This window comes from Hyperoodon ampullatus, assembly GCF_949752795.1.
Source record: "Hyperoodon ampullatus genome assembly, chromosome: 7".
NCBI lineage: Eukaryota > Metazoa > Chordata > Mammalia > Artiodactyla > Ziphiidae > Hyperoodon > Hyperoodon ampullatus.
This window is the reverse complement of record NC_136920.1, coordinates 53,767,890-53,889,785: the sequence shown is the minus strand read 5'-3', so window position 1 is coordinate 53,889,785 and position 121,896 is coordinate 53,767,890. Positions and strand designations below refer to the sequence as shown.

At 46.2% G+C, this 121,896-nt stretch overlaps 1 long non-coding RNA gene across 1 annotated transcript; it reads right to left on the bottom strand.

Moving 5' to 3' along the window:
* Nucleotides 1-2,121: 2,121 nt before the first annotated feature.
* LOC307056234 lies at nt 2,122-118,892 on the bottom strand. The gene is made up of 2 exons (XR_013811003.1): nt 118,684-118,892; nt 2,122-2,354 (listed from the first exon to the last, which is right to left on the bottom strand). It is a non-coding gene; the product is annotated as an uncharacterized lncRNA (long non-coding RNA).
* Between the last annotated feature and the right edge of the window lie 3,004 nt (nt 118,893-121,896).

Genomic DNA, 121,896 nt, shown 5'->3' with positions numbered 1-121,896 from the left:
AATTACTAGAGGTTTGCTTACTCCACGACAAAGATAGTGAGGATGATAACAATGAGAATAGCTAACATTTACATAGTGCTTACAAGGCTCCAGGTACTGTTGAAATTCAGGTGTTTAAATTTTCGCAACAGCCTTCATTTTAGAGTGCAGGAAACTGAGGCTCAGAAAGGGTATACAAGCTGCCCACAGTCCTACCAAGGTCATGGTTAAGGACTGACCTAGGTGGCTCTGAATAATACTTCTCTTAGCATCCTCTTATCAATCTTGAGGAAAAGGTGGTTAGCATCCCCAATTCACAGATGAGAAAAGTGAGGCTCAGAGAAGTCAAGATACTTGCTCAGAGACACCCAGCTAAAGAGGTTGGAACCATTTATCCCAGCAGCGAATACATCTCAGGAGTAAAAGATCTGGCTTGGAGGTTAGCTCCCCACTTGCTATCTGTAGCACCACAGACAAATCCCTTGGCCTTTCTGAGCCTCGGTTTACCCCTGAGGACAGTGAGGGCCTTGAAGCAGGGGCCTTCTGATCCATCCCGCCTGGATGCACCAGAACCCTGGGGCTGGAATGACCTATGTGAGTTGTTCTTTCAGCTGAGAGGAGGAGAAAAGTGCTTCTTTCAGACTCAACACATGTGTCTCCACCACCTTCCTGGCTGTTATATTTTCAGGCAAATAAACAGCCTCAAATGCTTCCCAAATCGCTGCTTAATGCTCTCCTTGGAGCGTGATCTCGTTTATGGATCTGTAGAAAGGGTTTATGGCATCGCCGTTGATAGCGCAACATCCCAAATGATTTATCAGAGAAGGTGATGTAAAAAGCAGCAAGAAAGCACAGGGGGGAGGAAGGGGGTTAACTACTCGGTTTTTGCTGGGAAGCAGAGGGGCAGACTGCGCTGGATGGAGCAGGCCGTGTGTATGAGTTGAAACAACTTGTCACAGGGCTGCCTTTAGGTGACTTCCTGTACAAGCAGGGAACTGCAAAACATGGACAGTTGGGAAAATGCTGAAGGAGCTGACTGAAATTCACGGTGCCTGTTGATGACTCAAAGTCACAGAAAATCTGTGGGACACTGAGTGTGAAACGTGTCTCACAGCTTTCCCCATCGTAGTAGCTAGTTTGGGGCAGCCAGGAGCTTGAGGTGTTAAGAGGCCTGTGTACGGATTTCGCATTAACAATGACGGGTTAGCCTGTCCCAGTGCATTGTGGGAATATCAGGCTGCATGGGAGGGTTGGGCAAAGGTCAGATGAGGATGTCTTGGGTCATGCGGACCCTCTGGGATCGGGATTGATATAAATTCCAGGTAACAGGCATGGCTCTTGGTGATTTATAGAGTCTGGCTGGTCTCACCTATTTTTACCTCCCCTGCATCGTCTCCTGCTACATCCCCTCTCACGACTCAACTCCCACATCCCCGTGTCTTAGCACCAGCTGTTCCCTCTGTCAGGATGGCCCCCCTAACCGTGCTTTGCTAGCAAAGTTCTACCCTTCCCTCCGGCTTGTTCAAGTGTCACCTGACTTGGAAATCCTGCTTCCTAGCCAGGGCTGGATGCGCAGGCATGAAATGTGGGCAGTAGCACAGGGCTCATGTTCAGAAGAGTCCTACGCTTGGTTTAATGATCTGCTACTGCTGTCTTCAAATTCTTAATAATTTTTACAGAAGGGGCTCTGCATTGTTGATTTGCACTGGGACCTGCAAATTATGAAACTAGACCTGCTCCCACCCCCTGAGATGGAGTCAGGTGCTCTCTACTCTGTGGTCTCAGCACCTTGGATGCTCCTCCAGGTGGGACCTGTCATTGTGCTTAGTTATTTGTCTGTGTCTTTCCACAATGCCTTGTTGCCAAAGAACAGAGTATTCAGGCAGTTAAAAAGGATGCAAAAAAGTAAAAAATAAATCCAACACAACCACAACAAACAGCAGTTTGGTATAAACTGGTAGTAGGTTAGCACTAAAACAGGAAAAAGAAAGGCAGGAGGTAACCAAAATTACGCCAGGAATGAGGTTAATTCTCTTAACAGGCAGACTGCAGGTTTGGCCCTGTGTTCCCTAGCAGTCTATAGGGAAAATGAGACAGTACTGTTCACACAATTCTGTGTTTACAAGATAAAAACAAGCCAACTTCTCTGGAGAGACATATTTATTCTTAACATTGAGAAGAGATGAAATTTTTCTGAGAATCTTCATAAAGAGGACCTTGTCAACCAGAAGGATCTCGCCTGGTGTCTGTACCTCCTGAAACAGTCACAACATTTGGTATGTCTTGGGGCGAGCACTGTTTTGAAGGAAGGCTCCATGGCTTGGGCTGGATTCTCAAATGCGCCCACAACTCACAAAGGATTAAGATTCACGGGGCTGTAATGACAGGCACAGTAGATGCTTTCTCATAACAACCCTCAATCCAGGGTGATGGAATTTCCATAAAGCACAGTTTCCACAAGTCATCAGTTTGGTACCGAGAACTTACTATAATGTAATTATTTATGTATGGGCCCATCTCCTTAAGGCAGTGGCCTTTTCCTTTTCACCTCTAGTCCCAGAAGGCCTAACCTGAGACTCAACATATAATCAGCATCTAGTAAAAGTGGCTAAGCAGCTGGATGGACAGCTGGATGGCTGGACAAAGGAACAAATGAATAAGTGAACCGACCTTCTAACAATCCACATAAAGCTCTTTTCACTACAGCATGGGACTCTTGCTCAGAAACATCAGCCCACTCTCTGGCTGCACATCTGGTAATAATTCCCTGGGTCTGAGAATTCAGCAAAGTGGGTGCTCACCAGGCCCTTGAGCTTCCTAAGAAATGTGCTTTGCGCTCTACAGCAAGCTTCTCAGGGACTGTGATGGTTAATTTTATGTGTCAGCTTGGTCAGGTTATGGCGCCGGTGGTTTGGTCAAAGGCTAGTCTAGATGTTGCTCTGAACACCTTTTTTTTTAGATATGCTAAACATTTACATTCAGTTGACTTTAAGTAAAGCAGATTACCCTCCATAATGCAGGTGGGCCTCATCCAATCAGCTGAAGGCCTTAAGAGCCAAGACTGAGGTTTCCCAAGGAAGAAGCCATCCTGCTTCGAGATTCAACATTGAAATCCTGCCTAAGTTTCCAGCTGACCTGGCCTGCCCTGCAGATTTTGGACCCAACACTGCAACTCCATCTTTTTCTTGGATCTCCAGCCTGCTTGCCCTGCCCTACAGATTCTAGCCCACAAGTGTGTGAGCCAATTCCTTAAAATAAACTTCTGTCTTGGTCTCTGTCTCATTCTCTTTCCTGATCTCTGTGTATGTGTATACATGCACACACATACACACACACGTACGTATGTATATATGTAGATGTATAAAGAATGCATAAACAGATATATATACCCTATTGCTTCCATTCCTGTGGAGAACCCTGTAAAGGACTTAGGACTCAATATCCTGAGCAGGTGACACTGCTCCTTTCCCCAGGGTTTCACAGAAGGAAAACAGTGAGTATGAGGAAGGGGATTTCCAGAGCCACAAGGAGTGTGACGGACCAGCTGCTTGGCCTTAGGGTCAGAAGAAATGGAAGTCAGAAGTGGCCACTGTCAGGGGACAGGCTCAGCCCCTCTGTGCCTTCTTCCATTCTTGGGGAAGGTCCTAGTAAGGGCAACCATGGCCAGTGATGGGTTTTCTAGGGAGGAGGATGCTGTGGTGCCCCTGCCCCATCTACCTGTCTGGGTAAGTCATTGAGAGGTGTACAGGTTGGCATGTGATGGGGGAGAGAGAGGCTGTTACAGGGAAAAGCTGGTTTAGGCCGGCTCTGCCTTGTCCTGAGAAGTGAGTGCTGTCCTGTGCCAGGGGGGTGGGGATCCCGGCCTTCTGACACTTAGTGACTCCCCAGGAGCAGCTCACATCTGTGGATGCCTGATGCGGGCCAGACTGGCTCATTTAACCTCGTCATGGCTGCTGTGAAGGAGGAATGACCACATCCATTTTACCGTCGAGGAAACCCAGAGAAGCAAGGTGGATTTGGGATTCACAGCAGAACTGAAAGACCATGACAGTTCCCCTCTGCTTTGTTCTTTGTTGGCTCATGTTCTGCTCTGAACAGAACGTCTGGTTGGTGTAATTCTGACTCCGCCTCCCAGCCATTCAGCGACCAGCTGTGCGAGTGTGGACACGGACGCGCTGCCTCTGGACAGCAGTGTCCTCTGTCAAATGCCCACCTTTCAAGACGGTGCTAAGTGTGAATTGAAGCCCTGCTGCCCCGTCCTTGGAGGGCACTCGGTGAGCGGAGGTTATGGTCGCTGTGTTACCCTCCCCAGGTCAGGGATGTGGATGCCCAGTGACTGGCTCCCACACCTACAAGGATGCACCCACACGGCTCCACAGCCCCCAGCAGAGGTTACACCGCCACCCCCTGAGGCTCCTGCCATCCTCAAGGGATCATGAGATGCCACCTCCATCAGGGAATTTTTTGCACCAGGGTCGGGGGGGTGAAAATTAGGAAACAAAACCGCTCTGTGAACTCATTAAACGTGTGCCTGCTTGCATCTCCACGTGCTTCTCCTGTTCCCGCTTCGGGTCGTGCGCCTATTATTAACCACCACCCACAGAGAGGAAACGTGCGTCTCGCCCCAGGAACATATTGTGTGGGGAGAAGCTGCCTGATACAGTGTAACCAACAAGTTTTTTTTAAAAGTCCCACCTCTCTGAAGTAGAAGCTGGCTCAAAATCCATCTTGGGCTCCCCACTGCCTGGAGAATGCACTACAAGCTCCTGGATGGACATGCAAGGCCTTTATGACGAAGGTTCCGCAATCTCCTTTCCCCTTGCTTCCACTCTCCTGTTATACATAACCCAGCCCATGGGCCACCCAAGGTTAACCCAACAACTCGGCCCACGTGGTGCCTTGCTCAGTGTCACCACTGCCTGAAACCCTTCCCATCGTATCCTCGCCCATCAGGTGTCCATCCGATCCTCACCGCCCTCCCCAAAGGCTTCCTTTTCTGCCAAGCCAGCCTGGACTCTCCAGTCCAAAGTAAACCCCCCTCACCTGAAGTCCCATAGCTCTTGGCTCATTTGTCTTCCACGGCACTTACTGTACTAAATGACAAACTGTCACTTTCTTGTATGTGTCTCATCCCCTCTTCCTGTCCCACTTGCTGCCAGATTCAGGCTGGATTCTCCAATAGCAACTACCCACCAGGCATGGGATTTATAAGGCACCCCTCTCCCATCAGAATCTCAACACTGACTGAGAGCCATGAAACTTGGTGCCCCATACTGGGTTCCCCCTCAACTGTGTCTCTTTCCCCCGTTTCCTGGAGGCTTTTCATGTTCATGACTGTCTCCTTAGCCAGGCAGACACCTCCTTTTAGGAAGGGGCTGGGTCTCATTCTTCCCTGTCCCCACAGCCCAGTGCTAGTTATATAGTAAGTTTGGGGAAATACCTATCAACCATGGAAGAAATTAGGAAACGATCTAATCTACCAGTGAAAAAAGAAAAAAAAAAAAAAAAAACCTTGGATCTCAAGCTCCTTAAGGGCAGGGGCCCCATCTTAGTTTTCTCTCTTCCCTTTAATGCTTTGGCTGTAGCAGATGCTCAATAAAAGAGAGGGGTTGCCCTGAACTGAACTATACGCAGGTCTTAATACTTAAAGCAGATCATTAATCTTCGCAAGCACTCAGACATTTTCCTGCCAGCCCTAGTGAAGTGAGGTTATGTAAGTCAGCCAGAAGGTGAAGCAGAAGGACTATGTGGACAATTTCAAGTGCCACAGAAATAGATAATTTTAATGGATACAGTATTTCTACAGAAATAAAACACTATGATTGAGATAGAGGCCAAGGGTTTCACCGCTGAATGACAGTGAAGTTTAATTTGAATCAGTGAGGAAGGTCTACAAGTCAATTATCTTTCATTTCACTCCTGTGCAATAAATGAAAGTTTAGGGCCAGTAGCAAAAGAATCTTGGAAAGGAGCATTTTGCAATTTATCAATTCATACATAACCACCGGCACAACAAACTTTCTGTAGAAAACACTTTCACATTGATTAGTCCATTGAGTTTAAGTCAATTTCAACTTAAAGTTCACAGTGAGTGAAGCAAACCTGTGTTTAGTCCCATTATCATTCCCATTTTACAGCTGAGAAAACTGAGTCTTGGTGAATTTGTGCATCTTGCCCAAAGCCACTCATAAATCCAAAAAAGGCAGAGTCAGAATTTGAAATGAGATTTTTTTTGACCTCATCCAAGTACTACGGCATTTGTACAAAACCAGATCTACCTAAGAAACCAATGGAAGAAGAGGTGGTGGTAAAAGGCAGCTTGGGGAAGGAATGTAAGCCCAGTGATCTGCACCCAGGGACCTCAAAGGCCTCTGTGTGTCTCCAAAGAGGCGATTCCACCACTGTCTTTTAAGTGTCACTAAAGTAGGAAACTGCCTGAGAGCTAAAGGTTTTCAGGCTCTGCCCATATGGACTGGGAGGGAAAATACTTCCCAGGCACACAATTTAGGAAGTGAATGCTTCAGGGTGCTTAATGACAGCCCCACGACCTGATCAAGCCCCTTCTGTCACCCAGAGGGACCATAGGCATGGGGAGATTGTTTGAAAAACTTCCTTTGCAAAACGTCTCTTCCCCTTGTTTTCTCTTTCAGACCCATCCCAACATACAGCCAGAACTTCCATTGAAGTGCCCTGGGCTCCGCAGTGCTGGGAGAGACCTTCTTCAGAGTGCTTTCTCTTGGAAAAGTGAGACATTCATTCATTCATCAAGTATATTTGCTAAGCACCTCTGATATCCCAACCTCAGTCACAGACAACGTGAGGCTTTTATTTCAATGGAGAGATGGCAAATGAAGTAGGAAATAGAAGGCCTGGGGAGCTACCATAGAAAGTAACTTGGGGCAGGTGCACGGGTAGGCAGGCAGGTGGACTTGTCTATATTGGGAGGGAGGGGTGGTCAAAGAAGTCTTCTCCAAGGAGGTGGCACTTGAGTAAAGATCTGGAAAACTAGAAGGATCAGCCATGCCAAGACCTGGGGGCAGAGTACTCCCAACAGCAGGAGAAGTGCAAAGCCTTGAGGCGGGAAGGTGCTGGCTTTTTCCGGTAACAGTAAGCCCAGTGTGTTGGAGGCCAGGTTAACAGAGAAGATGGGGAGATGAGATCAGAAGTTGGCAGGGAAGGTAGAGTAGGCTGTGTGGGCCTCAGCAAGACATTTGGTTTTTATTCTGAGTGTTCCGGGAAGCCACAGGAAGGTTTTTACAGCAGGGAGTGACAGGAGCTGACTTACATTTTTAAAAGGTCTCTCCAGCTGCCTTGTAGGAATGGGTAGTAGAAGAGCAAGCAGGGGAGCCATGTAAAACCCGCTGAGTAAGAGGTGAAAGTGGTTTCTGCTAAAATAGCAGAAATGGAAATAAAGGGAAGTGCAGAGATTCGGGTTATGGCATTGATAAATGTTTAATAAGTGGCTCTCAGGGGAAAAAAGCCCAGTTTGCCAATTTCTGTGGTGTAAATACTCCCACCATTGCTGATTTCAGCGTGACATCAAGGAAAGCAGAGCTGGAAAGAGCTGTGCAGAATCCACTCTTGTGAGCCAGGGGAGGCGGCCAGCACACCACTGGGCTCCGGGTAGACCTGCAGGACTTGCTAACGGCCTGACCGTGGGCTGAGGGAAATGGAGGGATGAAGGGTGACTTCTAGGATTTGGGCTCCGGTGACAGGAAGGATGGAGAAGCCACTCTAGAATCATAGCTTCTGTCCATTGCCTGGACTCCTGAGTTCCTGAAAGGCAGGAGGCTTTGGGGAATGAGGGCACTCACCAGGCTCTGGGCTCCCTGGGAGCTGACCCCAGGCCTAGACCTCCCTGTTTCCTCAGCACCCAGCACTCAGCGTGGTACACAAATGGAACTTATAAAGGACAAATCCAAGACAGAGTGACCTCAACTTCCCGATCTGCAAAATGGAACGGTGATACTAACACTCCCCAAGGTCACTGTGAGAATCAAACGGGAACTAATATAACAGCCACCAGAGTCAAGAGCTATGGGGCCCACAGGCATTACATCATGATCCTCACATTAGCCCTGTGATGTTTTTCTACCCCATTTGACAGACAAAAAAAAATGAAGCTCAGAGCCATTAAGCTATGTGTCCAAGTTCATTCAGCTTATATGTGGCAGAGCCGGATTCAAGCAGCCCCAGTCAGACCGGCATTCTCAGCTGCTGGGGCCACCCCAGCCAAGGGCTGGTCAGTTTCCACTCTTTCACCAGGAACAGCAGGGGCCGCATGGAGTCATGGGGACACATAAGCCACCCCCTTCCTTGCCAAGTTCTGCAGGGGAAACAACATGAGTGAAACCCAGGCAAGAGTTGGGAGGCAGAGCTTTCCTTCTCCTGACCAGGAAGGAGGAAAAGAGAGGCCCACCAGGGTGGAAGAGCATTTGCTCGCCCTGTTTAGGATGAAGGATTCCAACTGAGGGAAAGTGTAGGGATGGAGCCATGGCAGCTGGGCTGGAAAAAGCCCTAACTGTGCTCAGCACAATGGCGAGTGTGTTCCCCTGGTGGAGACGGCCTGCCCTGTCCCTGACTGATAAGGGAATTTTTTTTTTTACCCTTTTGCATGGCCAACATATTTTTCCCCAGGCTGATAGAGATTTATGAGCCCAGGCCTTGGGGTCAGAGTCCCGAGTATGGACTATGCTCTTGCTACTCAAGGACTGTGAGAGCAAGTAGTTCAGGTAAGCTCCCTGCACCTCCACTTTCTCATCTGTAAAATGGGGGTCCAAAAGAGCCCTTACCTCCAGGGGCTGTGGTGAGGACAGAGTGGGCTCACAGGCTGGGTCAGGAGGAGAGCTGGGGTGCAGACCATGTCAAGAGGCATCCCCTTCCTCCCCAACGTGTCAATAAAGTGAGCAGAGAAAAAAAAAAAAAGAACAGGAGGGAAAAAAGTCCCATCAACTCACTTGGAAGTGTTATACAAATGGAAGTGACATATTCGTTCCCTCACACCCTGGGAAGGCTATAAATTTTGTTTGTTTGTTTGTTTGTTTGTTTTTGCGGTACGCGGGCCTCTCACTGTTGTGGCCTCTCCCATTGCGGAGCACAGGCTCCGGACGCGCAGGCTCAGTGGCCATGGCTCACGGGCCCAGCCGCTCCACGGCATGTGGGATATTCTCGGACCGGGGGACAAACCCGTGTCCCCTGCATCGGCAGGCGGGCTCTCAACCACTGCGCCACCAGGGAAGCCCTATAAATTTTTTGATGTCAAACAGAGCCTAATGGCCCTGGTAAATCACAGCGCTTCCTGCAACTACCAGGTAGGGCAGCCTCACAAGGGCGGAGGAGCCTCAGAGGGCCAGCCAGCCTCTCCTGCTCAGTCGGAGGCAGTGGGGGTCTCCAGGCAGAATCCCCGCCTTGCCATACAATGGCTGCAGTCCCAGCAGCCTCTGCTACTCATGCGGAGAGGACACCTGTTCTATAATCACTGTTGTTGAAAAACTCCTCAGGTTTTGGTGCTCAGGGGCACCACAGCAAAAACCCAATCAGCTTTAGGAAAGGATGATTCCTATTATAACAGGATGCTTTGCTTTAACAAGTAGATGCTGTTTGCTAAGCACTTACTCAGAGCCAGGTACCCATTTGAGCCTCACACAAGCTGTAAAGCAGGTTTGATTACTGTCCCCATTGTACAGCTGAAGAAACTGAGATCAGAGAGATTAAGTAACTCACCAGGATCAGCCCAGCAAGAAAGTAGCAGAGCTGGGACATGACTCAAGGCAGCCCAGCACCGGAAGCCAAACACTCAGCCACCACTCCAGGCTGCCTCTTCAGCTCCTCCAGTGCTGGAGTGCTTTATTCCCAGGTGAGAGGCTGGATTTCGAGGCTAAGTCCAGCATTTAGCATAGAGGGCTAAGGGTACAAATCAAATGCCTTTAGAGACCAGAAAGCAGGTCTGGCCTGGGTTTCAAAGAGACAACTTGAAGTGGTAGGGAATGTGGCAAAGTATAGAGGCATGCCATAGCTCAGCAATATGTGGCCAGGTGAAAATGAGGGCCCAGTCCCCATATCGTCTCTCTTTTTTTCAAAAAAGTTGAACCACCTGAACTTTCATGTGAAATCTCTAAGAAAATAATAGGTCGACATTATGCAGGCCCACCAAAACCCAGCTGAGGGCCCAGCGTGGCCTTAGGGTCACGGTTTCCAACCCCTGTTGTTGCTTTACGGTTTATAAGCCTTCTTCACACCCATTGCCTCCTTTTGCTTGGATATCCAATGCTGTTTTACCCCCATTTCACAGATGGATAAGTTGAGACCAAGAGCTTCGCAACGATTGAATATTAGAGACGTTGAAGATACAGTCTGTACCTCTCTGTTGTCCTGGTCAAGCAGCCCACAACCTCAGCTTACACAGCTCCTCCAGGGCCAGGGAGTTCACTCCTGTGACAACACCTCAAATCATTTTTAAGCAGTTCTAATCTTGAGGAAGTCACCTGAACTTCCACCTGCCCGTCCCACTCTGGAATGCTGGAGATATATGCCCAATTTCCTGGCCACATGACAGGCTTTGCCAACCAGACAGCAGTGAATATGGCAGGGTAACAAAGAGGAACTGTCATTGAACACTTCCAGGGCAATAAGCTCAGTGTTCAGAACTTAACACACATATTTTCACTGAATCCTCAGAAGAGCACAGCACAGTAGGCTTCTCTATCACCATATGTAATTAAGGTACAGGGAAGCCAAATGCCATCCCCAAGGTCATAGTTGGCATATGATGCCAAGGGGATTCAAAATGAGGTCTGCCCAATTCCATGGCCACCTTTCCATCCATCCATCCATCCACCCACCCAACCGACCAACAAACATTTTTTGAGAACTTACTATATATCAGACACTGGCTCTAGATACAGAAGCATCTACCATACCACTTCCCATCATCTTCTTTTTCAGGCTAAGACATGTGCGCTCTTTCATCTACTCTTTATATAGTCAAGTTTCTGGGCCCTTCTCCTTCCCTGACTTGTTAGCACCAACAAGTGTCAACATTTCTATTACAGTTATTGCCTGGAATGGAAGGTGATCTTTGAACAGAGCCTGAACAAGCACGTGGCTGGGAGTATCCCCTGCCTGACTTGGGTTCTCTCCTTTTCTTGACGGAGCCCATGCTCATATCAGCTTTTCTGGAGGCCTTCCCACAAGCAACTTTTCAACCAAAACCATGAAGACTGTTTTCACAGCTGCTACTACTAAACCATGTCTGGTTTGGGGATATTGAGTTTAAAGACCCAAGAAAAATGGAACAACCCCTGATATCTACTGAGCCAATTTTATATGCAAAACATCTTACAAACATTTTAAAATTCATATGACTATTTCCATTTTCCAGAAAGAAAAGTGAGGCTCAGAGAGGTTAAGTGACTTGCCTATGATTATCCAGCAAGTCATGGAGCTGGGATATGGGTCCATGACTGTCTGACTCCAGGGCTTATGTTTTCCCAATGGGTTTCACTTTCATACCTATTAAATTTCCTCTCCTTTGAAGAGGACTATTGCTTTGGACTATTGTCTTCGATCCAATATCCTGGTGACTCTTTCTGCCTTTCTTAGCACAAAGAATAATCTGTGTAAGTCAGCTATAGTTCCTGAGCACATCGACATTGAACATGGCAAACACCACTGACTACCTAACTGGGCTTGTGGCAGAAAGTAGACAGAGTGACAGCCCTAACAAAAACAAGCACCAGAACCAATAAGCAGATCCCAGCCACTTTCCAAGTAAAGAGCTGCTACTAAACACGGGAATGCCTTACATTGTCACACGCTGTCCAGCAGAACTCAGCTGGACCTCAATGTGGGCTAGTCTGGAGGTCCTCAACAACATCTCTGAGTGTGACTGTCTTGGGTTAGGGCTGAATCCCCTGACCTAGGCCAGGTGCCAGGGGATGCCTACATGTCCACAGTGAGAGACACCAAAAAGTAACTATCACACAGCCTCCAACCTGGAATCCCAGCCTCCAGGCTCCCCTCCCTGGCCCATTTCCCCTCTGTGCCCTGAGTACTTTATAATACAGGCCCTGTTGAAAATCTTTCCTTGGCTACCCATCACCTTCAGGATAAAATTCCATCCTCACTCTATGCTATCAGAGGCCCCTCAGGAATTGGCCCTGCCTCTCTTCAACCATCCCCAGGAAACAGCCCTATAAGGTAGCTTAGCGTTTTCCAAGATAGATTCCAAGGAACCCTACTCTTAAAAGATGCTCTAAGTGTCATTAAGTCTAGAAAATGCTACAATTTCATGATTTTGAAAAATCACAATAAACAGTAGCAAGTTGCATATGGCTGAAAAGTCCTGTCATTAAAAAGATCTATTCAGCTTTAAGCCTGAATTTCTTGTTCGGTGACAGAACCTCATATCTGAATAATACCCATTAAAGTCCCAAGGGAAAGATTTTTTTTTTTTTGATTCACTGGTGACGTCACCAACTTCCCACTGCTTCTTTCATGCCTTTAGGGTACTGCATTATGCTGTCCCCTCCAACAAATACCTTATTCTTATTTCAACACCTACAACACTCATTCATACTTCAAAGCCTGGTTCAACTTACAACTCTTCTGAAAAATATTCCTATAAACTCCAGGCTTGATTTTGTTCTTGCCTTCATGATTGCACATATCTCAGGACCTGTTACAAGCCTGTCTCTCCCCAAGAACAGGAACCAGGCCTGGTGTTTCCCTAGAAACACCAGTGTCTGGCACAGTTTCCTGGAATAGTGGTCCACAGTCATCATGTGATGGGATATATGAGTCCATGAATGAATGAGGAAGTAAACAAGTCCATGTGCATGATAGGGATTTGGTTCAGCCTGGCCCAGCTACAGAACCCTGCCAGGCATCCTGCCTACATGACTGGGGAAAGCCCCTCCCCTTGGCAAAGCAACATGATCTCAAGGCAACGGCTGCCACTCTCAACAGGAGTCAACAGGTCACTTCAGGAAGATTCCAAATAGATGCCATCCTGCTACATCACTTGGTGTTGCTAGGAAACAGCTAGTTTGCTACAAGGCAGGTTGATTAGCTTTGCGAAGAAGACCCAGACTAAGAAATGGCTGCGTCTTCTCACCCTTTCTAAACCAACCATCAACACAATTGCATCAATTTCTTATTCAGCCTAGCTGGAAAGGCAAAATTTGAAGTCAGGATTAAAGACCTGTGAATGCTACTCAGAACACTCTGAGAAGCACTTCCTGAAGCGTGGCAGTGACTCTGTAAGCACTGAGCCTACGAAGGATGTGCTTAATTCCGCCTTAGCCCTTTGCTTAGGGCCTTCGTGCATCTTGGCCTGGGAAGAGCCTGGAGGAGGCACAGGATGGGAAAGATGAACATCCAGAGAGAAAGAGGGGGCCTAGGTGCCTGCCGCTCCCTCTCCCGACTCTAAGTTATAGAGACCCAGGGGTTGGAGTGACTCACTCAACCCAGAAGATTGGGAGCGGTTTCCTGGGGCTTTCAAAGGGCAGGTAGAAATGACTAGACCATGACAGGATGAAGTCTTACAGGCAGTTTCCTTTCAAGGAGGCCATCTTGGGAACCACTTCCTCTAAGAAGCCCTCTTTGCTGACTCCATGTCTAAACTTCCAGAGCAGTGTGCTAGGTGCTGTCACGAGGACTATCACCCATTTATGGATGAGAACCAGAAGCTCACAGTGATCACACTACAAGAAATTGGCAGGCCAGGACTTGAACCCAAGTCTGAGTAACATATGTGCTATGATATCACTTAAATCTGAACTAAACAGGAAACAAACGCAATATTTTATCTTTCGATATTTTCCTTCTCCTATACATGGAAGAGTGTCTTGAAGGGTGGACAAATGCAATATTTTATCTTTCGATATTTTCCTTCTCCTATGTATGGAAGAGTGTCTTGAAGGGTGGGAGGAAAGCACAGTTTGGTCCACAGAGCCCCACATGTGTAGTCATGGGATCGGGTTGCAGACCCTGCTCTGCCACTAACTAGATAGGTTGCCTTGAGTCTCCTCTGGGCCTCTAGCTTCTGATGTTAAATACGGATAACAAGAGCCATCCTGTATACTTGCTTCTCTGGGTAGTACTGGATGATAAGTGGGTAAAGAGCTTTAAAAGGCGTAACACACTGTGAATACATAGCACACAGTATGTGCTCAGAAAGAATTGGCTGGTTGAATGCTTGTAAGCTAGTACTTCAATGCCCTAAGGAGCACAGACAGCCAGGATTGGGTTCCCACTTGGTTTCCACCATTTTGAGCAAAGTACTTAATCTCTCTAAGCCTCATTACTTCCATCTGTAAAATGGGGATTATAATGCTCCCTCGATAATATTGCTAAGAAGGTACAATAAGTTAAGGTCTATGTAAAGATCCAGGCCCTATAGGGATGCAACATATTTGAGTTACTCTCCACCCTTCTGTCCTCTGTCTAGAACCCCTGGAAGGCAGAAGCAGCCTGGAGCTGCTTGTCACTCCTGCTGGCCAGCTGCCCGGGAGGCCCCCAGCTGTTGGGATTGGCCAGTAGGCACTTACTCAATTGTGCCCAGCAGGATGAGACAGACTGTAATTTCCAAGGCTGAGCCCTAGCCTCACGCAGGGACACAGCATGAAGCCACTTTGAGAAATCCACATGCAAGGCACGGTCTCCCCAGGTCCCAGGGAAACGCAATAGCTGAGGGAACAAGAAGGTTACCAAGCTAATCGCTCCCGGATTAAAGCAACTGGCTGAAATCCAGCCAAGCCAGCCTTTGCAAAGTTTAAGTTCTGTCAGTAACCAACAGCAATGCTCACACCTCACATCTGCACAGCATCTTACAATTTACCAAAGGCCTCTGCAAAGAGTATTCATTCAATAAATCCTAGCATTGTACAGGGAATCAGCATGCTAGGCATTAAAACAACAACAGCCAAAAAAAACCCCCAAAATAAAAACCAAAAAAACCCCACCTCATTTAATTGGTCAGGGCAGCCTGGGAGGAGCAGGTGTGTACCAGATGTTTTATGGTGACTGCACATACCACCATTACCTTCTAAGAGAAGCTGTCCCATACACAGCCACCATGTTTTATACCAAGGGACCTGTAGCGGCCATTGTTTTGTATCACGTAACCAGGTCCCACTGTGCTCATAGCTGATTGGACCAGAGGTGGGCACCTGTTCCATGCATGGTCCAACGATTGGCTGTTCAGTAACCTGCAGTTTGTCTCACTTCAATTTCTCCTTCATGGATTGGGACCTAGATTTGGGGAACAGAGACTGGGTAGCTAGCTAGTAGAGGGAAGAAAAACCCAAAGGAGTTACTATGAGTTGTTAGGTCATTGAGAAGGCCAGGATGGCGGGGACGGGCCTTTGCAAGTCAAAGCTTTGTGGGACTATGATCTACGAAAAAGCAAAAGAAATGGGTGAGCAGAGAGGAAGACAGAGTAGAAATGCAGAGAGAAAAAGGGCCACTAAGAGAGACCACCTGGATGCCTTAGCTATTGGTAACTTCCCATTCTGGGTTTCCAAGAGGTCCTGCTGCATTATGGTTCTTGCCTGTGAACTCCCAGAAAGATCCTGCTACGTTGTCACCAGCCACCCTTTCCCTTTCCCTGAGTTGGCTTGAGTGGGTCTCTGTTCCTTGTCAAGAAAGACCCTGAGCAGGACAGTACCAAGTGGGTACTGCTGTCCTCCCTTTGCAGACTAAGAACCTGAGTCACAGAGAACTGACGCTTGCTGGCTTCTCACAGCTAGATCAGGGTCAATCCTGAGGCAAGCCCAGCTAGGTCCTCAGAACACAGCTCTGCTGCTTTTCTGCTGTACTTCACTGCTTTTCAGGCTGCAAGAAGATGGCAAACTATTCTCTAAGTCTCAGAGGAAAGAAGAGATGGTACTAGACAGACAGATATTGTGACGATCTGTTTCTCATCTGTCTCTTCCACTAGAATGTGAGTGCTGAGAGGGTGGGGACAGTGTTATCTTGTTTACTGCTGTCTCCCCACAGCCTAGACTAAGGCTGATGGCAGAAGAGATGTCTAAGATTGTTTGCCAAATGAGTAACCGAATCAATTAGTCAGTCCCAGGACCTTCCGGCCATGATGAGTCTTGCACATCCTCACCCACAGACAGCAGTTAAGTGCTGCTTCACTGGGAATTCCAGATACTTCTGGGGAAAAATTTTTCACTTCCTACTCCCTTGGGAATTGTTTGTGAAAAGCAGCTGCTGTAAGCTTGGGTTCAACTCCCGGTCATCGCTGGGAGTAAGAGGCACAGAGGACCATTGGATCTTGGAACGGGCTGGGCCCCGACTGCCACCCAGACATCAGATGCAGGAATTCCTGCCACAACATCTCCAACAAGTGACCTGTGCCCCTGCCCAAATAGCTGCGTCAGGAAGCAAACCACAAAGGTTGTCCCTTTCACCACAGAGCCACCCTGGCTGGTGGAAATTTGACTTAAAACTCACTGTTAACTTCTTTCCACTTGGCCCTGGCTCTGGGTCTCAGGGCTTCACACAAGAACCCTAAACTATCGTAAGTGGAGTATGGAATGAACAAATGTTCTGGAATGGGGTCTAGGGAGACATGATTTCCAACTTTGCTGGGTGACCTTGAGGCAGTCGCTGACACCATGAAACCAACAGTTCTGAAGTCTGGTAGACCTGGGTTCTCGTCTCAGCTGACCCTTGGGCTCATAGCTTTAGCTGAGCCTCAGTTTCCTCGACTCTAGGAGGATAAGACCATCCAGCTGAGACTAACATCTGCCTGCTCAGAGCATTCAAATGGGCTGTCAAGTCAAGGCTAGCGTGGAAGTCAGGTTTACTCTGGTGATGGACTCAGTTCGCTTTCGGGCTACAGGACCACAGACTGATCCTTGAAGTGGGAAATGATGGAGGCCAGCTTGCACCCCCTTCTCAAATCTCAAACAGGACACAGTAACAGAGCTGGGGCTTGGAGGGCTGGGGAGACCCAGGGTAACCTGATTTTCCCCAGACTCCAACTCCAGGGTCAGGAGAGAGGCAGGAGGCCAAGTGGGAGAGGGTCGGTGGGATGGGCCGTCCTTGCATCCCATTCCACGATCCAGCGGAGAAAATCACACAGGCTCAGGGGACAGGCGATTCGAGTTGGGTAACGTGGGACGGATAACTAACATTTTGAGAGCCTTGGTTTCCTCATTACAGACCAGGCTGGGTTACCTGCTCGATCTCCATCAAAGCATTGCCATGGAGATCAACCATGGTAATGGGCTCAGAAAACTCTTGGTAAACCGAAAAGTGCTGTTCCTTCAAAAAGGATCATCTTGTCTCATGGTTTACAAGCAGCTCTCTGCCTTCCTCACCTGGTGCCAAGTTCAGGGGCTCCTGTGCAGAGCTGCATGGCTAGCACTGGCCCCCTTCCACTCTGCATACCCCTGTCTCCCTGGGGACTACTGAACAACTAACTATGGAATCCTGGTCACAATCCTGTGAAATGCACATGATAATCCCCCCTTTACAGATAAAGAAGCTGAGATCCAGGGAGACCGAGTAACCTGCTGGGTCACATGATTGTTGAGTGATGGATACACCTCCAGGGAAAGAGTATGCGCCGCAGCGGGGGGGGGGGCGGGGGGTGGTGGTCAGGAGGGCGGCGGAGGGGGGTGTTGAAGTGAAATGAAAGAGCAAGACAGGGACAAAAATGGAAGGAAGTCAATACAAAAAAGAAAGAAAGAGGAGAAAAGGCAGGAGGGGAAAGGGGAAAAGAGGGATGGGGAAGGAAGAGCAAAGGAGAATAGGCCCCTCCATGTTGGGGGCCAGAGTGGACACCGGCCAGCCACTCCCTGGGGTTGGGTATGGGATTTGAGGCTCCCCTGACCCCCAGTCTTGGGCCTTTGGAAGTGACAGGTCAGCAGAACCATTCAGCTGAGCTAAAAAAGCCTTCTGCCAGGGTGGAGAAAAAACATTAAATGAGACTTCCTCGGGCTTTAGAAATTGCTGAAATACAGAGGCCACAATGGAAGATGAAGTGTCCTACAAAGGGAGTTCCGAATGGAATCAGTTTCCCTGGGCTGACTTTTGTGTGTGTGTGTGTATTTTTTTTAACATCTTTATTGGAGTATAATTGCTTTACAGTGGTGTGTTAGTTTCTGCTTTATAACAAAGTGAATCAGTTATACGTATACATATGTTCCCATATCTCTTCCCTCTTGCATCTCCCTCCCTCCCACCCTCCCTATCCCACCCCTCTAGGTGGTCACAAGCCACCGAGCTGATCTCCCTGTGCTATGCAGCTGCTTCCCACTAGCTATCTACCTTACGTTTGGTAGTGTATATATGTCCATGCCTCTCTCTCACTTTGTCACAGCTTACCCATCCCCCTCCCCGTGTCCTCAAGTCCATTCTCTAGTAGGTCTGTGTCATTATTCCTGTCTTACCTCTAGGTTCTTCATGACGTTTTTTTTTTTTTCTTAGATTCCATATATATGTGTTAGCGTTCGGTATTTGTTTTTCTCTTTCTGACTTACTTCACTCTGTATGACAGACTCTAGGTCCATCCACCTCACTACAAATATCTCAATTTCGTTTCTTTTTATGGCTGAGTAATATTCCATTTGTATATATGTGCCACATCTTCTTTATCCATTCATCTGTTGATGGACACTTAGGTTGCTTCCATGTCCTGGCTATTGTAAATAGAGCTGCAATGAATATTTTGGTACATGACTCTTTTTGAATTATGGTTTTCTCAGGGTATATGCCCCTGGGCCGACTTTCATGCCCTATTATAAGAAATTGAAAAATTATTTCTGTCGGAATTTCGCTTTGCTGGTCCATCTCAGCAGAAGATATTAAGAAGGAAAATGGCTTCCAATAAAGGGGTCCCAGGTCTGGTCCTCCATCACTGGAGCTGATCCTCTCTTCTGTGGCTTGGGAGCCAGGGGAGGTGGGGTCGGGGGAGTCTGGGAGGTGGTTAGGGTTTGGGGGCTGGAGGGAAGGCAAGGAAATGGAGACAAATGTGACAGCACCAGGAACACCATCTCCTGATGGCCAGACACACTCTACCCAGCTGGAACTTGATACCCTTGAGGCTGGCCAGACTTGGCCAGAGTGGAATATCAGGATCCCCTGGGCAGGACGTCACACCGCAGAGAGGACTCCAACAGCTGCCGCCTCACCACACCTGCTTGCTTCCAGGGTCACGGCATCAAAGGCCTGCCCCCCTGCAGCGTTCCTTCCCTCACACCACACTCTTGTCGCCATGAACTTCTCACCTCTCCCTAAACATGGCAGGCTTTCCCTCCACGCCTCGGTGCCTTCTCTGGAGGGCTCTCCTCTATCTGGATGCCCTTTCTTGCGCATCAATCTGGAAAGCTCCTCCAAGCAGCTGAAATGTGCTTCCACGGGAAGGCATTCCTGACCTCCCTCCCTTGGGCAGCAGCCTTCTGTCCCCCCGTACAGCAACCTGAATAACGCCCTCCCCACCAACTGCCCAGATCCTCATCCCCAGAACCTGTAAATATGTTACCTTACATGGCAAAGGGACTTTGCTGATGTGAATGAGTTAGGGATCTAGAGATGGGAAGCTTAGCCTGTATGATCCAGGTGGGCCCAATGTAATCACAAGAGTTCTTGTAAGAGCGAAGCAGGAGGATCAGAGTTAACAGCACAAGATGTGAAGCTAGAGGCTGGAGTGATACATGGAAGAGGCCACAGACCAAGAAACGCAGACAGCCTCCAGAAGATGACAAAGGGGAGGACATGGATTCTCTTTTCAGAGCCTCCAGAAGGAACCAGCCCTGCTGACACCTTGACTTGAGCCCAGTGAGACTAATTTTGGATTTCTGACCTCCAGAACTGTAAGAGAATACACTTGGGTTGCTTTTAGCCACTCAGTGTGTGGTGACGTTTTGCAGCAGCAATAGGAAACTAATGCACCTGGCAGGTTCTTCTCGCTCCCCAGAGCCCCCGGAACTCCAGGGTCGTTTCACACCATAGCTCACGTGCCAGGCCTATTCTAAGTGCCATACGTGGCTTAACTCACTTTATCTCACCACACCCCTCCCGGGGAGGTTCTATTATCCCCATTTTACAGATGAGAAAACTAAAGCCCATAGACATTAAGCAACTTGCCTAAAGAAAATCGCACAGGAGAAAGAAAAAAAAAAGAAAGAAAACCACTCAGGTAGTACATGACAAAGCTGGAACTTGAACCCAGGACATACGGTATGGAAATCGTATGTTTAAGTGTTGGTCTCTTCTGCAAGAAAGTAGGGTTACAGGGTAGATGTTGGAGTGTCTCTGGGTCCCCAGTACCTGGTCCAGGCCTGGTTTAACCAAGCCTCCAACAATTGCAGAATGAGGAAAGAACTGAATGGGGGCCTCCCTGACCCCATCCGAGAGCTCTTTTTGTTCAGTGAACCCTGTTGTGTGAAGGAGGTAGATTAGAACTAAAACTTCTAATCAAACTAGATTATTTGTAACATGAACATAAAGCACTTTATTGTGCACTTTCAATGAGCTTTCCTTTTGGGTGGCATGGAAACGTAGGAGGAGTCTGGGAATTACAGTCAAGAAACTTCTGGGCCAGTTCCCACAGTGTATTGCCTCAGTTTCTTCATCCATAAAATGGGTACCATAATACCACTGCCGGAAGAGGCGCGGGAGATGACGTATGAGACGTGCACAGAAAGCCCTGGTGCACTGAACGGTGTTCTTGTCCTCTGAGCCTCACGACAAAGCTGTGTAGCACCTGGGCAGGTCGTCTTACTCCCCAGTCACAGATAAGGAAACAGGGTGCCCCACCCCCACCAGCCTGATACAGCACCCCAGTACAAAGCATCAGGCTGTTGGGCCTGAGTACCACGGGGGCTGTCCAAGCTAGGTGCTGCCAGAATGCTGATGTGCATCATGGGCTGGGGTGATGCGATAGTTTTCTAGAAACACCAGCCTGTGACAGTCAAAACTAGGTGGGACCTGATGGGACACAGTGAGAGGAGGGATTGGAGGGGGCGCACGCGGGCTGAGCAAGGAGAAGAGCCCAAGCGAGAGGGGAGGCTCTGAGACCCTGGGAGCGTGGGGTGTGTGGCAAAGGCCACAGGGTCCTAAAAGACCTGGGAGTCAGACTGGAGTGGTCAAATGGAGGCGGAGAGGGAGGGAGGGAGGGAGCAGGGTAGGTTCCTGGGAGTACAGTGGGACCACCGGGAAATGAGGTGCTGCAGGGCCTCTAGAAGACTTTTGTAAGACCAGAAGCTGAAAGTCCCAGGGCCTCTTGGTCCTGAGAGGACTGTAGAGAAAAATCATCTGGAAAGTTTTCAAACTCCCGATGCCCAGGGTGCACTCCGGTCCAATTAACTCCGTCTCCAGGGCCGGGAAGTGGGGACCCAGGCATCAGGGGTATCTGTCATAGCTCCCCATGTGATACCAAAGTACCCGCACAGCTGAGAAGCACTGCTTCTAGGGCTTGGATCCAGGGCCCAGATGCCAGCCTGGAGTCTCCTGGATTCCAATTTGGTGAACTACCTTCAGCCATTCTCAGTGTTATTTAAATGCGTCCCTTCCTCCTGCTCACCCCCTCAAGCCCTGCAGCTTGGCCTGAACACATACTTCACTTCCTGTCCTTGGCCTGAACTGGGTCTTTGTGTGTGTGTGTTGGGGGTGGGTGGGTAGGGAGGTGGTGCTGTCAGTTGTTTGAGGATAAGGTTCCAGCCTCCTCAAATCCCTGTGCCTGTGAAAATGATCTGGGGGCCCCGCCTGAGGCACCCCACTTGCTGGGGGCCCCGCCTGAGGCACCCCACTTGCTGGGGGCCCCGCCTGAGGCACCCCACTTGCTGGGGGCTGGCGAGTTGGGGGCTCCAGAGGCCCCAGTGCTCCCAGCTCACCTGGAGCATCACTAAGTGTCTCTGAGGCTGACCCCTAACAGGAGAGGCCTGGGAACAAGGGGATGGGAGCAAGGAGCTTCTTTCTACTGGTCCCGGAGAAAGAAAGAAATAGCGTTTACTTAGCACTTGTTCTGTGGCTGGCATCGCATGAGGTGCTTCTTATGCACTCCAGTTAATTTATCCTTATTATACCTTATGAAGCAGATATTTGAAATCATCCTGTTCTACAAATGAGAACACAGAGGCTCAGGCAGGTGAAGTGACTTGGCCTAAGGTTTCACAGATGGGAAATGTGAGGGCTGGGTCTCACCCCCAGGTCTGCTGACTCCAGGGGCTTTAATGCTCGTGGTCTTCGTTTCCCACTTGTAAAATGGGAATCACAGTATTTCCTCCTTCATAGGGTTATTGTGAGCATTAAACACGTAGCATGTTAACCTATATAAAACAGAGAATAGGCTGTTTAGAATTCAGCTGATGCTTCATAAAAAGGGCCCTGATTCACCTTTTAAATAAAGGACTAATGTGTAGATGGTTTGAAGAGGTAGTAGAGCTACGTTTGAAAGAAAGAAAAAAAAAAAAAGGATGGAGACCAGAGTATTCTTTTTTCCCATCTGCACGTTGATTCTTCCTTCTCCATGCTCTTTGAAACCTTGTCACCAGTGCTGATTAGCTTTTGTCCTGGCACCCAATCAATGAGAAAATGTCTAAGGTCAGCCACCTGGGGTCCTTTGGGTGCAAGCTGAGAGATGAGAGGCAGGGCTGATTCTCCAGGCCGACGCCTGGATCTGCTGGGGCTTGGGTCTGCCAGGCCTCTGCTCAGAGGCACGAAGACCACGTATGAGGTCTTGGGCATCCCAGACGGTGCCTGGCTACATTCACAGAGATGCAATTTTAGTGTTTATCCTTTTCGATTACCAATGATTTCTTCCTATTCTAAGCCAGTCTCCTGTCAGTGAGGCAACCCAGACCCCACAGTGAGAAATATGTTTCAAATAGTCCCAGACCTGGGACAGAAGAGGTACCTAATAAATGTACCGACTGAATGAACGTGTGAAAACTCACTTATGCTGCCTATGACTCCCAATTTCCAGACGAAGTACCCTGGAGTTTTGTTTTGTTTTTTTTTTTGCGGTACGCGGGCCTCTCACTGTTGTGGCCTCTCCCGTTGTGGAGCACAGGCTCCGGACGCGCAGGCTCAGCGGCCATGGCTCACGGGCCCAGCCGCTCCGTGGCATGTGGGATCTTCCCAGACCGGGGCACGAACCCACATCCCCTGCATTGGCAGGTGGACTCTCAACCACTGCGCCACCAGGGAAGCCCACCCTGGAGTTTTTTGGCCATTACTCACGTGGGTGGTAACAGGGGCTACTCACAGCATGAGGTTTCCATGAACCTGAGATCAAGGAAGAACTGTCTCTCCCCCAAAAGCTGCGGGAGGTGAGGTCAGGAAACAAGGGAAGAGAGTCTGACGTGGGCACACAGATAAGTACCTGGGAAGACAGGGAGGGGCTGAGGGTAGAGCCAGGGAATGGAAAGGACAGGAAGCTGTGATAAGTCTCACATGGCTGAGTTGGCTGCAACTACAGAGCTTTCAGAAACAGATGGCATGGGAGGGCTATAGTTAGACCCCCACAGAAGGGGCCAGCGTATGTCTGGCCATGGCGGACTGCATTGGAGTTTTTGAAAATGAAACTCCACTTTGACCAACACTCAAGAATGCAGACCACTTTGAGAGGCTCCGAATCCTTCTCTACCTTCTCCCATCCCTCCCTGGCTCTTCCTTTTGACCCTTCCTGAAGAGCAACATTTCATTTTTCTATGAAAAGCCATCAGCCCAAGGCAGGAAGCAGAGTAGACAGGCCACCTTCCCAATTCTACCTAAATTTCCTACCTAAATTACCAAGACAAATATTTCAGGAAACTGCACTTGGCTGGAATGGTCGGGTAATTCATTTTATTTACCATCTAAATGCACTTGAGAGCTGAGATAGATTCATTCAAGTTGCCGCTTCTTAGTCGGATGCAATTCACAGTAGAAATCGCTGCCATCCGAAGCTTCCATAACTTCCAAAATGTAATGGATTTTTTTCAGCCCATCTTTCTTCCCAGCTCATATTTGCTTGAGGATTCCAAATGGATTCTATTTACTGTAATTACTGTTCTAACTGCAGCTCACTTGCAATGTATCAGGTTAATGTTAACAAGATACCCAGCTGATGCTGGTAATGTGTATTCATTGTTCAAACTCTTTACCCGCCCCCTTTGGTGTTGTCTCAATTCTATTTTCTGAACCCGAAGGGGAAGGAGCAAAGGCTGGTGTTTCTTTCTCTGTTTCATTCTTCTCTAAAGCCATGGGCTTTTTTTCTCAATGGCTGTCCACTGTTCTTGGGTTTTCCTGCTCCTGTATTTACATGGCATCATTACAAATGTTATGCTTTGCTTAAATACTTACATGCCTACCCTCTCAATTTTTTTCATGTTATTAGTGTCATTAAATTTCCTATTATTTATTGATGATAACAATTAGCATCAACGAAGGTCCCAACAATTTGAAAGATATATTTCGCCTTGATATCTCTATAATAAAGCAGAGAAATAATGGTCCAGTGTATCGAGAGTCTTCATCTCTCAATTATTGAGTAGGGTTATATTTATGTGTGAAAAAAGCACATTTCAGAGTAGGGAAGACTAGGCTTCAAATTCTAATTTCACCACTTATTAACTATATGAGTTTAGGTGAACTGATCTCTCTGTACTTGAATTTCCTCATCTGTAAAAGAACAAAACTAACACAACACTGATCGCATATTGTTGGGAAGTTCCTTGCACATAGTTAAGATGTTTAAATTACATCTGTTATTATTATACCTTATCAATAATTTCAATCATGTAGCCAGATCTTAGGGCCACAGCACACACAGGTATGGCTGTATTTTAATGGGGATGTATTTAGGATTTCCAAATGGACTTATTGAACTGGAAGGATTTTAGAGATAAACCCCTCTTACTACTCAAAAGTGTGGTTCAGAAACCAGCAGCATTGGCATCATCTGGGAACTACTGAAATGCAGGCTCGTAGTTCCTTCCCCAAGAAAAAAATTATAACTCCATGTAGTTGACAGAAAAAAGAGATTGTCCCTAGAAAGTGTCCTGACTTCCTGGACAATATGTTTCAAGCTGAAGGTCTTAGGAGATGCCAAAAGGAGACATTCCCAAAGAAAACCCTGAAGTCCATTCTGGCTTATTCCATTATACAAGCAGCTATAACCGCCCCCCTACCACCACAAAGAACATTTTGCTCTCCTCCCAAGAGCAATGATCATTCAGCATGATGAAAACGAACGCCATTTGTCGATTCAGGTAGAGTCTGAGACACACCGCTTTGATATAAGTCAAGCAGTTGCCCTCAGACTCTGGGTAAGTCTCTTTTCCTTTTCGCCTAGGTCACCTCATCTGTAAGGTGAGGATAGCAATGCCTACCTCCAGGGTTGTTTGAGAATTAATGCAAACAGATGCCAAGCCTGATGTCTGGCACACTTAATTATGGCTGCAGCAGCAACAGCCTTTGTAATAGTAATAATGTGTGAGGCTGGAGTGGGAGGTAGGGATTGGATCTGCTGCTGCCATTACTACCATGTCTGCAAAAGCAGCGACCACGTCCCTGTCTGCAAAGCCAGATTCTTAGAGTCAGTCACCTCCTGTCATCAGAGAAGGCAAAGAAGAACTAGAGTTGGAATAAAAAAAATTCAGCTTCCCTTCCCGTCTCCTAGTAACTTTCTTGGGAAAGCCACTTAACCACTGACAATATCACTCTCCTCATCTATAAAATGGACATAATACCATTTCCTCTGAGTGCCTCAGGGCTGGAGTGAAGAGCTCATAAAATAAAGCATCTGAAAGTGATTTGTAACCATACAACCAGGCGATGCCAGTTGAACAAATGTAAGCGATCCCTGTGATCTCTGCTTCCTCCTAGGCCCCAAGCCCTGGTCTTGCGATGCTTCTCATCTGTTTTCTCTCATTCTTCTCTCTTTCCCCCTTTCCCATCAAACCCCCTGCCTTTGCAGAGGCCTCCACTACCGCACAGGTTCCCTAGAAGCTCCATCCTGGGTATTACTCTCTTCCCTCTTCAGATCAATTTACTCATCACTGGGGATGAATCTTTCTTAGGGACACTGCCCTTTCTCTTCTCAATCAGAGGTGGCGTGATCAGGGATGGGGGTGGGGTGATTTAGCCTCCATAAACTCCATTAGTCTCCACTACGCATTGCCTACTATGCCAGTGAACTTCGAGGCAGGTCCTCCAGCCCTCCGCCCCACGCCCCACCCCAGGCCCCCAAAAGGTGCTTCTCCTCTGTTCCTACAGAGATTCTAGAGCCGCCTTGAACCAAACCCTCATGGCTTCCTCTCCATTTTCTGAACAACCCCTGCTGTGCCTAGGTCTGAGGGTAAGGCTATAAAGGCTGACGTTGACTCATCTCTTCTCCATGGTGAATTCAGAGACAATGGAGGAAACCAAGGTGCCTGGCTGGCGTTAGGGCCAGGGTTCTTGCAGCCACTAAAGGAGGCGTGGTGGGTGGGAGCTGGCCTCAGTGCCGCCCCCCAGGAGGGCCTCACTCGCATGGCACTTCGGCATCACTCTGCTTGCAGTTGGGGCCTGCCGGCAGCCATACCTTCCGGCATCTATGTGAACTTTGGCACATGGCTTCTCTGTTCCTCAGCTCCTGGGCCTCTGAGCTTCTCTCAGCCTCTGTTTCCTTGTCTATTAAAAGAGGAACTTATCTCAGGGTTGGTGTGACATTTGAATGAGGTAAAATGTGTGAAAAGAAGCTGGGAGGTTGCGGCATATATCAGATGTTTATTGCTCTTCTCCTCACTTCCCTTGATGAGACCTCAAGGGGCCCCATCTTCGCAGGGTACATGAACAAATCCATTTTTTTCTTTGGCCGTGCCGTGCGGCTTGCAGAATATTAGTTCCCCGACTAGGGACTGAACCCAGGCCCCCTGCAGGGGAAGCACCGAGTCCTAACCACTGGACTGCCAAGGATGTCCCCAAAACCGTTTTTTGAGCTTTTTATATTCAACCATAGTCATCAGTCTTTAACAGAGCTATTCATTTATATAGTGACTATTTAGTGAGTTTCTCCCACATTCTGGTACAAGGCTGAATGCTAAGGACGTAGTGGTGAACAACATTCCCGTGGTCTCTGAGCTCATGGAGGTTGTCCTCTGACTGCAAGCTCTAGCCCTCGCCCGAGGACCCATCCAATCTCCAACCCAGGAGAATCTCCTACTTGGTATCTGGTATCAAAGCAGAGGGATCATGCAAGTTGCCTTAGAGTCACAATGAGGGAGCAGCAAATGATTGCAGTTAAGTTCTATCACTTGCTAGCTTTGCGACTGTTATGGACTGAATGTTTATGTTCCCTCACCCCAAATTCCTATGTTGAAGTCCTAACCCCCAATGTGATGATATCTGAAGATGGTATCTGGGAGGTAATTAGGGTTAGATTAGGTCATGAGGGTGAGACCCTCAAGATGGAATTAGAGGGTTTCTAAGAAGAGAGAGAGAGAGAGAAAGATAGCTCTCTCCATCCGCATGCACAGAGGAAACACCATGTGAGGACATGGCAAGAAGGTGGCTATTTGCAAACCAGGAAGAGAACTCTCAACAAAAACCAAATTAGCTGGCACCTTGATCTTGGACCAGTCTCCAGGACTGTAAGAAATAAATTTCTGTTGTTTAAGCCACCCATAAAGTATTTTGTTATGGCAGCCTCTAACGCAGTGACCTGAGTTACTTATCTTCTATATGCCTCAGTTTCCTCACCTGTAAAATGGGGATAATTACAATCCTATCCACGAGTTGAAGTGAGGATTAGATGAAATAATATAAAATGCTTAGCCTAAGGACTTGCTCAACAAATGGTAGTTATTACCATATGATCCAGCAATTCCATTCCTGGGCACATATCCAGAAAAAAAGAAACCGCTGATTTGAAAAGATATATGCACCTCAACGTTCATAGCAGCACTATTTACAATAGCCAAGACATGGAAGCAACCTAAATGTCCATCAACAGAGGAATGGATTGAGAAGATGTGGGGGGTGTGTGTGTGTGTGCGCGTGTGTGTGTATATATATATATATATGTATATACATATATATATACACACACGCGCACACACACACATATATATAAAATGGAATATTACTCAGTCATAAAAAAGAATGAAATTCTGCTATTTGTAGCAACAGGGATGGACCTAGAGAATATTAGGCTTAGTGAAATAAGTCAGACAGAGAAAGGCAAATACCATATTATATCACTTATATGTGGAATCTAAAAGACTATACAAATGAATGTATACACAAAAAAGACACAGACTCAGATACAGAAAACAAACTTGGGGTTACCAAAGAGGAGAGGGAAGGGACGAGGGACAAATTAGAGGTATGGGATTAACTGATACAAACTACTATATATAATATTGATAAGCAACAAAGATATATTGTATAACCCAAGGAATTAAACCCATTATCTTGTAATAACCTATAATGGAGTATAATCTGCAAAAATACTGAATCACTATGTTGTACACCTGAAACTAACACAATATTGTAAATCAACTCTACTTGATTAAAATTTTTTAAAATAAATGATAGTTATCCCCTCTGTGCCCAATTGGAAATGTAAATCATAGGACGACAGAGCTGGAAGGGGTCTTGTCAGCCCCCTCATTGTATGGAGGAAATGAGGCTCAGAGAGGAATGGCTTGCCCAGGACCACAGAGCGAGGGAGAGTCTACCCTGGGGTCTCTCCCTCCTGCTCCAGGCCTATTCCCATCCACCACCCGGAAAAGTCTCATCCTCCCTCCTCACAACCGGTCTCAGCCTTCTGCTCATCCCTGCCACTTGGTACATCCAGTGGAAACTGTCACCTCTCACGTGGTGAGTGGCTCCTGTGTGAGGCTGCTAGGATCCATCACTGAATTCTGCACCTGGAAATTCTCTTAAATTAGGTTGTTGGAATTCTTCTCTTTGAAGAAAACCCAAATAGAAAAAAAAAAAATTATCATCCTTGTTTGCCTTGAAAAATGTTGTGGGCGGCATCAGGGCTATGCTAGAGTGTGAAGCACATTTATAATAGCCCAACACCTTCCATTGGTTTTGCCCTTTCTGGTTTGCAAAGCATGTTTCCACAGATTGCTGGGCTAAGCCTCTACAATCATTCATTCATTCATCCACCTATTCATTCACCTTCCATTGGTTTTGCCCTTTCTGGTTTGCAAAGCATGTTTCCACAGATTGTTGGGCTAAGCCTCTACAATCATTCATTCATTCAACCACCTACTCATTCATTTATTCATAAATACAAATTTAGCCCCTTCCATGTACCAGGCACTATTTTGGTGCCAGGGGTTTAGCAGTGAATAAGCAGACAAAACCCTCTGCCTTCATGGGGTTTCTGCTCTAGCAGGAGAGACAGACAATATATAAGTAAATAAATAAACATGTAATACAGAAATACTGGCAAATGTTATGAAAAAAATAAAGCTGGAGAAGGGAAGAGAGAGGGAATTGTTTCGAGTAGCCAGGAAAGCTTTCTCTAGGATACATTCTGGGCAGGGATTATTCACATTGCTGGATAAATGACTGACCCTCATTTTATAGATATAGAAACATGGCCCAGACTCACAGAGCAGGTAGATGGTAGACCGGGAGGAGAATTCATATTCTGTCCATCCAGTCCTGTGACAATGCAAAGACTCATGTCTGGATCCAGGAAGCCAGATCCAGGGACAAGGTAAACTCAGTCTGCAAGGAGATCAAGCACTTGTGTCCCATCCAGTCTCACCACCCACTATCACTGTGCACTGGGCCCTAGGCTGGGCACTGGGGCTAAAGAGATGAAGCAGACGTGGTCCCTGCACTCAGGGAGCTTCCAGGCTAGTGAGGAATGTAAGACAAGTTCACATGTAACTGTGAGTTGCGTTAGAAAGGACATGTCTACTCCAGGCCCTTCAGAATGGGGCTGCCTCTCCAGCACACACTAAGAAAAAGCTCTCCAGTCTCCTGGATTTTCCTCTCTTTAATCAACAAATGTGAATTACGTGCTGACTCCAGGTTGCTCACCGCAAGGGATCACCTGCACAGTCTCTACCACCCGGGCACCTCTACAGCTGGCCCCCTTCTCCACGCCATGGCCCCTTGCCTGGAATACCATACCAGCCTCCTAACTTCTGCGTCTCCCCTTGCCTGTGATCAGCACACACTTTCAGCATGTCCTCCACTCAGCAGCCAGAGCAATCCTGTTAAAACTTGTATCAGTCAGGCCACTCCTCTGTTCAGAACCCTCCAGCAGTGCCCAAATCATTCAGAGGAAAAGCTAAATCCTTATGTTAGCCTCCAAGACTCTATGTGATCTGCCCCCATCTCACATCTAGGACCTTACTTCCCTCTTACTACTCTCCTCTTCCCTTCCTTCCCTCAGTCACACTCACCTCCTTGCTCTGCTTCCCATGTACCGGGCGTGGGCCCACCTCAGGGCTGTTATACAGTTGACCCTTGAACAATGCTGAGGCTAAGTCACATGTAACTTATAGTAGGCCCCTGTGTCCCAGGTTCCTCTGTATCTGCAGATTCAACCAACCACGGGCCACATCATACTGTAGTATTAATACTTACTGCTGAAAAAGATCTATGTATAAGTGGACCCACACAGTTCAAACCCACGTTGTTCAAGGGTCAACTGTACTTGCTATTCTGCCTGGAATGTTCTTCCTACAGGTATTCACAGGACTTGCTCTCTTACCTCCTCTGAGTCTTTGTCCAAATCTCTATTTTGATTTGCAGCCTCCAGTCCATCCCCATCTCAATGTTCCTATTCCCAGCTTCTTCTCCCTCTCATTTATCACCTTCTCCTATATGGTGTCATTTACTCATCTATTTTGCTTACTGTTTGTCTCCCCTTACTAGAATGCAAGCCCCATGAGGACAGGGATTTCTGTCTGATTTGCTTAGTCCATATCCCAAAAGCCCAATGGGACAGTGCCAGTCATATAGAAGGTGGCTGATAAATATCTGTTGAATAAATAAATATCTAGACAATTCACCTTCCCCACACCAAGCCTATTTCTCCTCTGATATCCTTTTTTTTCTGTTGATGGCAGGATCCTCCCCAGATCAACAAGCCTTGCGTGGAGCCAAACAGTGATGAAAATATTTTACCTACACTGTGGTGATGGTTCCAAGACTCTGTGCATTTGTCAGAACTAATCCGATTGTACTTTATTATGTGTAAATTATACTTTTTTTTTTTTTTTTTTGCGGTACGCAGGCCTCTCACTATTGTGGCCTCTCCCGTTGTGGAGCACAGGCTCCAGACGCGCAGGCTCAGTGGCCATGGCTCACTGGCCCAGCCGCTCCGCGGCATGTGGGATCTTCCCGGACCGGGTCACGAACCCGTGTCCCCTGCATCGGCAGGCGGACTCTCAACCACTGTGCCACCGGGGAAGCCCCAGTAAATTATACTTTAATAAAGCTTGACATTAAGGGGGAAAAAAAGGTCCAACAAGCCTTGCTTGGAGCTGAGAAGATGATGACCCTGTGCTGGCGCCATGGGAATAAAGTGAAACCTTCTAGTTCCTCTTCTTTCCCCACTCCTCAAATCCAAATGAAACCTCAGTCTTTACATCTGTAAAATCAAGGTAATACTACCTATTTCATAAAATGAAATGAGATCATGTGAATAAAGATTCTAGGGAAAATATGTGCCACAAAGCAGATGCCTAATAAAAAATAATCCAGCTGGCACTGAGTTCTGGGGAGACTTGCTCCAGAATATCTCCAAACTATGTCAATTTCTCACCCTCTTTCCAACCCTGCTGCTGCTGGGATGAGTTAGGAGGCTGAAAGGAGCCGTGCTTGGAGGAACAGAAAGCACTGAGGGGCAGAAAGGAGAGGCATATGGCGGGGGGTAGGGGGGTGGTGACCCCGACTGCCAACAGGCATTTGGTTTTAGCTGAATTCCCAACCCAGACACATCAGCAGCAGTCATGTGTACCAGGGGTGAGACCACAACTCTCCAGGGCCACAGAGCCCCCCGGGCTCCCAGAGAACCGAGGGAGCCCTCCTCCCTCCTGTCTCCTCTGCCTCAGTCACACCCAACCTCCATCCAATAGGCCTCCTCTCTCTAAAGGGGCGCTTTACACCACTGCCCGGGTGACGGCTGTGGGAACAGAAAAAGCCACAGAGCGTGACTGCCTGCAGCTAATTGATTTGTGTGAGTTGCTGACAGAAGGATGTGCACAGTCCCCACGGAAGATCAGGGGTGGGTGGGGGCATTCCAGGCAGAGCGGGTCGGGGGAATCCGCCTCGGCTCTCTCCGCCAGCCTGCTGTGCAGTCCCACAGCAGACTCCCGGTCTGGGCTCTGTGAGTTTACTCCAAGGGAAAGAAAAGGAGAGAGACAAGCAGGAAGGGAAGAAAGAATAAAGAGAGGGAGGGAGGGAGGGAGAGAGAGAGAGAGGGAGAGAGGGAAACCGTAGGAGACAGACATAAAAACAGACTCACAACAAATTAAGGTTTTTGAGCATTTCCTATGCACCAGGCCCAAGTTCTCACTAAAGAAGTAGACAACAAAAAGGCAAGGGAAGAGAGGTGGACAAGAGAATGAGGCGGGGACAGAAAAATGATGGAGGGACCACCCAGGCCACTTGGTACCCCCTCTGACCAGCCTGGTGATGGATGAACAAGATCAGTCCTGAATACTGGGATAAACCTGTCTTTGAGTTAGAGGTTAGTGAGGGGGAAAGGACATGGAGCTCTTTGGGCCCTAAATACTTTTACCTAATGGGAGAGGAAAACAAGGATTAGCCAGCACAGAGGACAGAGGAGCAATGCCCACCGCAGGCAGAAGAGGGGGAGGAAACAGCATGAACACCACGCATCTCCCTCCCTGGACCAGATCATCTCTGACATCTCACGACCTTGTGCTTCAATCGAGTGTAGTTTACAGATCTTTCTTGACTTACGATGGGGTTATGTCCCAATAAACCCATCATAAGTTGAAAAAATATAAGTCGAACATGTATTTAACACACCTAACCTACCAAACATCACAGCTTAGCCTCACCTACCTTAAACGTGCTCAGAGCACTTACATTAGCCTACAGTTGGGCAAAATGATCTAACACAGAGCCTATTTTATAATAAAAGGTTCACTATCTCATGTAATTTGTCGAATACTGTACTGAAAGTGAAAAACAGGAAGGCTGTAAGTGTATCGGTTGTTTACCCTCGTGATCACGCGGCTGTCTGGGGGCTGTGGCTGCCGTTGTGCAGCATCACCAGAGAGCAACGTACGGCTCATCACCCGCCCGGGAAAAGATCTAAATTCAAAATTCAAAGTATACTGAATTATGTATCACTTTTGCACCATCATAAAGTCGAACCATCCTAAGTTGAACCACTGTAAGTGGACCATCTGTAGTTTAAACTTGTTTTCTTTGGGGATTTTCTTTCTCTTCAAACCCATCTGATAAAACCGATTGTACAGGGAAAACTCCTGGTGATGACTCGTAGAGAGGGAGCATCTTCACTCGGACGATCAAGCCCAGGAAGGTTTTCTGACCTAAACAGTCTCATTTCTGGACTGGCTCTCTACGTGGTTATCAGGGAAAAACTAATCTTCGCCTTAAACCTGACACATCAGACACTGTGAATTGCTTAGACTTCCTAAGCCTCATCTGTCACTCCAAAAACACGCCATCCTGGAGCTGTGACGATCTCTAACGCGTCATGGTTTATAAATGAGTCTGACACATCACCTGGTACATGAAAAACACTTATAATCAATCAGGTAAATCTGAAACACTGTAAAAATGGCTTATAGGTTATGTACCTACTGCCAAGAAAAGCTACAAAGTAAATACGCGTGATCCACCAGCCAGAGATGTGCAATTAAAATAAAAGGAGGAAAAAGAGGGGGAAATGAGAGGACAGTGTAGTGCAGTGGCTTATGCCAGGGGTTGCCAAACTCTGGCCCATGGGCTTTTGCGAATAAAGTTTTATTGGCACACAGCCACACCCATTTGTTTACACGTCCTCTGCGGCTGCTTTCCTCTACAAGGCAGAGTCCAGCAGTTGTGACAGAAACTGTGTGACCTGCAAAAACCTAAAACATTTGCCATCAAGGTCTTTACAGAAGAAGCTTGCTGACCCCCAGGATACAACATGGTTTCACGCTTTGTGTTCACAGAGGCTAAATCCAGGGCGTGTTATTTTCTGTGACCTCGGTTTTTCCACTGATAAAATGGGTTTATAATAACGATCTCCCAGGCTGGAAATTAAGTTTTTTTTAAAACGTTACGTAAAAGCACTTTACCCTGCTTGTCACACAGGAAGCGTTCATCAAATAGCACCTTTGTGTTATCAGCATCATTTTAGCAGATGCTGCTTCCAGGAGACACAGAAGTGCAGGGGAGGCAGGGCTGGTTGACAAACTGCACCGTGATAAATGCATCCCAGGGACTCTCGAAGGAAGGTGAGGGAAGCCCCCGCTGAGTGAGTGGCGCTCTGTGGCAAGTTCATATTGTTTCGTCTCTGATTCTTGGAAGAACTCTGTGCCACGTAACAGGGAGGATGCTGAGGCTCAGAGAAGTCAAAGTCACACAAAGCCAAGGAAAGCAAGCCCAGCTCTGTGTGCTTCAAAGCTTATACCATTAATCTGAGTGTTTGAAGATGCCAGTGGTATTTTACTTAGACGAAGAAGAATTAGTGGTGACACAGTGGCCTGCCTCCAAATACTTGTGTTTCTGTGTATGAAAGGGCCCTGATTTACAGGAGCTTCAGAGGAGAAAACCAGGACAAAATCTGTCCCTTTTCTGATCTCATTCTGTCTCGAGGATACATGATAATCTCGATGTGAAATGCCCAAAAACACAAAAAGCAAAGCAAAAAGAATCTGAAGTCCAAAAGGTTTAAGTCTGGTCTAAAAATAATGTGACAAGAAGAAAATAATATTCTATGTGTGTAGAGTATTGGTGAGTTACAAAGAATTTCCATGTATATGATTTTATTTGATCCTCACAAAAATCACACGAGGTGATGATATTTAATAATACTGTGTTGTATACTTGTAATTTGTTAAGAGGATAGATCTTAACTCTTCTCACCACACACACACACACACACACACACACAATGGTAACCATAGAGAGGTGGTGGATCTGTTAATTAGCTTTGATGTAGTGATCATACCAAAGCATCAAGTCGTATACCTTAAATATATACAATTTTTATGCCAATGATATCTCAATAAAGCTGTTAAAAATAATTTATAGGGCTTCCCTGGTGGCGCAGTGGTTGAGAGTCCGCCTGTCGATGCAGGGGACACGGGCTCGTGTCCCGGTCTGGGAAGATCCCACATGCCGCGGAGCGGCTGGGCCCGTGAGCCATGGCCGCTGAGCCTGCGCATCCGGAGCCTGTGCTCCGCAATGGGAGAGGCCACAGCAGTGAGAGGCCCGCGTACCGCAAAAAAAAAAAAAATAATAATAATTTATAGCATAAATGTAAAATAATATGAGATTTTAAAATAAAAAAGTAAAGCACACAGAAAATAAAAAATTTCCTAAAAGTGTAAAAACCAATCATATAAGGAAGGTGAGATACATGTCATATCCTCCCATTTTACAGAGAAGAAAAACCAAGTCCTAGAACAGTAAGTGCCTTAGCCAAAGTCACAGGGCTCGCTGGCTATAAATCGGAGCTTTGGCTCAAACCTGAATTCTCTGAGACAAGAGTGATCAATCACGGGGCCGCAGCAGAACAAATTTACACAACTGAGTGTTTGTCAAGATGAGAAAGGAAAATTACTCTGCTCCTTTTAGCAGCCAGAGCCAAAAACTTGCAGGGAAAAAATAAAAAAGCATTTTCTACCCTCGGAGGTCTGAGGGGCCCAAGTGTGACAGAACCTCTCATATTCCTTAGATCTACAGCTAGCTTTGGAGGCCCCCATGGGCACCCACATGGGGTGTTCCCTGGTAGTGGGTCTCATCAGTGGTCAGGGGCACCTGGGCGAGATAAGTGCAAGGTGTGGTGGCTGTCAGCCTTACATCTAGACACGGATCCAAGGAGACAAAAGAGAACTCTCCCTCCTGTATTTAAACTTCTCCTGCAAGAGCGTGGGTAGCAGTAATAAGGGAGCTCTGGAGGCTGGGATTCAAGTCCCCCTAACTAGTGGGGTCACCTTAGGCAAGTGACATGACAACCTTCTCCAACCTCAAGCTCTTCATCTACTAAGAGAGGTAATACTTGTATCTACCCCTGGGGTTGCTGTACGGACCAAACAAGCAAATGCATGTGAAATAAGTGTCCAAGGGTCTGGTGCAGAGTCTGCAGTAAAAGCATGGTTGTTATCACTGTTGCCACTGTCACCACCACTACCACACTGGACTGCATGACAGCACACTGGAAGAGAAGGGCCACTTCTGGGACTGCTCAGGCTCCCAGTCTGACTCTTCTCACTATGTGACCCGAGTTAAGCCATATAAGCCCTCTGAGCTTTAGTTTTCTCCTCTATCAGATGGAGATAATAAGCCCGTAATATCTGTGTCGTGGGGTCATTAGGGGGATCAAGGAAGATAATAGATATGAAAGGGCTTTGCAAACAGTGAAGGTGTGATCACAAATGAATCAAGGTCACTACCAGCATCACTACTGTTACTCCTCAATGATGGAAGTGTCATCGTATTGGGTAAGGAACTAATCTGCAGAATCATTCCTATTCTTTTTTTTTTTAACGTCTTTATTGGAGTGTAATTGCTTTACACTGTTATGTTAGTTGCTGCTGTATAACTCATTTTTGTATCTAATAGAACAATACCTTTTTTCCCCCTTTGGTCTTTTGTTTCATGACCTGGTGCTTGCTCTCGGCAACCATTTCCATACTATATACTCATAATGGATATGATAATATAATGAGAGCTATCTCTTTTTTTGATCCTACTACTGTATCCCAGGAAGAGAGACTTCTTCTGTGACATCGCAAAGCCACTAGGAGTCAGGCATTATCCTCATTTTACAAACAAAGCTGCCCTGGGTCCCAGGCAGGGACCGGACTCTCCTCTCCTCTCCTCTCTCTCCCCTCCCCACCACCCCCCAGCAGGCCAGAAGACGAGCAGATGAGATGCTGGTTACACATGGCGGGAGAAGTTTCAGCAGGTGACCACGGGCAGCCCTCTTCAAAAGGTCTCACTAAACAAGGCAGTAACTAACATATGCCTTGGCTAAGGGCTATAGTCTCTGACCTAGAAGTTTCCAAAGAAGTGGCATGCCCTCGAATGCTACACGCTCTCTTAAGTGTCTCCAAAGATGCACGTATTGCAGATTGGGCTCAGGATATTTCTCCCTCTGTTCTGAGGCCGCTTTCATGGCCAGCTCTGACACCAGCCTGACTTCAGAGATGGCCCTGCTGGTAAAGATGCACAGATGAGGCACACAGCCTGCCAGGGGGTGGGGGAGGCAATCCCCAACCAGTCCCCAGGGCATAGGTTGAGGCCATCTTAAATATCACCTGGCGATGTCCTCCACTCCACTTAGTGTCCCAGCTCAACCCAGCTATGAGTGTGACGGGGCAGCAGTTAGCGCGAGACCGTTAGTGCGAGACTGTTAGCGCGAGTCCCGCTCCACCAATGGTCCATCTCCCAGTAAAAGCATGGACAGTGCTGCAGACAGTGCTGTGAGAGGGCGGATTGTGGCCTTCTCCCCGGTGTCCTCCAGGCCCTCCAGGCTCAGGCTGGCAAGTGAACTGGGGGCCCCGGGGGACAGGCTAGGGGCTGTGTCCTGCAGAGCTCCAGAGCCCTCGCCGTGGCCTCCACTGGCCAGGCCCAGGCCTTGAAGCAGCAGCAAACCCCTCCCCGATCCGATCCCCATCTCTACGACCTAATGGTAGCAGCAGCTCCTTGGGTCACAGTCTTCTGGACCAGCCTGGTGGCCTGAGGAGCCTGTGGGCCGGCTGGGTCCTGAGCGCCTGGCTCCCTCAGTGATGACGGCTGTGTCTGGGGACCTGGCCCTGAGGGCACTGCCACCTGAGATCTGCCTCCTCAGCTGGGCCTGGGCAGTGGCGAGAGGACCCAGACTGGGTGCTGGACTAACGCTCCCGGGCAGGGTAACAGGCGGTGCAGGGACCCCTTCCTCTTAGCCACGGCCTGGACCTCAGAGGGCAAAAGTTGAGCCTTGGGACCTTGCCCTTTCTTCTCAGAACAGAGAATAACATTTGTTTTGGTGGAGGTTTACAGGAACATCATGACCTGACCTGACTTCAAGAACAAAGGATCTGACACCAAGAAGTTGGCAAACTAACCTCATCCCCTCCCTCACCTTTGCCATAAAAGGGCTTTGCTGAAAGCTTTCGGGGAGTTCAGGGTTTTTAAGGCATGAGCCACCCGTCTCCTTGCATGGCCCTGAAATAAACCTTTCTCTCCTCCAAACTCCGATGTACTGGTCTTGTTTGGCCTCACTGTGTGTCGGGCACACGGACTTGCGTCCTGTACTGTGAGGACCCAGGATCTTGCAGACGTATTTTTGTCGAGTTGACTCGATCATTCTTGTTCTCGACCACTCTTGTTCTCGACCACCTTGACGGTAAGCCACTGTCTTGGCAGTTCCTGTAGCATGTATAAGGGGGACATTTTATTTGTTTGTTTGTTTGTTTGCAGTACACGGGCCTCTCACTGTTGTGGCCTCTCCCGTTGCGGAGCACAGGCTCTGGACGCGCAGGCTCAGCGGCCATGGCTCACGGCCCCAGCCGCTCTGCGGCATGTGGGATCTTCCCGCACCGGGGAACGAACCCGTGTCCCCTGCATCGGCAGGCGGACTCTCAACCACTGCGCCACCAGGGAAGCCCAAGGGGGGACATTTTAAACAGCCAAGTGACTACTGATACAGCATAATCACAAAATGATGTCCATAGCACAGCAGGTATGAAATCATTCTAGAAACAATCACTTTACACCAAGTTCTCCCATCCTCCCAAAAGAAAAAAAGGGAGGAAATGAGTGTAACTGATGACATTTTTGGGGTCAAATTTATGCCTGGGGTTGATAACCCCGAAATTATCTCACCCACTCCTACCAACAACTACCGGAGTTTAATGTGTCCAAGAGTGGTGTGTGTTTATAGGTAAATAAGCACTGTAAGACATACCACAAGAACAAACATTCGATTCCAGGAACATCAAAATAGCTCCTGTACCACTGTGCATTAGGTTAACTGAGAGATGGAAATAGACTAAATGGAATGGAAATGTTTCCCCATTGATGTTAACACAGTAATTACCAGGCCCAGAGCCTGATCTGCCATGATCTGAGGCTACCAGATCACTCCTTTACAGCACTCCCATCCTAAAGGCTTCCGGGCTCTGGTAGAATTAGGGCTATAATCACAGCAGTCCTGCTAGAGGAAGAATCCTCCAGAATGTCTTAGAAAGATTAGCTCTTCATTCACTTAGCAAACTGCCCCCCTGCAACATGGGGTTGACAATTTCAAGAATTAAATGACAATTTTAAAATGAACTTCAGCACAGTGCCAGCTGTGTGAATGCCAACATTCAATCACATTGCTCAGAGGCCTGGGCAGCCTGTGAGGTGAAGGTCTCTCCCCAGGGAGCTCTCGCCAGATGCAGAAGAGGCTACTGTCAGGCCTAGGGACTCCCAGGATGGGATATATGTCAATCACTCATGGGCCCAATGAAAAATATTTAGGTCACCACATGTAAAAAGTAGGATACATACACGCAGTATGATCACAAGAGTACCAAATTATGCATCTGTAAGACGTTGCATTCAAAAATTGATGTGGGCAGTGAGGCTAGGAATTGCCTTCCTTCCTCCTTTCCTTTCCTTCCCTCCCCTTCCCTTTATTTCCTTCCTTCGTTCCTTCGTTCCTCCCTAATTTCTGTCCTAACTTACCAACTTCCTATATCCCTCCTTCCCTCCTTTCATTCAAGAAATAATATGGGTCAGGCATTGTGCCAGATACTGATGGTAATATAGTAAAAATGAAAAAAAAACTTTCTCTTTCATTGTATATTTATACATTTTCACAAGCCACTTTTTTTTTGTTGTTGTTTTTGTTTTTTTGCGGTACGTTGGCCTCTCACTGCTGTGGCCACTCCCGTTGCAGAGCACAGGCTCCGGACGCGCAGGCTCAGCAAGCCATGGCTCACAGGCCTAGCCGCTCTGCGGCATGTGGGATCTTCCCGGACTGGGGCACGAACCCATGTCCCCTGCATCGGCAGGCGGACTCTCAACCACTGCGCCACCAGGGAAGCCCGTCAAGCCACTTTTTTAAATAATAAGAAGACATTTCTTCTCTCTTGACATAAAAATAAATGTATTATTAAAAATAACTGGTTGTAAAACTTTACAAGACAATCATGGAACCTGGCATATTGACTGGATAGCTGATGCTATTAAGGATTTATTGGCAATAAGCTACCCATGATCAACGTTTTAGGGTATTCTTTAAGGTGAGGAAATCTTAATTTTCTAGAGATATGCAACTGAAGTATTTACAGATGAAATAATATGATTCTGGGATTTTGACTCAAAGCTATCCAATGGCCAGGTATTGATAATTGTTGATGCTGGGTGGTAAGTACATGGGGGTTATTACAGGAGTTTTCAGTTTTGCATAAGTTTGAAATTTTCTATAATAAAAGCAAAACAAAACAAAACAAAAACAAAAATTATCATATAAAAGTAAATGGGCCAAGTCTGCTGGGAAGTGCTGAGGTCCTGGGGGTGGGGGAGGGTGGAGAAAAGGAAAGTAGGTACCTAGATAGAAAAGACATAAAAAAAAAAATTTTTAACCTTCCTCTACCTCCTCATTTAGATAGACACTATCATTGTGAAGTTTCTCCAAACACAAAAACATTCTTCCTGTATTCAAGTTCTTCGCTACAGACCCACAGCCTCTACCTCAGTGGGTCCCCCACAGTACCCTGCACGGTTTGATGATGGTATCTATTCTGCCATATTATCATTCATTTATGTGCCTGACATCTCTGTTGACTCCAGGAAGGCAGAAGTTACATCTTGCCATTCCTGAGTCCCAGTTCTTCATACTGGGCTGGGCCTACAGTGAATGCCTGGTTAAAGTGATCTCACAAAATCCTGGTACAATTTGTAAGTTTTAAAATGTTTCCCCTAAGGGAGATCAGCTCGGTGCTTTGTGACCACCTAGAGGGGTGGGATAGGGAGGGTGGGAGGGAGGGAGACGCAAGAGGGAAGAGATATGAGAACATATGTATATGTATAACTGATTCACTTTGTTATAAAGCAGAAACTAACACACCATTGTAAAGCAATTATACTCCATAAAGATGAAAAAAAAAAAAGTTTCCCCTAAAATTGCAATAACTGATATCATAGGTCAGAAAGAACGAATCTACATATGAAGTGTAAAAGCAGATTGGCATTTTTCCCCACTTCAGAGCAGCATGTTGATTCTGCCCACACAAAGAACCTCTCCCTTGGCAGCTGGAGTAGGAGTTTGTCTTTGGCCAGGTTTGCATCCAATGGAACTACCAAAGAGCACGCAGGACTGTGCAAAACCAACTACAGAAGCAAATTCCAATTCCAATGATCAAGTTAAATACCTCTGTTCGGGATTTGAGTGGCTAGACGAACTGTCAGATATTTAGCCATCTCAAGACCCAATTCTCTTAAGACTTTATTTAAGGGTAATTTTTATGAATGAATGGGCTAGCAATGAGGCCTTTTCATTATTTATGAGAGATCTTAAAGTGAGAAGGGGAATTTCTTAAATCTAAACCTCACACCTACATTGCACAATGTATTATAGGAATCTCAACTCCACTGTGTCCCGAAATGAACTAAGACCTGTCCCCAAGTGACCTCTTCCTCCTGTAAGCCTCACCTTGCTGAATGGTGGAAACCACCCCTGTTGAGTAGTAGCATTCACCAGGCCTGCCCTGCCCAGTACCCCCAGCAGACCAAACTACTGGGCACACCACAGCCTGGTCACATTACATACAGAACTGCATGAGATGGTACATACATGATGCCTAGCAATTGTCAGGCAACTGTGACAATGTGGCAAGATGGCACTGGGAGCATAGATGGCAGAACCTAGATGTCAGATCCAGATGATGTTGAAGGCAATAATGTTAGACTTTTGGAGTCACGTGGGTGCAGGCCTAAGATCTGAGAGGCATAATATCAGTGCCACCACTCTGAGGAATTTGGGGAAGCCTGAGAAGCTGAACTCAACGATCATCTCCCAGACTCACCTGGTGTCTTCAGCTGTAGAAGGATCCTTTGTGTTTATTGCAGTAAAATGTCACTTGTATCAGATTTAGGAGTTTAGAGTGCTCATTTTCACCAAGCCTCAAGCCTCTGTTTGACTAAGCCTCTGCTGGGCTAGTTCCCATCCCCACAACAACGTCAGAGTGAAATCTTTTAAGTCTGAATCCAAACAATGCTATCATCTCTTCAAACCCTTCCATACATCCCCATCCATGGAGCTATTTTCTCTGGGTTCCAGTCCTTGTACCCTCTCCTCCCCCTCTAGGCCCAGGGTGATAACAGCTTCCCACTGTTGCCATCTGCTGGGAACTTCACCATCACCTACCGGGGGCCCTGTCCTTGCCCACACCTCTATAAATAGACCATTCATTAAACCCTCTTCAGTCACCCTATTTGAATGTGCCATCTATTTCCTGCAGAGAAATACATGGACTACTTTGTAAAATAAGAATAAAGACGGAGCAGTTGCTCCTCCAGAAATCAAGCTATGCTCCTTCAAAAGTGTGGTATAGGGCTTCCCTGGTGGCGCAGTGGTTGAGAGTCCGCCTGCCGATGCAGGGGACACAAGTTCGTGCCCTGGTCCAGTAGGATCCCACATGGGGCCTGTGAGCCACGGCTGCTGAGCCTGCGTGTCCGGAGCCTGTGCTCCGCAACGGGAGAAGCCACAACAGTGAGAGGCCCGCGTACCGTAAAAAAAAAAAAAAAAAAAAAAAGTGTGGTATAGTTGAGGAGATAAACAAATAGGTCAATAGGAGAGGATCAGAGGCCTTGCATATGTGGGATATGATATATGCTGGAAGGGGCAATTCAATGAATGAGGGGGAAAGAACACACTCTTCAATACAGTGTCAGGACCACTAGCCAGCCACATACAAAAGTAAAACCTGTACCATACACACAGGGCAGATGCTTACTTATAAGCCAAGTCTAAAAACTAGGCCCTGAGTTCCTCAATACTTAGCACATACTCAGAGACTTAAAGAATCATCAAAGTTGGGGCAAAAACAGATATATCTCAAGAGATTTTCTGGACCAGATCCCTGCATCCTGTTAGGAAGAAGGATCATTCCCATTTAACAGATAAAGAAACTGAAACCCAGACTGATTATATGGCTTATCTGGGTTCACCTAAGCAGTAGCAAAGGGGACACAATCAGTAGGGCCTGGTCTCACACAGCTTTGAACTTGAAGACAAGACATGTAACTGCTGAGTTTTGCACTGTTTTCCCCGGCATCCCAGTTTTTTGTGCAGAGGCTTGGACACGAGTACAGACAGCTGCTGCATGTCAGCAGAGGGGGAAATAATACCTGTTCATCAGGGAGCTAATTCTGCAAAGCACACCATCTAATTGGTACCATATACACGTAAATAGGATGCTCTAATCAGCAGGAAGACATGAACTGCATTCTATCCCTCGTGGACCCAAACTATAATGGAGCAAAAATGAATACGATGTACAAAGCACTTTACTTGGAAGACTGATGCTTTTCTAGGCAAGGTGTTCATTTCCAGAACAAGTTCCCACACTGTCGGACATCCAATCCTGGGAAACAATGGACACCAAACAAAGAAATGTTTGGGGGAGCTTTTCCGTATTTCTGGAGTCTGTGGGAGACAGCACAGTGCAAAGAGTAAAAAGCACAAATTTAGAAGCAAGGCAGATCGGGGTTCAAGCCCTGCTCTGCTATTTCATAACTCTGTGACCCTAGGTAAGTCTCAGCATCTCCAATCCTGCTCTCTCGCCAGAAAGAGAAGGATAATAATAGCCCACTGGAGTGCTGGGATATTCAATAAAATAACAGAGGTAAAGTGCCAGCACATCCTCAACAGTCAACAAGCTTTAGCCATTACTATTAGACTGATTTCTTTGTGTGGCCCATTGTCTTGTTAAACAACATTCCCAGGGCAGTGTGCTAAAATGTGAGCAAGGCCAATACTTCTGGATTCAGCACATTGCCTCTTGGAATGCAGCCCTGCCAGTTTTATTGGCCTGCAAAGTTGTTTTGTATTTTTTTCTTTAAATTTAGTTAATCGACAATAAATTAAAATCCTAACATTTCACATAAAAATCTGGATTTCCAGTTTCTCTTGGAACAATAAAAGGTGTGGTGACAGAATATCTGCATTCCCTTTTTGCCACAATGAGCTGGAGCTGAATGGCAGCTGCCCCCTTTAGAAGGGCCAACATGGATTCTCCACTGCCATAGTCCCTACCCAGCCCAACTGCCCCACCTGCCTGATCCTTTCCAATATTTGAGTTTGGCACTCATCCTGATGTGAAGCTTTCTGTCCCCAACCTGAAGGTAAAAAAATGTGAATTTGGCAAATGTAACTCTTTGTCAGAAGGCAACTTCTGATGTAAGAACTGTGGATTTTGGAACTTGGATTTTGGAATTTGACGGACCTGAGTTTGACGTGGGGCTCTGACACTTCCTAGCTGTGTGGCTTTGGGACAGTTTGTCTCTGAAACTCAGCTGTCTCTGAATTATCCCTGAAATTCACATTTCTTCAACTGAAAAAGGGGGCTCAAACCCTTATCTCCCAGAGCAGGTATGAGGATGAGATAAGTGAGATGCCTGTGACTTTGTTTGCTTAGTTGAAAGTAGTACATAAGTCAAAGGAATTTTTTCCAGATCTGGTCCTTCATCTTAACGAATTTGAAGTTTTCACCTGGAGCTGTTGGCTCCCACTGTCCGAATTCCATTGCGTTCCCAGAGATGAAAGGTCACTTCACTGATTGAGATTGAAAAATCCTCTGGGAGACCCTTATTTTACCTACATGACTTGGCTTGAGGGGGTGTTTTACAAACACTGTCCACAAAACAGAAGGCTACTATGTAATCTTAACTTTGGTCCTGGAAACTATTCGCTAAATGCACACATGATGCACATCTACACGGGCCAGATGTTACACTTGCTGGACAGTGGGGATAAAGCAGTGAATGGGACAGACGTGGTCCTTGAACCCATAGATCATACGTACTTGACTGGGCACGTCAGAACCTGGTCACCTTCCTTACATTTAGCTCCTCTATCAGTCCCACATAGATGATAAGACATTGGAGGTATGGGGGCAGAGTTCCTCCCTCCATCTTTCTCCTCTTGCTGCCTCATCCATCTTATTTATTCCCTGCCCATGTCTGAAACTTTTTTTTTCTAGTTATCTCCATCAAGAGTGATGTCAAGGGGCTTCCCTGGTGGCACAGTGGTTGAGAGTCCACCTGCCGATGCAGGGGACATGGGTTCGTGCCCCGGTCTGGGAAGATCCCACATGCCGTGGAGCGGCTGGGCCCGTGAGCCATGGCCGCTGAGCCTGCGTGCCTGGAGCCTGTGCTCCACAATGGGAGAGGCCACAACAGTGAGAGGCCCGGGTACAGCAAAAAAAAAAAAAAAAAAAAAGAGTGATGTCAAGAGTCATATGTATCTAACTAAAATCCTCACAGGTGTGGAAAAGATATCTTAAAAATAAGAATGAGGGAAATTTACTGGTGGGCAATGAATTACTACATGATCATATTGACAGTGACACAAAAAAAATAATGAGCACTTATTAAACATCTGTCACTTGCCAGGCACTGCACTATCTCATTTAATCCAGCAACCACTCCTCAAGGTATTAGAATCCCAGTTTTACAGATAAGGAAGCTGAGGCTCAGATCACAGGGAGGCCCTGAGTCACACAGCTGTAAACCCCAGAGTGAAGGTTTTACCCCAGGCCAGTCTGACTCTCAGACCAGTGCGCCTCTCTTCTATATATTATCCAATACCTGCTTTAAAAATCAGTCTGTATAATTTACCACCTTATAAATTCTCTCTTCTCAAGTGGATATAATAAGAATAGTTAAAACCACTCAGCTGGAGACATGTACAATACAACAGATACATTGCTTTTTCTTTAAAATTTAGTTATTTTTAAAAGGAAAACAAAAACCTTTGGGAGACATGTTTCAAAATCTTCCTAATGAGGTATTTAGCTGATAATCCACAATGGCTTTGATTGTGGGATAAATATGGGATTGCCATTCAGACTTTCCAGAAGACATATATAATTACAAAGATGTAGCAAAGTATAAATAACAAATTGTTTTTCAACTCCTGGCACTGAAAATTGCAGCATCAAGAGGCTTTAGGCTGGGAGGATAAGCATCATATCTGCCCCCAAATACCCATTAGACTGTAGGTAAGCACCTTTCTCTTGTGCCAACTCTCCTCCCAAAGATTGGGGTAAGGTGTCTGCATGGTCATTGATGAAGTAAAAACCCAGCCCATTGGCCCTCCTTCCTTCTCGGGCTCACCACTGCCCCCTAATGAGTTAGCCAGCTTCAGAGCTCTCAGCAGCAATTACATTATGAATGATTCCAGGTTCTTTGTATCGGGAAGGTTTTGAAGTCATGAGATTTTAAAGCAAACAGGATCCTGGGTATTTAAATCCTGCCAGATGGGAGGAAAGTTCCAGGGCTGATGGATCAGTTGATGGCACTGATAATACTGATGGTTTCACGAGTCTATACTTATCTCCAAACACATCAAGTTGTATATATTAATTACCTACAGCTTTTTGTATGTTAATCATATCTCAATAAAGTGGTTAAAAAATGTTATATTGGTTAGATACTGGATGTGTAATAGGCCAAGTGTGCTTCAAGACAGGTTCTTTGCCCTAAAGAAGATTTTGTTCAGAAGGTGTGGTTGAAAGTTGTGACTGTCTTACTTCTTCCCCTCATGGACAGTCTGAAAACCAACCCCAGGTGGTCTCCTAATAAAATATATCCTGGGCTTCCCTGGTGGCGCAGTGGTTGAGAGTCCGCCTGCCGATGCAGGGGACACGGGTTCGTGCCCCGGTCCGGGAAGATCCCACGTGCCGCGGAGCGGCTGGGCCCGTGAGCCATGGCCGCTGAGCCTGCGCGTCCAGAGCCTGTGCTCCGCAACGGAAGAGGCCACAACAGTGAGAGGCCCGCGTACCGCAAAAAAAAAAAAAAAAATCTATCTATCTATCTATCTATCTATCTATCTATCTATATCCTGAGCAGTTAAAAAAAAAAATCCTGTCAGAGACAGAAGTCAAATACCCAAATGAGGCTGACCTCTGCCGCCTTCCGACCATGCTCCCTAAATTCCATCGTCTGCTCCAGAACCTCATTTGGCCAAGCTCTGGGCCAGGGGCCAAGGACACAAAGATGAACAGCATGGCTACTACCCTTTGGAGTTTATATTCCAGTGGAGAGAAGAGTATTAACAACCAATTGTTGGGTCCGTGACAAGTGCAGAGAGACATAGGAGAAGTCAAGAAAGCAGATGAACACGGGTAGTTCAGCCAGATCTTGGGAAGGTTTGGGACAGTCCATGGAGGAAGTGACACTGGAGAAGCAGAGTACATTGGAAGAACCTGAGGATGCCCAGTGCGGGCTGCAGCGGGGGAGCCTATGGTGGGGATAAGGCTGGTGAGGCTGCAGGGGTTGGGTAAAAACGTGCTGAGGGCCCTGAACTCTATTTTGAGGTCAGCGGGAAGCCGCTGATGGGCTCTAGGCAGGGAGTCCCCTGTGAAAGGTGACCAAAGCACAGTGGAGTAGACGGTGAGTTGGAGGCAGTGGTGAGCTGGAGTGAGCTCGCCCAGCTCGAGAGAGCCACACGTGCATCTCTTCCCAACTCCATGTCCAGTCCCATCGTGTTGGTGGCAGGAAATCAGCCATGGTGGGAATACTTGCACGACAGAAATCAGAAAACACTTCAAATCCGGGATCCCCCTGCCTCAGAGCGCCAGTTGCTAAATATTTACCGCAGTGCACCACTGGTTTAAGAGGACAAGGATGGTGGGAAGAGCACTTAGGAAAAGGAACCAGGCAGGAGAGGGGTTTCCAGGGTGGCGGCAGTGGGGGTGAAGGAAAGGAGGTGAGTGTATGTTTGTCTACCAGCTGTGTAGGATGAACGGGAGAGACTCATAGGCGTCACAAATATTCCTAAGCCCCTCCCACGTCCAGGCTGCGGATACAGAAGGGAGAGGACGGACTGCCGGCCCTCAAAGAGAACACAGCCATGTGAGAACTACTTGAGTTCATGGTCAGAACGCATTAAATCCTCTAAGATACATTCCGGCAATAATAATAACAGCAGCAGTGGCAGCTATAATAGTTACTGAGTGCTCACTGAGAGACCAGCACTAAACGTTATTTAATCCCTATTACTACTCAGTGGAGTACATTTTATAGATGAGAAAACTGTGGCTCAAAAGATTGAGTAATAGCCTCACAGACATAGAAAACAAACTTATGGTTACTAAAGGGGAAGGGGGGGCTTAAATGAGGAGTCTGGAATTAACAGATGCACACCACCATACACAAAATAGAGAAACAACAAGGGGACTATAGCACAGGGAACTATATTCAATATCTTATAATGGAAAGACTCTGAAAAAGAATATATATATATATACACACACATATATGTATGTATATATATTATATGTACACGTGTATATAAAACTGAATCACTTTGCTGTACACCTGAAACTAACAAAACATTGTAAATCAACTATACGTCAATTAAAAAATCAACATCTGGGCTTCCCTGGTGGCGCAGTGGTTAAGAATCCGCCTGCCAATGCAGGGGACACGGGTTCGAGCCCTGGTCCGGGAAGATCCCACATGCCGCGGAGCAGCTAAGCCCGTGCACCACAACTACTGAGCCTGCGCTCTAAAGCCCGTGAGCCACAACTACTAAGCCCACGTGCCACAACTACTGAAGCCTGCGCACCTAGAGCCCATGCTCCGCAACAAGGGAAGCCACCACAATGAGAAGCCCTCGCACCGCAGTGGAGAGTAGCCCTCACTCACCACAACTAGAGAAAGCCCGCGCGCAGCAACGAAGACCCAACGCAGCCAAAAATAAATAAATAAATTTGTTTATTTAAAAAAAAAAAATTAACACCTAAGAAAAGAAAAAAAAAATCAACACCTAACATAACAAAAAGGTTGAGAACTTGCCCCCAGCACCTACCGGTGTTGGAAACACCAATGGAGGAAGAAGATCCCTTTCCAGGGAAGGTGGCACTGAGCTCTGCTCTGAAGGATGGGAGCACGTGAGGAACTGCAGGCAGAGGGAACAGAGTGAGCGAAGGTGAGGAGGTGGGGAGACAGGACTCCCAGGCCCCTGGGTGCACCACGGTCTCTGTCACCAGTACTCACTTCTACCCCTGCAGCACTAAAATAGCCACAGACAGTACAGAAACAAATGAGCATAGCTGTGCCCCCAACAGAACTTTGTGGACGCTAAAATTTGAATTTCATATAATTTACGCATGTCACAAATATCATTCTCCTTTTGATTTTCCCCCCCAATCATTTACAGTGTAAAAACTTTCCTTACACAGACCATGCACAAACAGGTGGTGTGCCAGATGCAGCCCCTGAGCTGTAGTTTGCAGATCCTAGTATGCACCTGAGCTGTCCAAGATAAATAAAATGTGAGCCACAGCAGTAATTTAACATTTTCTAGTAGCTGCCCTTTAGAAAGTAAAAGGAAACAAGTGAAATTAATTTAATAAGAGATTTTATTTAACCCAGTATATATAAAATTTTACCATCTCGATGGGTAGTCAACATAAAAATTATTACTGGGAAATACATCTTTTTGAAAAAATTGGTACCAAGGCCCTGAAATCTGGTGTGTATTTCATACTTACAGAATATCTTAATTTGGACTGCCACATTCAATGGCTCAAGAGCCACCGGAAGCAGGACTAGACTCTCTACATTTTTGTTGTTTAATCCTTAAAACAACCTGCACAACAGGCAACTGTGTGCCCATTTTACAGACTGCGCTTTTTCCACTGGGACTCCCCACCACTGCTCCACCCCCAGCTCTGACAGTGTGGCAGGATCGCCCCTGATGACTCAGGGCAGCATTCGTGGAGGTACAGAGTTTTCCAGTCATTCTCCAAGACCCTTCTCAGGGACTGCCCCCTGCATGTCACCTTCTTGATGAGGGCCCAGGCTGGTCGGGGCCTGGGAGTAAGTTTACCATGGCATTTGCTACCCTGCACGGGGGAGGGGCCTCATAGGAGAATATTTCTTTAGTAACTTCAACTATACAGTTGTAGGGGCTGTTTGAGAGAGAAAGACTTGAATACTGTAAGAAACCTACCAGCCCCTGGCACTCACCACACACGTGCCCCAGACTGATGGGGTGTCTTGGAGTGACATGACTGGAATGTAAATTCAGTGTTCCCTCAAGCCTCACATGGTGTGATCATCTCTCTGCTTCAAGGGCAATTTAAGGGGTTTTCAAGGGTAATGTAACCTACAGGCAATTTTTTAAATTGAAGTATAGTTAATTTACAATGTTATTTTTGTTTCAAGTATACAGCAAAGTGATTCAGTTATAATACATATACACATATATATTTGTTTTCAGATTCTTTTCCATTATAAGTTATTACAAGATGTTGAGTATAGTCCCTGTGCTATACAGTAGGTCCTTGTTGTTTACCAGTTTTATATATACTAGTGTGTATGTGTTAATCCCAAACTCCTAATTTATCTCCCCCCATCATATCCCCTTTGATAACCATAAGTTTGTTTTCTATGTCTGTGAGTCTATTTCTGTTTTATAAATAAATTCATTTGGATCATTTTTTTAGATTCTACATGTAAGTGATATCATATGATATTTGTCTTTGTCTGACTTATTTCACTTAATATGATAATCTCTAGGTCCATTCATGTTGCTGCAGATAGCATTATTTCATTCTTTTTTATGGCTGAGTAATATTCTACTGTGTGTGTGTATACGTGTGTGTACATATATACACACACACCACAACTTTAGCCATTCATTTGTCGATGGACACTTAGATTGCTTCCATGTCTTGGCTATTGTAAATAGTGCCACTATGAACATTGGGGTGCATGTATCTTTCCCAATTAGAGTTTTCTCTCCATGCGTGTCCAGGAGTGGTATTGCAGGATCATATGGTAACTCTATTTTTAGTTTTTTAAGGAGCCTTTATACTGTTCTCCACAGTGGCCGTACCAATTTACATGCCCACCAACAGTGTAGGAGGGTCCCTTTTCTCCACACCCTCTCCAGCATTTATTGTTTATAGACTTTTTGATGATGGCCATTCTGACCGTTGTGAGGTGGTACCTCATTGTAGTTTTGATTTGCATTTCTCTAATAATTAGGGATATTGAGCATCTTTTCATGTGCCCGTTGGCCAAATTACAGGCAATTTTTATTTCTGGTCCTGACATTAGATGTTCACTCCACCCCCACTACTCCACAGTATTGTGCCCCAGAGGTCAGCCTCCCTGTCTCCCCACATTCACTGCAAGCTCCTTGTGGACAGGGGATGTGTTCTATTCCCCCTGGGATCTCTAGGCCCTGGAAGAGTAGCCAGCAGCTGAAATACATCAAACCACAGAGATATCACATTAAGGTAGATGGTTGATGAATGAATGATACAAGTCTCTTCAGAAAAACCCTATCATTCATTCCACAGCTCTGCCAGAAGACACAGGCCCATAGATCAGTCAACGACTAGTCACCCGCTCACAAATCTCATCTGAGATTTATCCATATGTACTTCTCACTTGGATCAGAGAATAATAATAATAAGGTAGGTATCATTGACATAGCTCAGGCAAAAAAAAAAAAAAAAGGACTACAAAAGGCAGAAACAACACTTTGGGATTTTCAGACCTGGGTTCACATCCTCATCCTGACACAGATCAGTTGAAGCACCCTAGACAAGCCTTTCCTTGGGCCTTGGGCCTTCATTTCCTATCTGGACAACGACGAGATGGAGCTCTAGTTAGCTTGGCAAAATTTGGAAAATGAGCAAATCTATGTGTGAACATTTGCAAAGGAATCCCTGCTCAATAAATGTGGTGTTTTCTTTCTTTCCTTCTGACCTTAATATGTGTATGTATGCTAGAAGCCCTGATGCTCTCATTGGAGGGTTCCTTTACAAGCAGCTACTTCCCAGAAAGAAGGAAAGAGGGCATTTAATGGTGCAAGATTATTTTTGTTCTCTCTCTCTCTCCCTCTCCCTGCTTCCTTCCCTCTTCCTCTTTCCAAGAGAGTCTAAGAAAACGGTTCCTTTAAACATCTATTCCTCCTGCAGGAGTTAATAGACATCACACCTTCCCTGATGCACATCTGTAATTCATTAGGTACAAGGGAAGAATTGCCATCATTATGTCAATAGCGATTTGTGAAAAAATACATATAATTATTTATTTGCTTATAATTTTCTTGGCTATATGAATTGGGGCTTTGGAAATAACTTATTTATGCTAATCCAATGTGTCAACAGCCTGCTGAAATCACCTAAAATGGAGTAATTTTATGATCATTTTGATCCAAATTATTGGAAGAAAAGAAAAAGTGTGACATTCAAATGGCCTGCTTTGACCAAAAAAACAAAATAAACAAACAAACAAAAAAACACAACTTCTTCCTTGAAGGCTTCAAATAGCCACAATTTGGCTGGTTACTGATCTTCCTTTTTGGGGGGTCTTTTATCCCTCAGGATCAAGAGTTTCATACCTTCTCTGTGTCAGATTAATAGCAATAATAATATAGCGCGTGGAAGTTGCCGTTTCTTTAGTCGAAAGAGAGCCAAAAGTTTCTTTTGCTGAGAGAGTCAAAGTCCTGCCCTTTCCAGCCCTCAGTGTCTGTGGGGGAAGGGAGGATTTGGCACCAAGGCCAGGGGCTCCTCCAGGGCAGGACTACTGGGCAGGTCCCATCTCTGGTCCCCCAGCACACAGCCTCACCCAGAGCACCCAAGAGCAGACACTCACTGTTTGTTGAAACACTGTTCGTTCCACAGATCAAGCTTCCAGGAACGATTCCATGAATGTAATGCAATGAGCCCGTAAGTGAACCCCTCCTATTTAGAAAGTGGCCCAGAGCCACTATTAGTGGTGTGACCTTGGGCAGAACATGTGGCCTCTCTGAGCCTCAGTCTCCATCTACCTCAATGGGAGATGGTAAGAATTAACTACACAGCCATGGGAAGCAACAAGCACAGCGCCCACTCATGCTCAGCACTCAATAAATGGTCACCTGTGATATTATTTATAAAAGTAATATCCTTACCAAGGAGCAGGGTGAGAGGCTGTGGTTGAAAGGGCAAGGGCTGTTTGAGTATATCAGACCCGCTTTCCAACCTCCATCCTAGTGGGTTAAAGCACAGGATTGGAGCCAGTCTCCCTGTTTTTAGGCCAATTCTGCCATTTATTGGCTCAGGGCAAGACTCTCAACCTTTTCATGCCTTACTTTCCTCGTCTGAAAAATGCAGATCATACCAGCACCTACCTTACAGGGTTACCGTGAGGATTAAATCAGTTACACATGGCAAGACCTTAGAAGAGCGTCTGGCATATGAATATCAATTGCTCTCATCATCATCATCATCACTGTATTGGGCACGTTAATTAACCTAGTTTCCCCACCTGCAAAATGGGAATAACAATGCCTGCCCACAGAGATGTGAGGAGTCAATAACAGGTACCTAGTACACAGTAAATGTCAAATAAATGTTAGTTGTCCCCCTCCCTCCTTTTCTCATTCCAGTAACTAGCGAGCTTTGTCAGAGGGGCTGTGGCATTTGTAATGCATACGAGGTCATTCTTGCCTGCTTTTATTTCTTTGCAGAATCCCTTTCTAACCATCTTTTTTTTTAGTAGTCTCAGGTCCCCAGACAACAAAGAATAGGCCACATCCTAGGCAGGAATGAAATCTTTTTTTCACTGGGCAGGGCCAGGAGCCAATGGAAAGGAGGCCACCCAATTACCAACTGGTGTCGGAGGTTTTAAGAACCTGGGCAAGGTTTGCAGCACTTAACTTGCCCAAGCCTCTTCAATTGCAGCTTGTCACCCCCTGAGTGAAGTAGTGGATGAAATCAGCATGTACAATTTCTCATCTTCCAAAGGTTCAGAGAGGAGCATTACATTTCAGCATGATTAACACTGCATTTACTTTTATTTTTTGCTTTTGCATGTTCCCTTCCCAAGGATCAGTGATAGACTTCAAAGAAGCGGATGGGGACAGAGGTGAGTACTTCCATAGAACAGCTGCCCAGCTTTAAGTGAAACACTCAAAGGATTGATAGTCAGGGAGAGTAATCTTCCTTTCCTCTCGCTTTGACAGATTTAGCAATTTACCAGCAAGCTTCCCTGTGCTGAGAGAGAGAGAGAGAGAGAGAGAGAGAGAGAGAGAAAGACGAGGGTGGGGAAACAACCAACCTCTTAAACTCAGGCTCACAGTCATTCATTCATCCATCCATCCACCCATTTGTTCAACAACCTCTCACCTCTACTAGGTTAAGCTGGACTCAGCTGCAGACTTCAGCCCATTTCCTTCTAGAACCTTCTCTGATCTGAGACAAGGTCAAATTCCTCCAAGATCTCACAGCTCTGAGCATATCTCATCTAAAGCACTGGCCACAGTGGCAAATACAACATTTATTTATGTAATTATGAAATTACATAAATACATACATAAATACATACATAAATACCCAAGACCTTCTGTCTCCAAAGCCTGGGATCTTTCCAAGTGGAGCAGTCAGAGCTCTGGCCTGACGCTAGGAAGCCTGGGTTCTAGCCCTGGGTCTCCAATTCACAAGCTGTGTGATATTTCATAAGCTACTTCCTCACTCTGGGTCTGTTTCCTCGTCCTGCTTTGATCTTCTAGAATTTGTCTCCCGTAGAATCAATGTGTCCAAGGAAGGGGCCCTGGGAGTGAAGCCCAGCAAATGTCAGAGGCTCCTTGACTCTCGGAGCCAGGCTCCTGCTCACATCCCACAGCAGCCTTTCTGTCCAGAGATGGGCTCACTAACGTGGAGGCCTGGGCCCTCACGCCATTAACACGACAGCACAAGCCTGTCTCCTCCCTCTTTTCCTCTGACTTTGAATTTCACAGGTGCCTCTGTGCCAGACACCAGGAGCTATCAGACTTCACTGGGGATGGGCGCCATGGGCCTCCTCATCTCAAGATGTTACAGCAGCAGAGGTCCAGAGCGACACATCTGCTCATTAACTATTGCCTCTGTGATATGAGGTATGAGCACCCCTGAAGTTCAGAAAAATTAGAAAGTGGAAAATTTAAGTAAAGCCCTCTCTGTCTAATTGCCTTCCTGTTGGCTTATATGGTCCTTCGAAGGAAAGAAAACAAAACTCTCTACCCTCCATGTAGGCCTGGGATTCATAAAACGAGCATTCTGCTAGCAGGAACACAAGGCTGATGTCCCCTCTGCCTCTGTAGGCTATTAGAAGAATGTCTTTGTGACCAGCTGATGGGAACAGACTTCTCAAACCACCCCACCATGCCCAAATTCTAAGGTGAAAAATATGAAAAAAAGATGAATTTGATAATCCCAGAATTAAAGTGATTGCTTAACAAAATCAATAGATGAATAGAGTTTGAGAGAAGATACTTGTCTAAAAGAGACAAGGGTTTACTATTTAGAACACACCAGGAACTCCTTGCAGTGAACAAGAAAATGTCAGGAACCCTAACTGACAAATATACAAAGGATTTGGAGAAGTAGTTCAGTGAAGAGAAATGCAAAAGGCCAACATGCTATGTAGATACTCAGACTTATTTATAGTCAAATAAATAAAAAGAAAGTTTTTTTTAAAAAAAGCTATGCCTGCACCCATCAGATTGGCACAAAATTCTACCCCAAGTGTCAGAGGCTATGAGGAGGTATAGGAAAGAGGAAGCTTCATGTTAGGGTGAGTGCAGATGGGAGCAGCCTTGGAGGAGAGCCATCTGGAACTACTTAGCCAAGTTAAATAAGCATGTGCTCTCTACCCCGGTAGACAGCCTGGAACAATTAAACAATTCTCACACAGGTCTGTTGGGGGTATGTAGGAGGATGCCCATTGCAGTGTTGTTTATAATGGCAGGGAGTTGGACACCCTCCTGGTGTCCCTCTCCGGAGAAATGCGTATGTAGAACGTCATGCATGCACAGAGGGACAATTTTGTATACACAGCAACACGGATGGATCTTAAAAATGAAGCGCAACAAGAAAAAAGTAGGAAACAGGATGAGGTCTACAGGGCAATGTCATCTATGTCAGTTAAAACTATTTGAACACAAAACAATACCTGTTTTAAAAGAACACACATAAACAAACATATGGGGGAGGGCAATAAGAGTGGGGAATGGAGATAAAAGGGAATCATTAGTTCAAAAAAGTGGGCCTAGGGCTTCCCTGGTGGTGCAGTGGTTGAGAGTCCGCCTGCCAATGCAGGGGACGCAGGTTCATGCCCCGGTCCAGGAAGATCCCACATGCCGCGGAGCGGCTGGGCCCATGAGCCATGGCCGCTGAGCCTACGTGTCTGGAGCCTGTGCTCCGCAATGGGAGAGGCCACAACAGTGAGAGGCCCGCGTACCGCAAAAAAAAAAAAAAAAAAAAAAAGTGGGCCTAGCAAGGCTCAAGCGTGATCTTTCATAACAGGAAGAGAACAATGAACTCAACATTCAGCACCTGAAGTCTAAAAACAGCAATAGCATTGACCTGCCTCACTGGTGGTGGCTGTTGCTTTGTTCTTCTCACTCAGCTGAGGCAGAGACTTATACTGAGATAGCACCATGGCCTACCAACAGCCCCCATGAGATGTTCCAAGGCACTTCTTGGGACTCAGGGGAATGTGATGGGCCTGGAAATCTGACTGACCTGGTGTCAACCTCCCCTCTTTCACATAGCAGATGTGGGACTCAGCCAAGCCACTGAACCTTCTCTAAGCCTCAGTTTCCTCCTTGTGAGATGGGGTACTGACCCCACCCTTCTTTGAGTAATTATGAGATTTTAATTGGATACATATGAAGCACCTGATCCCTGGACCATGTTTGGTCTATAGCAGGTACTCAATAAATGACAGTGTCACCTCTATACCCTCTAAGGTGTCCAATGTCCCCATGGTTTCCTCCCCATTTCCATTCCTAGCAAACCCTCCTCAAGAAGGATCTAGAATCCACACTAACAACAATTATGACTGCCCTCTTCTAGGCCAGTCATTGATCTAAGTGATATAAAGACATCATAAAGTTGGTAGTCTAATCTCTACTCTGTGGATGAAGAAACAGAACATTAGTGAACTCACAGACTTATTCAGACTTTGTGACCAATTCATCACTTTAGTGAAGTTCATCCAGGAATGAGGCTGAGAGTAAGAAGCAGCTTTCCCAGGACCATGTAGTCCAGCCAGCATGGTATGTGTTCGTAGTTCGTAAGATCAGTACATTATCCAGATTAAGGCTCTCTATGCCAGGCTCTGCCTTGTTTCCTAGTGGATCATTTTTCTTCTCAAAGCAGGGCTTCTTAGTGAAGACAGAACAACAATGTAGACATTCTTTCATATCACAAATGCTTACTGAGCACCTACTGCATACTAGTAGAAGCAGTGCCAGGCACTGGGGGTGTAGCAGTGAACAAATGAGACATCACCCTTGCCTTCATGGAGCTTACATTCTAATAGGGGAGGAAAGACCACAGAGAACAATGAATAGATAACAATATAATGTCAGGGAGTGATGACTGCTGAGAAGAAAAATAAAATAGAGAGAAAGAAGAAAGAAGGGTTGGGGATGGGTACTATTATAAAAGTTAGGACTGGGGCTTCCCTGGTGGCGCAGTGGTTGAGAGTCCGCCTGCCGATGCAGGGGATGCGGGTTCGTGCCCCGGTTTGGGAAGATCCCACATGCCGCGGAGCGGCTGGGCCCGTGAGCCGTGGCCGCTGAGCCTGCGCGTCCGGAGCCTGTGCTCCTCAATGGGAGAGGCCACAACAGTGAGAGGCCCGCATACTGCAAAAAAAAAAATAAAAATAAAAAAAAAAATAAAATAAAAGTTAGGACTGAACTCTGACCAATTAAAAACAACAAGGGCAGGGCAGGTGGACATGAAGAGGGGTGTGTGACTAGATTCCCCAACCACTAATTGATTTAATAGTAAATCTTGCAGGGAATAGTAAACATGCATCTCACAATATTCTTCTCCCTCATCTCAAGAGTGTGCAGAAAACACAACCATAAAAATCTAATGGGGAACAGCAAAAGCATTCCTAAGAGGGAAGTTCATAGCAATACAGGTCTTCCTCAAAACACAGGAAAAATCCCAAATAAACAACCTAACCTACCACCTAAAAGAATTAGAAAAAGAAGAACAAGCAAAACCTAAAGTCAGCAGAAGGAAGGAAATAATAAAGGTCAGAGAGGAAATGAATAAAATAGAGGTTAAAAATAGAAAAAAAGTCAATAAAACCAAGAGCCGGTTCTTTGAAAAGATAAACAAAATCCACAAATGTCTGGACAGGCTCAGCAAGAAGAAAAGATAGGGGACCCAAATAAACAAAATAAGAAATGAAAGAAGAAATAAGAACCAATAGTGCAGAAATACAAAAAATCATAAGAAAATGCTATGGACAGTTATATGCCAACAAAATGGACAACCTACAAGAAATGGACAAGTTTCTAGAAATATACAGCCTGCCAAAACTGAATCAAGAAGAAACAGATAATTTGAACAGACCAATTACTAGAAGTAAAATAGAATCTATAAAAAACAAACAAATACACAAACAAACAAACAAAAAAACAAACATAAAAAATCCAGGACCAGATGGCTTCACTGGGTAGGGAATTCTACCAAACATACAAAGTGGAACTTATACTGATTCTTAAAACCCTAAAGTCTCCACACAAAAACAATTAGAACTCATAAATGAATTCAGCAAGTTAGCAGGATACAAGATTAATATACAGAAATCTGTTGTGTTTCTTTACATTAACAATGAAATATCAGAAAAAGAAAGTAAAAAAAAAAATCCCACTTAAAATTTCATCCAAACAAACAAACAAACATACCTACGAATAAACCTAACCAAGGAGATGAAAGACTTATATGCTGAGAACTATAAAACACTGATAAAGGAAATTGAAGGTTATTCAAGGAAATGGAAAGATATCCCATGCTCTTAGATTGGAAGAATAAATATAATTAAAATGGCCATAGTACCCAAAGCAATCTACAGATTTAATACAATCCCCATCAAATTACCTATGACATTTTTCACAGAACCAGTTTAAATAACACTAAAATTTACATGAAACCACAAAAGAACAAAGCTGAAGGCATAACCCTTCCAGACTTTAGACAATACTACAAAGCTACGGTAATCAAAACAGTGTGGTATTGGCACAAAAACAGACATATAGATCAGTGGAACAGAAGAGAGAACCCAGAAATAAACCCACACACCTATAGTCAATTAATCTTTAACAAAGGAGACAAGAATATACAATGAAGAAAAGACAGTCTTTCCAGCAAGTGGTGTTGGGAAAGCTGAGCAGCTGCACATAACTCAATGAAATTAGAACACTACCCCTCACACCACACACAAAAATAAACTCAAAATGGCTTAAAGACTTAAATATAAGAATGACATCATAAAACTCCTAGAAGAGAACATGGGCAAAACATTCTCTGACATAAATCATAGCAATATTTTCTTAGGTCAGTCTCCCAAGGCAAAATAAATAAAAGCAGAAATAAACAAATGGGACTTAATCAAACTTATAAGCTTTTGCAAAGGAAACCACAGACAAAACGAAAAGACAACCTATGGACTGGGAGAAAATATTTGCAAGCAATGCAACAAACAAGGGCTTAATTTCCACTATGTACAAACATCTCATACAACTCAATATCAGAAAAACAAAAAACCCAATCTAATAATGGGCAGAAGACTTAAATAGACATTTCTTCAAAGAAGACATACTGATGGCCAACAGGCACATGAAAAGATACTCAACATCACTAATTATTAGAGAAATGCAAATCAAAACTACAATGATGTACTACTTCACACTGGTCAGAGTGGCCATAATTAAAAAGTCTATAAATAATAAATGCTGGAGAGGGTGTGGAGAAAAGGGAACCTTCCTACACTGTTGGTGGGAATGTAAATTGGTGCAGCCACTATGGAGGTTCCTTAAAAAACTTAGACTTATATGATTCAGCAATCCCATTCCTGGGCATACATCTGGAACGACAAAAACTCTAATTGGAAAAGACACATGCACCCCAATGTTTATAGCAGCATTATTTACAATAACCAAGACATGGAAGCAACCTAAATGTCCAACAACAGATGAATGTATAAAAAAGCTGTGGTATATATACCACAGACTATTACTCAGCCATAAAAAAGAATGAAATAATGCCATTTGCAGCAAAAAGGATGGACCTAGAGATTATTATACTAAGTGAAGTAAGTCAGACAAAGAAAAATATTATCTGATATCACTTATATATGGAATCTAAAAAAATAATACAAATGAACTTACTTACAAAGCAGAAACAGTCTCACACACAGACAACCAACTTATGGTTAGCAAAGGGAAGTGGCAGGTGAGGGATAAATTAAAAGTATAGGATTAAAACGATCAAAAAAAAAAAAGGAGTGTGCAGATAAAGTTCTACAATATGCAAAGCACCTTCACTCCCATCTTCTAACTCTGAGCCAGTTAGAAGTGGGCTCCATTTTACAGATACAGGAATTGAGCTCAGAAAAGAGAAATGACTTGCACAAGATCATCCAGCAATTAAGCACCAGAGGCAGGAATTAAAGCTCAGTCCCACGACCCCTGCTCCAATGCCATCTCTACTAGGTAACACTGCCTGACTTGCTGATCAATAAAACAAGGCTGGTTTGTTGGTTTGCTGGCACCAAGAACAAGAATGTTAATCATACTGCAGATCACTTTATAGTTGCAAGGTGTTTTCATGGCACAATTTAATTGGATACTTTCAAGAAATGGGTCAGAGAAGAGTCGGGCTTGATCTTGGTCACATGGTAGAAAGCAACATGGGTTCAGTTCCAGGGCTCTGACATACTGAAACTATCACCTTTACCATCATAGGACGGGCCTCACTACCAAGACAAGAGCATAACGAATGCTTAAACACAGGGCTCACAGTTGGTTTTGAGTTCTCCTAAGACTCACTCGCGGCCCCCTTCTGCTCCCCACGGGCTTTCTTACCTCCTCTTCTGGAAGAAGAAAATCTGCATGAAGGGTCTGCCCTTCCCAACAGCCCAGACCTCTTCACTCCTGCTGTCCTAACAGCCCCCCTCGCTGAGATGGGCTTTGAGACAAGCTAGGGAATTGTGGTCCCCTACAAGGCACAAAGGAAATATGAGCTGTTGTTAGGACGATGCTGGTTATTACTAGTGAAGGCAAGAAACCTCCAGGGAATGTATACAGCAAATGTGATCACCCATAGCCGCAAACCCTGTAATTCTGAAGAAAAGAGACTTCATTTTACCTCCCAAGCTCAGAGTGACACTTTTGCCCTGATGAGTGGGGCAAATGGTCCCTAAAGAGCATTTAGAAATATGCGGGGATGAGAGGTGGGTGTGAATGCATGACAGCTGCCATTAACTGGTTACAAGCCCAAGATGTCGGGGCTAGAACTTGGATTTGGAAATGGCAAGGGATCCTTTGAGAGCCCCATGAGCAGAGTTCCTGCTCTGCCCTACCCCCCTCGTGGAGATGAACTTCTGGACTTTTACAAGGGTCACCAAAAGTGGCCTAGACAAAATGACTTTTGCATCATTATGTCAGCTTATGAAATATGTTTTGAGTGGCGATTTTACTTTTATTTTTTCCAATCTCGATCTCGAAAGGTCAATCCAATACTTAATAGATGGACATCCCAGGGTGTGTAATAAAGTCAGGACCCATATGATGGGATTTGGATGGCAGGACCATTTTCTTTTGCAGAAAAAATGTAATAAGCGAATCTGCAAGAAGGGGAGGTTAAAATTATATTTTGAGGGAGTGGATAGTGCTGTTCTGTCAGAAGCGCAAAAGCTCCTGCCCCTCTGGTAGAACCAGGCCTCTCCCTTCCCCGGGTTCCTACAGAAAAGCAGCCCAGGCAGCGGGGGGACGGGGGGCAGTTAGGGAGATGGGGCTAGTCCCTCGGCTGCTAATTACTACACTTGAAGCCAGAAACTGATCTTCTTCTCCAAGCCGATGATGGAAGCAGAGAGGACTGTAACAGAATCAGGCAGAACTGGTGTGAATCCTGGTCTGCATCCACCAGCTTTGAGAATATGGACAAGTCATTGCCTTTCCTAAATCTAAGTTTCCTCTGCTATAAAATGGGAACAAAATGCTTGTTTGGCAGAATACACAAGCTCATGAAGCTATGGGGCTTAGCATGCAGTAGGTTCTCAATAAATGTCAGGCTCCACATGACTCCTCTTTCTTTTGACAAATTCACTTATAATATTATAAATAAGGGAGATGGATATGAGCCTGGGCGGGGTGAATACCAGCTGACTTGGGCAGGGGTCCTCTTCCACAGCCTGGTGGGAAATCAGCCATGAAGCCAATAAAGTATATTAACGAAGCCATTTTCAAAGCCCAGAGGCAAGATGACTAAATGCTTTAGGACAGGAAGTTTATGCCTGTTTTGTTCAATAGTGCAGATTTTTTTAACTGAAAAAACTACATGTATGGGCTTCCCTGGCGGCGCAGTGGTTGGGAGTCTGCCTGCCGATGCAGGGGACGTGGGTTCGTGCCCCGGTCTGGGAAGATCCCACATGCCACGGAGCGGCTGGGCCCGTGAGCCATGGCCGCTGAGCCTGCGCGTCTGGAGCCTGTGCTCCGCAACGGGAGAGGCCACAACGGAGAGGCCACAACAGAGATGCCCGCGTACCGCAAAAAAAAAAAAAAACTACATGTATAACAAAAGACATTATGTGTGTGTGTGTGTATAAAGAGATTTTTATAAAAATACATGTGAAACAAAAGACATTATGTGTGTGTGTGTGTGTGTGTATAAAGAGATTTTTATTATTCACTGCTGTATCTGCAGTGGCTAGAATAGTATCTGATATATAGTACATCCTCACTAAACATCCGTTGGATGGATGGATGGGTGGATGGACGAATGGAGGTGTGAACAGATGGATGAACGGGTGGGTGGGTGGGTGGATGGATGGTCACGGAGCACTTCAGAGAGGGGGTAAGAAGGAAACCAGCAGGGAGACGCAATGAAGGAAAGAAGAGGGAGGTAGAGGGAGCATGTAAGATTTACCAAATCCCTGCACTTTCTCCAACAATACAAATTATCATCTAAAACAACCAAAACCATTTTGTTAATCTAAAATGTAAAATATGGTGAGGTGGCTGATTCCTAAAATAGTTGTTTTATATAAAAGGCCCAACGCACCACGGGGTTCAAAGTAATCTCCATGCAGCCATTAAGTTAAAGGCCACGATATTTATTTCCAAGCTCAAGGGTCTAGTGATTACTTTCAATTCCGTGCATTCCCAGCAGAGGAAGGCAAGTATTCCAGGATATTCAGGGTGGAGGGCTATCCAAGGGGGTTAATTAATATGTAGTTAATGGTGATATCACCAGAAAAGCTCCCCGTGCACTTTTGCAGGGATTGGGGTGGGTGTGGGGAAAACATGTGTCCTTATGTGACAAAGTCACTAGTCATATAAATCTTTATACATATATTTACATCTACCCATATACTAATGTAGAAACTGAATCTACAGTAATAAATATTTCACATACTGTCTCCTATTATTTAAAACCATCATTTCAAATGGTAGCATTTAGCCTGCTGAGTGAACACAATTACTGGAAAACTCATTCCCTTACTGCCAGAGATTTAGTTCACCTTGTTTCCAACTTTTCTCTACTATAGTTGACAGGGTAATACTTCCTTTAGGTATAAAACTTTTTTTTCACCTTAGATCATATCCTTAAGGTAAGAATTCAAAAATGGCATCATTGAGTCCAGGACATAAGCCTTGTCAAAAAGTTTTCCAAAGGGGTTGAGATTAGTTATTTTACATGAGGATGCTAGTTTTGCACAGACTCACTAATAGAAATAACTACTAAAATTTTCATTTAGTAGTTTCATAGGAAAAATGATGACAGGTTAATTTCTAAAATAGCTGTAATATATAGAAAGGCATAATAGCACAATAAAGTTTTAACAGACTCTAAGAATGCATTACAAAGAAGGTAAATGAAGATGAAAGTCTGGGATAATTAGTAAACACACACACACACTTGATGAGAATTCTGCCCTGGCTGTGACTATGGGCACGCCTAGAACTCAATCTCCTTTCAAAGCCACTAATGCCACTTTCCCCCTTTCTGGGTGTTAGTCCCTGTGGGAATTCCATGAGAAAGGCTGGAAAGGAATGAGAGAGAGGGATTTCAAATATTCCCTTTGTACAGCCCATAATAAGGATTAGTCTAAATCTTTTGTCCAGCATATATAAGATAGCATGGCAGTTAATGAATAAGTTAATTGGTTAAATCATTCTAGTGCGGACCTCCAATTCATTCCGAGTAAGCCCATAATGTGTGTGTAAAAGATTAGGACTGTGTACAAGAAAAGACCAAGACACCAGATGGCTCAAAGGAGCCTCACTGATGTTTTAATTTTAATTTTTTTACAGAAGTGGTATGTTCTCATTAAAGAAAACCTGGAAAAAATAGTAAAACAAAAACAATTATCCTAAAGTTTCACAACCCATGGCCAATATGTTTATAGATTTTCCAGTAAATATACACGAATTTTATAAAATTGAGATTAGACTGTATATAGATTTTTATCTTGCTTCTTCCATTGAACAATATAAGCATTTCTAATAAAAAGAATTCTTCCAAGATGTCTTTAAGGCTAAAGATTATTATCTAGTATGGATGTATCACGAGTGTTGAGCCATTTTCTTTGTTTAATACTTCTGAAGTTTTCTTTTTTATTATTCTTTCATCCACTCAACGTATATTTAGTATATGTTTGCTCTGGGGTATGGACTGGGTCAGTAAGACAGTCTTAGACCCCCACACTCAAGAAAAATATTAAGCACTTAACACACATATTTAATCCAAGCTGTGTAAGTGCAGTAAGAGGTGTGCCCCTTAAGCTGAGAGGGGAGAGTTGATAGTGGATAACAGGGTCAAATGGGAGGAAGCATGTCCCAGCCCGGGGTAACACACGTGCAAAGACTAGGCAGGGAGGAGCTGGTGTCGCTGGTGGAAGGACTGTGGAGTGTGATGGGAGGGGCAGAAAGCCACACAGCTGGTCACTCCATACTAAGTGCATCGAAAAGCCACTCACACTGTGAGAGACACAGGATGTGCTTTTACATTTTTTAAAAAAAGATGCGTGAACACTGAGATCACCATGGGACTGGATTCCTTAGACCTGACAAGCCTCTAATTAGCAGCTGGTTTGCGTTCAGATTTCATGGCTGGCCAGCCTGCCCATCTGCCGACTGCAGGCCACCTGCACAGGAGAGCAGGGCAGGCATCCAACGGGAGACGAGCCCAGTCACCCTGCAGAGACTCCAAGAACCTGTTCTTTCCACTTTTGGGGGTTTCACCCAGAACGAGGGCTAGGAGGGGGAAATATACCAGGCACACTGCAAACAATAATGACAAGATGAAATATCTGGCTCCAGGCATCCTTGTCCAAAATTTAACTCAGTCCTAAGATGACTGAAATGGAGCAGGCATAAGATATCTGCTCAATAACTTTTTGATGAATGAATGAATGAACTGTGGTCCCAACATCTCAAATTTAATTCTTGTTAAGAGCTGGCCAAAGTGCACCTCCCTCTCCAAGGACAACAATGATCACCCTGCTAACTGCTTATCCTGCCTCTGCCAGGGTGGCACGTCCCCTCTGAGGGGCTCACTTTCAGCCCCGCCTCCTGCCCACCCATATCTGTGTTCAGCAGAGGATCTGAGCTTTTTTTTTGTGCAGCCTCTAGAGCTGATGTGGTAGGCTGAACAATCAAAGACATCAAGTCCTAATCCCTGGAACCTGTAAATGTTACCCTATTTGGAAGAAGGGTCTCTGCAGGTGTGATTAAGAACCTTTAAAAGGAGGGATTATTCTGGATTATCCGGGTGGGCACTAAATGCCATCACAAATGTCCTTAGAAGAGAGAGGCAGAGGAAGACTGAACATACACATGAAGAGAAGGTGATATGAAGATGAAGCAAAGATTGGAGTGATGTGGCCAGAAGCCAACGAATGCTGGCAGCCACCAGAGGCTCGAAGAGGCAAGGAATGAATTCTCCCCTAGAGGGAGCACAGTACTGGTGAAACCTTGATTTCAGCCCAGTGGTACTGATTTTAGACTTCTGGCTTCCAGAACTGCAAGAGAATAAATTTCTGTTGTTTTAAGCCACCAGGTTTGTGGTAATTTGTTATAGCTGCCACAGGAAACTAATACATCTGAGTATTGGATGGTTCTGAGGTCAGCACATCTGGCATGTCATCCTAGCTCTGAAACTCACTCAGCAAGTCTCTTTTGGAACTGGGATTCTTGCCCAGGCTTCAACTTGACTCACAGCTAACGCTGGGCAAGACTTTAGTTTCCTAGCCAGCAAGGTGGGAGAGTAGCAGTAACCAGCTGGCGGAGTTGCTGGGGATTGGGTGGGACATGTACAGTACAATGCCAGGCACACAGCAGTCACTCCGTGTGATTACTTCTGCTCTCCCTTTAATATTACAAAAAAAAAAAAAAGTCAGCACTGGCTGAGTGCTCACTGTGTGCCAGGCAGGAGCTAAGCCTTCACTTGAGAAGGAGGCTCTGGCCAGCATTTCCAAAAGGGGAGCTGGAAGGGTTAAGTGTGTCCCTAAAAGAGAGGCATTTTGAGCTCCCTAGAAAGAAGGATGACAGAATGGGATTTACTGAAAAGGTACAATGTCCCAGAAAGAAACACAAGGCCAAAAAAATGTATAGCCCAGTCAACAGGCTCCGGACGCGCAGGCTCAGCGGCCATGGCTCACGGGCCCAGCCACTCCGCAGCATGTGGGATCTTCCCGGACCGGGGCACGAACCCGAGTCCCCTGCTTCGGCAGGCGGACTCTCAACCACTGCGCCACCAGGGAAGCCCCCAGAATATAGAATTTTTTACTCTGCCAGGCTACCCTTCCCGTCCTCTGGGGAAATCATGCCAGTATATTTTCCTAGGAAGTGTGTCTTTCCCATAACACAGAGGTCAGATCGAAACACTAAACACAGCTGGGCATCCTTTCATTTTGTCAGCTCCACCCTCTGAGCCTTCCTTGAGAATTGACTCTTCTGGACTCACCGGTCTAAAATGAAGGAAAAAAAGGTAAACCAAACAGAAAGTTTCGGGTATCACCTACAAATCTGGGAGCTAAAAGGATGGCTGTTTTCCCCAAGTACTAATGCTTTGCTCTCTTGTGTGAACTCTCTCTCACCCATGCCATGGATTCTAAAGACGTGGAGAAAACCTGCCAAAGCCCCCAGGCCATCCTGTGCCCTTGGGGCCAGCTGCAGGCTGGAAGCAAAGCACTGGGCCGGGAGGGCCCCGTCTCGGTCCTCCTCCTGGTCCCTGGGTGAGGTCTCACAGCGTGGATGTGGGATCAAGCCCTCCCACAGGTTTGAATCCCAGCCCCACCACTGATGAACTAGGAGGCCTTGGGAAAGCATCTCAACCTTCTCATCCATAAAGTGGCGACAATAAAAGGAAGACGGGGAAAGCACAGCTCAGCCAGGCTGTAACTTATTCCTTCTTTATCCCCCCTACTGCATTCGTCCTGGAAACACAGTGGTCAAGCCAAGTCCCTGTTCTCAAGGAGGGTAAAGAGCCAGTAGGGGTGCCTGACAATAAATGAGAAAATAAACACTATAATTACCACTGGGAGGAAGTACACATTTTGATGAGAAAGACAGTCAAAGGGGAAGGCCTTTCTAAGAGAGAATGCTGAACAGGTGCATTGGGTAAGAATAAGCCAGTATTCAAGAATGAGCCAGCAGCACAGGCAAACTCCACTATCTGGCAAAGGGCTGGAGGGGTTCAAGAAACACAGCAGAGGTGTTAGAGTGCCTGGAACAGCACAGCAGGGTGAGAATGGCACAAGGAAGGCCAGAGAGCCACCTCACAGGCCAGGTCATGCCGGAGTTGTTTACATTTCATTTTAATTGTGATGCAAAAGCTACTTTGAAGGCTTGAGGCAGTGGAGTGTGTAAAGCTGTCCCATCTGGGTTGTAAGAAGATCACTCTGGCTGCTGTATGGAGACCATCCGAGAACAGATTGGACATGGGAACCCGTTTGGAGGCTACTGCAATGGTTCAGGGAGAGATGACAGTGGACTGGACTAGGGTGGTAACCAGTGGAGATGGAGAGAGATGGACAGGTCCAAGAGGAGTACTGATAACAGCTGCCATGAACTTGAGTGCCGTGCAGCACTGGAGAAAGCACTACGCACTCACTATCTCATGTGATCCTCCTGGCAGCCCTGTGAGGTCAGTACTTTTGATTTTCTCCAGGTGAGGAAACTGAGGACCAGAGAGGTTAGGTAACTTCCTTAAGACCACGCAGTTAGGAAGCGGTAGAGGCAGCCTCTGAACTGAGGCTATCGGGTTCCAGAGCCCACACACCAAACTGCTCTTCCTCCAACAGGCTGGCCAGTGGGTGGGCTGAGGGTAGGGCAGGGAAGGAAAATCGGGACGACTTCTAGGCTTTAGGCTTGAACGACTGGGCCGATGGTGGTGCTGTTTACAGATAGGGATGAGTTGAGGAAGGGACTGGCTAGAGGAAGGCGGGATGGGCTGACTGGGAGTGGAGGATCACTGGTTTCGAGAGCTCTGTTTTGCACATGTTGAGGCCCTGTCCCCTTCACTTACTCCTCACTCCTTTTCTGTTCCCTGCAAAGCAGTGAGTGGTGGGGGGAGTATAGGGGGTGGGCTGGTGGGACAGAAAAAGCCGGGGCAATTGTCTTCTGTCCACGTGACCCTCCCTCCCCCATCAGACACAGGTGTGAGCCTCCCAATGTCCTTTTATAAGAGGAGGTAGGATGGCAGACCTGTTCAGAAACGCAGGAAACGTTTAGTGAAAAGAGCAAAGCAAAACTACCCAAATGCATTTTTTTTTTGTTTTCTCATAAGTTATCAGGGCATTTTCCACATCAAGACCATGTGAAGAAGAAATGGGAATGAGTGACAGTACAGGACTGTGCTGTGTTTCTGAATCCCAGAGGCAGGAATCCAAAGCTATTTCAGGGGTTGGCACAGCATCATGAGAGGATCCTGTCCTCGGAGGCCCACTTGCTGAGCCTCCGAGCCCTGGGAAAAAGGCTGATTCACCTATTTCAGCGTTTATTTGGCTCTGTAGGGCTTTAATAGCATTAACAAAACAAAGGTTCTTGTTCACATAGGCTCCGGAAAAGCTGGCTTAACAAGGCTTGTTTACTGCAGGCCTTCTCAGAATCTTGAACCTGAGAGCGTGCGTTGTGACTCTCCAAGGAGACCCATTTCCCAAACGTATCTGATCACAGGAGGCTTTTGCAGGCAAGCATCACGTGGTACAAGTGCTCCAGGGAAAAGATTTTGGGAAACGTTCAGCTAATCCGTTCCATTCTTAAGGGAAAGGCAATGCTGAAGGTTCCAGAGTATGTGATGGGAAGCCTTGGAGGGAGTATTCGAGGCCGTGTGGTAAGGCTTGGGGCCAAGTACATGCTGTGTGACCGTAAACGAGCTAATGAACCATCCTGAATCTTGGTTTCTCAACTGTCTGTTGAAGATGAGAATAACAGATTTCTGTGAGAATTACAGGAGTTAACTTATAATAAGGCCCAACTGTAGGAGACCAGCACACAGTAGGCCCCTCTGGAGATCAGAGATATCGAGGTCTCCAGCAGGCTCCTTGCCGGCGTGACTCTTCAGCACCTGATCTGTGCAGGTCAGATAACCCTGCTACCTCAGCTCCACCTTCCCTTGGCAACAGTCTCCCTCAGGTGGCCCAATTCCAGGCTATTATCAAGCTTCTCAAGTGGTCACTCAGGGGGCAGCTAAATCCAACCTGGAACTTCAAAACAAGCTCCCCTCTGGCAGGCGGTACTTGTAGCCAACGATGCAATCATGCGCCACAGCTTAAATGGCCTGAAAAAACTCCAGGAGGAAAGAGTCAGTGTGCCCAGCTTTCTAAACGCATCGGCTTTCTGGAATGCTCCAGGCCTCTCTATTTACGGCAGCCATGGCTTCTGCAGTGGCTCAAACATGACAGACCTAGACTTGTACTTCAAGAATCCCCATCATTTGCTCACCACTCAATCATTCAACACAACTTGACTGATCCTCTCTCTGGACTGGACTGAACATGGGTACAAAGGACCTGCTAGTCCAAGTGGAGAAGGTACACAAGTGAGTCTGTAAGCATTGGGACAGAGCTATGAACAAAGTTGTATGAGAACAGGAAGCACGAGACTTTGGTTCATTCCAAAAGGCGGCTTCAAAATCAGCTCCCATTTAGGGAGCATTTGGCATGTGCCAGAGAGCGGGGAAGATTTTTGCATAAAGAGCTCAGCTCAGATACAATTATGATGCCTTTTTGCTAAGGAGAAAATTGAGAAGCAGAGAGGTATAGGAGGTTGCCCAAGGCCTCACAGATAATTAGGGGAGAGCTGAGATTCAAATTTACGTCCTCGGTCTGGGCGCCCTCCTGCAGGTGACCCCTGAGCTGATTCAGCTGAGCAGACAGTTCCCATGCCAGGGGTTCCCTAAAGATTAGATGAGATGGTCTCTGGGAACATCTTTCATTAACCCAGGGGCTTCGAACACATGCCCTTGTTTCTTTGGCCTTATATTTCTTTCCTCTGCCGTGTGCAAGCTTTGCTTTTGATGGAATAAAAGTCTGCCACTTAGGCAAATGCCACTCTCGGTCTAGCATTTAGAGAAAATGAGCAAACATAGATTCCCAAAGAAGCTTTTACCAGTGCCCACATGTCCCCAAGCCCTGAGAGATGAAATTCAGTAACTCCAGTGCCAGCCTCTGGGAAGACTTCCTGGAGGAGGCTCCCCAGGAGGCAGAATCAAAGGGATTCCGAAGTCCAGAGCCCCTGCAGCCCACGCTCCTGAGCCCTCAGTGGAGCCGGGGTGGGACGAGGGGCATGGGGAGGGATGCTACCATGAGATTTGCCCCCCCTAGAAGAGGCTGGGAGGCTCACCCCTAAAGGCCTGGGGCTGGCTCCGGGCCTGGGAAACCAAATCCCCCCTCTCTTGTGGGGAGAACCCTGAGAGGAATATTTAGGAGACATTAAAACTACTGTCCTCAACTCTTTAAAAAATTCCTGTACATGTAATTATGGGTCCAGGATGAGATTCCTGGATATAGTATAATTACTTCCCCGAAGCTCACATTCCCAGGGACGGAGGGCAGGAACACTCTGCCTGCAGACCTCCTTCCTTGTCTCCCGGGTCTCCCTCTGCGCCCACAAACTCTTCCTCTCTTGAGTGTACTGCTGCTCTCCCACCTGTCACCCCTGCCCCCTGTCCATTCCCCACCCCTCGCCACCCTGTGCTGAGCTGGGGAGGATGACACAGTGGATGGACGGCCCTGTCCTCTTGCAGACCAGCCCCCTGGCACCTGTGGGCTCTGGCTGCTGGGAGGATGGGAAGGTGGGGAGGCGAGAGGAGAAGAGGTGGAGGCATTTCCCACCTGCTCCCCCTCTGCTTTGGTGCCGCCTCCCACGACCCCTCAACAACCACGGCCTCTTCAACCGGGACCCCGCTCCCCTCCGGCTCCAGAAACACGACTTTCTCTCCTCGCCCCTCAGACCTGGGGTGGTTTGGGGCCCACCCACCTAGGTGGCCCAGCATCCCTTGTTGGTTTCCTCAACCCTTTCCATCCCATTAAAGTCACTTTATTTGAACCCTCTGGGATGAATTCTCTTTTCGGATGGGAATCTGACAATCAGCAAATCAGGAAGAGGAGTACAATATTTCAGGATCAGGCCACAAACTAGGTGAGGAATAAACTCGCTCAGTCATCACCTCACTGGTGTGTACCGGCACCTGTGCCACGTGCGAGCGCTGGAGATGCAGGGGTGCTGGGCAGGGGAGGGTGTCCCACAGCCAGGGAGGCGCACCCGTTCCTGTTTCTCTCTCCTCTCCTCCCCTCCCTGCCCACCCTGTGTGTATGGGGGGGGGTGTATATGATTTTTTATATATATTTATACACACATATATGTGCAGATATGATTTTTTTTACCCTAGTCTGAAAGAGAACACCACTCTACCCACATCCTTGGTCAATAAAATATTAGAAAGAATAACAGATTTTTCAATTCTTCATTCATTCACCCAACCTGCCTGAGAACCTTCTCTGTGTCAAGCCCGGTACCAGAAGCTGAAGAACCAAAGTGAATGGCTGCATAAGGTGTGATCCCTGCCAGACTCCTGAACCTCCTATTTCTACTGAGCGACCAAGGAAACCTTCTCCACTAGGATAAAGAAAACCTGTGCCTTGTCCTTCCCTCCCCACTGGTTCACCTGGTGGGACACACACAGACAGACAGACAGATACATACACACACACACACACACACACACACACACACACACACATGCACACATGCATGCTTCATCCCCATGACCAGGAATTCTCACCCAGTGCCACAGCAGTACCGACCTGCAGCGTATTAGATGCAGGCGGGCCCCAGGGCACACAATTCCTTCACTTTCCTCCACTGACACCTAATCAGTGTTTCTCTGGTGAAAAGAGTATTAACATGAGGCTTTGCGGGCGAGCAGGGTTCATTCACCAACATTCATGGAGCCCTGGTCTGTGCCCAGCCTTGCACTTGCCCCTCGGTCTGCACAGCTTCCCTGTTCGATGTCCTGCCATCTAGTCACGGCACACCCCCGCCCCTGCTACCGTCCTGCTCTGCAACCCTGCCCCTCTGCTGACTCTGCCAGGTTGGTTGTCGGCTCCTGCTCTGTGACTCAGGAGGCCTGGATTTCTGTCCCGGCCCATTACTGACTCACCTGCTGTATGAACGTGCACAAACCACTGCCTCTTTGTGCTCCTCAGATTCCCCACCTGCGCAACGAGGCATCTGAATGGATGGTCAGGAAGACCCCTTAGTGAAAAATCACTGCACATCCCAAAGCCTGTTGTCACTGAGCGATGAGAGGGATAGTAAGACAAAGCTGCCTAAAGACACAAGGTGAGGTTGCAGCCCAAGGAGGTGCTGGAGGAGCTGGAAGGCGAGTCCCAGGAAAGTGAATTCATTCTCTCTGGGCCAGTGGGTTTCTCCTTGGCTGCACATTACAATCATCAGAGGAGATTTCAGGAATCTTGATGCCCACATGCTGCTCCCGAGAGCAATCAAATCAGAACCTTTAGGGCTGCAACCCAGGCATCAGTAATTTTTTCAAAGTTCCCTGTGTGATTCACATGTGCAGTAAAGACTGAGAACTGCTGATGTACATTCACTGTCCACATTTTGGGCAACTTCCACCAGATGGTCAGTCATGTCCATTTAAAACATATATTTTAGGGCTTCCCTGGTGGCGCAGTGGTTGAGAGTCTGCCTGCCAATGCAGGGGACGCGGGTTCAAGCCCTGGTCTGGGAGGATCCCACATGCCGCGGAGCAACTAGGCCCGTGAGCCACAACTACTGAGCCTGCGTGTCTGGAGCCTGTGCTCCTCAACAAGAGAGGCCGCGACAGTGAGAGGCCTGCGCACTGCGATGAAGAGTGGCCCCCGCTTGCCACAACCAGAGGAAGCCCTCTCACAGAAACGAAGACCCAACACAGCCAAAAATAAATAAATAAATAAATTTAAAAAAAATAAAAAAATAAAAAAAATAAAAATAAAACATATATTTTAGATTCAGAGGGTAAGGTGGCTTTTAATCGTAGAAAATTAAAAGCAGCTAGGTTATTAAACACTCTCCATTTACTTGTGCCTCATCTACCAAAATATAATCCCCTATTAAGAAGAGAGCATATACGGATTAACATCTATAATCAAAAAATGTAATTAATAACCCAGTTAGAACAAGATTTTGAAGAGCTAATAATTGCTAAGTACAAATTATGTACTCTCATTAAAATCTAGCTGTTACAAACTCCACTTAACCAATAACCCCTTGTCTATCAATTTGCTTTACTTTAGAGCTATTAAAAAAAGCATAATTTTTCCCCTGTCCTTTGGGATTACCTCCCCGAGCTTTGCAAAGGTTCATGGGCTTCAGCGTGTTGCCAGCACTTTTCCCCAATACCTCCCTCTCAGCGTGTAAACACAGGCTCTAACTGTCCCTCTTCCCTCCAAGTTCTACCAAATCCCCACACAGCCAACCCCCATTTGCCATTTGGGACTTTGAGTACCTGCCACATCTCTGTTAGATAGCACAGAACAATCCCACTCAAACACAGCATATTATGTCCTTTCATCCTTAGCTTGTTCCAAAATCACTTACTCAAATTCTTTCCATTATAAAACAATGAAAAGAAGATACACTTTGAAATCAGATAGCTTTGGTCTAAAAATTTGACTCGAGGATTCCAGAAGCAGACCCCCAAATGTGTAGTCACCTGACGGCTGACAAAGTTGATACTAAAATACAGTGGGGAAAAGGGAGTCTTTTCAATAGATGTTGCTAAGCCAATTGATTATTCATAAAAAAAAAATGAACCTTGACCTCTATTTCACACTATATAGAAAAATCAATTCCAGATGGACTGTGGATCTAAACATAAAAGGCAAAACAATAAAACTTTTACAAGGAAACACAGGAGAACATCTTCATGACCTTGGGGTAGGCGAACTTTTCTTACACAAGACATAAAATGTTCTAACCATAAAGGAAAAAAAATTGATAAACTGAACTTCATCAAAACTAGGACCTTCTCTTTATCAAATGATACCATTAAGAGAGTAAACATAAGCCATAGAATGGGAGAAGCTATTGACAGTATCTGACAAATGACTTGTGCCAGAATATATAAAGAATTCCTAAAGATAAATAAGAAGAGGGACTTCCCTGGTGGCACAGTGGATAAGACTCTGTGTTCCCAATGCAGGGGGCCTGGGTTCGATCCCTGGTCAGGGAACTAGATTCCACATTCATGCCGCAACTAAGAGTTCGCATGTCACAACTAACGAGTCTGCGTGCCACAACTAAGGAGCCTGCCTGCTGCAACTAAGGAGCCTATGTGCCGCAACTAAGGAGTCCATGTGCTGCAACTAAGGAGCCGGCAAGCCGCAACTAATAGCTGGTGCGATCAAATAAATAAATATTTTTTTAAAAGAAGAAGGAAATCAGACAATCTAATTTTTTAAAAGTCTTGAATAGGCACTTCACAAAAGAGGATATCCAAATGTTCCAATAAACACGTAAAAAAGGTGCCTTACTTCATCAGATACTGGGAAAATGCAAAGTAAACCACAATGATATATAATTATACAACTACCAGAACAGCTAAAATGGAAAAGGAGGTTGTTAGGGAATACATAGAGGAATCAGAACCCTCATACACTTCTGGTGGGAGTATAAGTTAGTGCAGTCACTTTGGAAAACTCTCTGGAAGTATCTACTAAATTAGAACTTACATGTATCCTATAACCCTGAAACTCCAACCCTAGGACCAAATTAACGCCCAAAGACATGTAAAGAATATTCACTGAAGCACCATTGGTAAGAGTCCCAAACTGGAAAATAACTGAATGTCCACCAACAGCAGAGTGGATAAATAAACTATGTATACTCACACTAGGCAGTATGTACAGAGCCACAAAAATGAATGAACTCCAGCTCCACGGAACAACATGGCTGAATCTCACAAACATAATGCCGAGTGAAAGCAGCAGACACAAAAGAGTCCGTGCTCTATGATTTCATTTAGATTAAATTAGAAAACAGGCAAAACTAATCTATAGGATTACAAGTCAGGATAGCAGTTATCCTCGCAGGAATTGAGGGGAAAAAGAGGCTGAAAGGGGGCACAAGGGGACCCCAGGAGGTGGCAGTGTTCTGTTTCACGATGAAGTTTCTGGTTACGTGGTATGTTCCCTGTGCAAAAAATTCACTAAGCTATGCATTTACGAGTGGTATACATCGATAAAAAGTTTACACACACACACAAAATTTGGCTGTTCAGCCTTTTAACTGTGTGGGACCTTGGGCAAGGCACTTACTCTACCTGATATTAAGTTTCCTCTTCTGTAAAAATTGGAATTATGATACCACCTACCTTGAAGGGTTGTTGCAGGGATAAAATGGAAAAAAAAAAAGTATATCCACGTATGTAGCACCTGGCACACAGAGCATGCACTCCATAAATGAATTTCCCCACCCTTCCCTAATGTAACTCTATAATAGCCTCATGTAACATGGGACTTGATGACTTTCCTTTTTGTATATTTAAAAATAACGAAACCAAGGGCTTCCCTGGTGGCGCAGTGGTTGAGAGTCCGCCTGCCGATGCAGGGGACACGGGTTCGTGCCCCGGTCTGGGAAGATCCCACATGCCGCGGAGCGGCTGGGCCCGTGAGCCATGGCCACTGAGCCTGTGCTCCGGAGCCTGTGCTCCGCAAGGGGAGAGGCCACAACAGTGAGAGGCCCGCCTACCGCAAAAAAAAAAAAAAAAAAAAAAAAAAAAAAAAAAAAAATAACGAAACCAATACCAAAACAAAACAAAACAAAAGATATTTTGAGTGTTAAAGGTGGCACAGGGCCCTTCATAGATAGTCTTGAAATGTTTGGAGAGTCTGTCTATGGGTGGAAACAATCCCCACCTCCAGCGAGGTTAGAACCAGGCGTTGGTCACAGCAACAGGGCTGTGAGTTAAACACAAGGACTGCCCCCAAATCCGGTTAATCCATAAATGGCGACAGCGAGCACTGCACTAAGAAAGAGGACAGGAAGAATGCAGTAGGATCTTGCCTGCCAACATGGCAGCCACTGTCTTTTAACCACACATGGGCTGAATTTTCCAGCAGCAACGTTCTTCACAGACAGAATAAATGAAGAAAAACCACTGTTTCCTTAAAACAAGTGCCAAGTCACAATGTGAGAAAGAGCAAGTCACAGAAAACATGAGATATCCAGAAAATAAAGTTGTGATTACCAGGAATTGGAAACCAACCATGGTCACACCTTCATCCCCACGCCTCCAGACCTGGCTCCTCTGAGTGTGCGGGGAGTCCTCTGACCTGCATGAGGCCAGGGCCCTACGCAGGCCACTGAGTTTGTTCCTTATTTCTTACATTCGCCCAGCAAACATTTATTGAGCATGGATGGATGGGGGTGGGGGGACAGCCTTGTGTTTGCTGGACACACGGCATCCAGAGGAGAATGCGCCTGGACCCTGCCCTCATGGAGCTTACGGCCTGTGTAGTATTCCCAGAGGTAAACAGGCAAATACAGTGCAGGGTGTTGTATGCTAAAATGCAGAGAAATACAAGGGACTTAGGGACCAGAGAGGAGAGGACAACTTCCTAGAGAAGGGGACACTTGAGCTAAAGCTTAAAGGATAAAGAGTCGGATGTGGGCATCCCCAAACAGAGGAGACAGCGTGAGCAAAACCCAAAGGAAGAAATTGCTATTGATGTTGCTGGAACAGGGAGTAGAGACAAGGAGTGCCAGGAAAGGAGGCTGGGAGGTTGGCAGCACCAGATCAAGGTGGGCCTTCCGTGGACTGTCCTGTGGGCCAGCAGTTCTCAGTCCTGGTTGCATATCACACTCCCTGAGCATCTTTCAAACCACACTGATGTCCAGGCTCATGCTCTGAGGTGCTTGCTTAATGGGCCCAGGCTTGGGCCCCATCATGAGTGATTCTAGGATGCATCCGGTGTTGAGAAGCATTGCTGTCATCCAGGGGTCTGCAAACCACAGTCCTGGGGCCAAATCCATTTCTTTATGACGTGAGAACTAAGAATGGTTTTTACAGATAAACACTTGTGATCAATTTCATGGTAGGGAATACTAACTCCGCTTAAGCAAAATGTTATCCCCCCCCAAAAAAATGAAATTCCATTCATCAGTTAACCTGTATTACAAAAAGGTATTCAATTATTATTATAATATGAATTTCATCAGTTAAAAAATTCATGAAGTTTGCCTTCTCTCTTATTATATAACTACTCACATAACACCCTCAGTTTTGCCTCTTGGCCTGCAAAACCTAAAATATTTATTATCTGGCCATTTACAGATGAATGTTTGCCGACCCCTGTCACAGTTGATGGGGAGAGATGGACTGGTTTTGAGCAGAATAACATGGTGGGTTTGTGTTAAAAAAGAGGCCCCTGGCAGCTGTGTGGGGACAGAGTTGGGGAGAAAAGACTGGAGAGAGGGAGGCCAGGAAGCGGCCATTGTTTAGTCTTGGCCCAGAAAAGAGCAGCAAAGCCTGGAGCTGTGCAGTGGAGGCGGGGCAGCAGGCCTGGATCTCGCAGGTTAGACGAGGGGGTGACACGCACAGGCTTGGTGGCTGATGTATGTGTGAGGTGAGGACAAGAGAGAGGTCCAGGAGATGTCCTTGGACCACCAAGGACCATACAGGTGGCCAGCGCCACCACTTCCCCACCCTGGTCGGGGAGGGGAGCCCTGAGGCTGTCCCAGCACAACTAGAGGGAAGCGACTAGAGCCTCTTTGTCTTCTATTCTCTGAAGATGCCATTTGCTTTTTGTAGCCCTTGGAGATAGTTCCCTTCCTGATACATGTGTACACAGACAAAAAAGCACAAAAAACAACATACTGTGCTATGGTATCCTTTGGCACCCTAAATCCCAAGGACCATCCAGCTTGGCAGTCTGACCCCATTTTACAGACAGGAAGTGGGGGCCGAGAGGGCAGCTGCACCTTGCCCTAGTGAAGTCTTCCTATTCCCCTTTCATGTGCTGATATGCAACCAAGATTGCATGTCTGGCCCCGAACTGTTCTCAGAATGTCCTCCTTGTCTCTGTGTCACATATGTCCCTGAATCTCTGCATAAGCTCCTGTAGGCCAGCACCTGTGATCTCACTCCCTCAGATCCTTGGCTCCCATGCCAGTCGGCCTTGGGTTCAAATCCTTGTCCTGCCATGTCCTCACCACTCTGCGTCTCGGTCTCTCCACCTGGTAAGTGGGGTTGAGACTCTTCCATATATGGTTGTTGACAGGCTTAATTAAGTAGTATCCTACAAAGTTCTTAGTCCAGGTCTAGCACATGATAAGTGCTCAGTAATGCACAGTATTTCATTAGGGCCTTTCCCTCTTGGCAATCCGAATTCCTATTCGCTTGAGTCTGGCTGGAGTGGACATATGCAGAGATGCAGTATAGTTAAAAGTGTCAACTCAGGAGCCAAAAGGCTGGGGTCCAAGCTCAGCTCTGCCACTTAATAGCTGTGTGATCTTGGGTGAGTCACTTACAAAAATAGTTGGTATCTCAGAGTGCAGTCATGAGAATTCAGTGAGTTAAAATATGTAGGGCATTTGGAACAGTGCCTGTCGATAGCAAGTGTTCTATAAGTGTCAGCTGTTGTTAATGTTTCATGGTTATTTTTATTTTCCATGGTAATGTGAACATCAGGCCAGGTACAGGGGTCCAACAGAACATATACCAACAGTGAGCCTGGTGCGTTAGTTTACCCAGAATTTTCCAGGTGCTGCCTCAGTGCCTGGCCTGCGCTAGCCTTTGGGATGTCAAATTGAATCAGGCTCCCCCAGCATATATGAGGTCCTCACTTCTTCGTGAACTGCCAAAAAATGATTTATACAGCCTCACCCAGGTGGTCCTCATCTCTGTATGGATTTATACCGTGAAGTAGTAAATATTTATCACATAGAGTCACAGGTTCTTATCAATCCTGACCCTCAAAAAATTCTAAAGCCAAAAGACATTTCTTTCATTTAATAACTCATTTGCTGGCAAAACCTGGCCTGAAGTGATGGGAAGCTATTTATTGTCTTTATTTTTCCCACTGAGTGTGAACAGTTCACTGCAGGGAAATGAATGGGTTTGATTATGGAGCACTGCCCCAGACTCCAGCAGGGGTATTACGTCATATACAGTATGTATGTCCTCGCTCCTCTCTAAAATCTAAAAATGCACCAAGTTCCAAAACACGTCTGACCCCCAAGGGCTTCGGATGACAGATTGTGGACATGCATTTATTATTTCCACGGGACAGCTGTAATCACTCTTATCATTCCCTTCAACCCAAAGATACAGAAAATTGGTGTTTGCCCATAACCAAATGACTTTTTATGTCTCTTTGAAAAAGAAATCTGGGGTGTTTTCCAGAGTGATCTGAGAAGTGAAATTGGCTTTCTTCTTTTTAATGCAGCTGATATTTCAGAAAACATGTACCTTATAACCAGCACAGACTCCAAGACAGGAAAATCCAGGTCTGAGGTCAAGGACAGCCCCTGTCTCAGGTGGCTGAGCCCAGGAACACTACAGGATGGGTGCAGAGATGCAGCAGAGTCTCCCTGAGCAGAAGCCTTAATCCTCTGTCTCATAACCCAAGATAACACTCTCCTGATGATGTCTGCTCACTGTGAAATTCTGGGTGGGCGCAGAAGGCTAGTGCTGAAGCTGGGCAGGAGAGAGGCATACTGTGAACTTGGAGGCAGAAAGAGCAAGGCAAATGGAAACGATTACTTCATAGGCTAATTGGGAGAGACCCACTTCGTAAATTGCTAATAGCCTCGGGGCACTGGAGTGACAGGCTAAATTAGCAAGCAGGATGGCTGGTTTGCTTGCTAGTGAATACCCTACTCACTAAATGAAAGTCTCAGAAAGGAAATGCACCCATATGATACTTCTATATATGTGCTCCCAGATTACAAAGTTTGGGGTAAGGGAAGTAGGAAGTAGCAATCAGCCCACAGGGTTCCATTTCCCCGAATGTCTGGGCACCATCCTCCTGGCCCCAATCCTGTGGCATACAGGGGCAGAGGGGACTGAGCCGGTGATGGGAAACATGAGTACTGATCTCTATCTACTTGCTGAGCAACTCAACTCGGGGCAAAGTCCAGAGCCCTCTGCATGTCACCTTACAGACTTGTGAAGCAGGAGGCATAGACCTTTAAGCTTCCTCATCAAACAGGCTTTGATGCTTGGGCTGCTTCAATCATTAGCCTGCCTTTCCTTTCTCCCTTTTCTCTCTTCTCACCCACAATGAAATATGGAATTCCCAGCATTTGAACGTCCAGAAGGCACAGAGTGATGCATACACATTAGAGAGTGAAGAGACAACTAAGAATTCAGGGAGAGATTCATGTTGGCCCCATGGTTCTCCACTGAATGTTATTCAGCTGGGACCTGGCTTCACCTCTAATCCTCCCATCCCCCACCCAGTGCCCAGACAGCACCTGACCTCTTCCACACCCTCCAGCATCCTGACCTCTTTTCCCTGTAGCCATTATTTATTCTCATAATTCCCTGCTCCTTCCACTCTGAAATCCAGCTACGACCAAGTGCCTACCGTGTGCCAGCTTAGTACCCGCACAGAGATTACTGGGCTTGCTCCTCCAATCAGCCTGTGGAACAGACAGGCCTCCTTTTAGAGAAGGGGAGGTCATGGCTTAGAGATGAAGAAACTCACCCAGAGTGACATGCCTGGCAGGTGGTGGAGGAGATACCTAAACTCAGGTCCTTGGGAAGGCCTAGGCATCCCTGGGCCTCCAATTCCTCATCTGACCAAATAAATACTACCTTCTTGGGCTTCCCCGGTGGCGCAGTGGTTGAGAGTCTGCCTGCCGATGCAGGGGACACGGGTTCATGCCCCGGTCCGGGAGGATCCCACATGCCGCGGAGCGGCTGGGCCCATGAGCCATGGCTGCTGGACCTGCACATCCAGAGCCCGTGCTCTGCAACGGGAGAGGCCACAGCGGTGAGAGGCCCACGTACCGCAAAAAAAAAAAAAAAAAAAAAATACTACCTTCTTCACAGGATGCTTTTAAAAACTAAATGGGACAGCAAAGCTGCCCATCAGTCCTCAGTGGCTATTAGAGTGTCATTATATCCCAAGAAGGGGTGAAAGCACAGCTTCTGTTTCCCATCTGTGGTCTTTGCATGACAGGACCACACCAGCCCTCCTGGCAGCTCAGCTCCTGCATCTCAACAATAGCAAATGAGATGGAAAGGAAAGAAAGGCAGGCTGAGGAGATGGGGGGTGGGGGCTGCTGGGGAAGAGGCTGCCCAAAGGAGCAGAGGTGGGAACTCCAAGACGTATATGGGAACAAGAGAGGAGCTGAGTCTAACTGCTAGACAGAAGGGGGAAGGAACGTTCTAGAAGGTGGTGGAGCCAGGGGAGTCTGGACTAAGCCCTGGGGCAGTGGGGAGCTGAGTTGGGGAGCGAGAAGCAGATGTCCAGTTCTGGCAGTCACCAGGTGGGGGAAGGAACGAGGTGAGGGTGGGCCTGAAGGGAGGGGGTAAGACTGAAGGAGTGGGGGGACCAGACAAGAGCAGAGGAGGCTGCTGAGGCCTGAACTCTGGCAGAGGCCTCAGGCTCGTTCTTTGAAAGGGAGAGAATGAGAGTTGCAACCCTGGCTCCCCACAACCTGGAGTAAAATCAGCACAGAATCGCCCAAAGACCCTCTAAACCCCAGTTCTTCCCAAATTTGGCGTGCGCTCTCTGGCATGTTAAATAATGGTCATGTTTGCTATCCTTGAAGGTTCTCTCCAGGGCAAGGGTGAGCTCCCAAGTGCATTTACAGATGGCCTGGCTCTCACCGAGCATCCCATGAGCCCTACCTGCCCCTGCATCCCAGCAGCTGCCAAAGGGCAGATGCACAGTGGGAAATCGCCAGGTTCCAGTCAATGTCCCAGCTGCAGGTCCTTCTCCTCTGTCACTTCCTAGATGCATGATTTTGAGCAGGTTGGGTTTTTTTTGTTGTTTTTTTTTTTTTGCGGTACGCGGGGCTCTCACTGCTGTGGCCTCTCCCGTTGCGGAGCACAGGCTCCGGACGCTCAGGCTCAGTGGCCATGGATCACAGGCCCAGCCGCTCCGCGGCAATGTGGGATCCTCCCGGACCGGGGCACGAACCCGTGTCCCCCGCATCGGCAGGCGGACTCTCAACCACTGCGCCACCAAGGAAGCCCCTGAGCAGGTTGCTTTTTGAACCTCAGTTTCTGCATCTCTAATCAGGCCAGTGAGGCCACCTACTCTTACGATTTTTGTGAGACTTTAATATGATAGTCAGTGCTCTATGAGCTATAAATCACCCTATAAACATACTATTCTGTTTACCACTACTATGTGATGACTATTGAGGGTTGGATTCGTGTCCCCTAAAAAAAAGATGTTGAAGTCCTAATCCCTGATTCCAGTGAAGGTGACCTTATTTGGAAACAGGGTCTTTGCAGGTGTAATTAAGATGTAACTTAGGTTGAGGTCACACTGCATTAGAGGGAACTCTTATTCCAGTATGAGTGGTGCCCTTATAAGAAGAGGAGAAGAAACAGACACGCAGAGAGATGAGAATGCTGTGAAGACACAGAGATGCAGAGGGAAGACGGCCACGTGAGGACAGAGGCAGAGATTGGAGTTATCAGCTGCAAGCCAAGGAACACCAAGGACTGTTGGCGACCACCAGAAGCCAGGAGAGAGGCGTGGGACAGATTCTCCCCCCTGGAGCCCCCAAGAAGGAACCAACCCTGCCAACACCTTGATTTTGGACTTCTAGCCCCTAGAACTGTAAGAGAATAAATTTCTATTGTTTTAAGCCACTTATTTGTGGTACTCTTTTCGGGCAGCTCTAAAAACCTAACACACCAACAATGCTACCATGTAGAAAGTGCCCTAACAGAAGAACAAGGTGTGCAGTACAGAGAAAGAAGCACTCAGTTCCTCTCCAGCTGCTTGCATCTGTTGCCGACTCCTTCACGCCAGCCCCTTGCCTTCCCACCCTGTGCTCAGTCAGACTTGTCAGGAAGGTCTCTCTGGAAACAAGCCTAACTGGTACTGACCAGCATTTTCTAAAATTGATACATCCAATAATAGCTAAGCAGCCACTACATCTGGGGGCCAGGCATTGAGGGTACAGAGATACACCATACAGATCCCATTCCCACCTGCATGGAGTTCACAGTCTAGAGGGAGGATACTTTGAACAAGACATTGCAAGTGGGAAACAGGCATCCAGGCACCGGAGGGGAAGTAGCATGTGCAGTGCTCGGGGGAAATGCAGCAAGAGGATAAAACATCACCCACTGCGTCTGTCAGCAGCTCCATGTTGACAAATTCCCACAAGTCCTAAAAGGCCACAGGCATCAGATCACTCCACAGTTCAAGAATTTTCTATGACTCCCAGTGGCTATAGCCTCAGGTCCCATCCTTGTAGGTTTTATTCTTAATTCTCCCCATCCCTCTCTAGACTCTTGTCACTCAATCCTCTTTTACAAACACTTTATACCCACTCCGGCAAACAGGTAACGCAGGCTTTGGGGAATCCTGAGTCAGAATCCATACCCTTGAGTATGCTGTATGCCTTTTAATATCATTGAATATTTGTCAGAGGCCTGTTCTGGGGCTCTGTATTCAGGATACAGAGATTAATAAGACATGTTTCTCCTTGTTTGCCAGCAGCTAAAGAGCTAGTTAGAGCTCCTGTGCCTCAGTTTGCTCATCTGTAAAATGGAGGCATAATATCAGTCCTACCCTACCTGTATAAGAAGTGTTGAATTCTCTGCAGGTATGTGATAAACACCAGATCCTCAGGCATTTATTTCCCTTGCTGTATCTTTTCTCAGACCTTCCCCATGCCTGTGTCCTTTCCTTTCGTCTTTACTTCCCCGTGGCAAATACATTTTTAAGACTCAGATGAAATCCTGGTCCTTCTGCAAGCTTTTCTTGACCAGTCTAACCACTCCTCAGCATCCTAACCTCTATAACACATGAATCTCAGTACTCTCCCCAGTTGTATGGCCCAGTTAGGCATCTTTTCATTGGCTTGGGTCTTAACCCTGTCCCAGGCTCCTTGCCTCTCTTAGTTCTTTGTATCATGCTTTCTATCTAGTTCTTATTCAAGGAACTCTGTAGATTAGTTGCTGATTGCTTCATTATTGCAAGTCCCCCCAAAAGAGGGAGAAAGTCAAGTAAAACCCCTGTAAATATTGAGCCACTCAGGAGCCCAGCCTGCCTCAAGGTTAAGACAAGGGGACTGTCTGCAATAGAAGCCTTGTGATCCCCAGACCTGAATGGCCTCTTCACTTCTGCCTTCCTGGCTCTCAAAGTAGCCCAGCTGTTCACACTCTCGCAGCGGCCCCTTCTGCCCAGGGGCAAGGAAATGGTTGCCAAACTGCAGCTCTGATTGGGAGGCAGGCAGGGGAATGGCTGGGGACACAATAGCCCATGGTGGCCAAACTGAAACATCTGTCCCCCCTCCTTATGTGTGATTCCCAGCGCATTAAAACGCACAGACCCCTCTGACTTTCAGGCATGGCGGCTGCTGGGTCTCCCAACCCCTCTCCTCTCTGGTTCACACTCCATAGGGTCACCTAACCTCTCAGGTGTAGAGAAGGGAGAGTGGTTTGAATAACTTTATGAGTCACCAAAGCCCAGAAAGACACACCCAAGGGAAAGCTGCTCTCTGGGTCAGCAGGGGCAATGGCAGCAGGGAACTGGGCCATCGTCATGGACAGAGGGACTTTGCCCCTCATTCTTTCTGTACATGAGTTTTTCCTGAACGCTGCATCAAGGGGCTTCAGGGTCAAGCCAAGGACACAGGAGTTTCAGCAGGGACTTTATATTCAGATGGCAGATCTACAGGGCACAGGGCACAGGGCACAGAGAAGGAAGCCACTGACTTTGGCTTTGAGGAGTTAGGGAAGGATTCAAAGGGCTGGCATCCAGGGAAAAGCAGGAGCTAAGAAAGCAAAGTCCATCAGGTTAGCCAGGGCTGGGGACATAACATTCATGGTCGCCTACTATGTACTAGGCAGAGTGCTCACTGATTTTTACACATGATTTTACTTTATCATCAGATTAGCCCTCTGTTATAGGAATTACTGTTATTAACGTCTCCATTTTACAAATGAAGAAACCCAAGCACAGGGGACCTGAACAAGCTGAAAGCCAGTAAGGGGCAGAGGCAGGATTCTAATCCAGGTCTGAGGAACCCCAAAGCCTGCCCTCTCTACCATGTGCTACACAGCTACTGGGTGACAGCACACACGTTCCTATCATGCTTCTTCTCTAGATGCTGTTTCCTGAGTTAATCTGCTATTCCCAAATATTTAGCATCTGGATAATCCCTTTCCAGGCCAGAGGTAGCTGCCAGTCATGGTCCATAAGAAAGGACATGCCTGTAAGCAGGCACAGTGTAAGATTAAGTGGGGGAGTGTAAACAGCCAGGCTGCTCTGACAGCCACAAGGCAGAAGCGACAAGGCCACTCAGGTCTGGAGATCACAGGACTTCGTGGAGAATGTTCCTCTTGTCCCAGAATTTTTAGGGAGGGCTAGCTTCTGGGTGGTCCAATACTTGGGGAGGGGGGAGGTTATATGACTTTTTTTCTCCCTTCTTCTGAGGCTTGCAAGCAATCAGCAAACCAATCCATAGATACTGCCAAAGGGAGGCTGCATGGTGGAGAGTTCGAAAGAAAACAGCATTTAAAAATGCCAACTTTACGGTGCACACAAGACCTCCTTATATGTGGTTTCTCATTAAATCTGCGTGACAACCTTGCACAGAAGCTATTATTGTTCTCATTCCTACTGAAGAAAAATTAAAGTTCAGAGAGACTGTTTCTTAAATTAATGAACTTACATACGCGTGTTTATTTACTTTTACCCCAACTTGTGCAAGAAAAATTATACGGAGTCCTGTGCAGACAGAAGGTATGAAATCTGAAATGTGGCCCCAGGTTGCTGCAAGTTCTGTGCTTTTCTGTCTCTCCTGTGCTCTGCAGCACCCACTGCATGTGTCCTTTAATCTAGGACACCCCCAGCCCTCCCCTCTCAACCCCATGGGTCCAAAATAGGATTCAGTATAGAAAGGTTCCATTTGCCTGTGAATTTTCAGAAGCAGCAGACAAGCAGGAGTGGGGATGTCTCATCTGGGTTGAGAATTTAAGTGAGCAATGTTCACCCAGCCCCACCTCTCAGAGCCCTGAGAGAGACGTGAACTTGAGGCCGCTGCTGTACTCGCAAACTGCATGATCCTGCCTGGAACACTTAATCTCTTTGTAATTTTGTTCTTGCATCCATATCATGAGAATATTAATAGCCCTGACTACTGCTCACTGACAGAGCTGTTCAGGGGCATGAGTGGGGAGACGGGTGTAAACACACTTTGTCAGCCATAAACTGCTAAACAAACGTGAGGGCTTACTTTCATCCCTACCCAGGTAATGGCACTCAGCAGTATGGACCCAGCGAGACCGAACGTTAAGTAGAACACGCTCAGGGCTGACAGCAGAATTTATTCAGCTATGTTCAACAGTCATATTGGAGTAGCTGGCTCTGGGATGGGAGATCAAAGGCAGACACTGAATAAAATAAGGGCCACAGTGCGTTAGGTTCTAGAACTGACATGGAGGCCCACAGAGGAGGCTGCTAAAGTGGACCAAGGATAGACAGGGCAGGACCTGCTGATGAAAGGATATTGGAACTATGTCTTGAAGAATAAGTAGATTTGGCACAAGGGACACAGAAAAGGCATTCTGAGCAGAGGGAACAGCATGGCCAAGGCACAGTGATCTGAGCAGGACAGTGTGTAGAGAGAAGTGTGCTAATTCAGTGGGGTGGGGGTGGGGAGTGAGCCTCCCAGGTGCCCAGGGGGCAGCAAGCCTGGCCCCCATCCTTCATCGGGAGGGAAGAGCATTTATTCATCAGTGGAATATCACTGCAACTACCCTGCATGACTTTTCACAGCCAGACCCAGGGAGACAGCTCCATATCTCACCAACCCAAAGGATTGCCAGCATTTCTCTAGCCATTTGTTACCCTGATTTGCTAGCAGTTTTGTGAAGTCAAACCAATCTACCAGGCACATAAGTTCCCACTGCTTTAGCGAGCAGAAATCTAACGGTTCCATTTTCTTCCCTGGGGAAGGAGGAAAGGCTGAAATGAGTAGTCATTTCTATTTACATAGTTCCTTTCTTCTTGCTTGCAATGACTTATGGACATGCATTAATCTGTTAGGAAGGCAGAGAAAAATTACTATCTCTGCCACATTGGCTAAGGAAGAGGGACTGGGGGTGGGAGGGTAATATTTCTGCTTTGTCAGAACAATTAAAGACTTCGATCTTTGAAATTTGAGATGAGGACTTAAAGCTAGAAAAGATCTTGGATGTGATCTTGTCCAACATACAAGTGCAAGACCCCCTTATAAAACTGCCTGGCCAACCAGCAGGCACCAAGACTTTGCTTGATTAACTTTTGTTTATTAATTTGATGATCTGATGGATCTTACTTCTGATGGAAACACAAACACTGCACATCAAGAAAAAGGGGGAAACAGGGGAAAATGGGGATTTGGGGAAAGAGGCCTGGAGTCAAATTTGGCTTTTCTGCTTCCATAGATTAAGCTACTATGACCTTAGGCAAGACATCGAAACTCTCTGAGTTTCCTCCTCTGCAGAGAGTGGGTTATAAAACCTTCCTTGCTGGGGTTGATGTAAGGATTAAGTGGACTAGTTTATATAGAGTGCCCAGTAGAGTCGCCTGGCACACAGCCGGCACTCAATAAATGGTAATTATCATTCTCTCATTAGCCCAAACGCCCACCCAAGGCAGAAATCCTTCTTTAAACAACCCTGACACACTAAAGAGCTATCAGATCGCTACTTGAATAAATATTTGTTGATTGATTTGGTAATCCGTGGGTTCTAAGTACCCAAGGACATACATACTCTACCTTTATTACTCCAAATTCTTAGAGATGCTTTAGTAACAAGACCACATACCTCTCCACTGGGTGGTACTTAATGGCAAAATCCTTCTCAGCACGGAGCCAGACTCTAGTCACTACAACTCTTCTCCAGTCCATGGTTTGCTTCCTTAACCACTTTTGTTTTAAACATGCAGTCTCCTTTGAAGAACTTCCCAGAAAGCTACACATACATGGAACCAATTGCCTACAACTTCAGGGGTGTCTCAGACCTCGTGAAGGGCTCTATGTGTTCCAGGCTGAGCACTACTAATATGGAACCTAACCAAACAAGGTGCAGACACTACTGCTCTGGTTCACCAAACATCCCTCTCATCCTCTCTGCCCAGCACTTTCCCTGTAACTTCAGAAGAGGAAAGTGGTGCAGGACTCAAGCTCTGTAATCAGTAGACCACAGTTCAAATTCAAGTTTCCCCATGTAGTTTGTCGTTAAGCCTCAGTTTCCCCATCTACAAAATGGGGATAATCACAGTACCTACCCTGTAGGGCTGTTTTGAGGGTTGAGGGGGATCATGCATGTTGATGCTTAGCACAGTGCCCGGCACAGTGTAAACACACAATAGAAGTCAGCTATTGTTATTTGTCCTAGTATATCTGTTCCCTTGCCCCCATTCCCTCCATAGACACTACAGCTTGGCATTGTTCCACTTAAGGGGATGCTCCAGAACATACATTCAACTCCAGGACTCAGGATAGGCCTGGATGTCATGCCCGGGGTGTCAGGCAGGGGGCGCTCTGCCCAAGTCAGACTTGGGACAACAGCTAACAGGTGTCAGACTCAGCCCCAGAGGACCTCTGATTGGCAGGTATATGGTCTTTGATTAATAAAAATGAGAAAAATTGAAGCACTGATTTAAAAATGCAGTGCTTCTGCAGATTAAAATTTAATAAACAAATGGTCCTGGAGAAGGGAAAGACAAAATGGGATCTATGGAGATTAAAAAAAGAGAGAGAATCCCAATGTCCTTTCCTCTTTATTCTCCAACCTCCTTTCCTCCCTCTCTTCCTTCCTTGCAAAAAACAAACATGTATTGAGTGGTTACCTGTGTCAGCCTTGTGCTAGGCACTGGGAATACAAGACAAATAAGCCCTGGTTTCTGCCCTCAAGGAGCTCACAGTCTTGGGGTGGGAGTGAGGAGGGGCGGCGGGCACAGACTTAGAAAGAGAACACAGTGGGGCAAGTCCAACAACAGTACAAGTACAGGTGCTCAGGCTGCTGAGGACAGAGCCTCAGACTCCAGGTGGGACACAGAGGAATAGGGGTATTTCCCCAAGAAGGGGACATTCAAATTGAGACCTTTTAACCATTTCTTACTAGACATTTTTGCTGGTTATAAAGGTAATATATACTTACTACAAGAGATTTAGAAAGCACAACAGTGCCAGACAAAAAAAAATCAACCATTTCTCACCAGAGAAAGCAACCACTGATACATTTCTCCATCTTTCAACCAATATATTTAACATAAATGAGCTCATGATGTCTAAACAATCTGATAGGCTCCCCTTTTCACTTAACATCGAAACATAAGCATTTTTCCTTCAAGTTCAGTCCATAAGAGTGACCTCTGGATCTTTGATTTGGGGGACAGAGCCCCCGGGGCAGCCAGGGTTGGCCCAGAGGAGACTGGACCAGCTGGGTTTCGGTAAGCAGGTCGAGTCAGCAGAGCATCCCACATCCCACAGCTGTGGAACGGTTGGAGAGCAGGGCGTGGCACGCAGGAGAACGTCCAGGCCGAGAGGGTTCTCGGCACACAGGCGGTGGTCGATGCCATGGGATGGATGAGACCCCTCAGGGAGGGTGTGCAGGGTGAGAAGAGAGATGACTTAGGGTAAGGTCCCTGCCCTCTAGAAGCTCACAGTCTAGATGCGTTCATGTGCAAGTCGTTTACCCCCAGCTAGATTGTAAGCTCCTTGAGGGCAGTTACCACTTCACACACAGCGGTCCCTCGCCAACCATGGGGGTTGGGTTTCTGAAAACCCCTGGGGAGGAAAAGTCAGGCTTGAGGAATTTAGGACCTTACTGGGGAAAAAACAGGGTTAGGGGAATGAAGTCACGCGTGAACTTATGAAAGCTTCACATTTTTACATTGATAGAAAGAAAAACAACAAGCACAGCATATTCAAAACATCAAGTAGCAATGGCTCTTCAATTATCAATGTGCTCTTCAGTTAACAACACAGACTTTGCAATTTATTCTCATTTACCATCCATCGCTTGCATTGAGCCCTCCCCTTCACAGGTATAACAATATGCTTGTACATCCATTGTTTTTCATTGCTAGAAAAAATACACTGGCTAAGAGTCATCTTCTTTGGTATGTTTCCCCATGCAAAGGTTCAATGCCTTTCGGGGTTTTTACGACTCTGAGCTACTAATTCCTATCTCTTGGTCCCTCCCCCATGCAAGCACACTCCCACATCTTAACAGGTAGGAGTGGGCTTTTGGTGTCTGATGGACCCCTCTCCCACTCTTTGCTCTTCCCTGCTTCGGCAAACATCTCTCTCCTCGTCTGCCATCCACTTCACCTACTTCCCTCTTCCCAATCTCTGGGCAGATTTCATCATCCCCACGGGAATGACCTCAGATTCTCCGGGGCTTCTGAAAGAGTATGCAAACATGAAGTTGTCAGTATTAGAATCTGGTGTCTTTCTTCCATAGCGCCTAGTACGTCGTGCACTCGCTAACTCACAGTAGGTGCTCAGAGGACTCTTGCTGAACTGAGCCATCTCCTAGCCCAAAGGAAAGGATGGGAATTTTATTTCTCTTTGCACTCACTGCTCCAGATGAACGTTAAACCTTGCACACAGCATAAATATTGAAATATCTGTAGGCACATTTAATTTTCCCTTCTGACAGATCATGATGACAAGAAGGAACAAATAGATGCAATCTACCTGCATTCACGAAGGCAATTTTGAGGTCCACATGACATGCTGTCAATAGACTCAAAAGATATGGCCCTTTAGTGAAGGAATTCTCCATCTTTTCCAGCTCAGAGACCACTTGGATAAAGCAAAAGACCTACTAACCCACAATTCCCCCATGCACATTCAGGACACAAAAAGTGATATCCACCTGACTACATGGGAGAACTAGCTCTATTTTTGATGAGTACCAGCAAAATAATACCTTTTAAATGAAATGATAATCAGTTACATTTACATAGCACTTTATAGTTTACAAAATGCTTTCATGTACATTTTTTAAAATCTCACTTGTTTTTCACAGCTACTCTGTGAGGTGGTCAGAGAAAGCACTGATATCTCCATTTTGCAGATGAAGAAACTGAGGCTTATTCTAAAAAAAGGGGTCAAAAGGGGAACAACTCACTAATTCAATTTGAGTTCTCACCATGTTGTTACAGGCTGGATTACATAGAAAAAAACAACTCAGTTACAATGCTGTTTCACGCCCTGTAATTGCCACTGCCCAAGACAAAGCCTCCCCCTACTTATTCCCCTCCCCGCCACCTGTCTTCTGCTATCCTGGCCACAAACTAACCAGCCTGGCCCATGAAGACATTTGAGTCCATGACCTACGAGGAAAGGTAATGAAGACATGTCAAGTACCACACATCCACAGGTACCAGAAATTGCATTCTGCACTTCTTATGCATGATCTCATTTTAGCCCCAAAACTGCCCTGCAAAGGAGGTCCATCTGACTGAAGCCTGTGATTGGAGAAGGGACAGAGAGTATATTCAATGTTTCCAATTGTGGAAAAAGTCTTAAAATATAAAAAAAAGTATTTTGAAAAGACACATAATCACATTAGCCAGAAATAACCACTATTAACACTCTAATGCATTCACTTATGATTGTTTCTGTATTTTATATAGTTAAGATAAAGCTATAGGTGCAATTACATATTCTGGGTTTTTTCCCCTTACAGTGGACTCAACATTTGCCCACATCTCCACAAGTCCCATACATCTTATTTTGAATAGTTATATCTATTCTGTCCCAGGGATGCCATAACTAACTTTTATCTTAATGTTGACCAGGTGAGCGCTTTCCAGTCCTTTGTGTATATAAATAATATATAAATAAAATATATAAATAATATTATATTATTTATGAATAAGAAATATTTCAACATTTTTGTCCATCCATTTCCTCTGCATTTCTGCTTTTTTCCTAAGGATTTTTGTATTCTCGACGTGCACTGAACCCCATTTCCTCATCTGGAACCCTGCCTGGCAAGAGCATCATCTGTGGAGGTTTCTCCAAATACACACGGCTGGCTCCACCCCAGAGCTAGGACCCTAATCTCCTGAGTGGGGTGGGCTCACTCTGGTGGCTCTGGTCCCCCCACTGTGCCAGGACCGATGCTCCCCAGCCTCCTACCTGGCCTGACTGCACTGCACGGGCACACAGTCTTGACACAAAGGAAGTTGCCCCTCCTCACTACACCGACTCCTGACAGGTAGAGCCCCAGGCCTGTTGGCCATCATCTAGGTTCCAACCTTCTTGCTCCATTTTTGTGATTTCTACCCTTTCAGGCTACCTGCACTATTATTAACCTAATTTTTTTTTACTCAACTTACTTTTTGTTTCTTGAATTCATTTATTCAAAAAAAAGGAAAATGTATCTCAATATGCTAAGTTAAAAAAAACAACCATTTCTTCATTTATAGAAGAGAAAACTTAAAAATAAACACAATGAGTACAAAACCAAGTAAAGACCGTTGCCTCCTTATCTAGACCCAGACCTTTGTTAAAATGGGAGATTAGCAAGCGTCATCCAAGGTATTTAATACCTGCCAGCACCACAATCAGGCTCTCTCCTCAACTCAATCACAAAGATTGACCAGGAATTGAAATAGGACTCTCTCACCATGTGATTCAATGTTATTTAACACTCTGCTTCGGTAACACACCTACAACCATTTGGTACTGGTCCCCCAGTGGAAAACACTGATCTAGTCCAACTTTCTCCACTTACAGAGGACAAAAGATGCTGAGAGTTCAGGGACAGGCCTCTGTCACATCCAAGCCAAGCCGGCCAGAAAGCAGAGCCAAGAATCCAGGTTTCCTGGCTCCTAAGTCTTATTTGATCACTCTGAAAATTTCATTAAAAAAAAAGTTAGGCAGGAGAGTATATAGGGAGAAAAATATACTTTTCCTTTGATCTTTGCTTATAAGATAACAAAGCATGTTATGATAGAAGAGATTAAAGATACAAGCATTTCTTTTAAAAAAATTCAATCAACAGGAATTATTGACCATTTACTTCCAAGCCAGATTCTACCCTGTGTGCTGGGCTTATAATAGAGAACAGGAGACAACTTCCAGCCTCTGTCCCCCGAACTGACTGTGTGTGGGCAATGTTCAGATTTAGAGTAGCATCTGTGGATTGATCATTCATTCATTACTCTACAAACATGGATGAGCACCTACTATGTGTCAGATTTCCATAAATGATTCTTAACAGGAGCACTGATGCTTTTAGACAGTTACTCTGATAACCATACTAATTGCTAAGATTCAAACATAAGAATGGCAGCCTTTAAAAATATCACTCAAGTTAGCTACAGAAAACTATTTTATAAAACCTATGCTGAAGACATAGAGAATGGACTTGAGGACACGGGGAGGGAGAAGGTTAAGCTGGGACGAAGTGAAAGAGTGGCATGGACATATATACACTACCAAATGTAAAACCAATAGCTAGTGGGAAGCAGCTGCATAGCACAGGGAGATCAGCTCAGTGATTTGTGACCACCTAGAGGGGTGGGATAGGGAGGGTGGGAGGGAGACACAAGAGGGAGGAGATATGGGGATATATGTATATGTATATGTATAGCTGATTCACTTTGTTATAAAGCAGAAACTAACACACCATTGTAAAGCAATTATACTCCAATAAAGATGTTAAAAAAAATAAAAATAAATTTATAGTGTTTTAAAAAAAAAAACCTATGCTGAACTTCTAAATGAAGGATACAGTTTTAAAAGCATTACACAGTTTAGATATTATTACTAATAATAGTTAACACAAGCAAGCCAACCATACAATTATTAACAATTAGCTAATATTTATTGGACCCTTATGATACACTTGGCATTAGGCTCAATACTTCTGCAGACACTGACATTTAATCCTCACAAGAATCCTGTAAAGGATTATTATTATCTGTAATGTACAGACTTGGAAGCCAAGGATTACAGAGGTTAAATAAGTTTCCCCAAATCACATAGTTAATAAATGGTGAGAAGTTAATAAATGGTGAGACCTAGATACAAATCCATATAGCTGGCTGAAAGTTTAAATCTTTCCAAATTTGAAAGGCAAGCTTACTAAAGGAAAAATAAATATTAGGATTTTCTTCACTTTAATGATACCCAAAGAGGAGGGGGAATTTCAAAGCTGCTTCAAAGTTTAACCTCTAGTTTAAGCATCCATTAGTGGTTAAAAAATGGTCAATGACCGTGTTTTTCCAAACTTTAGAGTGCACCAGAACCACCTGGCGGGCTGTTAAAACAGAGTGCTGGACCCCACCCCACAGTCTCCCATTCGGTAGGTCTCAGGGGAGGCTGAGGATGTGCATATCAGATGATGCTGATGCTGATGCTGCTGCCCTGGAGACCACACTTTGAGAATCACCTGGTGTGGGGATCACGGGCTTTATAATTAGACTTGGGTCCGAATCTTTTTACTTTTTCACTTGCTTTAGGTGTAACCTTGGGCAAGTCACAAGAGGCTAAGTTCTTCATCTCTAAAAGAGAAGATCACTATTGGATAAGGTCATTGTGAGGATTATATTAAATGAAATTAGGCATATAATCTGCCAAATACCTGGCATGAAAAGAGAAAGGAACAGAACTGCACTTTGGGGGATAGTAATATTTCACCCCACATAATCACATTTGTCTCTTCTATGCATAATGATGTTAGAGGATGTTGGCTGATACAAAAAGGAAGATATATGTGGTGGGAAACCCATCACAGCCAAATGCCAGCAGGTTAAGAAGGGCCACTCTTGTCCAGCAGCCACAAGAGTAGTGGGCATCGCACAGAATTCATGGATGGCTTGTAGGCAAAACCAGAGGGACCTGAAGGCATCTGGGCTTTTCCTGGGGCTCAATGCAGATTTAATAATTATAAAATAACAATATAACTTCCTGGGCTTTTATCTTCTTCTGCCCGATTTGTAAAGTGTTGTCTGTGGGGAATATTGTGTGTATGTGTACGTGTGTGTGTGTGTGTGTGTGTGTGTGTGTTGTTTGTTGCTGGTTTTATAGTAAGTCACAGAGACAAACCTGGTGGTGAGCTTCTCGTCCAGAAAGAGTGGAACATATTAAGGCTGGAAATTGGCCTTGGGGCTAAATATAGCCCAGTGGTAGAATGGAGTGGAGGGTGTGCTGGGGCACCTTTTCAAGCTGTTGGTGAGTATTTGAAACATTTAAAGGTAGATCCTGGTGCAATGGAGTGGAACTTAAATCATCTGACAAGGGATGTCTTTGTAAGCCCATTTGTAAGTTCTTTAGCTAAATAAGAGTGAGGCATATCATGTGACCCAGCCAAGAGGGACCAAAGAGGGATGGAGAAGGCAGAGACCTGCCTGGCCTGCGATTAGTACCTGCGGGCCCACGGCTGATGAGCTTTCACTCCTGCAACTCCAGGCTCCCACAAAGGAGAGTGGAAGGATGGTTTCCCAGGAGCCAGGTGGCTTTCACTGCCCCTGGCTCCCTGCTAGCCAGCCCCTCTTATTCATGCCTCAGCTCCCACGCTGGTCTCTCTGACCAGCCCATCTACAGCAGACACTGTGGATCCCCTGGGTGTCCCTGCTGTGTCCATGGACAGTCTCCAGACCACACAGGCTTCCCACCTCGTTTCTCTGCTGGGGACTCTCTGGCAGTGGAAACCCACGCACAGGGCTGGGTGGAAACACCTGGAGGTAATCCACAGCCAATGAGAAGCGTACCTTGGTAGATGGACACCCCTGCTTCTTTGCCCCGTGATGGAACAACTGTCCGGCCAGTGCATCAGTGTCTCTCAGAGGGCCCTCGAAGGACTGAGCCCCCTGCCCACGGTGGTGACCCAATCAGTGATGTACCTGCGCTTAGCTTTCCTCCCTTCCCTGCTCCCTCACCATGCCTCCTGGAATCACGGCACAAATAAACCCCTTTCTTCTGGGTCTGCTTTGGGGAGAACCCAAGCACTAAGAACTAAGACATTATCTCAGGTCCTCCTCCCCACCCCCCAGTTTCTCTCTCTCACACCATCCCATCCCATTTCCTTCCTGACCACTCTCTGAACTGATTTGCTTTCTCTTCTTACTTCTTCACAAGGGCAGGGCCTGGGTCTGCTCCATCTCCACCACCTGGAACTATGCCTGGCCAGTGCTCAGCAAACATTAATTGACTAAAAGAATAGTATTTGCCACTTGGAAATGGCTTCCCCCTAGAACTGTTTATATAAACAGGAATTATACTCTCACCTCTTAACATCAACTCCCTTTCTTTCCCCAAATATAGCCCTGTCCTAAGACACATCTATGAATAAGCAGAGAGGTTTCATGGAAGGGTTTTGAAATTCAGAGAGCTGTGTGACTTTGGGCAAATTATTTGCCTTCTCTGATCTTCCTTGAGACCATCTCAAGAACTAGGAATAGTATTGCTTATCTAATGGATTTACAGCAAAGGCTAAGAGCTTAGAGATGTAGTAAAGTGCCTGGTACTTGGCAGGCCTTTAATAAGTGTGAGTTCCCTTCACTCCGTTTCTTCCTCTTATCTTCTCTCTCAACCTCCATAATAAGTCCTACACTCTATAGAGAGAGGGGATTCTTTGAGCACGTCTCTCCATGTCTGAGCAGCTCTCCATGTCTGAGCTGCCTCCAACCCCTACCCTCTTGCTAATCATCCCTGTCTCTGCATAAACACACACGTGCGCAGGTGTGCGCGTGCACACACACACACACACACACACACACTTGTAGACGGGGTCATTGAGTTACATAGCCAGCACCATATTCTGAATTGTCTTCAACTTCCTACCTCCATTTAGTAAGCCCTTCTAGGCAGGTCCAGACCCTTCCATGTAGGCTACTTGCCCATTTCACAGTTAGGGAGAGTGAGGCTCAGAGGGGGTGGGTGAGTGCTCAAAGCCTCAGTGCTAGGGCAATGCAAGCCTGCCTACTCCTCTCTAGACCACACTACCTTCATCAGGCTCCTAGCAAACTCCAGAGACTACAGGGCTATGACTGAGTAATGCCCTAAGGACCTGTGGAGATTTGCAGCAATAGATACCCCTGCACTAAATGGTCCTCCTCTTGCTTTTGTTTAATGAAAATTGATTCAATGCCCTTGGCAGTGTCCTGGACAAACCCACTGCGGTAGGTATTATGAACCCATTTAACATTCGAGGAAACTAAGACTCAGAGAAGTTAAGCAATTTGCTCTCCATCACAGAGTGAAGAAGTAGTGGAACCAAGAATCAAATCGAGGTGTGTCTGACCCAGAGCCTAAGTTGTCCTTAGAAGACACGGTCCTTCCTCTCTCTGCTCCCCTGTTCTTCGCTGCTGCTCTCCCAGTGTTTTTCTGTCACAGCCCCGCTCCCTCTCAGCTTTCCTTTTCACAAAAGGCAGGAAAGAAGAGCATCTACTACATTGCAAGCTCCCTGAGGTTTCCTTCACTCATCTCCAGGCACTGTTATAAGCTCAGGAAAGATCTGGACAATTGAAGTGAACAAAGCCTCAAGAGGAGTTGATTGGAAGATGTTTTAGCTTCCTTCCAACTCTGGAAGGCTACTCCCTGACGGTTCAGTTTCAGCTCTGTCAACACATAAGGACAAGCATTTGTAGCCATTCAAAACACTGAACAGCGTTATTAAACACCAACAAATGTTCCTCCTCAAGAGGGAATTCCATGACCATGGGAGCCAGTGCCTGGGGACTCCACCTTTGCAGGGGAGCCCAGAGGAGCAGCATCTCTGTTTGGATCCGTCATGTCACAACACAGCTCCAAATGCTCAGCCTTCCTGCCAGGGGCTGAGGCTCTGTGATCAGAAGGGGTTAGGAAAGGGAACAGGCACAGCCACCACGACCGCTCTGGAGCCTTCCTGAGCGCCCAAGAGAACACAGCCTTCCTAACCCTATTAACCACTTAGCTGACCAGTGAAGTCCAAGGGCATCCTCAAGAAATAGCCACACTCACTGAAATCCTGCCCCGTGAGGGTATCCAACAGGGGGTGAGGCATCAGGCCCCAGGACTGTCAGAGAGTCTGGCTCCTTCAAGATGGCCAAGCTGGGTGACAGGTCCTCTGCTCTCTGGTCACCCAGGACAGCCTTAATGCCATCCCTGCTACGCACCTTTCAGCTATCAGAGTGACTTCCTGATCGTGGAACACCCAACCCCACTCAAACACATAGTGCAGTGACTGAGGGTGGACTCTGGAGCTGGATTATCTGGGGCCAAGTCTTGGCTCCACTGCTTATTACGTACATGACCTGGGACAAGTCACCCAACCTTTCCGTGCTTCAGTTTCCTCAAACATAAGGTAGGAAAAACAACACTCCTTACCTCATAAGGGTTGTAAGAAAATTAATTTATTTATAAAGCACTTCTAAAGTGCCACTGCAGAAGCATTTTATAAGTATTTATCAAATAAATAAGTACTCACCCCATCTCCCAATAACTTCCTAGGACTAGCCTCTTGGAAAACATACCTATTTATTATGCTCTCACACATGCACGCCTCCACTCATTCATTCTTCTTCTATGCGCTCCCACGGTGTTCTGCCTAGTCACAGCCCGTATCACTCTGGACCACCGTGGTCTATTCCAAGAGCATCTTCACTGTACCACAGCCACACACTGTATCAGCACTGAGAATGCAATGGTCAGTTCAGAAGGGAGGGGGATACGGGTCAGGGTCACTACGTAACGAAGGCAAGGGTGCAGTGCTAGAGGCACCCAGCAGTGGGCACCTTATGGAGGTATCAGTTATACTATGTCTTAATGATGCTGTCATAATTAAAAGGCATCTGATCTATCTACAGCAAATAGGAATCTCTAGATCTCCACAGGACATGTTCATTCTCAAAAGGGATAAAATGAGAAGCAGAGGGCTTCCCTGGTGGCGCAGTGGTTGAGAATCTGCCTGCCAATGCAGGGGACACGGGTTCAAGCCCTGGTCTGGGAAGATCCCACATGCAGCGGAGCAACTAGGCCCGTGAGCCACAACTACTGAGCCTGCGCGTCTGGAGCCTGTGCGCCGCAACAAGAGAGGCCGCGACAGTGAGAGGCCCGCGCACCGTGGTGAAGAGTGGCCCCTGCTTGCCACAACTAGAGAAAGCCCTCGCACATAAAAACAAAGACCCAACACGGCCAAATATAAATAAATTAATTAATTAATTTAAAAAGGAAAGTAACAAACGTTCAAGTACAATTGGTGTCTTTAAAAAAAAAAATGATAAGCAGAAAAAGAAGTCAGAGTAAAAACACATATTCCAGGCCCCTTATATTCCAAATCCGCTCCTATTCCTCACAGGATTCCCAAACCTCCTGGCAACTGTCCCCCGTACCCGAGGCCAGCGGCCACAGGTTCACACTCCAGGCTGTTTACAAAATCTTGTGACAACTTCCTGCCTCCTGATCAACTGGCCATGGATTCAGGTCACTCTGGTTCCAGCTGCCTTGGAATCCACAGCCTTTCTGGCAGGCAGATAGATCACTCTGCCTTTCCCTGCCTCACTGAGACTCTCCATCCCAACTCCAGTTCCACCCACTGATTGGTCAACGGACATCAGAGGGAAGGCACAAATGTTCCCGTGAGAACTTCAAGGCCAGGCCCTAACAGCTGTCTCAGCTGGAGAGGTCTTTTTCACTCTAATTTGGAGACGATTCTAGCTCATGAAGGCTGCTTATTAAGAATGTTGGTTCAACATACCAGCCAGATATAATGCATAAATTTTATCTGGATCCTAGCTGAGGAGAAAAAAAAAAAAGCCATGAACACATTTTTTGGACAATTGGGGCAATCTGAATATGGACTAGACATTAGATGACAATTATAAATTATTGTTACCTTTCTTAGGTACTATATAAACATCATATCATGGTTATGTAGAAGAATATCCTTATTTTTAAAAGAAGCATGCTAAAATATGTAAGAAAAAAGAAGCATGTCTGCTAAAGTGGAGAAAAACATATATCTACATATATGTACACACACACAGATCAAGCATATATGGCAAATGCTTTAGGAAAAAGAATGACCAATTCCTTGTGGCTCTATATAGACCTTATTCATGTACCCTATATAGAGAACTGAAAAAAAAAAAAAAAAGATGCAGAAAGATACATAAAATTTATCTCCAAATTTCAAAATTCACCTTGACTTTGCCCTGGGAGGGGAAGAAAATCCCTTTGCCGTCCCCACTGCAGCCCTGCCAACACACACTGGAAGGTACCTCCTTTGAGTTCAAAGCCTTAAGAGAAATTCCAGAAAAGCTGGCCTGGAACAGTATAGAGCTGGCATTCCCCACTGGGAGACTTGGGTTCAAACCCTGCTGCACAGGAGCTGGTGATCTTAGAAGCCACTGAACTTCTGTGGGTCTCACTTTCCTCAAAGTCACGCAGGAGTTGAACAACCCTGCCTCCCAACCCCACAGGCTGAGTCCAAGGACCAGGAGAAAGAAAGCCTGTAAAGGCACCATCTGAACGTTCCTTATTACTGCCTGTGTTCACAAGTAAGAGAGGTCGAGAATCGCACACGTGGAGGGGTATCGGTGCTCTGTCAAAAGCTTCCCGTGTCAATCTTCTGGAATTGGGCCTCCAAGAATTTACTTCTCCAAGCTGTTCGCTACTGGAAACAGACATAATTCTTTTAGCCCTACATGTTATGGCCCAAGCAATAAAAACACAACTGGCTTTCGATTTTTTTTTAACAGGCATTCCCAAAGCAATCTTATATAAATGGTTCTGAAACACGAGGCAGAGACAGAGGGGCTGAGTAGAGAGATAGAACTGAAACAAAGAGTCCTGCCTGGGTCATGGACAAAGAATACCAAAACCTTGGCCCGTGGCCCCCTGAGCTCCTCGAAGCTGACTTGGGCAGAAAACCTCATTCATTTAAAATTCATTAAATCTGATCACTGGGACATGGCCTTAGCTGACCCTGCCCCTGTTCCATCTGTGAAATGCAGTCTGGCTTAGAGGTAGGGGCCCCACAGAGCACAGGCAAGCAGCTAACTGGGTGGCCAGGAGACCAGGTTCACTCCTTACCCCACCACTTTGTAAACTTGGACAAGACACCTTCCTTCCCCAGCCTCAATGGTCGTCCCTATTAAACAACAGTGTTGGATTAGAGGCTGTTCCTGTCTCATCCAATTCTAAGATTCTATGATTAGTCCCTTCTTTTGGGAAGTCCTCCTGATCCCTCAAAGAATGTTCGCTGAAAGGAACTGGTATCTGTGAAATTAAAGCATGCTTAATCAACCAAAGGGAACAAACTGTTTTAGAGCACATTTAAAGCACTCATTTCTGTGTCCCAAGGGAGAACATTAACTCATTTTGATCCATAGGAATTTTCACCTGTTTGCTGTTGGTGTGAGGTAGCTAAGTACTTTACAAACCTGAAAGTAATAAATAATACTATCATTATAGAGAGCAATTTGGGGCATTCACTGCATAGAGTCAGACTCTAGGCTAAGACCTCTATATACCACAGCAGTGGCATGATACAGGCTCATTAACTCCACTTTTGTATGAAAAAACTGCAGCTCAGAGAGGTTAAGTAACTTGTCCAACATCACACAGCAAGTGGTAGAAGTAGGAGTCCAACCGTATTCACTGTGGTAGCATCTGAAGCTAACCTGTCATTTTATAAACACACTCTGGTTTATGAGTATGTTATTTGTCTTTCCTTGTAGTGGACATCAACTTCAAAAAAACTTTTTGAGCTATAACTGATGTGCAATACTATACATTTTTAAATTGTATAACTTGATTTTTGGTATCAGTATACAAACTGTGAAGTGTCACTACAATCAAGACGGTGAACATATCCATCACCCCCAACAGCTTCCCCTTAACCTCCTCCCCTCACCCATCTCCAGGCAACCACCGACCTGTCTACTATCACAAGATATTACTTTGCATTTTGTAGACTTTTGTATAAATGGAATCAGCACATATTTTTCTGTTTGGCTTTTTCCACTCAGCATAATTATTTTGAGATTGATCCATGTTGTTGGGCTTATCAAGAATTCATTTTATTTTTATTGCTGAGTAATATTTCATTGTATGGGATATACCACAATTTGTTTACCTATTCACCTGCTGATGGACACTTGGGTCATTTACAGGTTTTGGCTCTTACCAGTAAACCTTCTGTGAACATTCCTGTACAGGACTCTGTATGTAAATATGCTTTTATTTCTCTTGGGTACCTATTTAGGAGTGGAATGGCTGGGTCATAAGCCAGGGGTACATTTCAATTTTTAAGAAGCTGCCAAACTGTTCTCCAAAGTAGTAGTACCATTTTACATTTCTGTTGCTTCATGTTCTCACCAAAGTTCAGTATAACCAGTCTTTTCAATTTTAGGCACTTGAATGGGGTTGAAGTCATACCTCATTATGGTTTTAATTTTCATTTTCCTAATGATTAATGATGTTGAGTATCCTTTCACGTGCTTAGTGAAAAAAACTTTAGCTATGATATAAAAATTTGACAAAAATAACAGTGCTAGTTACATGTATTAAACTGTTACCTTGTTACCCTACTATAGGTATACCTGGAGGTATTGGGGTTCAGTTCCAGACCATGGCAATAAAGTGAATATCGCAATAAAGTGAGTCACACGAATTTTTTGGTTTTCCAGTGCATACAAACATTACATTTACACTATCCTGCAGTCTGTTAAGTGTGCAACAGCATATGTCTAAAAACACAATGTATATACCTTAATTAAAAAATACTTCACTGCTAACAATGCTAACCATCATCTGAGCTTTCAGCTTTTCAGTCGTAATCTTTCTGCTGGTGGAGGGTTTGAAATGTTGTGAGAATTACCAAAATGTGACACAGAGACATGAAGTGAGCAAATGTTGTTGGAATAATGGCGCTGATAGACTTGCTCAATGCAGGGTTGCCACCAACCTCCAATTTGTAAAAAAAAAAAAAAAAAAGCAATATCTGGGAAGCACAACAAAGTGAGGTATGCCTATATGTGACAGATACGACGCTAAGAGTTTTACATATATTATAGCATCTCACCCTCATAACACATTAATGAGGACAGTATTACCATCCAGTTTTATAGATGGGGAAACAGACTCAGCGAGGTCAGCTAGTTTGGTCTACTTCCCACGATAAGCTGGAGGCAGGGCCAGTTTCCCTTCCAGACCTCTGCTCTACACCCCAAAGGGCGGGCCTGCCATTTACACTGCTCTTGTGCAGGGTTGGCATCCCATCTCTCAGGCACAGTCAGGACTTGGGAGCATAACCAGACAGCGACCAAAAACAAAAAAAAAGAAAAATTTTGTCTACACTGCAGACAGATGTAACACTGACACTGTTACCCCTCACGCAGTCATTCCCTATTTGTTAGAAACACAGGACAGTTTAGCCAAGGCACACTGTGGCTGAGACCCTGATCAATATATTGATACTGTATATCATTAAAGGCAAAACAGATATCTGGAAAGTAGTTGACTGAGAGCCTCAAATATAAGAACGGGCATCAGAACACCAATGCTGAGCACATTTACGGTGCGCTGACAGAATCACTGAAAAGAACTTTATTTTTGTTCTTTAAAGGCAGGTGTCCTTCAAGCTGTTGACTCTTATGTAAGCACTGGAAATGTGTCTGGAGTTTTCCTTAGCCCAGAGACTAAGTTCTAGCACCCAGGGCAAGGCTATGTGCTGTAAGGGAAAGATGCGCAGCTAGGAGCAGGCCAGCTAGCCTCTCTGGACGTCAGTTTCTTTCTCTGGGCTGCCGATGGCTCATGTAGGATTCCTCCTTAATACCCTTCTAGAGCCAGGATACTGCTGTTTGCACTTAATTGGCAGGAAACACCAAACATGAGAGTGGTAGTAAATGAGACAATATAACGAGAAGAGTCCTACCTAAGTAGAAGAAATTTTACCTTCGCATTTTACTTTAAATCCTTGCCTTTGAATTGTGGTGTTTTCGTTCCATGTCTACAGAATTACATAGCCCTTGGAAGAGCAGTATTCACATCTCCCTCCATCCTGGACGATGCTCGCGACTCTCCTGCTGATACTCACAATGTGATGTCACCTATATATAGCTCCCTTGCACCATCAGAAAAAAGTTCACGCTCCTGAGTTGGCTTCCTTCTTCGTGAGGTCACCACATCCCACCCGGCTTCCCCTGTGGATGCACTTTTCCAGAGCTTACAGCCTTTTCCTCAGGCTCTGTCCTCTGCCTGGGGAGTCCTTCCACATTTCCCCACTTGGAGAGCTCCTAAACTCACAGGGCCCATTAAGAAGAAGGCCTCTCCTCTCTAAAGGCTTACCCTGGTGGCCCCCAGGTAGATTAAGTCACCCTTTACCTGCATTCTCCCTGGCTGGGGTGCTCACCTCCAAGGAGGCCCTTTTCCCACTGTATATCTCACATGGTGAGATATATAGCATCAGCAATTATATACAAAATTGCATATATATCATATATATATGGAGTATAAGATATATAGCACTGCATCAGCAGTAAGCTTGTCTGTTTCCTCCCACTTGACCAGCCCAGCCCAACAGAAAGAGAAAATACATATAACAAATAATTCTGCATGATAAATAACTACTACAAATATAATAAAGTATAAATAAAATTTAAAATTTTATTCTACCCACATTTCAAGGACCCAAGAGCAACACGTGACAAATGGCTACTATACTAGAGAGCACAGATATAGAATGGTTCCATCCCGGTGGAGCTTCTACTGAAAAGCACTGGTCTAGAATATCTCTTTGGGGAAGTCTTCTCAGTGGTGGTAAATTTGCTTCTTTAAAGTGCAGTTGATTTCCCTAAATAAGCAAAAGATACTGGGACTGCAGTATGCGGAACACGGACAACACCAGGAATACTGATACTATTGGTTACAAGATGCCACTTCTATCTGATGAGTCACAGCCAACCGTGCCACTTATAAGCTGGCTTTGAAGGTCAATGCTGGCTATTAGGAACCCCTCCAATCTATTCTCCCCCTTACCACTTCATCACCCAGTACGACATCTTTTGCTTGAGTCCTTCTGAAATAACTTGATCTACCATTTTCCTGTTTGTATTTGTATATGCTGTTCCTGTCATGTAGAACATCCTCTCCTGTCACCCTGCTGACTCATGACCCTTCAACATAGTTCAAGCTTCACCTCCTATGTGACACCTTCCCTGATGGCCTCTATGCAGAAGTGACTGCCCTCCTGTATGCCCCCTGTGTATGTACACCCTTCTTCAATCACTCCTTCACAGGCATGTGTCTTGAAGGTAGCAGTTGTCTTTTTCCCTGACTTGGCCAACCACGGTGCCTGGCAAATTGCACATGCTTGACAAATACTAATTGATAGACTTGTGAATGAATGCCTGAACTCCCAAAGTCCCAAGGAGGAGTCCAACTCTGTGTCCACCAGTGACAGCATCACCTGAATGAATGTGTGGCCCCTCCAGGCACCACCTCTGAAGGCAGCCCTCCTCGTTGGAATGTGTACATTCCAGGCCATATTTATAACAGGCTTGGCTTATAAACGTTTGAAGCAGAGGATGGAAAGAAGTCCATGGACGGCGGCTGACCCATCCCCCTGCCTTCACAACAAACTCACATCCGAAGCAGTCAAGAAGATAAAAACCTACCTGGCTTTTTACAGAATTCAAAACCACCCCCAGAGAGTCATGGCAACCCTGAATCAAGAACTGAGGGCACCTCCCCCTCTGTGCTGAGTCAGTGGCCTCTGTCTGCTGTGTGACTCACCCCGCTGCTTATAAACCACCTGAGCAGCTGGGAACAAGGAAGCTGCGCAGCCCACACCCACGGGGATGAGTACTGCTCCCTCCACGTTCAGAATGGCACCCACTGCGACCACAGCCCGGGGATGGATGTGATCCCTCCTGCCTCACTCACTCAAAGGCAATGGGGTCCATCAATCCCCAGCTCTTTCCTGTGAGTCAGGGGTGGGTACTGGGTAAGATGGTAAAATCAGATTGGCAGTCAAGAAGCTCAAAATTTGGACTTGATGCTGTGATTATGGACTTTACGGTGAGTTCAAATGCCACTACACAGCCAGTTACACCATACATGGTGTGTTGCGGATCACGTCCCAGCCTTATTTCCTCCACTTGAAGTGAAGCTAACGCCCTCCTACAGGGTTGTTTGTAAGGAGGTAGAGAGATTAGGGGCTGCCACACAGCAGTTCAGAAGATATTAGACACCATCCCTGTCTCCTCCCCTTGGCCAGACGTCCCATGAACTAACTGGCTTTGTGGGTTGAGGCAAGGTCCATCCTTCTCCGAGTCCTCAGTTTCTCTAGCTACACAGGTGAGCCAAATTATCCCTCCGTTCCCTTCCAGATCCAGGGTGGGAAGGTTTTGGGTATGACAGTTTGGGGTGTGACAATCCCAGTGTGACTCTGTGTGTGTGTGTGTGTGTGTGTGTGTGTGTATGGGGGAGAGAGGGGTAGAAAGGGCGAGGGAGATGTGGGGGGGAGAGAGAGAGGCCATTTTTTTGTTAGTTCCCTTAATGGAATATGGCAGATTTAAATATTTTGATTCCAACCCATTGTGTTTTCTTTGTTCTGTATATATTTTTATTTATTTATTTATTCATTCATTCATTCATTCATTCCAGTACACGGGCCTCTCACTGTTGTGGCCTCTCCCGTTGTGGAGCACAGGCTCCGGACACGCAGGCTCAGCGGCCATGGCTCACGGGCCCAACCGCTCCGCGGCACGTGGGATCCTCCCGGACCGGAGCACGAGCCCGTGTCCCCTGCATCGGCAGGCGGACTTTCAACCACTGCGCCACCAGGGAAGCCCTGTATATATTTTTAAAGCTTATCTTTGTCTTTCAGCTCTTTCAACAATGCAAATCCTCACAATACAAGGTAAAGTTTTTCTCCCTCCCGATGACTTAACATATAAAGAAAAGTTAAACCCTTATTCTCTGTATTTAAATCTTTGATGCTTCCGATAAAACAGGTTGGGAGGGGTTGGAACAGAAAAGCACTCCATTTATCTGAGTGACTAATTGAAAGAGAAGGCAGGCTTGCTGCCCGCCAAGAGGAATGGCAACCAGAGTGCTTGCAGGGCAGCCTTCTGCTTGATCACTTCTCAGAACCCTGTCCCTTCTTGAATCCATGGAGTCAGCACTTCCCAAAGAGTTTCTGAAGGAGCACTGCTCTTAGGAGAGGTTCTGCAAACACTTTTTTAAACTCTTATGTTGGGAGTTCGAGAACACTTATGCGCTATTCCCTCTCATGGAGATTCACATCTGTATAGTCAAGGCTCTGAGAATTCCTGCAGTGCGAGAACACGTTTAACCTAATTTGGCATTTCTCAAACGTATTTGGACACAAACCAGTGTTTTAATGGGGTTCTTCTCCTTCACGGAAAAAAAAAAGCTATTACGCCCTTCCACATATCCACACACACACGCAATATGGAAAAAATGCTTGAAACCCTGTTCCAGGAGGCCAGCATGGGGCAGAGGTAACAGCACACATTTCAGAGTCAGATAAAGTCAGGTTCAATCCTAAATCCACCAGCAGGGTAGCCTTAGGGATGTTACTTAACTTTCCATAGCCTCAGCTTTGCCGTCAGTGAAAACCCAGCTGATAATATCTAGAGTGGCGCTGGTGTGTGCCTTAGGTGAGACGAGCCCTGCACAGAAGTATCTGCCACACAGAAGGAATTTTTAAAATGTGACTCTCATATCTCCTCTTTGCAAAATCACATGCGGAGACATCTGAAAACACACTGGTCATTTTTTTAAACGCTCATAAAATTTTAAATCAAATCAAACTATTTCATATAAGAAGCCTTCTTGGAATGTCATTCCAGTACCGAGTCTGCAAGTTTTCTTAGAGTCATCAAAAAAAAAAAATGGCACGGACGCTTCCATACGCATATATGTGAAGGAGACCGAGTATTTCATACAGCTCTCTGGAATTTAATATCAAGGAATTTGCCCGTGTCAAATAGTACTTTATTTAACGGAATGTGATATCACTTGATACCGTCATAAAGTGCCTTCCATTCAAAATACAGCTGTTATTAACATTACTAACAACTGCTTTATCCCAGTGCATTTTATTGAAGTCACTTTTGGAATAAGTGTCCCTGGCTAATTTTCAGAGGCCTATCTCCCACAGAGAGTTCATATGGTAATTCCAGCGGGGTTTTCACCACGGTAGAATGAAGAGTTTAAAATGCTTGAAAGAGAGTCATCTCCAGGTCACCAATAATTAAATAGGAGCTAAAGGAACAGAATATGGAAAATGTGTAATCTTCCCTGGCTCTGAAATTTAAAAAAGGTATCAGGGGGACAGTACCTTTGCAGGGAGACTTGATCTCCATCTACAGTAGAATTCCTTTCAAGCCTGGATGTCTATTTCAAAATACCCATTAAAAGTCTATGATGGACTTTAATTATGAGAGGCAGGTGATAAGAGTGCACTCTCTCCCATTGTCTGGGGTGGTTTAGAGCTGCTAATCACCCCCTTCTAAGAGATGCAATGTACAGATACCACTTTAAAGAGGATGGCTGGACTGCCAGGGAGGGTTTCTTACCCCACAGGTGGGGCTGACGGAAAGCGAGTTAAAATACTTTGGGGCCCTGCAAAGTTCACTGAAGGGACCTCTTGTTAAAAGCAGTGACAGTTTTCCCATTAATACACAGTTGTTGGACTAAGTGACTCCTTCATCCCAGCTTCTCATTTCTGAGCCTCCGAGGTCCCTCTTCCCACCTCCAGTCACCTGCACACTGTTTGGGGGTGATTTGATGAGATGCCCTGGAAGCTAACAGGTAGCATTAGTCTACACACACACACACACACACACGGTAAAGGACAGCAGAGAAAGGAGCCCATCTTAACAGAAGTAGCCAACTCTAGAATCAGAAAGACCTGAATTTGAATCCTGACTCCCTCGCTTCCTGCTGTGTGGCCTTAGGTAAGTTACTTAACCTCTCTGAGCCTCCACTGTCTGTCTGTAAAATGGAGACAAGAATACCTGCCACCTAAATTTAATGAGGCCCCTGCTTCATAATAGGATACCTCATAATGTCATCCAGCCCTAGGAAAGCAGAAGCCTTGGAGTCTGTGTTTGTCTGACTCCATTGTTTCCTGTATAACAACTCCCTCCGCCCCGAGAGAAACTTGCTGGAGAGGCCAGCTGAGAAAGAAAAATGATAAATTATTCAGAGGCATTAACATCAAGTCTGATGTAGGTATAAAAATAGTTACAAAACACCACAATCCTCTTGTTTTCATTACAGCAACCTTGCCTCCCTGGGAGGAACAGGAGGGGCTAGGGTCTGGCCTGAGGCTGGGGCCTGGGCCTGGGGCAGGAAAGCCTCATCAGGCTTCTATTTCGCTCTTCTAATTACTCATCTTTGAACAAAGACCAGGAAGGCACTTGCTTGTCACCTCTTTATTTTAAACCAGCCTTCGGATAGGCTGGCTTAGTTTGGAATTGACAGTATGCTCGGCTATTGGCACAGCGAGAATTCTCTACATCTTGCCTTCTGTGAGCTCTCCAAGGATGCTGGGCCTGATCCCAAAGCTCAGATGCAAGGGGGCTGGCTGGTAGGCTGCCCTGAGCCTAATCCCTCTAGGAGTCCCACGCCACGGGCCTGTGTCACCCAGAAAGCCTATGCTGTTCCCAAAGGCACACATTCTGGGAAAAGAACAGGAAGAATTCAGCTGGAAAGTTAATGTTTACTAAGCACCTACTCTGTGCCAGGCACCCTGCCAGATACTTTACCTATATTGCCTCTGACAGCCCTCACAACAAATCCCTAATTAGTTGAAAGCCTGTACATTTCACAGGTGAGGAAACTGAGATTCAGGGAAGTTAAGGGACTTCCCCCAAAGCTCCACCAAAGAGTCAGGGCTCAGACTGAGATACCCTGACTCCCAAGCTTGCTCTCTCCCCCACCCCCTCCATAAGAGCAGAGCATGTGGTATGAAAAGGTCGTCATGAAATATTCAGCTGCCTTTGTAGCTCCTGTTGCCTCCAGGCCAGATCTGAACGCTTACTCAGGGCTTTTTTTTTTGGCAGGGGAGCTACATAGAAACAATTTCCAATTCATACTTAACAAGACAGGGAAAAGGGCCTGTTCTTGGCCTGCTCCAGGTTTGGGGGAAATCTATGCTCACGCCAGGAACAGTAGGCACGGGGCGGGAGTTGAGGGAGGCTTAAATGGGAGGCCAGAGTCAAACCTACTGCTTCCATGAGCCAAGGGTCTCAGAGAGTCTCTTTGGCCGACTTTGCAGGAGAAGAGGGGAGTGATCAGCAAGTGAGAGAAAGTCCCGGAGGACAGAGGAGGAATACGATTGCAATATTTCTTGTCCTTTTGAAAATCATATTCTCACCCTTCAAGTCTGACCCCAAACACTTCTTTCTGTTGGAATCTTGTTTTGCCTCCCCCAGACAACCTGGGTATGAGAGTTCTTTCTCAGATGTGTCTCCTTGGTGCCAGGCTGTGCTGGAGGCCTGATTAATGTTACTCTGTTTCCTCCTGAAAGCAGGTCCTGTTACTCCATATTAAGGATGAAGGAACTAAGACTAAGAGGTTACTGAATCTGCCAAAGGTCATACAAACTAGCGCAGTGGATCTCAACCCAGGGACCACTCCCCCACTACAAAGAATCATCCAGTCAATGGTGCCAAAGCGGAGAACGCATGGGCCAGTGATGGCTCAGCCAGGATTTAAACAAGCTCGGCCTGACTCTCCAACTCACCACGTCTGATAATACTCTTATGCTACCTAAAGGTAAGAATCTTTAGGTCTGAGTGGATTCCCCTGCCCTTCTGTCCTGAATGACACCTACTGCAGGTTACAGCTCACTCAGCAAGCTTTAATGGACTGATTAATCAGGATACTCCATAACTGTGCCAAGGATCCAGATGAGCAGCCTCACCAAAGGGAGCCAGCCATTCTTTAACTGAATCTTTAAAGAGGACAGTGAGTCCAGCTTCCCACCGCCTGCAGGAAGTTTCTCCTCCATACTCTGACAGCCCCTGCTTGCACTCCTCCCATGATGGGGAGCTCACTCCCTTCACAGGCAGTGCAATACTTGGTAGGATGTTCTCCCTGATGCTGAACTGAAGCCAGCTCTCCACCCAGCTCTGGCCTACCTTGGCCTCTGGAGCCCTTGGGGAAAGATTGCTAGTTAGCTCTTAAGAAACCAGCCCCAGAGTCCTGGTCAGGTTTTCCTGACTGCTGGAATGGTGAAGTAGAAGAACACAGATGTGGAGCCAGAAAGATCCAGACTCAAATCCTGGCTCCATTGCTCATAGAACTGGTAACGGAGCATCACAAGTCAGCCTGGCAGAGCTGCAATGTTCAGCACACAGTAGGGGGGGGTGCTCAGCACATAGTAGGGATCAAATGACCTATCTTAGCTGGACCTGGCACCCCCTCTGCTGTGAGCTCTGTGACATCTTCTGGCCCTCCCCATGTCACATCCTCTCTCTGGCCTCTGCCTGCCTGCCTGCCTGCCTCTGGGGTCCACTTCTGAACAAGTAACTTGAATTTCACGATTATTAAGGGATGGGAAACTGAGATGAGTGACACCACCAAATCAAGAAATGACAACCATGAGAGTTACCATGGCAACACTTTAACTTGAAAAGTTCCAAGAATGTGCTGTAAATGATAGGCATTCCACCCACCCATCCCCGGCCCCACCACACACACACACACACACACACACACACACACACGTGCGCACGTGCACACACACACACACCGGCCCAAAGGTGGGGGCCTTAGAAACTTGTTTGGTGCCTGAGACAATCACCCAAACTCTGGTGTAAAATGAATTTCCAGCCTATTTCCACCTTCAGGTTATGAAGGGAAATTCTCTTTCTGGGAACCTTAATTAATTTTAGCTACAAGGCACCAGTCATCAGTGCAGGCAGGTGTCGGGAGAGGCTGCACATCTTCTATTAAAAGTTTTAGCTGAAAATTCAGAGACATCTGAAGATCGTGTGTTTTTTTTTTTGTTTGCTTTGTTTTGTTTTTGTTTTTTTTGCTGTACGCGGGCCTCTAACTGTTGTGGCCTCCCCCATTGCGGAGCACAGGCTCCGGACGCGCAGGCCCAGCGGCCATGGCTCACGGGCCCAGCCGCTCCGCGGCATGTGGGATCTTCCCGGACCCGGGCACGAACCCGTGTCCCCTGCATCAGCAGGCGGACTCTCAACCACTGCGCCACCAGGGAAGCCCGATGGTGTGTATCTTGCTCCTGCCACAAAGGAGAGTGGACGAGCTCCCCACCCCTCCACTTCCCGTGGACTAACTACAGAACAGCTCCTGCAGACGGACATCTCCTTTACGGTCAGGTAGATATGGGCAGGAACCCTGGCTCCCTGACTCACTGGTGGCGGGGCAGGGGTGACCTTGGGTAAGAGGTCGAACCTCTGTGAGCCCCCTTTCCTCCTCTGGAAAATGGGAAATACAAGACCTCAGCTTGAGGGCTGTGAGGACTCAAGAGGTCATGTAGGCCAAACGCAGCACAGAATTCAGCAAAGATTGAGAGGTTTTTCTTGAGAGTGGCAGACACTCTCTAGGCACTGGGGTTACCTCAGTGAACAAAACACCAAGATGGCTGCCTTGTGGAGATGCACCATAGTCCCGAGAGGCTAAACAGACAAATGGAAAACAGCCAGACATATATGAAAACAGAAATCTGATCCCCCAAGCTCTGTAGGAACCAGCTCCCCATGGTCAGGACTTGGTCAGTGACCTGCCAGCTTTCCTAATTTTTTCTCCCCGTCCACATCAGGACCAATGAGAAAAGACAAATATGCTTCCCAAACAAAACACAGAAGACAGCCTGCCCCCAGCTTCCTCAGGCCAACAGCCTCCAATCAAAGCAGCCCTCAAGCCTTCCCCTGTTTTCACTGTCAACCTTCCCCACTTCCCTGCCTGCCTTTGAGTCTCACAGGAGGCTCATGATGGTGGCCATTCCCTTGTTACAGCCAGCTCTGAATAAAGAGCCTCTGCCTGCCCTCAGCTGGGCGGTCTTTATTTATGTCCACAGCCCATATGCATAACAAAGAAGTAAATTATAGAGCATGTTCTGCCCTTGAACTGGACCCCCAGTCCTGCCCTCAGATTATCCTTAACACAGCAGCCAGAGTGATCTTGTTGAAATCGTAACACAGGGCTTCCCTGGTGGCGCAGTGGTTGAGAGTCCGCCTGCCGATGCAGGGGACATGGGTTCGTGCCCCGGTCCGGGAAGATCCCACATGCCGCAGAGCGGCCGGGCCCGTGAGCCATGGCCACTGAGCCTGCGCGTCTGGAGCCTGTGCTCTGCAACGGGAGAGGCCACGGCAGTGAGAGGCCCGCGTACCGCAAAAAAAAAAAAAAAAAAAAAAATCGTAACATAGTATTTAACACCATGGAAAGAAGAAAATACACAGCAGGGTAGGAGGGGTCTGGAACACTAGGGGCAGGGAAGGGGGTTCACCAATGCAACAGGATTGTCAGGGTGGGCCTTGAGGAGAAGGTGATGGAGGAGCGAAGACTTGGAGGTGGGCAGCTAGCCATGCAGATGTCCAGGGGAAGAACACTCCAGGCAGAAGTCATAGCCTTGAGGCAGGAATGGGCCTGAAGTGTTCCAACAGTGCAGGAGGTGGGGTCAGAGATGCCGGGGAGACTTGGCACGGACTCCTCCACGTAGGAGGAGTCCACCTCCTTTGTAGGTCGTGTAAGGACGATGACCTTTACTCCAAGGCCAACGGGGAGCCATTACAGAGTTTTGAACAGAGGGGTGACCTGTTCTGGTTCACGTCTTAATGGGATAACTCTAGCTGCTGTGTTGAGAATGAAGTGCAAGGGGGTGAGTACCGAAGCAGGAGCCCAGGGAGGGAAGCTATGCCGTCCTCCAGATACGAGAAGATGGGGCTCCGACCAGGGCGGCAAAAGTGCAGGTGGTGGGAATGGTCAGGCTCTGGATATATTTTGATTATGAGCCTAAAGTCTGCGAGACACTGTGTTAGTAGCTTTCCTCTCCCTTTCCCTCTTCCCTCAAAACTACAGACATCTTCACAGATCCAGGAAGCAAAATGTGGTCCTGGTCACCCTGACAGCCCAATGACCATCGCACTGAGCATGGACGCCATTCCACACACACTGGCCAGGAGCTGGGGTGCCAGCGGGGCACGTCTGCTCTGGGTGTCTCCAGTGATACCCAGGCACTGCTGGTGAGTGACAGCTCCCCACATAAAACGTGAGCAATAACTTCCTTGATCTAACTCTTCGCAAACAAGAGGGAACTTAAACTGGGCTCAATCCTTCCCCAGGACCATTTAGCATCACATATCAAAAGCCTTAAAAAAAAAAAAAAGCTGCATAATCTTTGACCCAGCAATTTCAAGTAAAGAAATTGGGCTGAAGGAAATAAACAGACAAGCGCATTAAAATGTTGATCTCAGCATTATTGACAGTGGTAAAAAACTGAAAACAGCAACAGGAAATTGGTTAAACAAATAATGACATATCCTTAGGATGGACTACTACGTCGCTATTTAAAGTCATTTTGGAGAGAAGGTTTAATGGCATGGGGAAATATGATATACTAAGGTTGCAAAACAATACGTACAATCTGCTCCAAATGGCGGGGGAGGGGTTTGGAGGAGGGGGAGTAGGATTATATGTAGACTCAATATTGGAGAGAAAACAAAAATGCTGGGAGGAGCTGCCTCCACATGGCAGGATTATGGGTCATTTTCATTTGTTCTCTGGGTTATCTTAGGTTTTTAAATGTTTCTGTTGTTTACAGGTACTACTGGTGTAATCAGAAAAAAATCGCATTAAATAAAAACCTGATAAACGTTATAAAATTTTCAAAGTAATATTCATCCTAGCAATAAAAATACCTATTCCACAATGTGTCATGAGGTTTAATTAGTTTGAGGACAGGAAAGAAGCCTGAAGAGGACAATGTAGTACGTGGAACTGGAATCTTTCTGTGACACTATGAAAATGACCACTGTTTACTATGTCTAATGTCCCGCTGCAGCTGCCACCACTGAGGCCACCACAATACCGACAAAGAGATGCACAAATCTGATGGACTCCACTCACTCTGATACTCCATGCATGGTAGTCCTGAACTTGGGGAGATGAGAAGGAGGAGGGAGCAGGAAGGAAGATCAAGGTTTTAGAACCTGTGGGCCTTGAACAAACAGCATCAGCATCTCCTGGGAGCTTATTAGAAATGCAGAGTCTCAGGCCCACGCTCCCGCTGACTGCATCAGAACCCATGCTTGGAAGAGTCCCCAGGCAGTGCCCATGCATGTTGAGTTTCAAAGGCCCTCTCCAGAACACAGCATGTTTTCCCAGCTTGGGACACGGGGGTGGGGTGTGGTTTGAGATGATCTCAAGTAGGAGGATTTCTCAAGCAAATATTAATTACCTAAAAGATGTAAAAATCACCCAAACCATCCAGAAGTGCAGAGTCTCCAAGCCTTTGGGCCATTATCAGGACTCTGGCACCAACCCTGAAGAGCTACTTCCATCTCATTAGCCTTTTACAGGAAGTGGACACGGATCAGGCATTCCCTTTTCTACCCAGGGAATCCTGAGGCCCCGCTCGCTGGGTGGAGAGCTGTGCATGAATAGTTAATAGCACTCTGCCCAGAAACAAACATAAAAGGAGCAAAACCAGGCCAAAGCAGTATCACAACATCTCCAGGCGAGGGCTAGGCCTTTTCTAGCACTCAGAACATAACTGTGTTGGAACAAGAGGATAGGCTGGGAGACAAGGCTACTTTTCTAACCCTTGAAGATGCCCCAGTTTGCCAGAAGGCCCGGGGAAGGGGTGGGAAAGAAGCCTTGATTGCTATATCCGTAGTCCCACGGCTCAAATAAATTAGGTCACCTGCCTCATACATAAATTCCTCAACACAGGATCACTTTACACTTCTTTGAAGAAGGGAGGAAACAAACATGTCACGAGGCTCTACACTCTGCACCATTTCTCAGTCTCGGCTACACCTTGGCATCACCTGGGGAGCTTTGCAGAGCTCTGATGCCTGGGTCCCAGCCAGAGCCGCTATAGGGCACTCAGAGGTGGGGCTGGGGTGCTGGTCATTGATAAGAGTCCCCAGGTGATGCTACGGTACAGCCAAGGCTGGGATCCACTGTGCAGGGTGCTGTGCTAGAACTCGAAATCTAGCACCTGACGGCAGCTCAGAGAAGCAGGTAGAGAATGATTCTGACCAAGCTGGTGCAGAGTGGCAAAGGGACAGAGCTGGAATCAGAACCAGGATGGTTTTTCCACTTCTACAGGCACCTCCATTTTCAGAAGGCAGGGATGTCAGAGGTCCTCTCGGAGTCTGACCTGCGAAAACCTTTAGAGGCTTCCTTGAACCCTCCCGAGCACCCAGACTGCCCCCCCAACACATGCACACCTATGTCCACTGCTGAACTATGATGACAGTTCAGTCAAGGCTCTGGAAGGAAGAATCAGAGGACCAGGAGGTGAGTGGGTGAGGAGATAACAGGAAGGAAAAATAACAATGCCAAGAGCTACCATTCACACAGAAGACGCTGCCTGTGAGGCACTATACAGGCTTCACCAATCCCACTCCAACCCTCTGAGGTAGAGACTTCTAGTTTCCATTTTATAAATGAAAAAAAGAATGTTGAAAGCTCAGAGAAGTAACTTACTTGAACTCATACAGCTACCAGGAGACGAACAGCAAATTCAACCCAAAATCCATTGGCACTGACTACTGTCTTACATGGCTTTAAAAAGTACTTAACTGAAAAGTACCTGGGAGAACCATCCATAGTGGAGGAAAAAGAACTCATGACTCTGGTGACCCTCAAGAAGTTACTTTGAAGGCTCTGGAAATAACGATGCTCATTCAACAATGACAAGGACTCACAAAACTGCCACATTCTTTCATGATAATCCTCTCAACATCCTTACCCAATAATCATTATTATTCCCAATGTATGTATAAGGAAACTAAGGCGTGGAGACATTAAGTAACTTGCTGAGGCCCCACAGAAATAAAGTATCAGGATTGGCAGCGGGGCCATCCACAAATCTGGGGTCTCTTTCAAGCTACCAAGAGGGGAAGTGTGGGAGGAGACCTTTCAAGAGGGCAAAAAGTGAGCTGGACCACAGCGTCCTGGATACTTCCTGGAAAGTGTTTCTAGGCCGAGCATCTCTGCCTCTGTCACTCTATCAGGACTACTTTTTAGTTAAGCATCTTTTTGCTATAATCATTCAACCTGCATAAAAGGAATGTCCACTTTATTTATTCCTTGAGAGGGACGAGTGCGTGGCTGGGAAATGTTGAGGGGTTTACACTAGATTAGTATGAAGTGCATCCCAGGGAAACCAATAAACAAAGGAAAACGGCCCAGGCAGCAACAGAGCTTGCCAGCCTGTACCAGAGAAGGCACATGACTCAGCATCAGCCAGGCATCGGTTGAGTCCCAGCTCTGCAAACCCAAACCCATGTGACAGGGACAAGTCTTGCAACCACCAGATGCCACACTCCTTCATCAGGAAAGTAGGGATCCTGCCAACCTCCAGAGAGCATCCTGGGGGACAAAGTGGCTAACGTTCTCAATGGCACCGCACACCCGGCCCCAAAGTCACCTGCGTCATTACTTACCTGTGTGTGCCAGGTGTTCTGCTGAATGAACACTTAATCCTCACAGCCGTGTGATATGAGATGGGCTCTGCTGCTTTCCCGACTTTACAGATGAGGACTCTGAGGCCCCAGAAGGGTTGCCCGAGGTCGCACAGCCAGGAGGTGAGGGTCAGGGTCTGACCCAGTTCTTTCGGGCTCCAAAGCTGATGTTCTCCTCCAATACTCCAGGCTGCTTAGTCGTAATCACCTCGGTCGGAGTGCTCACCGTAGAAACTGACTTCAGGGTCTGTAAGGAGCAATTCAGGTTGGATGCTAGGAAGCACGTCCAGCCTTGACGGCAAACAAACACTAGACAGGATAAGCCAGAAATTCCAAACTGCTAGAAAGGGCAGATTAAGAACAGCTGGGAGTCCCTGACCGCACAGCACAGGGGAGAGCACAGGGCCCCAGGGGGGCACGCAGTTGCCAAACTTTATAGGTTAGTTCAGTTAAAAAAAAAAAAAAAAAAAAGTAAAACAAAACAAAATCAAACACAAAATTTAGAGGAAAAAGCTAAAATGATTCTCTCAAAATCATCAAAAATTCTATTAATTCACAGGTTACAACCTTTAATACTTTGTCTATTTCTTTTTAGCCCTGTTTCAACAAATGCCTGCTTTGAAAAATATATTTGGGATTTAACAGTAGAGCGTTCAGTATTTTTCTAAACATAAATTTTATTGTGGCATTTTCCCATGCCACAAAAAACATGTCAGAAACAACATTTAATCTTTGTATAATATCCCACTGCTTGGCTCTACCATATTTTACTTGTCCAATCCAATTGTTTTTCTTCTTTTTTCACCATTATAAGTAACATTACAATGAACATTTTTATTCTTACATCTTTTCTGCCCATCTCTGATTATTTTCTTTGGCAAGATTCCTAGAACTGGAATACTGGAATAATGGGAATAAGTGTTTCTAGGACTACTGACAGTTATTGCCAAATTGCTTTCCTAAAAGGGTATGCTAATTTGCTTTCCACCAGCAGCAAAGGAGAATACCTGTCTCCCAGCACCTTCTGCAGAATCTAACATTGTCTTTCAAACAATCTTGGCTAATAAGTGAAAAATAGTAGCATGAATCTGCAAAGAGGCACAGAGAGTTTAAATAACCTACCTCTAGTCATAGAACCAGGACGTGGATGAACAGGGATTTGAACTGAAGTCTGAGCTCCAACGGGTTGGGTCCCTACCCACCACCCAGAAGGACCCAGACACAGCTTGGGTTATATAATGGCTATCAAATATCAGGTATCCTTTTAGGATATTTTACATGAGAGTTCCAGAAGGGCAAGGACCTTTGCCTTAGCCTTTGATTATCCCAAGCTTCTAGGACCAACAATGTCCAAAAGAACTTTCTGCGATGATGGAAATGATCTGTATCTGGGCTGTCTGATATGGGAGCCACTATCCTCTCCTGAGCACTTGAAATCAGCTAGTGCAACTGAGGAAATGTATTATTAATGTGACTTAATTTTAGTTAAATTTAACTTAACTAGTGACCACCGCCTTGCACAGCACAGCTCTGGAGTTACCTAGGGCACCACCGAGTATTTATTAAGTGACAAACTCATGGAGTCCCCTAATTTCACCTACTTCTATCATCCTTCCTGAAAGGCAAGCGTTTGCTTCTTCTACCCTTATCGCTGTGTGTCCATTTGTTCTCTCAGATGCAGGGTTAATGCTATTTATCTGCCATGTGGGGGTGATGTGAAGATCAGCTAATTAATGTTTGCAAAGAGCTGCATTGCTGACTGGTTCTCAGAATAACTGCACGTTAATAAAACGTTTCAATGACCAATACTCATCCAGAGGCCAAAGCAGGGCTGGGTTTATTTAGTAAAAGGCTGGTTTCTCTGACTCATCCTGAACCAGATCCTTCCACTGTGGCTCTCATCAGTGCAAAGTGCTTTTATATGAAAGATTTCACCAATCGCGAGATACTGAAATTTACCTTCACAATGGTTTTGATGTCACAGTTTGATGAATAAATTAATAACACAAACAAGATTGGGGAGGGCGGATATTTAACCAACTTGAACAAATTGCTTTTAAGCTCTTAAGCACTTTAATTGCTTGCGTGATAATGATGCGACTTTTTAAATGTCTTGATCCACTCTTAGGTAGGCCCAGTAAAAGCACCTCTAAAGGGAAACACTTTGCTAAGCACTCAGTTTTAATCATGTGGCATTCTAGAAAGTTACAAAGTTGCCACGCTAAGAAAAATCAGGTTTGCGGGCCAAGAAGTGTATGATCAAATGCTGGGCCTTCGTGTGTGCCCCTGGGCGGATGGCTTGACTTTCTGAGCTTGTTTCCCCATCCAGAACATGGCCCGTAACAGCAGCTACCTGACACACAGAAGGCACTCTGTGTTGCTCCTGCCCCATTCTTCCACTTCCTGGACAACCACAGGATGAGAGGATTGACAACGTCCCTCCCCACCCTGCCTGGGGAAATGAAGATGCCAATTCTCAAAGCCCCAAAGGCAAGAACAGACACATCCTTTTACAACACCAAACTATAAATATAAGACCATTCCCCCTGACATCTGGATTATTACTTTCTGTAATAATGTCAGAGTAGGAAGCAGCTTGAAACCTTGCTACTCCAAGCTGGACTATGGACCAGCAGCAAAGCATCCCCTGGGAGCTTGTCAGAAATGCAGATTCTTGGGCCCCAGAATCTTCAGACCTACTCTAGACCTACTGAATTAGAACCTGCATTGTAACCAGATTCTTGGGTAAGGTGTGTTCATATTAAAGTTTGAGAAGCACTACCTTATAAAACATCAGATCTACTCTCCTCTCCCAACCTAATTTTCTAGAGAGGAAAACTGATTCCAGGAATGGGCAAGTGTTTCACCGGAGCCATAAGTATTAGCTACAACTCTTTGGTTTGACTTTTAAAGAGTTCAAAGACCAGACTTTTAGAAATCAACAATCATTCCACAGCGAGAAAATGGGGTCTTTATGAGACAAACATCCTTAAAACCTAGGGTTCTTGACAATTATGATTAATCAATTGCACCTGATACCCTTTCCCTACCGTGGGCCCAGGCCACAGGGCTACCATCCATTGGTAAAGCAAATGCAGGACTCAGGGGACAGGGATGAGGGGACACGGAACACCTGCTCTTGAGATCCTGCTACATTGATGTCCTGTTTCCTTTTCGTTTTCCAAATGAAAGAAA